Source organism: Bactrocera dorsalis, chromosome 1, assembly GCF_023373825.1.
Source record: "Bactrocera dorsalis isolate Fly_Bdor chromosome 1, ASM2337382v1, whole genome shotgun sequence".
NCBI lineage: Eukaryota > Metazoa > Arthropoda > Insecta > Diptera > Tephritidae > Bactrocera > Bactrocera dorsalis.
The window spans coordinates 75910233-76054411 of record NC_064303.1 but is presented as its reverse complement, the minus strand read 5'-3'; the positions used below and the strand labels follow the sequence as shown (position 1 = coordinate 76054411).

Here is a 144179-nt window from a genome sequence, read left to right as displayed (position 1 = left end):
ACAACAGCGTTACATCCACAATCAGATGGAATGGTGGAGAGATTCAACCGAACGCTCGAAGAACATATGCGGAAAATCGTTGATAAAGATCAACGGAATTGGGACAAGTGCATCCAGATGTTCCTGCTGGCGTATCGTTCAGCGAAGCACGAGACAACTGGTTACACGCCAGCAAAGATTATTTTCGGATCTGATCTGCGACTCCCTGCTGATCTTAAGTTTGGAACGAATCCTACAGCTGTAAGAAATGATGGAGATTATTGTTCTGCCTTAAAGGAAGAAATGAATGAATTGCATCTAATGGTAAGACAGCATACGCATCTGATGAGCAATAAGATGAAGGACCGGTTCGATCAAGCGGCAAATTCAAAAGGTTTTGAAGAAGGTGATCTGGTCCTGTTGTACAATCCACTTCGAAAGAAAGGCTTGTCCCCGAAACTGCAGACAGCCTGGGAAGGACCCTATATGGTGATGAAACGACTTAATGACGTGGTATACCGCATACAAAGAAATGGAAAAGCACGATGTAAAATGAAAGTAGTGCATTTGGAGAGGCTTGCCCCATTTGGTTCAAGAGGATTTGTGCCTAATCGGGACGATTAGGCTTTAGTGGAGGGCAGTGTTACAAAAAGTAGTATTAAGTTGTATTTGTATTACTATATGCATCCCTGATTATGAACAATAGCTGTAGGTATATGGAATAGCATTTGTCTTGTTGTAGACATCTGGCGCCACACTGTCTGCTCGTCTAGTTAAACAATTGCTGAGTCTGGCGCCGCGACTGTCTGCTTGCGTCTGGCGCCGTATAGCCGTATGTTCTGGTAATTTCCAGACGCGATATTCTAGAAGGACACGTCGGCATCAGCGAGAAGTGCGTGGCTATATAAGCCGTGGCAGCGCCAACGTAATCAATCAGTGCTAAGAGTAAACTGCTATAGTGTAGACGAGTTGTGAAATAAAGAGTTGTTGAATTAAATTAAACAGTGTTGATTTTATTTGTCAATCCAGAGATACGAACCTAACAAAGTAAACTAGCAAGAGTAAATTCGTAACAATATTATCTGGAGGTGTTACGCGAACACATCGATACATCTTGCAAATGTCCGCAGTGAGTGCAATTGAAAAGATACGAAAACGAACGAGAATGTTGAAAAGTTTGGGTTGAATGGTAGGACCAGTCATGAGTATGTCATTTAGTGATAACCCTGAAGTTGTGGCCGCAGAACCGTCAAAAACAACTCGCAACTTCGTAGACATACTATCATCCTTAATAACGCAATGATGAGGCAGAAAGTACTTGCACTTGGAAATCATTCCTTCAGAAACTAACGACATATGATCAAGCTGCTGATATTCTACTAAATTTGCGTTCAATATTCTCGAATCTGCGTCTAGCAGCTAAATATGAATCTCCAAGTGAATCTAAGCTGCACTTAATGGGTAAGCGAACCGAATACTCGCCCGAAGGTAAACGTGAATAATTATTTTTGAAATGTTCCTCACACTCGAGGTCTTCTTTAGAAGTTTTGGTAATTGGTTCATGAATATGTTCAATTTCCCAAAAGCGGCGAACTAATTTGTCTAACTCGATATCGTTATCAATTCCACTAGATGATCTTTGGCTTACAATAATGTAGATAGTTGAGGAGTTTGCTGCCAACCACCAGATAAAACCCATCCCAGTCGAGTTTTTTGAAGAATGGGTAACCCAGGTGCCAACTTTATCTGCCCCACCCTAATGAGTTCGAAGAAGAGTCCTGCTCCGATGAGCATATCGATGCGTTCTGGTATGTTGAAAGCAGGATCGGCTAGTTGGATATTCGAAGGAACATTCCAATCATCGGTCATGACTGAAGTTCCCGGTTGATTATCAGTAATCGTTTGAGCGAAAAGAGCGGTAATGTTTGTTGAGTAATTTGAAGTCGCGACTTTAGTACGAGATTAACTGAGTATCCGTCTGTTGGAAAATTGGCATCTCCAATTCCAGAAACCGAAGCGAAGGATTTAGATTTAGGCAGTTGAAGTTGGTTTGCGAAGCGACTTGTGACGAAGTGAATCTGTGAGCCAGAGTCCAAAGCGACAAGGTACGGAAGTTCCAGAACGATTCTTTACTAAAACGATTACTGTAGCTAAAAGCACAACATCAGCTGGAGATCGGGAAGCAGAGATGTCAGGCTGCGTTGGCAGCATTGCAGTCATGGCATTAGCTTGGACAGAGTTCGATATTAATGGTAAATCGTTACTATTAGCTGATGGTAAACGATTAAAATGTAAAAGCGTGTGATGATTTGAATGACATTTTCGACAAGGACTAGATTTGCAGTCTGGCATCTGATGGCCTTTCTTTAAACAGTTTAGACATAGTAAAAGTTTTTTAACTTCTTTCTGACGAATATTAGGCGAAAGATTTAAAAACCGTTGGCAATTATAAATCAAATGCTTAGCATTTCCACAAAAATACACAAACACCCAGTAAGCTATTTGAAGCAACAAAGGATTTTCTTTGATGTGTACTCACGGTTTTTCCGGTTGTACCAAATGTTTCAGCTTGTGTTTGTAACGAATGCTCTAAGTTCTCGAGGGTACGACATCGATGTTCCAAAAATGCAGCTAATGATTCCCACGATGGTAACTCGTTTATTGACCAACTTTCTTCCCATTTTGCTTGAGTTACTTTGTCCAACTTTTGAGTTAAAAACTGTACCACTATGCAGTTCGCTATTTGCTCTTTGGAGCCAAGTGACTGCAACGCACATAACTTTATTAAGATGTCTAGCAATCAAGAAAAAGTGCGCGAATTGGTTTTGTCCACTTACCTGGAAAATCCAGAATTAAAATATTGAGTTATAGCTAAAAAACTAGAGCATCGGAAAGTACTGTCAAAAGGGTTGTTTCGAATTACAAAAAGGGTGTACCTACTATACGAAAAAAGGTTCGGGTAGAAAAGCAGGTGCAGAAGGAAATTTGGCAAAAAGAATGAAAGAAGTATTTAAGCAGAATCCCAACACTTCAGTACGAGATGTTGCTGTTAATGCAGGCACCTCTAAAAGTACCTTTCAAAGGATAAAGAGTGATAGTAAGCTAAAGACATATAGAGTTCAAAGAGTGCCAGATCGTTCCGACGAAAAGCAATTGGTTGCTCAAAAACGAGCTCGAAATTTGTATGAAGGATACCTAACAAAATTTGACTGTTGCGTGATGGACGACGAAAGCAACGTTAAGGCTTATTTCAAACAGTTACCGGGGCATGAATATTATACCTGTATGAAGAAGGGGCAAGTACAGAGAAAATTTAAGGATAAGAAAATTACCAAATTTCCCAAGAAGTATATGGTTTGGCAAGCGATATGTACTTGCGGTTTGAGAAGCAGTTTTTTTGTAACACAGGACACAATCAATTCAAAAATTTATATTAGCGAGTGCCTTCAAAAACGTCTTTTGCCATTTATACGCGAACATGAGGGTACTGTAATGTTCTGGCCTGATTTAGCAACCTCTCACTATTCTACAGCTACCATGGAGTGGTATGAAAGCAATAATGTCAATATTGTTGCAAGAAAAGCGAATCCACCTAATTGCCCAGAGCTTCGAGATATTGAGAGATATTGGGCTCTAATGATATCGAATCTCCGGAAGAGTAAAGGTACTGCAAAAAATTTACAAGATTTTAGAAATAAGTGGCAAAGGTCGTACGGTACTATCGATTAAAACACTGCACAAAACATAATAAACGGCCTTAAGAAAAAAGTAAGACATTTTTACATAAAATAAATCTTTGTTAAATGTTATTTATAATTTGTAATCTCTATGTACTCATTAATAAAAAATAAAACAAGACTTTGAAAAAATTCTTTGGTTTTCTTGTTATTAATGAAAAACTAAGCGTCAATTTTTTACGGGACAGTCCTTATATGCGAATTTACCTTGTCCGTCAACGCTCGCAGCTTGCTAACAGTACCATCTGCTTTGTCCATCCCGAAAATCTCCCTGATATGTGCCTGAAAAATAAGACGTTTATTATCAAATCGCTTAATGAGAAGATCTAATACGATTTTATAATTATCCTCATCTATTTCCAACCATCGTATGGTGTCAAGAGCAGCACCACTCAAGCAGGAACGCAAATGTTGCAATTTGTCCACATCGCTTAGGTCGCTGTCCTTATCGATGACTGATGTGAACATCGAATAGAAATTTGTCCACTCTATATAAGATCCACTGAATTTCGGCAACGTTAATTGATGCAAACGAGAACGATTAGTATTCACTATAATAGGCTGGATTGCTGTTCATTTTGAATGTGGAAAAATGTTGAGAAGCGCTACGCTTTCCAATTTCACGTTGTAGGGTAGCTTTCAACTGAACCAAATTCGTATCAAATTGTGTAAGTAAATCACTTCCAATAGATTCAAAGTCGTGCTCTTCCAAACTTGTGTGTGCGGCCAAGAAGTTCGATTTCAGTTCGTTAACTAAATCAATTATTGCTGCTAAAGCATATTCGTCCATGCTTTGTAACCGCTCCGAGTCCATATCAGCACTTATGCATTCAAGGCGCTTATACATGGCCTGTGTCTTCAACTTCAAAAATGTCACCCTGCCCATTGGCGAATGCTGACTTATGGGACTCGCATTTGCAGGAATGTCTCCAGCTGAAGTACCACCGATTGATTGGTTTAACGACATATCCAAAAAACTTAACCAATTAAAAATTGAACGAGGTTAGGTGATCAGCGCGGTAACGTATAGCGGATAACCGTACTGAACCGTTGAAGAAACTGGCGGCACCCGATAAACGGTGCTTACGGTTTTAAGTTACGTTAGAAACGTTTTCGCTTAAATACCCAAATTTACCGTAGTAGCGCTTTCTAGAAATCACGCCATTATTTTGCCACAAATCAAATAGGTTTTAAACCACGAGTTTGATTTATCAATTGTTCACTGTAAAATATGTCCACTAATTTACACTAGCACGGTGGAATAACGAGTAATGCTGTGGTGGATATGCAATATTAGAGTGACCAGATAACAATTAATATAAAATATTTAATATTTATAACGTTTTCTCACCACAGTTGGTGGAATATATGTGTGCGTATAAATTTAGTTAAGTTAAGTATAAATAATAACTTAAGATTAAATCTACTCATTATTGGTAGTTCCATAGTGAAAGGAGCTGCTCCGAACACATGTTATTTTACAAAAGTAGTAATATGGCATTATTATAGAATGTGTTGACTTGAAGTCACGAAAATTTCAAAAAAAAATTTAATTTTCAAAGTTATAGTTGTTTGTTTTGACCCATTTCCAATAAAAGGTACTTGCGGTGACAACCATAAGTCCTTGGAGAGTCATCTAAAATTTGTTTTATAAATAGATGAATTCGGGCCTGATCGAAGGATTTCCTTTTTTTTTAAATTAACAAAATGGCGGCTTCAGGAAATTTTTTTCTAAATTTTTGGGAAAAAATCAACAATTGGTCTTAAAAAATCGAAATTTTTGAAAAAAAGTCCTTCGATCAGGCCTATAAGCTGTATAAATTTCATTAAAATCCACTGAGCGGTTTTCGAGTTACAGTTGTCACCAGTTCAAAAAATATAGTTTTGAAAAAAAAAACGTTAAAAGTTTGTCTTTTTGCTTTGAAGTGCCCGATCTCTCTTTGTTATTTGTCGAATAACTCTAAAACTAATTATCGGTTCAACGTGAAATTTTCTGAGAATGTTTTTAAGATATTACACTTAACGAAAATGCAAAAAACAATAATTTTTTTTTTAATCACTTCCCTTAGTTCATCTATACAGTCTTCACGAGATTGTATTGCCTTCGAAGATAGGCGAATACATACACATGCTAAGATTTTATTTGGGCACAATTTAAATATGGACGCTGAAACAGGGCATTCGACTTAGTGACCTGCAAGTGGCACATATCGCTGCTGTGGTGATAGCACCGATGATGCGGAAGGCATTTTTCACCTCCTCACCCACAAAAAAGAAAAAAAAAGTCGTCAAAGTCAGTCGTACCTGCTACTACTTTGAGGGCAGCTCCTAAGATGTTCAAGCTTCGTTGAACAAAGTGGGTTTCACGCGTCAATTCGGCATGGGCCGTGAGATTTGTCGTGTGCCTGATGTAACCGCATGAGCCCCATAGGGCTATGTCTGCATCCGTAATCGGTAAATAGTCCGAGTGAGAGTAGTCCACAATTTTTCCGTTGGTAAGTGTCGAAACCAAAGACAGCGCAAGGATTGGCAGTCTAGATAAAGAAAGACGGGTGGATATGAGGAGACAACTTATAGCTATTAGCTTAAACTTTCGCACACTTTCGGCGTACAAGGGAGTGAGTTTAGGACTGTTTCGCACACACCGAATGTTCTTTCTTCCTGGTTTTTTTATCAATTCTTCGTGTTGCCTCTTGGGCTTTTTCCACAATATTTTTTGCCTACTCGTTTTTTTCTACCTGCGAATGGATGACATCATCAGAAACCATTGGTTTCTCGCCTGTTACTGAGTGCATTGTATTCGAGTGTGGCGAGTGAATTGAGATCCGCTGTGTTCTCAATCCCCTTTTCCAATTTCAAACATCTGGCGATTTCTGCAATGGTACTGTGAAATCTCTCCACCTGCAAATTAGAGGTGCAGTGAGGGGGGGAGCATTTACGATATCAATGCTGAAGAAGTCTCTAAGACTAAGGGATTGTGGTGGTTGATAAGCGATTTCTCATTATCGCAATATATGGTTCTGGTTCCCGTGAACAGGTTGACCAATTGCAAAATGCGCGGTTTAATGTCGATTATGAATCTGGAAGGGATTGGTTGCACAACCGCAAATTTAAATAGTTTGTTCACGCACGTAAGAAAGTATGTAGAATTTGTGGAAACGAAAAGTTGGTATGGGAGTTTTCTCAATATACTGCCGCTTCCCTGGTCTTCATCTCAATTCTAACGAAAAATAATCTTGCAGTATTTGTTAACGTTTTCCTGAAAAGCACTATGAGCCCTGTTATGCTCCTGTGCGATTATTTCCAATCTTTGTTTTTGGGAATGTGGTTATTAGCCAATGCTGGATCTGTGCTAGCAGAGGTAGCTCACAATGAACACCGTTAAATAAATCAGATTTTTTTACTTCTGGCAGCATTTTGAACAAAGTCTCATTATCAATAAATGTAAAGAAGTGACGTAATTTGTTTCCGAAAAGCACTAGTTTTTTTCGACGGATGATTGCCTTATTCCACAATTAATTGGTTACGATAGACATTTACCGGTATAGAGACTGTTTCTATGGTGTGGGTAAGTAATTGCTCACTGTGAATAGTGGCGACATCTGAATCGGGTTCATGATCTAAAGAATTTATAAATTGGCGTGATAGAGCATCGGCTAACAAATGATCTCTCCCTGGTTTATAGTGAAGTTTTGCGTAATATCCTTCTATGAAAGCTATCCACCCTTTTATTTTTGGGTTCGGGTTGCTATCTGACTCCGCAAAGGTAAAGGGTTGATGGTCGGTGTAAATGTTTAATTCCTTGACACCATATAAATAAAGGCCAAAGCTCTTAAGGGCCTACATAATGGCTAGAAGCTCTCGCTCATTAGTGGCAAATGCTTTTCTTTTTTATTGAGTGTTCTCGAAATTATTGTGATTGGTCTTCATTCCTGGGAAAGCACCGCTCCAAGGTGGTCGGTGGTCAGGTCAAACGCTTTTCTAAAGTCTGGATAAGCCAGCATAACGTATTGTGACGTATGTACATAAGTATATTTTTCGTTTATTGAAGGCATTCTTTTGATCTTGGTCGAATGAGATTTTAATTTTTCTTTGATTGGGAGGCCGACCCTACCATATTCGCCTCTTAGGATATTGGTTAGAGGTTTTGCAATTTTAGTACAAAACAATCGTATCCTGTAATTCCTAAAACTGACCGAACACTCTTTAGAATTGTTGGTAGCAGGAAGCTTCGGATTGCTTAAATTTTTTGTGGACAAGTTTTTCTCCCCCCCATTTGATATCTGAAAACCAAGGTATTCGAGTTCTGTTTTGAAAAATTTCGATTTTCCCACAGAAACTTTCATATTTACTTCGTCGTCTTGATTTTCGAAAAAAAATTATCACATCATCAATATAAGCAAAGCCAATATGTACCCTAAGGGCGTCATCAATTACCATCTGGAAAATGTTTGGTGCATTTTTTACGCCAAATGGAAGATGTGGTTTTTTCGCGATCCCGCTCATTGCGCTCAATTTGGTGAAACCCAGATATTAGGTCCAAGGTTGCTTTGCCCAAGTTTGATAATAGACCCACATTTGGAATGGGGTCTGAATTTTCTATTGTTTTTTCGTTTAGTTTACGAAAGTCAATTACCAATATTTTCTTTTTTTTTTGTCTACTACCCAAATAGGATTATTATACATATGATGACCGCGAAGGTCGTATAATACCATTTAGTTTTCTACTTTTTCGAAATCAGCTACGCTTAATGGATATGGGTAGAACTTTGCATATGTTGTCTCGATATCCCTGGTGCGGGGTTTAGCCACAACGTTAACATTGTAAGGTAGTTTCTCGTTTGGATCCGCAAATACCCCAGACGCACGCTGTATCATAGTATTAAAATCATCACTTATTATTACTGAAACGGATTCGGTCTGTAGCTAGAGATAACTTACATCATTGCCCTTGAGGAAGTAAGCTGTTTCATTATCTGAGTCGTATTTAATAATGTTTTCCTTTAAATTAATATTTGCGTACACCCTATTTAGTGATTCTAGACCTACGATTCCATTGAACATATTTAAATCAGGTAGAATAAAAAAATCTGACACTATGCCAAATAATGCACCTTGCATTTGTTTTTAATATTGGTGAATCCATGTATGGATTTCACTGTAAATTCCTTATTGACTGGCTAATCACTTTAAGATCCTCTAGAGGCCTAATATTATTTTTAGAGGCGCCCGTGTCAATAAGAAAATTTATCTCCCGCCCCCTAGTGTTTTAACAACCCAAGGCAGGCGAGACTCTCCCCTAAAAAATTTAGTTCCTCTGTCCCCAAATCTTCAACGACTGGCTCCGCTAAATCTTCTTACGATTCTTGGCTTGATTCATTGTCATTATTTTGGAGCAAATTATTCACCCTTTGAAATTTCGGCCCTGCCTGACGGTGCGCGTTTCGTTCCCTAAAGGTTGGTAAGTTGCCGTATATGACGTACATATTATGCACAAAGTTTATTTTCTTTGTTTATTCTCTCTTGCTCTTCTAATGTGGGCCATTCTCAATGCGTAACCAGCTGTCAAAACTACTTGAAAAATAATGTATTTCTTTTCTTGAGCAATTACTTGAGAGCTGGATACGAACCTTAAGGAATGTTGTTGATGATTGGTAAGTTTAATACAACATTCCAAAAGTGAATTATACTTCATAAAAATGATTTTAACTAATTTACGATGAATTTAACGACTACTTTAAATTTCCTTCAAGAAACAATTGTTGACTTCATGTTTATTTTGCAAAACCAGGCTTGCCATATTAGCATTTTTATAAAAAAATGTATTAAAATTTAGTACTAGATTTCTTTAGAGCTGCATACCAGCACAAGAAAATTTGCTGCTGCTGCAACAAGATAGTAGTTTAGAACACGGGAGAGGTGTCTTCCGTCTATCACAACATGATCGATCTGGTTGGTGGATTTTCGATCCGGAGACAGCCAGGTAGCTTGAAGTATTTTCTTGTGCTGGAAGCTAGTACCTCAGATAACCATATTTTGGGCCCCGGTGAAGTCGATCAGCCTCAACCCATTTGAAGATGTTTCGTCGTGGAGGCTAAATATACCGACCGTAGTGCCAAAGATACCTTATTTGCCCACCCTGGCGTCAAAGTCGCCAAGCCCGATTTTGACATCGTGGCGGGGACAGCTCTCATAGGTGCGCTCCAAGCGCTCATTGAAAGCATCTTTGGTCACATCGTCCTTCTCCTCTGTCAGAGCGTGGGCGCACATCAGTGATATGTTGAAGATCCTCGCTTTGATGCGGATTGTGGCTAGACATTCATTCACCGGAGGTAATTATAGTACTCGGCTACGGAGTCTCTCTCTCACCACAAATCCCACAATTCCAATTGAGCAATTCGTAAACTCTCAAAACGATAGGATTTACTTGACCGACCGTTCATACGAGAATCTAAGTTATCGGTTGGCCACCAGGAGGCAGCCCTCGCCACAAATAATGGTTTGGGCCGCTGCCGCCGCAGATGAGCGCTCTCCAATTGTTTTCATAGAGCCCGGCGTCAAAGGAAACGCGACATATTATCGTGAAAGTGTTCTGGAGGCTGTTTTAAAGCCGTGGGCGAACAAACGTTTCGGTCGCAAAGCATGGAGACTCAGCACCATCTCACAAAGCGCGAGTGAACCAAGAATGGCTGAAAAAGAACGTTCCGAACTTCATTACGACCACACAATGGCTCTCGAATTCCCCAGATGCGAATCCAGTGGATTATTCTCTCTGGGCCATTTTGGAGAGCAAGATCGGAAAGAAAAAATACACCAGTCTCGAGATGCTGAGTGGGCCAAAATACCGGCAAGTCACATTCGAGCAGCTTGCTATTCCTTTTTTGACGATCTCAAAGTCATAGTTAAGGCAAAAGGTGGTCATATCGAGCAAAAGTGAATTGATCCTGAATTTATGATTATTTTCACATATTTTGTTCTGTAAAATAAATAAAAATAATTTTCCAATCCTGTCAATTGATCAAATGTAATAACTAACTATGTTATCACATGTATAGTATACATATAAAGGGTGATTTTTTAAGAGCTTGATAACTTTTAAAAAAAAAAAACGCATAAAATTTGCAAAATCTCATCGGTTCTTTATTTGAAACGTTAGATTGGTTCATGACATTTACTTTTTGAAGATAATTTCATTTAAATGTTGACCGCGGCTGCGTCTTAGGTGGTCCATTCGGAAAGTCCAATTTTGGGCAACTTTTTCGAGCATTTCGGCCGGAATAGCCCGAATTTCTTCGGAAATGTTGTCTTCCAAAGCTGGAATAGTTGCTGGCTTATTTCTGTAGACTTTAGACTTGACGTAGCCCCACAAAAAATAGTCTAAAGGCGTTAAATCGCATGATCTTGGTGGCCAACTTACGGGTCCATTTCTTGAGATGAATTGTTGTCCGAAGTTTTCCCTCAAAATGGCCATAGAATCGCGAGCTGTGTGGCATGTAGCGCCATCTTGTTGAAACCACATGTCAACCAAGTTCAGTTCTTCCATTTTTGGCAACAAAAAGTTTGTTAGCATCGAACGATAGCGATCGCCATTCACCGTAACGTTGCGTCCAACAGCATCTTTGAAAAAATACGGTCCAATGATTCCACCAGCGTACAAACCACACCAAACAGTGCATTTTTCGGGATGCATGGGCAGTTCTTGAACGGCTTCTGGTTGCTCTTCACCCCAAATGCGGCAATTTTGCTTATTTACGTAGCCATTCAACCAGAAATGAGCCTCATCGCTGAACAAAACACGCGCGCGAAACACATTTCGAACCGAGCACTGATTTTGGTAATAAAATTCAATGATTTGCAAGCGTTGCTCGTTAGTAAGTCTATTCATGATGAAATGTCAAAGCATACTGAGCATCTTTCTCTTTGACACCATGTCTGAAATCCCACGTGATCTGTCAAATACTAATGCATAAAAATCCTAACCTCAAAAAAATCACCCGTTAGATCTTCATTCTTGATCTTAACCTAATGAATATATTGGGTTGTCAAAAAAGTCTTGCGGTATTTTCGCTAGTTGGCGCTGAAAGCCTAGAACGTTTTGCTTTATTGCCGAAATTTTGGTGGTACCAGCATGTGTCGTTGTTCAATGCTATTGAAGATGTGCGCGAACAAAAGCGCTGACGAGAACGGCTACGAGATATGCTCTGCCGCTTAAAACTGGAAGCTAGCTCGTTATTCGAAGCTTCGAGACTGGAAATGAGTGATTCGACTGTTGATGTTGCTGTTGATTCTTGGAGCGAATTAATTTCTGCTGGTAGTGTGATGTCGTGTATTTTGTCTGCCAGAGACGCGAGTTTATCAAGATTCATATCCGCTTGGGATGCAAGTATAGATTGCGTTGACATCGGAAGTCTGCCTAGCCACTTAGTTCGAAGAATGTTGTCCGGAGCGGTGTTGTCGAGGCTTCTGAGGTGGCGTAGAAATTGCGACGGTTTTCTATCACCCAAGGTCTCTCGATCGAGAAGCTGTTATAGCCGTGCTTCTCGAGAGAGCGTAACGCGTTCGAGTGTAGGGCGTTTCTGTGGGAACGTTCAAAAGAAGGTCTTCCACTTCTGCGGCGGCCTTGGCGTCAAGGTGTGAGGAAGCGTAGTAGTATTGCGTAATTTCATCGAAAATTCCGGCGAGATGAAATTGTCCCTCGAGTTGGGCGAACCATAAGGCTGTCCGTTCGGAATTGAAGAGCGGACATCGTATAGAAACACGTTGGAGTGGCGTTATACTGTCTGCCACTTGCACGTTTTCGCTATCTGGTATACCGATTTAGCGAAAAAAATGATGAGTTGAAAAGTTGTATGTGCTGCTCTCAAGGTTGTACTGATCAGCACTGCGGAAAACTCCAGTTGTCCTCCAATCGGTCGAATGCGTGGGCAGCCACGTGCGCAGATGAGCACAAAACCCAATACACAAAGTGCAATGTAGTCAAAAAGTGTTTGCGTAGTCTTAATTAATAAACGAGGTGCACTGTAGCCGAAATAGTTAACGAATTTTAAAATTATATTAATGAATCGCGGTGGAACTATCGATCACGTCGGGGTCACCAGTTGTGGAGGTTATAAAATAATGTGCACACGATGGCTGTCAGCAGGAGAAGAGAACTGCTCGTATAATGCGTAGTCCTATATAGTAATAACCGCGGGCGTCCTCAAGCCTAACGGTTAACTATGTATTCCTTGTTTCGTTTTGTGTCGTATTCCTTTCAGCGTTGTAAGCGTTGTAAGCCAGGCGCAGCTGACTTGCTTGCTTGCTGACATGATGTTGCCATGTTTTATTAAACATTGAAATGTAATATTATAATATATTGTGGCTCGTCCCACATTTTTTTATTTTATAGGAACTATAGGATGTAATAAAACAAAATATATCAATTGTTGGCATAAATTATTTCTTACTTTAAGGGGCACACCTAGTGTGACAACGCAAAAAAAAGGCATTTTTTGGGATCAAAAAAAAACTAGTCAATCAATCATTTTATAATTTTGAGCGTATATTGTATTTATACATGTTTTAAGAGTTAACTAAAAATTTTTGAAAGAAAATATTAAATATTTTTGAAATGACAAGCGATCTCCGCCGGCGCTAAAAAAAAGGTCATCCACTGCTGCCATGATTGCAACTTTCTCTGTTGATGAAACCTAAAAAAAAATTCTCGTTAAACTAAAACATATTGTCGAATTATTCCTGCCAAGTTCATCAAACTGTAAAATATTACCATAGGCCACCTATTTGTGCCTCGAGCGACATTATACGAGTACGTCTCACACATTTGGTCGACCGTATCGTCTTCATCTTTCGTCGCATTATTGTCCATGATGATCTGTGGTTTGCCTGTGTCTTCATCAATATTTTCATCATCGTGCATGCTAGACAAAAGTAAGACATTTTTGCCTTTTTAGGTGTATACAATAGAAGGCTGCAGTTGCACCGATGTCCAAATATACTGGATTTTTCAGCTCGACCTCGTAATTCAGTAAACTGTTTGGGTAGCTCTTTTTTATTTTTCCGCACAGTTCCAATCAGGTTCAACTTATATTCGTGATCGAGCTTATCCAGCAGCGGAATGCTGAAAAAATGTGATGTTTCGGCCAGTGTTTCGAATACATTCACTCAGACGCAAAACTAGTTCTAAAGCCGAGTTATCAATTTCATAGGGACCTTCAGGTTGTTTTCCTACATATACTTACATGTTTTGTGTATAAAACATTTTAGCGTCTGTCAAAGCGTAGATTTTAATTCCATATTTATTTGGCTTCGATAGGATATATTGCCTAAAAACGTAACTGACAGATTTCTTCGATTGCAGGGGCGTGGTGCATTATGAGGTCTTGCCACAGGGAAGAACGGTCAATAAGGAATATTACGTGCAAGTTATGCGCAACGTGCGCGAAGCAATCTGCCAGAAACGCCCGGATTTGTGGAAGAACAAAAATTGGCTTTTGCACCACAATAACGCCCCTGCTCACACACATCGTTGCTTGTGCGCGACTTTTTGGCCAAAAACAACACACTAATGATGCCGCAGCCACCGTATTCCCCACATCTGGCCCCCTGTGACTTTTTCTTGTTCCCTAAACTGAAGAGGCCCATGAAAGGACGACGTTACGCTTCTCTTGACGAGATAAAGACGGCATCGAAGGAGGAGCTGAAGAAGATAAAAAAAATGATTTTTTGAAGTGCTTCGAAGATTGGAAAAACCGTTGGAACAAGTGTATAATATCTCATGGAGATTACTTTGAAGGGGACAAATAGATATTCATGAATAAATAAATAATTTTTGAAAAAACACAAAATTCGCGATACTTTTTGAACACACCTCGTATATTTGAACATATTGCCGTAGGAATGAAAGTAATTATTTAAAATAAGTGGGCTGCATGAGTTTTCTTAGTATTATAAGAATAAATTTAAGTCTAACAAGTAATAAAGGGCTAAGTTCGTATGGAAGTATTTTATACTCCTGCAACTTGCAAGAATCAAAGTCAGGGAAATACCTTAAGGTGTTAAGCTTAGTATCATATTCAATGCTATTGAAGATGTGCGCGAACAAAAGCGCTGACGAGAACGGCTACGAGATATGCTCTGCCGCTTAAAACTGGAAGCTAGCTCGTTATTCGAAGCTTCGAGACTGGAAATGAGTGATTCGACTGTTGATGTTGCTGTTGATTCTTGGAGCGAATTAATTTCTGCTGGTAGTGTGATGTCGTGTATTTTGTCTGCCAGAGACGCGAGTTTATCAAGATTCATATCCGCTTGGGATGCAAGTATAGATTGCGTTGACATCGGAAGTCTGCCTAGCCACTTAGTTCGAAGAATGTTGTCCGGAGCGGTGTTGTCGAGGCTTCTGAGGTGGCGTAGAAATTGCGACGGTTTTCTATCACCCAAGGTCTCTCGATCGAGAAGCTGTTATAGCCGTGCTTCTCGAGAGAGCGTATCGCGTTCGAGTGTAGGGCGTTTCTGTGGGAACGTTCAAAAGAAGGTCTTCCACTTCTGCGGCGGCCTTGGCGTCAAGGTGTGAGGAAGCGTAGTAGTATTGCGTAATTTCATCGAAAATTCCGGCGAGATGAAATTGTCCCTCGAGTTGGGCGAACCATAAGGCTGTCCGTTCGGAATTGAAGAGCGGACATCGTATAGAAACACGTTGGAGTGGCGTTATACTGTCTGCCACTTGCACGTTTTCGCTATCTGGTATACCGATTTAGCGAAAAAAATGATGAGTTGAAAAGTTGTATGTGCTGCTCTCAAGGTTGTACTGATCAGCACTGCGGAAAACTCCAGTTGTCCTCCAATCGGTCGAATGCGTGGGCAGCCACGTGCGCAGATGAGCACAAAACCCAATACACAAAGTGCAATGTAGTCAAAAAGTGTTTGCGTAGTCTTAATTAATAAACGAGGTGCACTGTAGCCGAAATAGTTAACGAATTTTAAAATTATATTAATGAATCGCGGTGGAACTATCGATCACGTCGGGGTCACCAGTTGTGGAGGTTATAAAATAATGTGCACACGATGGCTGTCAGCAGGAGAAGAGAACTGCTCGTATAATGCGTAGTCCTATATAGTAATAACCGCGGGCGTCCTCAAGCCTAACGGTTAACTATGTATTCCTTGTTTCGTTTTGTGTCGTATTCCTTTCAGCGTTGTAAGCGTTGTAAGCCAGGCGCAGCTGACTTGCTTGCTTGCTGACATGATGTTGCCATGTTTTATTAAACATTGAAATGTAATATTATAATATATTGTGGCTCGTCCCACATTTTTTTATTTTATAGGAACTATAGGATGTAATAAAACAAAATATATCAATTGTTGGCATAAATTATTTCTTACTTTAAGGGGCACACCTAGTGTGACAACGCAAAAAAAAGGCATTTTTTGGGATCAAAAAAAAACTAGTCAATCAATCATTTTATAATTTTGAGCGTATATTGTATTTATACATGTTTTAAGAGTTAACTAAAAATTTTTGAAAGAAAATATTAAATATTTTTGAAATGACAAGCGATCTCCGCCGGCGCTAAAAAAAAGGTCATCCACTGCTGCCATGATTGCAACTTTCTCTGTTGATGAAACCTAAAAAAAAATTCTCGTTAAACTAAAACATATTGTCGAATTATTCCTGCCAAGTTCATCAAACTGTAAAATATTACCATAGGCCACCTATTTGTGCCTCGAGCGACATTATACGAGTACGTCTCACACATTTGGTCGACCGTATCGTCTTCATCTTTCGTCGCATTATTGTCCATGATGATCTGTGGTTTGCCTGTGTCTTCATCAATATTTTCATCATCGTGCATGCTAGACAAAAGTAAGACATTTTTGCCTTTTTAGGTATATACAATAGAAGGCTGCAGTTGCACCGATGTCCAAATATACTGGATTTTTCAGCTCGACCTCGTAATTCAGTAAACTGTTTGGGTAGCTCTTTTTTATTTTTCCGCACAGTTCCAATCAGGTTCAACTTATATTCGTGATCGAGCTTATCCAGCAGCGGAATGCTGAAAAAATGTGATGTTTCGGCCAGTGTTTCGAATACATTCACTCAGACGCAAAACTAGTTCTAAAGCCGAGTTATCAATTTCATAGGGACCTTCAGGTTGTTTTCCTACATATACTTACATGTTTTGTGTATAAAACATTTTAGCGTCTGTCAAAGCGTAGATTTTAATTCCATATTTATTTGGCTTCGATAGGATATATTGCCTAAAAACGTAACTGACAGATTTCTTCGATTGCAGGGGCGTGGTGCATTATGAGGTCTTGCCACAGGGAAGAACGGTCAATAAGGAATATTACGTGCAAGTTATGCGCAACGTGCGCGAAGCAATCTGCCAGAAACGCCCGGATTTGTGGAAGAACAAAAATTGGCTTTTGCACCACAATAACGCCCCTGCTCACACACATCGTTGCTTGTGCGCGACTTTTTGGCCAAAAACAACACACTAATGATGCCGCAGCCACCGTATTCCCCACATCTGGCCCCCTGTGACTTTTTCTTGTTCCCTAAACTGAAGAGGCCCATGAAAGGACGACGTTACGCTTCTCTTGACGAGATAAAGACGGCATCGAAGGAGGAGCTGAAGAAGATAAAAAAAATGATTTTTTGAAGTGCTTCGAAGATTGGAAAAACCGTTGGAACAAGTGTATAATATCTCATGGAGATTACTTTGAAGGGGACAAATAGATATTCATGAATAAATAAATAATTTTTGAAAAAAACACAAAATTCGTGATACTTTTTGAACACACCTCGTATATTTGAACATATTGCCGTAGGAATGAAAGTAATTATTTAAAATAAGTGGGCTGCATGAGTTTTCTTAGTATTATAAGAATAAATTTAAGTCTAACAAGTAATAAAGGGCTAAGTTCGTATGGAAGTATTTTATACTCCTGCAACTTGCAAGAATCAAAGTCAGGGAAATACCTTAAGGTGTTAAGCTTAGTATCCAGCTTTCAAGAAATGTAAAAACTTCATATAAAAAACGCTTAAGAAATGGTCAAGAGACTTTCCTGCGAGAAATTTACTTGTGCTAGTATGCAGTTCTAAAGTAATCTAGTACTAATTTTTAATACTTTTTTTCAATAAAATGCGAATATGGCAAACATGGTTTTGCGAAGAAACATCAAATCAACAAGTGTTTCTTGAAGGAAATTCAAATTAATCGTTAAACTCGTCATAAATTAGTTAAAATTGTCATTATGAAGTATGTATATTTCATTTTGAAATGTTGTATAAAACTTACCAATCATCAACATTCCTTAAATCGGAAGAAAAATATTTATGTTACTACACACATACTGTGAGCGCCAAAAATAAGTAAACAGCAATTCTATCACTATTTAAGTGTTTATTACAAAGCAGTCTTTAATCTTCTTCTTCTTCTTCTTTACTGGCGTAGACACCGCTTACGCGATTATAGCCGAGTCAACAACAGCGCGCCAGTCGTTTCTTCTCTTCGCTACGTGGCGCCAATTGGATATTCCAAGCGAAGCCAGGTCCTTCTCCACTTGACCCTTCCAACGGAGTGAAGGTCTTCCTCTTCCTCTGTTTCTCGCGGCGGGTACTGCGTCGAATACTTTCAGAGCTGGAGTGTTTTCGTCCATCCGGACAACATGACCTAGCCAGCGTAGCCGCTGTCTTTTAATTCGCTGAACTATGTCAATTTCGTCGTATATCTCGTACAGCTCATCGTTCCATCGAATGCGATATTCGCCGTGGCCAACGCGCAAAGGATAATAAATCTTTCGCAGAACTTTTCTCTCGAAAACTCGTATCGTCGACTCACAGTTGTTGACATCGTCCAAGCCTCTGCACCATATAGCAGGACGGGAATTATGAGCGACTTATAGAGTTTGGCTTTTGTTCGTCGAGAGAGGACTTTACTTTTCAATTGCCTACTAAGTCCGAAGTAGCACTTGTTGGCAAGAGTAATCCCGCGTTGGATTTCCAAGCTGATATTGTTGGTGGTGTTAATACTGGTTCCTAAATAGACGAAATTATCTACAACTTCAAAGTTATGACTGTCAACACGAGTGAGTTAATACCAGTATCAACGACACTTATACACAAGTATATGAGAAACACTGATAAAGCCAGATCTGTCCTAATCAAATAAACAAGAGTATCAAACACAAGACTTTGAACTCATACCACACCATACCCGAATGCAAGACATGCATACACATGCATAGGCAGTCTTTAATACAATAATAAAAAGTTTTATTATAGAATTCAAGGCATATATAGTATTATAAGAGTTTAACTTAGTATTAATAATAAACAAAAACTAAGCAGAGGCAAAAATAATTAGCTTAAACTAAAAATACTCTCGTTTTTTCGGTTAAGGTGCTCCCACAGATGCTCGATTAGATTAATGTCTGGAGTCTGTGGAGCATTATACAGAGTTTTGGTTTTGATATAACAGCAACGCACTAACAATTTTAGACTCGTGTTTAGGATCGTTATTCTGTTGAAATATTCAGTTTCCTGATAGACCTAATTTTTCAATGCTTTGAGCAACGCTATTTTTTAAAATAATGAAATAATCCAATTTGTTAATCGTGGACTCAATAAAAACGAAATTCCCAACACCAGATGCTGCCATACAACCCCAGATCATAACCGATCCTACACCGTTCTTTCATTAAAGGTTTTATTTTTGGATCGCCAAATTTTACGAGGTTGTTTCGATTCAAATATTTCGAATTTGCTTTTGGCCGTATAAAAAATGTTTTCCCAAAAGTTTTCAGCCTGATTTGTATACTTTTTTGCAGATTCCAAGTTCATCTTTTGATTCGCCTTTGATGCATAGGTCATGTGGCGTAATACTCGTCCATGCAAACCGCTTTTGTGCAACGTTCTCCTGATTGTACCGGCACTTACTGGTTTACCCAATGTCTCCCCTATATCATTTGATATTCGAACAGCGTTTGAAGCTGGATTTGTTTTTACTTCCCGTACTATTGATGGCGCTTCAGTGTTAGTACGGCGCTTTGGTCGGCTCGGTGGTTACAAATTTTCAAAGTCTGATGTTTATATATTTATCAATATATTTTTTTTTTGTGCAATAGTGTCTTCCAACTATTCATCTCATTTCGCGCAAAGATTTACCTTTTTTTATGTAAATCTAATATAATTTTTTAACCGATTCATTGGTTGTTCGCTTACCGATTACAAATTTTGATATTTTAGCGCCTTAACCTAAAAAAATACATTAATGATATAAAAAAATATGTTTTACTATACTCACTCTCTTGAATGGTAACGGTTTCCAAAGGATCTTTGGCGCTTCACCGAAATAGGTATTAAAAACAAACAACGGTTGTTGCCACTGTTTATTTTTTTTTTTTTTTTTTTGACACGAAAAAACGAGAGCATTTTTAGTTTAAGCTAATTATTTTTGGCCATGTTTAGTTTTTGTTTATTATTAATACTAAATTAAACTCTTATAATATATGCTTTGAATTCTATAATAAACCTTTTTATTATTGTATTAAAAACTGCGTTGTAATAAACACTTTAATATTGATCGAATGGCTGTTTACTAAATATTGACGCTCACAGTACATAAGTACATATGTACATATTACGCTCAAAGTTTATTTTCTTTGTTTATTCTTCTTGCTCTTCTAATGTGGATCATTCACAATGCGTAACCAGCTGTCAAAATTACTTGAAGAAATAATGAAATTTCTTTTTCTTGAGCAATTACTTGAGAGCTGGATACGAACCTTTAAACATCAACCATAAAGCAATTTTACACAAACATATACTCTATACAACTCATACACCAAAAGGAAAATTTGGCTTAAGATTTGTTAGAAAAACGAAAATCATGATACGCCATATACATATGGATGTATACATGTTTTGATATGTAAGATCGCATGAAGTCTGTGTAAATAAAAATGAAGAGTGCATACGGAACAGCAAACATGCGAGATACTCAGTTGCTTAACGTCTAATATTTCTCCTCAAGCTCTAACAAACCTGACATTATTTTACAAAGAGAAACATAAAGTAGCACTGTTATGTCATTTGTAACAACAATTGACAATTTAAAATTTGACTTGTTTTTTGCATTAAAAATTTCACTTTGAACAAAATATTAAAATTTCATTGAAGTGAAAGGTATTAGTATGGCAACAACGAAATTGTGTACATACAAAATGGACAGCTGTTTATTTTGTGTTGTACATGCCGGCATTGTTATATCGCTGACTTTTCACAAATGTTTATTAGCAGCCTTCTCAACGCCATTTACGGTTCACTGTCGTACAGTAATGCCGTGTCCAGTGCTGTCAAATATTAAAATACACACGTTCTTATGTAGACAATTATTTTGACAGCTGCACGACTGCAGGCCGACAGTTGTCACGCTCGCTAACTATAATATATTTTTATATTTGTCAACGACAGTAGGACGACAGTAGAGTTGACAGTAGAAAGATGAGGTAGAATGGTGATGCCAAATGTAAAATGTAAAATTATTCAAAGCTCTAACAAACCTGACGTTATTTTACAAATAAAGCCATAAAATAGCCCTATTATAACATTTGTAATAACAATTCATAATTTAAAGCAAATAAATTTACCTATTTACTTACTTTTTGCAAAAAAAATTTCACTTTGAACAAAATATTAAAATTTCATTGAAGTGCAAGGTATTAGTATGGCCACAACGAAATTGTGGACATGGAAAATGGAGAGCTGTGTTGTCTTGTGTACATGCCGGCCATTGTTATGTTGCTGTCTTCTCACAAATGTTCATGTAGAAGGATTCACAACACCATTTTCAGTTCACTGTCGTGCTGCAGTCTGCGGCGCTCATTGTGTTCAGCACATAAGTGGCCACCGCCACCGACTTTAATGTAAGTATAATTCATTGTAGAAACATACAAGTAACAAAAGAATCATATGGTCGTCAACAGCTGAGATCACCTGATCGAAATAGTAAATTTTTTGGCACAGAGATTTAAATAAAAGGACTTAAAAATAGTATAAAAATAGAGTTGCAGTATAGGCGAGTTAGCAATATTTTTTGGGTGTTATGTTCCCCAAGAGGCCTATTTTCACACATATAAAATATACAATTCTAAACAAAACTATTTGAAATAATTTAAACAAAAATATATATATTCTTCAAATATTTTTAATAAAATAGAGAAGATTTACCAATATTTTGATACAATAAATAAAATTTTGATCAAAACTTGGTAAATTTAATCTCTATGAATTTTAATAATCGAAACATATTTGAAAATTTAACAAAAACGTACTTAAAATAATACAGTCGATCTCCTTTTTACGCGGTTTTTTTACACGGTGTTTTGTGTACCTCCTAGTTACCCTTTTTACACGGTTTTAATTTTTTGCACGGGTTTTTCATTTTAGTTATATACTTTTTTTCTAATAAAATTAAAATTCTGAATCTATTTAAATATATAAAGATTTATTATTCAAGCAAATGCAATTCCCAATTTTACGTACATACTTAAAAATACTCTGCTGTTATTGGATGTCAAAGTAAAGAATTGATAAAAAAGGTAAACAAAGAAATATCATAAGAAAACACAGCGACATGGCGTCCAAGCAAACAAAATTAAATTTAAAGGAAAAAATTAAAATTTTAGGTGAATTAAAAGCGGGGAAAAAAATTGCAAAAATCTCAAAGCGTACAAATATACTTGAAGCAACAATTCGTAACATAAGGAAAAACGAAATAATGATAAGAAAAGTGGTTTCAGCCGCGAGTGCTGGCTGCTTTTTACGTGGGATTTATGTTCGCGATTTTGCAGTTTTGAAAGCAGAACGTGCCATTTTATGTTGGATTGAAGACCATGCAATAAGGAGTATGTCTATTGATACAAGATCTATAAATGCAAAGATGCAACAATTTTATGTAACTATTAAAAATGAAGAGCCTTCCACTTCAATAAATAGCGAGCGATCCCATTTTAAGGCCAGTAATGGCTGGTTATGAAACTTCCTGAAAAGAAATTCACTCCACAATGTAAAAGTTACAGGAGGCAAAGCAAGAAAAGTCTTTGAAGACGCAGCGATTAATGACTGATTTTTTTCAAATCTTAAACGTATTTTATATAATATCTTGTTAACATTCCCAGAATACTTTTTGTTTGTTTCTTTTAAAAGTAATACATACGAGGTGTGTTCAAAAAGTATCGCGAATTTTGTGTTTTGTCAAAAATTATTTATTTATTCATGAATATCTATTTTGTCCACTTCAAAGTAATCCCCATGAGATATTATACACTTGTGCCAACGGTTTTTCCAATCTTCGAAGCACTTCAAAAAATCATTTTTTTTTTTTATCTTCTTCAGCTCCTCCTTCGATGCCGTCTTTATCTCGTCAAGAGAAGCGTAACGTCGTCCTTTCATGGGCCTCTTCAGTTTATGGAACAAGAAAAAGTCACAGGGCGCCAGATGTGGGGAATACGGTGGCTGCGGCATCATTAGCGTGTTGTTTTTGGCCAAAAAGTCGCGCACAAGCAACGATGTGTGAGCAGGGGCGTTATCATGGTGGATTTTTTGAATAGGTAAAAATCGAAGACGATCCAAAAAACGTGCAAGCAAAGCAGCTGTCAACAATTAAATGTACATTCAAAATGGCCGAGCTTGTCGGTATAAGTGAGAGACATGAATACCAACATAACGCCACAAAAAATTCGAATATACGTAACCCGCGCAAATTCAAAATTCGCTATACTTTTTGAACACACCTCGTATGTAAATATTACCATGAAAATCTACAATGTTTTAATTGTGTAAGTTCTCACTCTACAAATAGATAGATTCACATATATAAAATTAGATAATATAAAATTAGATCTTTTTTACACGTTTGCCTTTTTTGTACGATTTATTTAGTAAATTTGTCCTTATAGAGAGTTTTATATTAAAATCTGTCTTTTTTTGCATGGGTAATAGGAGGATGGAGTCATGTGTAGAAGTTCACGCAAGTGAGGAAAGTTCTCTGATTGCCATTCACTTGGGAGTGGCCAGAAACGATTCTTTTACATGTGACTCAAGCAGCTCACGACTTCCGGTCTTTGACCAAGTATCCTCTGGGTAGCCTAAGAACATCCGTTTGAAGGCGAGCTAACGTGAGAAGGCGAAACATCCCCTGCATAGGGTTGTGCGCTGGGTTTGGGACCCGCCACGTAAAAAAAACACTCCAGTGAATAGTCATAACCAGCCTCGGATGAGAGACCCCCCTTTTGATGACGACCATGGCAAACGAAATAAGGACTACGAATTGAGGGCATGCACCTGGAATGTCCGGTCCCTTAACTGGGAAGGTGCCACTGCCCAGCTGGTTGATGTCCTCGTGAAAACAAAGGCTGACATCACCGCCGTCCAAGAAATGCGATGGACGGGACAAGGACAGAGACGTGTAGGTCCTTGTGACATTTACTACAGTGGCCATATAAAGGAGCGCAAGTTTGGTGTGGGATTCGTGGTGGGAGAGAGACTCCGTCGCCGAGTACTATCATTCACTGCGGTCAATGAACGTCTAGCCACAATCCGCATCAAAGCGAGGTTCTTCAACATATCGCTGATTTGCGCCCACGCCCCGACGGAAGAGAAGGACGATGTGACCAAAGATGCTTTTTATGAGTGCTTGGAGCGCACTTATGTGAGATGCCCCCGTCACGATGTAAAAATCGTGCTTGGCGACTTCAACGCCAGGGTGGGCAAAGAAGCTATCTTTGGTACTACGGTCGGTAAATTCAGCCTCCACGAGGAAACTTCCCCAAATGGGTTGAGGCTGATCGACTTCGCCGGGGCCCGAAATATGGTTATCTGTAGTACTAGATTCCAGCATAAGAAGATCCATCAAGCTACCTGGCTGTCTCCGGATCGAAAAACTACCAACCAGATCGATCATGTTGTGATAGACGGAAGACACGTCTCCAGTGTTTTAGATGTGCGTGCGCTCCGAGGTCCTAACATCGACTCGGACCACTATCTTGTTGCAGCTAAGATTCGCACCCGCCTCTGTGCAGCAAAAAACGCACGCCAACAAACACAAGGAAGGTTCGACGTCGAGAAGCTGCAATCACAACAGACAGCCGAACGATTCTCTACTCGGCTTGCACTCCTGCTCTCTGAGAGCACTCGTCAACAACTCGGTATAAGGGAACTGTGGGACGGCATTTCAAACTCCTTACGTACAGCTGCAACCGAAACCATTGGTTTTCGGAAAGTGCAAAAGAACAGCTGGTACGACGAAGAGTGCCGTGTCGCAGCGGAGAGAAAACAGGCTGCCTACCTCGCAACGTTACGATCGACCACAACACGTGCGGGATGGGATAGATACCGAGAGTTGAAGAGGGAAGCGAGACGCATTTTCAGACAGAAGAAGAAAGAGGCCGAAATGCGTGAGTACGAGCAGCTTGACAAGCTGGCCGACAGGGGTAATGCTCGAAAATTCTACGAAAAAATGCGGCGGCTTACAGAAGGTTTCAAGACCGGAGCATACTCCTGTAGAACCCCCCAAGGTGATCTAGCCACCGATGCCCAGAGCATACTTAAATTATGGAGGGAACACTTCTCCAGCCTGCTGAATGGCAGTGAACGCACAACACCAGGAGAAGGCGAACCCGATACCCCAATCGATGACGATGGAGCAGACGTTCCATTGCCCGATCATGAAGAAGTTCGAATAGCAATTGCCCGTCTGAAAAACAACAAAGCGGCAGGGGCCGATGGATTGCCGGCCGAGCTATTCAAACACGGCGGCGAAGAACTGATAAGGAGCATGCATCAACTTCTTTGTAAAATATGGTCGGACGAAAGCATGCCCAACGATTGGAATCTAAGTGTGCTCTGCCCAATCCATAAAAAAGGAGACCCCACAATCTGCGCCAACTACCGTGGGATAAGCCTCCTCAACATCGCATATAAGGTTCTGTCGAGCGTACTGTGTGAGAGATTAAAGCCCACCGTCAACAAACTGATTGGACCTTATCAGTGTGGCTTCAGACCTGGTAAATCAACAACCGACCAGATATTCACCATGCGCCAAATCTTGGAAAAGACCCGTGAAAAGAGAATCGACACTCACCACCTATTCGTCGATTTCAAAGCTGCTTTCGACAGCACGAAAAGGAGCTGCCTTTATGCCGCGATGTCTGAATTTGGTATCCCCGCAAAACTAATACGGCTGTGTAAACTGACGTTGAGCGACACGAAAAGCTCCGTCAGGATCGGGAAGGACCTCTCCGAGCCGTTCGATACCAAACGAGGTTTCAGACAAGGCGATTCCCTATCGTGCGACTTTTTCAACCTGCTTCTGGAGAAAATAGTTCGAGCTGCAGAACTCAACAGAGAAGGTACCATCTTCTATAAGAGTGTACAACTGCTGGCGTATGCGGATGATATTGATATCATCGGCCTTAACACCCGCGCCGTTAGTTCTGCTTTCTCCAGACTGGACAAGGAAGCAAAAGAAATGGGTCTGGCAGTGAACGAGGACAAGACGAAATATCTCCTGTCATCAAACAAACAGTCGTCGCACTCGCGACTTGGCACTCACGTCACTGTTGACAGTCATAACTTTGAAGTTGTAGATAATTTCGTCTATCTTGGAACCAGCGTAAACACCACCAACAATGTCAGCCTAGAAATCCAACGCAGGATAACTCTTGCCAACAGGTGCTACTTCGGACTAAGTAGGCAATTGAGAAGCAAAGTCCTCTCCCGACAAACAAAAACCAAACTCTATAAGTCACTCATAATTCCCGTCCTGCTTTATGGTGCAGAGGCCTGGACGATGTCAACAGCAGATGAGTCGACGTTGCGAGTTTTCGAGAGAAAAGTTCTGCGAAAGATTTATGGTCCTTTGCGCGTTGGCCACGGCGAATATCGCATACGATGGAACGATGAGCTGTACGAGATATACGACGACATTGACATAGTTCAGCGAATTAAAAGACAGCGGCTACGCTGGCTAGGTCATGTTGTCCGGATGGACGAAAACACTCCAGCTCTGAAAGTATTCGACGCAGTACCCGCCGCGGGAAGCAGAGGAAGAGGAAGACCTCCACTCCGTTGGAAGGACCAAGTGGAGAAGGACCTGGCCTCGCTTGGAATATCCAATTGGCGCCACGTTGCGAAAAGAAGAAACGACTGGCGCGCGGTTATTAACTCGGCTATAATCGCATAAGCGGTGTCTACGCCAATTAAGAAGAAGAAGAATTTACTGACCCAGGCAATATACTCGTGCCTTTTCTAAGTCATTTGGCCGTTTTAGTAGTAGAATATTTTGGAAACCCTAACGAATTGCCTGGTCTTTTGCCCTGAGTCTTCCCTCATTCTATTGCATTCTTAATGTAATTTCTGTCATTCTACAAGCTTTCGCCTGTGTAGGTATGGGTGAAAATTATAGGATTTGTTACTTGTAAGTTTATACAATGGAATAATTTGGGTGAGAGAATTAGGCACTTCTGCAGTTATCGGGTTCATCTCTTCGTGCTATTGTGCATCTTGTCAACAAATGAAACTACCATCTGATGTTATTTTTAATAGAACGCTTATTATAGAAAATATATGGACCATCAATTGGCGACATGGTTTGTACCCGTGGTTCTCCGATTTTTACCAAACTTTAGAATATCATAATATAGACCAAAAGAAGAATATCTGCTAACTTTTTAGTGGTCAAAATTGCTCCATTGTTTTTTGGCGCGCAATTCAAATTGAGATCAAAAAAATGACTTTTTCTTTTATTTTTAAGGGGGTATTCTAGTCTAGAAATGCTATTTAACGACATTTTTTAAAGTCCAATAAAAAAAAACTAAGAACATTTTTACTATCCAATTTTTTTTTAGATATTTATTGATATTTTAATAATACAAAAAAAATAAAAAATAAGGGTGCGCCCTTCCTGACACGATTCCAACACTTTGGGTGATCGGAAAAAAAAGAAAAAAAAAATTTTAATCAGTACAAATGCCGCTATCGTCTGAACTAGGATAAATAAAAAAAAAAAATTTTCAGTAAATGGCGACTGTTTGAATTTTTTGGCCGTTTTTTGGCAAAGATCAAAATTTTTTAAAAATAGTAAAAATCAAAATTTTTTAATAATCCTAGTTCCAACCATAGAGAGATATATAAAGAAGGTCCACACCAAATCGGTTCATTAGAACTTGAGAAATCATGTCAGAAGTGTTGAAAATAGTAGTTTCGAGAAAAACGCGATTAAAATTTTGCGTTATACGATATTTGCTCACTAAAATGGCTATAACTTTGAAAATAATTTGAGTTTTGAAAAATCCTTTTAGGGAGATATTTTTGAATATCAAAACTATCGAAATATGAAAAAAAAAAATTTCGATTTTTTCAAATTTCTAGACTAGAATACCCCCTTAACGACCTCAAAATTGAGTGAAAAAAAAATTTTAAGTTATCCAATTTTATGTAAAAAAATCTCAGCTTTCTGATAAAAATATTTTCAAAATCCAAAAAATTTTCAAAATCCAAAAAAAACATATTTTCGGTTGGAAATACATTAAAATTGATATTTCAGATATCGAAAAAGTGCAACCACAAAGATGGTGTGATTATTTTTCATTATTTTATAATAGGTTACATATACCTGTTCATAGACTCTGTCTGTGCTTTTTTGTTTAAAACTTTTTAAACATTTTATGCTTATTTGAGTATGGAGAAATAGTCTTTGGATGAACTAAATTAAATGATAATGTACGAATTGCAACACAATAATATACATACATAACACATTTATAGTGAACCATACAACAGCTTCTACAGGGGCACACCTTAAGTTTAGTCTTATATATTTTTCGTATTTAAATATAAATAAAAATAAATAAAATATAAATAAAAATAAACACATTTTAGTTTTTTTAATTCGAAAACTCTAAAATATCTCATTTTTGAACGAAAAACTAAGAGTTTCTACTTATCTGTCATGAGATTTCTCGCCGTTATACCATTTCGTGTGGGACTACGTCTAGTCAATGCCAGCAAGCCAGTGAATATTGGTGAACTTCAAATGAATATAAAACGTGAAATCGCAGCAGTTTCGACCGATTTATGCTTGAAAACCGTCGAAAATTAGGTACAGCGGCTGGATTTCTGCAAGCGTGCCGGGCATAATGGCATCGAACGTACTCTCGCAGGAATAAAGAATTTCATTGATATTTCAAACTGTTTTTTTTTTATTTAAAAAAGAAACTTAAACTCTCTTATTGAAAAACTCGTTATATCACTTACTGGACATAATTTATAAGTTAATTTAATTGTTTTTTACTTATAATGGAAATGGAAAGAACGAATTGAATTTCTTTTTTATTCATAAATAAGACTTTAGAGACATTTTTGTTTATTTTTATTTCTTTTTTATTTTACAAACTGATATCTTACTTAATACTGTAATATATTTTGTTGGATTCAATTAGCCAATTGTAGGGTTCGATAACAAAGAAAAAATCAAATCGTTCAGAAAAAGCAATCGTGTTTCTTCATCGTATTCCACTTTAAAGTTGGATATTAAATTTAGTTTATACAAGGTAGCCATTTAAATAAAATTACTTGTTCTTATCAATTTTATATACACATTAAGCAAATGCATTATTGTGTTTTTATCAGAAAAATATTTCGATAAAAATTAACATATTATAATCTATGTATATGCATAGATCTGTAGAAGGTGCCATAAGTGGAATTTTTCACGATTATATCACAATTGCAAAGAATCAGAAAGCAGCGACAATAGAATAACCATGGGCATTCCTGATATCCGAATGCTTATTTCAGTGGAGTTTGAAGTATTTGGCCACGTCCAAGGTAAGCTTTGGATAAATTTGATGATTTAAATTGTGTGGAAAAAAGAATTAAAATAATTTCTCTAAATTAAACTTTCGGTCTTTGTATTAAGTTGCCTCGTATTCACAATCTATTTATAGAATTCACAAATTCCAATACTTAGATGAATAGCAATCAATTAAAAACAAATAAAAACTTGATGAAAGAATATGCCATTATAAAAAATTAAGTGAGCACTGAGACATGTGACTAAACATTTTATTTTCGGATGACCAAAGTAATTACCTCAGCTGAAGCGGATTAGCTTTTTAATTTTCCCTTAAAACAATATTGGATCCACTACAGAACTAGTAGCTCTCCCAAATTATAACAAAATAATGCGGGAAAAAGCTTTCAGGTGCTGCCAAAAATTTGTATTATAAAACGTAGCCCAAAAATTTAACAGTGTAAATGTATTACAAACATATTTCGTATCTTATTAACTTAAATTAAAGATCTTATATTTTTATTTCCACATATTCAATTCGAATAAGATATAAGTATATACATATATACATATGTGTTATAAACTCAACCAAAGAGCTTAAATTTATTACAATAACTTTTGCTATTTTTGAAGTTTACTAGAAAACATATTTCCACGTCAATTTATGAACATATGTAACTCACACATATTCGAGCAGGGGCTGGTTCCACAGCAATTTCGTAGTTTATGTAGAGGTGTGCAAAGCCGTTCAATCTTTTCTGGAGCACCGTTCTTCTGAGCCATGTGTTGATTCGACACAAAGAAAGAAAAGTGCTAGCATTTGTGGCTGGCAAAGTGCAGAGTACATGAAGAAGAATATGAATCAACATATATCCTTATCGCAAGTTCTAAGGCTTTCTAAGTCAAAAAGCACTTGTGTTCTCTTAGCCATTTGCATTTTCCATGGTTGTTGAAAAAGCACTACTTCTGCTTTGAGCTTCATTTTTTGCAGTTCTTTGTTTCCGGGCAAGATTTTTCCAAAACGTCTAATTAGGCATTCAATGAGTACAGTTAAATCCTTTACTTCCAAATTTAGGTTAAATTTTGGTAACAGCTGACTCAAATTAAAACTTTCAAGAACTTCATCGGAAAACCACGTTTTTAAATCTTGCATGACCACATCAATGAATGGAATGTATGCAGAAACCCTGTAAAAGTCTTCACAGCTTTGAGATGAGTGATGGTTTCGATGACTCTGACGATGGATTTTTCCACTTCAACATCTAATTTTTTAACCATCAGTGTAGCATTTGAAAAAATTTCATTAAAGTGATGATCAGCATTCATTCTTCGCGTGTTCAGTGTTGCAACCAATGTTGTTATGACGTTCGATGCTTTCGCTAGGTCGATTGGTTCGTTTTGCAGAATCACACTAAGTGACTGCGTCAGTGACAAAATATTACTGAGGCAAAAAATTCCAATAATAAATTCTAAGTTGCATAGTACTGTGACGCTTTTACTGCAATCGTTCTATTCTTCCATTCGCTTATTTTTGTCAGTACTTGAACGATTTCTGGAAGGGTGGCTGTGAATTAGTGAATGGCATCATGTCTTTGTACCCACCTTGTCTCACAAAGCTGCACAATTTTTGCCCAAGAATTGAGGTAAAACAGTGTTACGTTTCGGTCTTGAAGCATAATGAAATGAAATCTCCTCATGTTTGTTTTCTTCATTACTTATACTACTGTGATCAAATTGTAAAGTGAATTTTTTTACTTCGGGTGTTTTTCGAATAGGTATTTTTTTTTTTTTTGAAAATGGGCAGTACTGTTAATGACATCTAAACTAAATTTCACGTCAAAATATTCATTAGTATTTGAAATACGTGTCGTTTTGTCAGGCTCTAAAAGTGACTTCTTCGATTTTTACTATGTCTGGATTTATTGAAGAAAGCAGTGCGATAATGCACCATCTCATATTGCATTGGTTATTCGTGATTATTTCGCCACATTTTCAAGTAATATCATGCCGCAATCACCGCATTCGCCTGATTTACCTTCGTGGAACTTCTGGCTATTCAGCAAATGCGCATGACCACTCAGAGGACACCGTTTTGACCCAATTCAGGATAAGAAGCTGAATCTAATGGCCATCCCGACGGAGGATTTTTCCAAGTGCTATGATGACCAGAAAATTCGTTGGATCCACGTGGATCCGCCCCTGTATTAGAGTGTTCAGCATAAAGTCTGCTAGAATAAAAAAATGCATTATCTGTAGTACTAGCAGCCCGAACCGGCTTCGCACGGTTATTAAACAATCATTTCAAAAGTTATAATTTTGTAAACACTCTCCCACATACTTTCTCGTGTTTGCGTTTCGTCATTAAAAATGGGTAAAATGAAAAAAAATCCAACATGAAAATATATTTTTTTGTATTATTATACGTTTTTTCTAATTTTTGTAAAACTACCTTTACTATATAGAAATTTATCATTTCATTTTTTTCAATGTAACGCTTGATAAACCACATTTTTTGATATCTGTTCCGGTGTACAGAAAAGATAGTTTTACAACTCGTGAGCACGCCACGTATATCTGGCCACGTGAAAAACATAACATTTCCAAATTTATGCCACATACTATGCAATTATCCCTCTGTCCTGTTGATTGTCATCTCAAATGCACATTTGAATGTATATTTGAATTGAAATGGCAAATCGTTCGAACTTAAAGGAATTCGTAGAATCAAGCATTCTGCCACCCTTGTATTCGATAGGTGCGCCACAATCAGTCGGGTTACGGGGTTCGGCGCATGAAGATTGCGACACATAATAACGACAGATCCAACTTTGAGACGCAAATGATGCGGTGGCATACCAAGCCTCTCCAAAGAGTTTAGAAATTCCACTAGATAATTCGCGGCGTCGTTTTATTGTCAAGACGATCGATCGATTTGTATGAATGCAAGTCTCCCGGAATTCGACTTTGAATCTTCCAGTTTCCAGTCAACAACATCGGTATTTCTGACAGCAAATAATTTGGCCAATGTCCGAACATTCGTGATGAGTTAATTTTTCGAGAATTGATATCACACAACCGGAAGTATAAACCGGAATTGACCCAATTCCAATTTTTAGCGAATACGATGTAAAATGCCTTCGGCAATGTCATTTTTGTTCATATCCCATAATTGACGTGGATTTGAAGGCTGATATGTCGAAATTATCTTCGCGAAAAGTGTGCGAAGTAGCTATCGAATCTTCTATCGTCTATCGTTTGATTCCATTGATTATCGTTCCAGCAATTGTAATTGCTGACTGCTTCTTCGAAACCTGCACACACCGCACCATTCGCATTACGCAATGACTCAAGTGAAGTTGAGCCGCGTGCATTAATCAATAGCAACCGAAAGTAGAAGCAATCGTCGTTTTTAGGGTGATTTGTGTGAATTCGTCCTAATGCATTAGTTATCCATCTACTGGTTGGCCTTGCTTTCTGCGTAACTATTTCTTCGACGATGTATTCAATGTATAATATCAAAGTATTTCCGAATGCTGGTGGTGTTTACACAGGCTGTACTGTATTCTCTGGGTTGAAACAGACTCTTTTTCCACTCTCCAAATTAACTGCGAGACGCACAACAGTCCAAAAACGTTCAGGAATTGCTAAAGTAAATATCCTATAAAGCGTTTTATTGCAGTTCACGTATCGACCGTATCGTTCAAGACCAATAACCTCTATGTTGCTTCCTTTGGTGACGCACTTACAAACGTATTTTATCTATTTCACAAAACTACATTGACATGAGTTTTGAATGTTAATTAGACCATAATGGTGAATATAGTGCGATCCATGTGTTGTCAACTTCGATTTTCACTCTTCTGAATTGAATGTTGAAAGTTCTGCCATTGTCGTCTGGTGAGAGACGCCGATAGAGTGAATTTCCATCATTTCCAGTTTGTGTTTCCGGAAGAAAAGCACTTGGATAGTGTATCATGCACTTATTATCAGACATACAAACCGAAGTGGGATTATGGTGTCCGCAAGGTCCATGAACAATATTGGTTTTCATCACTTCCTATAATACTGGATCTTCCTCTGCATCAGAAATTTCCGCAGAAATAATTTCATCAATTTGATCTGGTGTAACCACCATCCACCATCCAAAGAAGAATGTGTACGTGGGGCAAACCTGTTTTTGCAACTCAACAGAGTACATCTATGTAACATATAACAGCACCACATATACGCTGCTTCAAGATAAAGTCCATCGAAGCTGTTGCTTGAAATGTCTTGCTGTCACATCGTGACATCCAGCGATTCATAATACCGCACGTATGTCATCGCATCTTGGGAAAACTCGGTCATGGGCCTTGGGCTGCTTATGTATGTTGATGCCAAAAAGAACGCCGACCGATATTAACGCGACCTCTTCGTGGCATTCCAGCAAATTTCAATTTGTAATTGATCACTTTGTGTGCAACACACATAACATTTTCACTGAATAATTTTCAAAAAATTTTGAAACAAACAACAAATTTGAAGATTCAAATAATTTAAAAACAAAACAAAAAAATTAAAAAAAAAATTGTATGGAAAAAATTAATTTTTTGGAATTGTCCAATTTTCCGACTTTTCCTCTCGAAAAGCATACACGTTTTTTTTATTTCTAAACCCTCCCCGATTCCCACAGAACATTCTCTGAAAATTTCATCAAGATTGGTTCAGTCGTTCTCTTAGCGTTACTAATAAACAAACATTCATTCGTTTGTATGGAAAAAAGAAAAGGGCTGTTTTTAGGGAGTTTCCGGCAATTATTCGAATTTTTCTTGCCGTAAAAACCATCTTTGAACCTCAACAAACATTTAGAAAAAAGAATTGGCCAAATTGGTCCAGGCGTTGTTGAGTTATGCGCTTACCAACACATTATGCGATTCATTTTTATATATAAGAAGATATGCTGTGTCCACAAAATAAGGTGACATTTGAATTTAAACTGCGCGCGTCGAAGGATTTGGAGAATTATTATTATTTTAGGTTGGTAGTACTGTCAGTCACATTTATGTCAAATTTCATGTCAAAATCTTCATTAGTGTTTGAGATACGTGTCGTTTTGTGAGCTGCTAAAAGTGAGTTTTTCGTTTTCTGTGATGTCGAAATTTGTTGAGCAAAGAATTTGCATTAAATTTTGTTTACGGGTTTATCAATTTTCTGCTGCGGATACGTCGAGGATGGTGCAGAAAGCCTTTGGTGATGAGGCTATGTCTAAAAAAATGTTTACAAGTGGTATAGTGAGTTCCAAGCCGGCCGTGAACGTGTCGAAGACGAAGAGCGTCCAGGGCGTCCAGGGCGACCATCAACCTCAACCGACGAAGCTCACGTTCAACAAATCAAAGATTTGGTGTTGAAAGACCGTCAATTAACAATTAGAGACCTTGCTGATGAATTTTTTGGAAAAAAATCGTTATCATTTCGCCAAAAATTCAACCCATATCATTCCGCAACCACCGTATTCACCTGATCTGGCGCCGTGCGACTTCTGGCTGTTCACCAAGCTCAAAAGACCGCTCCGGGAACACCGTTTTTGTACGATAGAGGAGATTGAAGCCGCGGCGAAGACGGAACTGAAGGCCGTCCCGGAAAGTGACTACAACCAGTGTTTCGAAGATTGGAAAATCCGTTGGCATAAGTGCATTGAATCGGGAGGGGATTACTTTGAAGGGGATGAAATTGGTTTGGAAGAATAAATAAAGAATTTTCAAAATAAATACAATGTCACCTTATTTTTTGGGCACAGAGTATATATATTTTACTTTCTTTGAAAAATAAGTTATTATGTAAACGATATTTGATGTTAATTAATTTTGTGGCAGCAATATAAATTAATTTTCAGAACCTCCAACACGCGATAGAGCAATATAAAGTTGGTCATGAGTAAAACATTATTTTCGTAGATCAATCCTTACTAATTCGAAAGTTTGGCCTTGGGAATTATTTGTAGTTAGAGGGAAAGATGTTATGGAAATTGAAGACGTTTAAATGGGATTTGGCAAATCACTTAATACCATCGGAATCTTCGGTATAAGAGCTAGTTGACCAGCTGCTGGGCCGGTAATAATGGTTGCTACAATTTAATTGACCTTCAATTCCTTAATAGGCAGCCTCGTCCCGTTGCACATGCTTGGAGGGCTTAAAGCAAGCCACTGAGATCCCTCTATAATCGATTCTGGCCACGTGCTTGTGAGGTTCTAAAATTTTGTTGCTGCGATCGTTCGACACTCGACTTCCGATCGAGTTAATTACAATTGAATGAAGTTATTTTATCTTTTGCACCGTCAGGGCAAATTCTTTTATTAATACAAAAACTAAGACTGTCCACATTTTGATAATTTAGTGCTATTTATACTACTTTGTGGTACTAGTTTCTATTTGCTGTCTGCTATGCTGTTTGAAGATAGACACACTATCTAAGGTCGATTGTTTGTCGTTACAAACAGTACCGAGAGGATAGCGTGTAGGAGACAACACTCATTATGTGTGATACCATTTCCATTTCACCTCATGTGTGCAGCATTTATTGGAATTGCCTATCACTATTTGTTTATGCGTGGTTCAGCATGAACAAGAGATGTTTTAGTTATTTCTGTTTAAGGGGTTAGGGGTAGTCAGAGACACAAAAAATGAGAGTTTTAAGTATTTTTTTTTGCTATTAAATCATGTTAGTTTAAAAAAGTAGTAATATGGCATTATTAGAAGATGTGTTGACTTGAAGTCACGAGAATTTCAAAAAAAAATTTAATTTCCAAAGTTATAGTTTTTGTGTTGACCCTGTTCCAAAAAAAGGTACTTGCGGTAACAAGCATAAGCCCTTGGAGATTCATCTAAAATCAATAGGACAAGAAAATTAGTTTTATAAATAGATAATCCCGGGCCTGATCGAAGGATTTTATTTATTTTTTTTTTTTTTAATTAACAAAATGGCGGCTTCAGGAAATTTTTTTCTAAATTTTTGCGAAAAAATCAACAGTTAATTGGTCTTAAAAAATCGAAATTTTCGAAAAAAAAATAAAAATCCTTCGATCAGGCCCGAGCTTATTATGTATTCTAAAAGCTATATAAATTTCATTAAAATCTACTGAGCGGTTTTCGAGTTAGAGTTATCACCGATTCAAAAAAACATAGTTTAGAGTAAAACACTGGCTAAATGAGCCCCCAATATTAATATAACACAGCTACACCCCACACACACACCACATCTTCACCCCACACTACACACACCATACTCAACACATTGGCATCATGCGCATCATATTTTCATCCCACACTACACACCTCATTCTCAACACATCGGCATTATGCCCACCACATCATCATCTACACCATACTTTCACACCACACACGAGGACACCAGCACACAACTAACAAAAGGGACTGGCGGACGGCGCCGAGCCTCTTTTGTTCTTTATCCGTGCGCATACACGCTACAATATCGCGGCCGCCAATCAACCGCTAAGTGAAAAAGCAAATTCAAAAAAAAAAAACGGAAAAATTGTGAAAACTGTAAAATATGCTGGTAAAATACGGTGGTGACAACTAAAAAAGCCGTTGGTGAAAAAAAAAAACAAAAAGAAAGCCTGTGGTGAGAAAAAAAGCAAATTTGAGAGAAAACAGTGGTAACAAAAGTGTGAAAAAGATGGGGGAAAAAAAAAATTGAGAGAAAACAGTGGTAACAAAAGTGTGAAAAAGGTGAACGAAAGTGCGGTGCTAAACGTTAAATACAGACATAATACATACATACTCACATGTATGTATGTATGGTAAAACAAAAAAAAAAACCAAAGGGAAAAAGTGAGGTGACAAAGTTGTTCACATTGCGAAACCCAAAACGAGACAAAAGAGGAACAAGGAAACACAACAACTACGCCAGCACCAAAAGGACTGGGGAGAGGAACAACAGGCACAAGCACAGGCTCAGGCACCCGAAAGTTCAGACACATTCACTCACACAAATTTTATCCCAAAAAGCCCTTGGCGGAAATCAAAGTGATCTTTTTATACATATACATATGTATGTTTAAGATTCAAAAACAAAAAAATTTTTTAAATTGCGGTCTGACCAAAATTCCGGTCAAAAAAGAACAGAACACCGTTATCAAACTGTTTTCGGTATCCGGTTTATTTTCGGGTAGAAACCGAGAAACCGCAAACTAAGCGGTTTGATATTGTATATAGCGGATTATTGATTGCCGGTAAATGCTTACCGTTGTGTTATAACACAAAAACTATCCCAAAAACAAAACAAAAAAAATTCAAGTCTTGACTTGCACAATTTTCCAGTAATACCCCTTGTATTTAATCAAGTATAAGCAGGATTGCTTAAAATAAGCTACGGCAATCGTAAGCAAAAATTAGAATAAAAGCATATGTATGTTAAAATAACATCTTTATATTATAACTACATACATACTACATATTGGGTTGTCAAAAAAGTCTTGCGGTATTTTCGCTAGTTGGCGCTGAAAGCGCATAGTCCTAGTTTTATTCGTCGCATCGAGGCATGCTGTACCTTTTTGGAAAGCTCATTTCACGCGCTAACACGTCTTGATTGTCGTTTCTTTTAAGTCGTTCGTGAGTTATAGCGTCGCAAACATTGCGCAAAATAAAGAGAAAATACGGCATATTTTACAGTACTACTACCAAAAAGGCAAAAATGCATCTCAAGCCGCCAATAAAAATTGTGCAGTTTATGGACCCGATACAGTTTCCATTTCCACCGCACAACGATGGTTTCAATGTTTTCGTTCTGGTGTAGAGGTGGTCGAAGATGCACCACGCTCCGGAAGGTCTGCCGTCGAAAATTGCGATAAAATCGCTGAATTGGTCGAAAGATACCGGCATAGTAGTCATCAAACCGTTATGAACCATTTGAAGAAGCTTGGAGTCACTAAGAAGCTCGATGTATGGGTGCCACACGAATTGACGCAAAAAAAAAACATCTTTGACCGTATCGACGCATGCGAATCGCTTCTGAATCGCAACAAAATCGACCCATTTTTGAAGCGTATGGTGACTGGCGATGAAAAGTTGGTCACTTATGACAACGTAAGGCGCAAACGGTCGTGGTCGAAAAGCGGTGAAGCGGCCCAGACGGTGACCAAGCCTGGATTGACGGCCAGGAAGGTTCTTCTGTGTGTTTGGTGGGATTGGCAGGGAATAATCCACTATGAGCTGCTCCCCTATGGCCAAACGCTCAAATCGGACCTGTACTGCCAATAACTGGACCGCTTGAAGGCAGCACTTGAAGGCAGCACTCATGCAGAAGAGGCCATCTTTGATCAACAGAGGCCGAATTGTCATCCATCAGGACAACGCCAGGCCACACACATCTTTAGTGACGCGCCAGAAGCTCCGGGAGCTCGGATGGGAGGTTCTTTTGCATCCCCGTATCCGGATCTCGCACAAAGTGATTACCACCTGTTTCTGTCCATGGCGAACGCGCTTGGTAGTCTGAAGTTGGCCCCAAGAGAGTCCTGTGAAAATTAGCTCTCCGAGTTTTTTGCCAAAAGGGAAGCGAGCTTCTATGAGAGGGGCATTATGAAGTTGGCTTCTCGTTGGGAACGCGTCATCGAACAAAACGGCGCATATTTGACTTGAATCGCATTATTGTAACCAATTTTATGAACAATTGAAAATTCAATAAAAAATACCGCAAGACTTTTTTGACAACCTAATATTTACATTACATACAGAGAGCATAACTTGCTCATTTATTATTTTAACCAATTAATACGTATGTTTAACAACACTGAAGCCTGTATATTAAAAATATATACATATATCTAAAATCAATCTTTCTTTCTTTTCACGACTTCTTGTCACTGCGAACATATATACATACATATGTGTATGTGGCGCAGTTATACAAATTACCCTGCCAACCATGAGCGGGTAAAACACCAGATAATCAGCGGGTAACATGGTGGTAAACGTGGTGGTAAACATATAGAATGTTTCTTAAGCCGGGCAGATATTTTACCTACTCACGTACGTATGCATGTGATCATATATCTTTGTTGCGCTCATTCAGCAGTGTCATATAAAAAAGTATATATAATCGAAGGCTGATTCAGGGTTGCATTTTAAACAGATGATGCAGGGTTGTATTTTTTAATTCCTACTTTTAAAATATCAAACAAAAATTTTAATTTTTAAAAATTTTTTAAATTTTTATTTTATTTTATTTTTCACATATTCTCATAAAATTTGTATAAATTATATAAATAAAAATATATTACATTTAAAAAATAATTATTATCTGAAAAAAGATTTATTAAAGAGAAACATTATTGATACCTGAAAATAGAAGACAAATATCTGAAAAAAGATTGAATCAAAATAAAGGTTATTAATACCTGAAAATAAATAATAATTACATTGAATTTGTAATAGTATCTAAAGAAAAAGAAAGATTAATTGTAAAAAATGATAATAATATCTGAAAGAAAAGATTAATATTATCTGAAAAAATAAAATATGAATATTAAATACAAATAGAATTTACTCTGAAAGCAAAGATTAATTAAATAAAAATAGTGATTAAATCTGAAAAGAAAGAATAATTAAATAAAAATAATAATATCTGAAAGAAAAGGTAAATATTATTTGATCAAAATATATAACAAACATTTGTTTTCACATATTATATATATGGATTGTGCAGGCCGCCTTAAACGCATAAAATACATACATACGTACATATGTACATGTTTAGTTTTGCGTATTATATTGGACTGCGCAGTCCAATTTCAAACAACACACACTTTTTTCACATACTTACTGAACAGTTGATATTTGCTGCTTCCGATGGTATTGCTGCTGCTGCTATTTCCAATCCATTCTGATTTCCAATGCTATAAAAACAAATGAAATAATTATTTGCAAATTATTTAAAAAAATCACATAAAATTCACTTACTTCTTCTTGTTGTACAAGCACGAATGACATGCGCTTTTCAATCGTTTTTTTATTACCCTTTTTGGGATTTTCTTTTCGCACTATTGACAATTATGTTTTCTCCTTCGCACTCATTCAAATAAATCAAGAAATGAAAGAAACTTTTTTTCATCGCATTTAGGTAAACAAAAACTAACCCGAAAATGTGCGTTGGTGTTAGTGTACAGAGAAAAAATGTGTAGTTGTATTGGAATATTTGTCTCAAGCTGGTAGCCGTGGTTGACAGGGTTATATACATATGTATACTGTTGCGTCAAGCGACAAAATATAATTTAAACCTAAAACTAAAATTAAGAGAAATGAATTATAAAAAATTATAAATATTGAATTAAATTAGTATTGTATACTTACCCTAATAATGTTATATATACTTACCTTAATCTATTACTATAAGTTAACAAAATGAACTACTCACCTCTTTTTGTACATACCTGTATACTTCCATTCCAACTGTTTTTTCCCGTTAGCTTTAAGATTTAGGCTAAGTCATTTAGTTGCTAAAATAAAGAACTGAATTGTAATTAGACCGCTATTGAATCCGCACGCGTTTTCTTTCGTTCGCTAACTTTTCGTATTTTCCGCAAGTTTGAGTAAATGGTACAGGCAGTTGGTCAAGTTTTTATTGAGTGAATATTTTAAAAAATATAACAACACGCATCCCGGATTAATTTTTATTCTCAAAAACGCTTGAGAAATTTCATGGCGCCCGAGCAGGGAATAATGCGTGTTTAAAAAAAATAATAAAACAAAGGTTAACTTAAGATTTACACTCAGTGAAATAATAATAGTGGAAAAATTCTTTTCGAAACCAATTTCCAATTGTACCCTTTTCGGTGTTCGGTTTTCGGAATTCGGTGTTCACGGTTGTGAATGTGAAAAAAAACAACTAATTCTAAAAACAAAAAATAACACAAAAAAAAATATTATAAAAAGGATTAAAAATCCAAATATACAACACATATTGTACATAAGTACATATAGTTGAAGTGCGTGCAGTGAAAACTTCCAAAACACAAAAATATATACCGACATATCGATATATGTATAAAGTGCGTGCAGTAGAACCTGGAAAAAAGAATAAATACATACAGATATAAATACATACGTGAAGGTCAGTGAAAACCTATAATAAATTATATACATACAGTGCAAGTGCAGTGCTGAAATACTTACCCGCATACTTACCTAAGCTTAAAAAAAAAATCGCCAAAGAAGAAAAGGGAAGTATTGTGGAGTGTGAGCGTATACGTAGACAAAGTGTAAAGTGAGAAATTCACCAAACTAAGAATTAAAATAAAAGGTGGTACTTGAGTACAGCGCAAGGTGAATTATTTATGCGGTACAGTGCTGGGCGCAAATAAAGGCTCAAACGTTTTTTGAAATACCACAAAACCACAAAAAAAAAAAATCTTTAAATTTAATTGCGTTACAGTTTCAAAAAAAAAAACGAAAACCGTTTGCTTAAAGTGCAGCAAGACTGAAAAACCGGTAAAACCCAAAGTGCCGGTAAAAAAGGCAAGCCGTTGCCATCGCTATCCGTTGGAATCACATTGCAGCTGCCATCACGTCTCTGCTGCTGTCGTCGCTCGGCTGCTGCCATCCCAATCTGCTATTGTCATAACTACGCTGCCGCCAACGCTGTTGTTATTCAGCCGCTGCCGTAATCGCCCCATTGCTGCCATCACTCCGCTGCTGCCATCCCGTCGCTGCTGCTGTCGTCGCTCCGCTGCTGCCATCGAAATCTGCTATTGTCATCACTACGCTGCCGCCAACGCTGTTGTTATTCAGCCGCTGCCGTCATCGCCCGATTGCTGCCATCACTCCAGTACTGGTACCAATCCGATAGTCCTCCAACTTCGCTGCTCCTATAATTCCGCTGGTGCCATCACTTCGTTCCTGCCGTCTATCTGCTGCTGCTTAAGTCATCGTGGGAATGAGCTGCCGCTGCATCCTGTGCCAGAGGGACGTAAGCACCAGCAAACAGCCGACGCACCAGGTAACGAGTGCGAATTATTGAAAGTGGTGCAAACAAAAAACAATAATAATAAAACTGCAAACGCACACTTTCAGTTTTTGGCTCTCCCTTTTCACATTACACGCTTATTTATCGTTTTCTACATATATTATGTATTATACATATACGTATTATATACATATATTGAAGTGAATGTGAAGGGATTTTGGGATTGCGGATTTGCCTACATTAAGGTGCGACCTTTTGGTAAATCGCATAATTTTAAAATTTTAATTCGGTCAGTTTTTTCACATATTATCTCGTGGTTTCGCAAATTTGATTCTTGGACAATATTTTTTCGCGTTAAATTTTTGACTGTGCTAGTGCTCATTTTGCATAACTCATCAGTTTGGCTTTCGTATACTTGGGAATCGATATTATTTTTTCTCGTTTTCGCAACCGATTCCAAATATATTTGTTGCCAACCTTTATTGCTATTGGTTTGGCTTTCGTATATTTGGGAATCGATATATATATTTTTTTTCGTTTTCGGTATCGATTCTTAATATATCTGTTGCCAACCGTTGTAGTTGTTTGTTTTTTCGGAAATTTAATTTAAACAAGCAAAATGAGCAAGCCAAAGCCAACTATCGCCAACCTCTCTCCAAGTAAGGAGTTAATCGACTTAAAGTCATTAAAGCGTCAAAGGACGGTGGCAAAAAATAGTATTTTGCGAATAAAGACGGGCCTTTTAGAAAATACCATGTCGTTAGATCCAATTGAATTGGAATGTCGGCTCGACATATTAAATTCACATAGCGAAAAGCTAATGAAATGCCAATCTAAAATTGAAGAGATTGATGAAGACGACATGGCCCGAGGGGAGTTAGAGGACATAATTGTTGAAACGAAATCAATAATTAAAAATATTTTAGCCAAAAACCGAACGTCAATTGCCGAAACATCTTTCGTAGCTTCTCACAGCTCAAGGCTCCCTAAAATGAATTTGCCGAAATTTATTTTGGAGAATATTCAGAATTTAAAAATTTTATGAGTTTGTTTGAGAGCTTGGTTCATAATGATCCAAATATCCCAGATATAGAAAAATTTAACCATTTGGTAAATTGTCTATCTGGAGAGGCTCTGGGAACAGTTAAAGCGTTTCAGATGTCGGATGAAAATTATCCGAAAGCGTTGGCAAGTCTCAAAAAAGTTTACGACAATAAGTGCTTGATATTTTTCAATACAATATCTAAACTTTTTGAGCTGCCAACCATCCCAAAGCCATCCGCGCCTTCATTGCGATCAATGATTGATGAAGTGTCTGCTGTTTATGACTCTTTGTTATCTCTGGGCGATGAGAAGCAAATAACAAACGCCATTATAATAATATAATATAATTAAATAGAAGGTTTCAGCAGTTAGCAGCGGAAGGAGCATCTTGTTCGAGGACGAAATTCGGAGCCACAACCAGCATGAGCCACATGAAGCAGCCACACATGGACAGGACTAAATCAGCTTTAGTTGCTGCAGAGGCAAAGCAGCCAACTTGTCAAAAATGCAAGTCAAAGGAACATCCGTTAACTGCCTGCCCCACTTTCAAGGCGCTTCCGGTACAACAGAGGTTTGAGTTTGTGAAATCGGTGCCCTTATGCATAAATTGCTTGCGTAAGGGGCATACTGTGTCCAAGTGTAGAGCGGATCGATGTCGTGTATGCAATCGATCGCATCACACATTGCTACACCAGTACCCGATTTCCTTCCCCGCTGCATCTCATCCGCAACCATCAACCACACATGCCATGCATACAGCGAGTATGCCGGATCGGGTAATGTTGGCGACAGCTGTTATTCAAGTGAGGACCAGTTACGGCGAATACCTGCCTGCGAGAGCGTTACTGGACTCAGGCTCCCAAGTCAACTTTATGACGGAGGACTTGGCACAAAAGTTGCGGATTCGTCGCGAACACCAAACGTTGAATATAATAGGAATTGGAAATTCCAACACGAAAGTGGGGACAAAACTAAGCGCGTTTGTTAAGTCGCGGGTAAATAATTACGAATTTTCGGCAGAATTCTGGATAATGCGTTGCATTTCGGCTAATCATCCAGACCATAACATAAATGTTAATGGCTGGAAAATTCCGCACAATATTAAATTGGCGGATCCAGAATTCCATAAATCAAAAAAGATTGATATCTTATTGGGTGCAGAAACCTTTTTCGATCTGTTAGCGGTTGGCCAAATTAAAAGTGGCCCTAATCAACCAACGCTACAGAAAACCCTTTTAGGGTGGGTTGTGTCTGGCAAATATGCTAGCAATCTAAGTCCTCCTCCTTCTGCAAATAGCACATTATGCCAATCTGAAGATGACTTAACGTCAATTAATTCGGTGGTCCAAAAATTTTGGGCGTTAGAAGAATTACCTTCAGAATCAAATGGCATCAAATTCACACCAGAGCAACAAGAGTGTGAAAAATTTTTCGTAAATACAACTCAAGTATTGCCTTCAGGACGGCTTCAAGTTAGAATGCCCTTTAAAGCTGACCGTAAGTTACTCGGTCACTCATATGAAACCGCAGTTCGGCGGTTTCAGGCCCTGGAGAGAAGGACATTAAAAGATCCAGAACTTCGTAAAATGTATCTGGACTTTATGAATGAATATAAAGCATTGGGTCACATGAGCCCAACGAACAATAAGATCCCGAGTGAGCCACACTACTTCATTCCGCATCAATGCGTTTTAAGGCCCGAGAGCACAACAACCAAATTACGTGTTGTATTTGATGCTTCGAGTCGATCTTCAACTCAAATAGCGTTGAATGAACTTCTGATGGTAGGTCCAACCATCCAAGAAGAGTTATACTCAACTCTTCTTCGGTTTCGCTTACATAAGTATGCACTAACAGCGGACATTACTAAAATGTACCGCCAAATAATTATGCACGAAGAAGACAGAAATTGTCAACTTATTGTGTGGAGAGAGCATCCTTCTGAGCAAATTCAAATTTTTCGTCTTAACACCGTAACATACGGCACTGCGCCTGCTCCATTTCTCGCAACACGGTGTTTGCAAATGCTCAGTGATGTCAATACAATGAAATATCCACTCGGTTCATTGGCCATCAAAAGAGACTTTTATGTTGATGATTTATTAACAGGGTCCGAAAATTTTGAGTCTCTAGATCTTATAAGAAGTGAAGTAATTAAAATATTAAACTCGACAGGATTCACTTTAACAAAGTGGTTTTCGAACCACCCTAAATTTTTCGACAGTGATTGCACTGAAAAGTCATTAAGTTTCAATGACAAAAATTCTACTAAAACACTAGGAATCCATTGGTTGCCAAAAGAGGATTTGTTTCGATTTGTTTTGGATGCCAACTTTAATGATCTGCGAGCCACTAAACGGAACATATTGTCAGTCTCCGCTCGCCTTTTCGATCCTCTTGGATTATTAGCCCCACTAGTTACCAAAGCAAAAATCTTATTGCAAGAGCTTTGGATTCAAAAACTAGATTGGGATGAGTCGATTCCATTGCTCCTCAACACTAGCTGGCAGAATTTCAAAGCCAACCTACTGCAGCTCTCGTCAATTAGCATTCCTCGGTATGTAAACTTTGAGTCGACTGCTACATGCCAAATCCATGGCTTCTCCGACGCTTCAATAAGAGCGTACGGATGATGCATATACATACGAAGCCAATCTGCTAGTGGTGTCAAATGTATGCTGCTTACTGCAAAGTCTAGAGTGGCTCCGCTGAAGACCAAGTCTCTTCCGCGTCTCGAGCTCTCGGCAGCACATCTTCTTGCCAAATTATGGTCACGAGTTGCACCAATGTTGAGTCGACGATTCGAGAAAATTATATTTTGGACAGACTCTGAAATTGTATTGCACTGGTTGAAAACGCATCCATCTTCATTACAAACCTTTGTCGCAAATAGAGTGTCCGAAATCCAAGAATTGACTGACAATGTACAGTGACGACATGTGCCAACGAAACAAAATCCTGCGGATCAAGTGTCTCGGGGTTGTAACGTGGACGAATTGAATAATTCAATATGGTTTGGCGGTCCACAGTTCCTCCTAGAAGACCCCGCTTTATGGCCAATTAACACTCACTTCCAGCTCTCCCCAGACGATGAAGCATTAGAGAAGAAGAAAAATACGTTCACACTAGCCATAAAAGTGAAAGAGAATTCACTATTTAAACTTATCGAAAAATTCTCTTCTCATCAAAAATTGCTTCGTGTGGTTGCCTATCTATTACGGTGGATTAGACGACCAAAAATGCTTACGGAGGGAAGGGACCTGACATCTGACGAATTACACTTGAGTTTTTGAAAATTGTTCAGGTGATTCAACATTCGGAATTTGCGAATGAAATCTAAAAACTGACGAAAGGCACCACGCTACCCGCAAACGGGCAAAAACTCAACCCGTTTTTGCATGAGTACTCGGATATGTCGCTGTCATTCAAATTAATCCGAGTAGGAGGTCGCTTATTAAATGCACCTTTCCCATACGATGCCAAATTTCCGCTTTTATTAAATAAGAGTTCGCACTTCGTTACAACGTATTTACGGTTCCTGCACATTCGAAATCACCACGCTGGGGCAAAAGCGTTGGTTGCGCTTCTTCGAGAACGCATATGGCTAATTAATGCCCGAGAAGCTTGCAGTAGAACTGTAAGAAACTGTATACATTGTTTTCATTACAAGCCGAAGTTGCAAAACCAAATAATGGGAAATTTGCCAGTCGAAAGACTTCGAGCACTACGGCCCTTTCTGATATGTGGCGTAGACTTTTGTGGTCCCATATATACAACAAAAAATACGTGGTCGACCACCCGTAAAAACGCATATAGCAGTTTTCGTTTGCTTCACTTCAAAAGCAGTACATTTAGAACTAGTCTCGGACCTGTCTACTAATTCTTTCATTTTCGCCCTTAAAAGGTTCATTGGTCGCCGAGGGATGCCACAGAAAGTATTCAGCGACAACGCAACCAACTTTGTCGGTGCCGACCGCAAGCTGCGCGAGCTGAAGGAGGCGTTCCTAGCGCAAGCGCCAGAACTAATGGGGTTCGCAGCCGAAGAAAGATTCAGCTTCGGCTTTATACCACCCAGGGCGCCGCACTTCAGCGGATTATGGGAGGCGGCCGTGAAGTCCCGCAAGCATCTGCTCGTCCGCGCACTCGGCAACGCTCTACTTACGACGGAGGAGCTATCAACACTACTGGCCGAAGTGGAGGCCATTTTGAACTCTCGTCCCCTAGCACCGTTGGGGCAGGACCCCAACGACGGAGAAGCACTAACTCCAGCGCACCTTTTAATCGGTTGCCCTCTGCGAGCGCTGCCACCAGCACAAGTGCCAACGGACCCAATTCGTTGCTGCGAGAGATGGCAACTTGTTTGCTGTCTCAAGCAACAGTTTTGGCGACAGTGGTCCAAAACCTACATGACGGGCCTTCAGGAACGCAACCTGCAGCCAGGCGATCTCGTCCTCGTCCACGAGGACAACGTGCCGCCACAGCAGTGGGTACTCGGACGCGTCGTCGCCGCCGTCGAAGGGCAAGACGGCAAGGTGCGAGTCGCGGATGTCGCAACCAAGACGGGCACGATTAAGCGCCCCATCCACAAACTGGCTGTCCTTCCACTGGATATTGAAGGAATCTGATCCTGTCAAGGTGGCCGGTGTTGCGTCAAGCGACAAAATATAATTTAAACCTAAAACTAAAATTAAGAGAAATGAATTATAAAAAATTATAAATATTGAATTAAATTAGTATTGTATACTTACCCTAATAATGTTATATATACTTACCTTAATCTATTACTATAAGTTAACAAAATGAACTACTCACCTCTTTTTGTACATACCTGTATACTTCCATTCCAACTGTTTTTTCCCGTTAGCTTTAAGATTTAGGCTAAGTCATTTAGTTGCTAAAATAAAGAACTGAATTGTAATTAGACCGCTATTGAATCCGCACGCGTTTTCTTTCGTTCGCTAACTTTTCGTATTTTCCGCAAGTTTGAGTAAATGGTACAGGCAGTTGGTCAAGTTTTTATTGAGTGAATATTTTAAAAAATATAACAACACGCATCCCGGATTAATTTTTATTCTCAAAAACGCTTGAGAAATTTCATATACATATATATACATGCAAACAATTGAATTTGAGAAAACTACCGGTTAATTCTCTTTTCGTGGTCTTTTCTTACGAACATACATATATACACACGTATATATATGCACATAACAATAATTATAACATAAAAGGTTTTATAACATACTTAAATATTTGTACATAAGTGTATTGTCGCATATGTAGATACCCTCACTGATTCAAAGTCCACATTGGCATATATTCCGCGATACCACTTACCAAAGTCCACATTGGAATATTTCCCGCAATACCCCTTGATTTTTGGGCAACAAAAACAAGCAGGATTGTGTAAAAAACCAAAGCGTAATCATATGTACATACATGCATGTGTACAAAGTGTAGTGATCTCTAATACGAGCGCTCATTAGCACATAACAAATAAAATATCCACCTATAGGTATACCCTATAGGACATTTGGACATAAAGCATATATAAAAGAAATATACACAGAAAAATAAAATACTTAAAATAATTTCCGGTCATTTAAAAATAATTAAATCAAATTTAAGCGATTAATTGTTATAAAGAATACTATTTCCAAAGAATTTTAATACGAATATTTATTAATTGAGTTTTCCAAAGAATTGTTTGTCCAAGTGCATTTTCGCTAACGAAAATGCAACAGTTAACAAAATGTACCATTAATTCCGAAGAATTTTAATAATTTGTATTTATTGTTCATTCAAGTGCATTTCCGCTAACGAAAATGCAACAGTTAACAAAATGTATAATGACTTCGGTGAATTATTAATTGTATTACTTTGCAAAATGCACAAGACACATTTCCTAAGAATTGTTATGCAAACATTTATTTATAAGTTGTTGCAAGAAAGCAAAATATTAGTATTTAAGAAAGCACGAAATAAAACGGAACGCTGATTATCGATTAAACCTTCAACCCAGTTGTTTTATTTTTTTCGTTGTTCATCACTTCTGTGAAAAAAGTGGCGCAGTCGGTAGGATAACCGTGTATTCTTGTGTGCAAAAATTTAAAATCGAGTTACATAGAAAAAAAATAAGAACAACGAATCCTTTAAAACATACAAAATAATTTTTGCAAAAAAGTTTAGTGAAAGTGACATTTGAACTTCATAAGGTTGAAGAACGAATCCTTTAAAACATACAAAATATTTTTGCGAAAACGTTTAGTGAAAGTGACATTTGAACTTCATAAGATTGAAGAACGAATCCTTTAAAACATACAAAATATTTTTGCAAAAACGTTTGGTGAAAGTGACATTTGAACTTCATAAGATTGAAGAACGAATCCTTTAAAACATACAAATTTTTCGAAAATAATACAAAAAAGGGGGTGAAGAAAAGGGTAAAAAAGATTTACTCTTATCGATGATAATTTCAGACAACAACCGAAATATAAAGATATACCCATATTAACAACTCATCAGCCAACTGCACATCGTAATCAACTTTAAACTCAACATAGTGACAAGTATTTTTCCATCCTTGGAAACACATCCAGATTAACTTCAAACCCAACACAGAGCCAGACAGACAGCAATATAATATTCAACAACAACATCAGAAAGTGAGAATCCGAAATTGAAAGAAAATTACTATATACGTCTGGAAAACAAGAAAAACAAAAACAAAAAAAGGGAAATAAAATGGCAGTACCAGTTCAAAACATTCTTACGGTAAGCCCTTTAAAATATCCTAATACGAACTGTCCCAACTAGTTTTTTCGGACATAATAAAATCAAAGCTAAAAGGAAGAGCAAGACAGGCAATAGAAATAAACTGCCACGCACGAATTACGAAGCGTGACCTTTAGAACAAACACTTTAGATTTTTACAACGACATGAAAACCAGGTTACACAGGTTAAATAACAAATTAGTAACCATTTTAGGAGAAACCGAAGCAACTAGAGAGAGTGCGATGAACAACAAGCGCACTGCCCTCAATATCTTTAAAAACAAACTTCCTGAACCAATGAAATCAATCCTTTTCTGTAGGAACCCAGAAGACTTGGAACATGCTATGTACATACTGTTCCAAGCCGGGTACGCACATAACGTGAACAACAGCACAGAATTTAAAACTCATTCAACTAATAGGAATACTGACTATAGAAACAATACACAATACAATAAAAAAGACAGTAGGAATAGAACACAGTACGGGAAATCCCAACAACTATTCAACAGAAGGAATTTCCAACCAATGCCCCAAAATAACGGAAGAAATTACCAACAATCCCAACCATACCAAAAAGCAAACCCACAAAACCCCAGTCCTCAAAACCCATCCTTCCAGAGACCAAATTTCAGAAACCAACTGGAACCTATGGACATAGGAAAAATAGAAGTGGCTGAAAATTTTCAGGAATCAGCCTTAAGATAAATTACCTTTTATAATAATAAAAACAAAGATAGATTTTATAAGACTTATAATAGACACAGGCGCAACAAACTCCATTTTAAATCCGGGTATCAGCGACCCCAAAAGAATTCATCCAACTAGCCCACTTTTAATTAAAACTCTCCAACATCGAATTTACGTTGACAAAAAGGCAATAGTACCCATGTTCGAAGAATTTAGCGACATTGGAATTAATAAACCAATAGAATTTTATATAATAAAATTTCATACATTTTTTGACGGTCTAATAGGTAACGATATATTGAGACCACTAAATGCCTGTATCGATTATAGAAAGTACGAAATAAACATCGGTAACAAGCACTATGCACTTCGAAAACGAAAACTTAAATGAAAGAAAGATAGTAGTACCAGATGACTCTGACCTAGTATATTATAAGGAAGAAAACGGCGGAAACATTATAAGAGAGGGAATTTTAAATGTAAGAAATCAAGAAGCAAAGATAAACTTACTATCTGAAACCAATCGGGTGACTACGCAAAAAGTAGATCACGAAAATTTTAACATAATCGAAAATAAAGAATCTAAACCATTGGCTGACCAAATTAGAATAGGACACTTGAACCCCGAGGAAAGATCACAATTGTTGCAAATAATAAAAGGATATCGTAATATTTTTTACCAGGAAAATGAAGGACTTTCATTTACTTCAGCAATAAAACATTGAATTAGAACTACAAACAACATACCTATATTTTTTAAGTCATATAGGTACCCGTACGTACATAAGGAAGAAGTCACAGATCAAATCCAAGAAATGTTAAAACACGGGATAATTAGGAATAGCAATTCTCCCTACTCAGCCCCAATTTGGATCGTGCCAAAGAAGGCCGATGCCAGCGGGAAACCAAAGTGGAGACTTCTAATCGACTATCGTAAACTGAACGAAGTAACGATCGATGACAAGTTTCCCATCCCGAACATAAACGAGATTCTTGAAAAACTGGGAAGAAGCCAGTACTTCACTACACTCGATCTGGCGAAGAGTTTCCACCAAATCGAGATAGAGGAAGAAGACATCCACAAAACTGCATTTAGTGTCGAAGGAGAGCACTATGAATTTCTGCGAATGCCTTTCGGACTAAAAACAGCCCCTGCAACGTTCCAGAGATTGATGAATAATCTACTCCAAGATTATCTCAACAAAATCTGCCTAGTATACCTGAACGATATAATCATACTTTCAACATCCTTACAGGAACATATGAACTCACTTAGACTTATATTCGCAAGATTACAGGAGGCAAATTTAAAAGTCCAGCTAGATAAATCAGAATTTTTAAAAAAGGAAACAGAGTTCCTTGGGCACATAATTACAACGGAAGGAGTCAAGCCCAATCCTAAAAAGATAGAATGCGTTGTTAACTTCCCAATACCCAAAACAGCAAAACAGATCAAGCAATTCTTAGGGCTCACAGGCTAATATAGGAAGTTCATAAAGGACTACTCGGCTATAGCTAAACCAATGACTAGATGCTTAAAGAAAGATTCACAGATAAATATAAATGACTCGGACTACGAAAAAAGTTTTAACACCCTCAAGACCCTACTAACACATGATCCAATATTAACATACCAGACTTTCCTAAAACATTTACATTGACAACGGACGCGAGTAATTACGCTTTGGGAGCGGTACTTTCGCAAGATAATCATCCAATATGCTACGCCAGTCGCACCCTTAACACGAATGAAACAAATTGTAGCACAATAGAGAAGGAATTATTGGCAATCGTATGGGCTACAAAATATTTTAGGCCATACCTTTTTGGTCGTAAGTTTATAATAGAGACTGATCACAAGCCACTGACATGGCTCTTTTCTATAAAGGAACCAAATTCAAAACTTGTTAGGTGGAGATTAAGACTATCTGAATACGATTATGATATTAGGTACAAGAAAGGAACAAAGAATAGTAATGCCGACGCTTTGTCAAGAATTGAAATTGCACCCAGCATTAATACCCTAGAGTGCGACAGGGGAACGATAAAAAGTACTACTTCACCAATTAATATGTTTAAAAATCAAGTAGTTATAATGAAAACTACCTCTGGATCATTAAGAATAAAAAATAAATCTGTTATTAAAAATAAAAGAAGAATAATTTCTATGAAGGAAATGGACAGGGAAACAGCAATTACAATACTAAAGAATCATTTTAATCTAACACAACTGAATGCTATTTTTATCGAAGACGAATTTTATACTATGTTTAAAACTGTTTACGAAGAACTATTTTCAAATAACCCAAATTTTAAAGTACTTAGATCTACACTCATGACGGAAGACATAGAAGACGAAAATCGATTAACTAAAATTATTAAAAACGAACATCTTGACAAAAACCATAGAGGAATTCAAGCAGTATTTAGAGAAATAAATACGCGAATTTACAATCCTAAATTAAAACAAAGGATAACTCAGTTCATAAATAACTGTGAAATTTGTAACTTAGAAAAATACGATAGGAAACCCCCGAAGATCCCTTACAAAATTACAGAAACTCCATCCAAACCTCTGGAAACATTACATATAGACGTATTTTATACTTTAGGTAAGAAACTTTTTATGACAGCAATTGATAAATTTTCAAAGTTCGCGTTAGCATTTCAAATAAACGGTAGGAGTTGGACAGAATTTAAAACAAAACTTTTGCTGATAATCAATACTTATGGGAAAATAAATAAAATTGTTGTGGATAATGGACTAGGCTTTAAAGCTATACCGATACAATAATTTTTGAAAAAGGAGAACATAGATATTCACTATACTTCCAATAGTAACCATACGTCTAACGCTGACATTGAGAGACTACACAACACAATCAATGAGCACATACGCTTGTTAAGGCACGATAAAGAAAACAAAGACGAAAGTATAGAAGATAAAATGATAAGAATAATAGGTTTTTATAATAATACAATACATAGCACGACCAGCATCAAACCGATTGATTTTGTAAATGGCAAAGTACATGAAGATAGATATATAAAAATTCATTATCTTATAAATTCAAAGAAAGAAAAGTACATTCAGAAGTTAAATGAAAACCGGAAGGATATAGAATTAGAAGGCGGACCAAATTACATTAGAGAGATAAGAGGGGGTGAAAATCACAGAAAATACAAGAAAATTAATGCTGAAAAAATAGATGATGACCACTTACAGATAACAGAAACTGGACTTAAATATTATAAAGCTCACGTTAGACCTAAGAAAAAATACCAAGGCAAGAGTAACTCCAAAATCAAAGCTACAATTAAATAAATGTAATTTTTTTAGATGATTAAATGGATCATAATGATGGCAACACTTACCCCAACATTCAAGACTAAAACTATCGACTTACAGGACGTATCGAACAATAATGGATACATACCGATAAAAACAGGAGAGACTAAAACTGTAGAACACTACATAAAAGTACTGCAGATAATAAACACCACAGAATAAGCAAAAATAGAAAACCTTAACCCACATTTCCGAAGGAAACGGGGTCTCTTAAACATTATAGGAAAAGGTCTAAAAATTATTGCAGGTACAATGGATAGTGACGATGATGAACAAATAACTAAAACTCTTAAATTACTACATACGAACGAAGAAAACTTAACTAACGAAATGAACAAACTAACTTATATAAACAATGTCATGAACTCCCAAATCCAGTATATAAGTAACCACATAAACTATCAGCAAAACATTATCGGGGACTACTTAATTAAAGTCAAGAATATTATAGGGAATAAAATTTCAACCATAGAGGACGAGATAGCATTTATAAAGCACATATACCAGATTAACAACGACATCTCACTCCTACGGCATCACGTAGACGACATAGGACAGATTATTTTCTCCGGGAAACTGGAAATCATCCCCACAGATATTCTCAGCCAAACCGAACTCGAATTAATCACAGAGTTCGACAGTTATACTGATATTAAAGTAGCCATAGCACTTCACGAAGGTAACATTATAATAATTCCCTCTATACCACAATATTCGCGAGATTCACTATCCATGGTGACATTCGTACCCATTCCTGACAAAAATAATAAATCCATAAAGGTTAACCACTCTGATGTTCTCATAGATTTAGAAAGCAATATTTATAGCACATATATTAAAGATAATCTAAAAAGAAATCTTATATAAATTAACGATGATTGTTTAAACAAAATACTAAACTTTGAAGAAGCTAATTGCAAAATGCAAGCATTAAATACACAAGAGATAAGCGAAATAATTCCTGGAGTACTAATTCTTAAACATTTTAACAGCACAATATCCCATAACTGCAACAAAGGCAAATTAAACATTTCAGGAAATTACTTAATCAAATTCGAAAATTGTGAAATAAACGCGTTAAACAAGACTTTTACAAATGTCAAAATAAAAATACAAGACAAGATTATTCTACCTAATATCATTACAAAAATTAAAGACAATAGTAATACAACACTAGGAGACATAAAAATTGAATCTTTATATCTGAAGCAAATAGAATACGAAGAAACACTGAAAAATATACTATATACAGATAAGAACTCAAAAATACTTAGTTTTGGTATAGATATCTCAATTATTATATCAATATGTATCTTAATTATTTTTATATACCTCTTTAATAATACAAAAACATATATTCCAAATGTGCAATTAAAAAATGAAACTACTATAAACAATCCGCAAAGATAATATAATTTCGTCGGAGCCTCAAACTAACGGTGGGGGTGTTATAAAGAATACTATTTCCAAAGAATTTTAATACGAATATTCATTAATTGAGTTTTCCAAAGAATTGTTTGTCCAAGTGCATTTTCGATAACGAAAATACAACAGTCCGAAGAATTTTAATAATTTGTAATTATTGTTCATTCAAGTGCATTTCCGCTAACGAAAATGCAACAGTTAACAAAATGTATAATAACTTCGGTGAATTATTAATTGTATTACTTTGCAAAATGCACAAGACACATTTCCTAAGAATTGTTATGCAAACATTTATTTATAAGTTGTTGCAAGAAAGCAAAATATTAGTATTTAAGAAAGCACGAAATAAAACGGAACGCTGATTATCGATTAAACCTTCAACCCAGTTGTTTTATTTTTTTCGTTGTTTATCACTTCGGTGAAAAAAGTATTAATCATTTACTTCATTTTAAAACTCTTATTAACTTAAAGGAGTTCGCGACTGCGCATACGTAAAGCGTTCTCTTTATTTCAATTTCGTTCAAAACTCTTATTTACCTAAAAGAGTGCTCGTCTAATTATATACATAAATACATACATCTTAATATATAAAAATCACGTGTCACATTGTTTGTTTGCGATGGACTCTTAAACTACTGAACCGATTTTAATGAAATTTTTAACACTGTGTGCAGTTTGGTCCAACTTGAAAGATAGGATAGTTTATAACTCTCCTTATAGTCGCATTATTTATTTATTGCAAATTATTTGTTTATTATTAGCAAAGAGCTATCCACCAGTTGGTGGCGCTAAGAGCGGTATTGAGTGCGGTATGTTACAGTAGATGGCGCTACAAACATTAAAAACATTAAATGAAAATGCGTTGTTTGAAGTTTATATTATTTGAGGTAAAGTTATACGAGTCTATGACTTCCAAAAAAAAATAAAAATTGGGCGGGGCGAAGTTCGCCGGGTCAGCTAGTATACTATATAGCCATTGCTTTTATTGATTTTTTTTGAAACTCTTACCCACAAAAGAGTCTTCTATTCAACATTTAATATACGAAATAGTTCAAAACATCTACAAGTCTAGTTTTCACTAAGAACTTTTGATTTATTATATACATATTTTAAATGAGCTCAGACTCAAAGGAATCTATCGTAAAACAACTCAGTTGCTAAAAGTTCCAAAAATGTTTTCAGACGAAAAAAGTCCGTGTACACCGGCAGAAGCTACACGTTCAAAGCAAGGTGGTGCTACAAAACTAAAGAGGGGTAAAGACATTACTTATACAAAATTCATTGCTGAGAGTGACAGTTTGATACGTACTGCACTCGATTTTCATCTTCACCGATTCAAGACAATTCTGAATCGGTCTTAGAAATCAAAAAAGACAATTTAGACAATTTTTGGACGCGTCTCCAAGCGGCATATGACACAATCGTAGAATCTGACGACTCAGATCTACCAGAAAATGTTAAATCCTCGGCTTACTCTAAGTATGAACACTGCCTAGACCAGTTCGAAGGCACAAAAGGAATGATTTCTGATCAACTAAAGCTATTAAGAACAACTGCACCTACTCCCCAACCGAGAGTAGGGCTGCCACAAGGATAAGCCCAAGAGGCAAGTTCAGGCACTCACCTTAAAGTACCAGTATGCGACACAGATATATTTCATGGTGGTTATGAACAGTGGCCGTCCTTCCGGGACATGTTTACAGCTGTGTACATAAACCATCCTAAATTGTCACAAGCGCAGAAATTGTATCACCTCAGATACAAAACTAAAGGTCAAGCAGGCGTAATAGTGAAGCAGTTCGCTCTCAATGACAAAAATTTTAATTTTGCTTGGGAAGCTCTAAAAGCACGTTATGAAAACGAGAGAATATTGGTCGACAAACAGGTGACGATATTAATGAATTTACCAAAAATTCAGGAAGAAACAAGTGAAGAGTTCATAAAGCTTCAATCCACTGTTTCAAATTGTTTGTCGATTTTATCGACACAAAATATTCCCACAGATAATTGGGACCAAATTCTGGTAAATATATGCACAGCTGCATTACCAGAAAAATTGTTACTTTTGTGGGAGCAATCGCTTTTATCGCGAAGAACGTGCCCAACGTGGTAGCAAATGAAAGAATTTCTTACTACCCAATATGAAGTTGCAGAAAGGGTAGATAAAAAACTAGTCAGAACGAAAAACGTTCAAAACGACCTCAATAGAAGCTTCAATAGGCCCCAAGCAAGTAGCCACAATAATTTAAATAGAAGCTTTTTTAAAAATCAATCGTTCACATCCGAACAATACATATAAGCAAACGTCATGCGAACTTTGTAGAGGAGGTCACAAACTAAAATCATGCGAAAAATTCAAAAACAATGAATGTTAGCGATCGAAACAATTTCGTAAGAACGAAAAAATTATGTACCAACTGTCTGTCACATGCGCATACGCTAAAAGATTGCGAAAGCAAATTTAATTGCGTTTACTGCCATAAAAGAAATCATTCTATGTTACATACTATATAACCAATTTTTCCAGCTCACCCCCAAACAATGCAAACGTAAAACGAGCAACAGGATTAGTTGCCACAACAAATTCTGAAAACTGCCAAGAAGCACCATGCTGCTCAAAGGCGTTAAAAACCCAAACGCTACAAAGCGAAAATCATAGAAGGTACCATTACCGACAGCAGTTGTCTCCATCGAACACCGAGGAGAACTGTTTAAACTCAGAGCCTTAATAGACCAAGGATCACAACGATCATTTATAGCGTCTAGGGCTCAAAACAGGCTACAGTTACCAACAAAACTGGCCAATTTTGAAATCACGGGAATGGGCGGAAGAGTTGTTCAAAACTCAAATAAAATCTGTCCCATTACCCTCTTTTCCCCCAAAGCGGATAAGCGCATACAAGCAGAAGCTATTGTCCTACCGCAATTAACCAATATGTTACCCAGCTATCACATAAATAGCAAGCATTGGCAAAAGGTTTCACACCTAAAGCTATCAGACCCAAACTGCAACACCCCCGCTCAAATAGATCTTCTATTGGGCAGCGATCTCATACCACAGATAATACTCGAAGGTATTGAAAAAAATTACCAAAACACTTCTGGCGCAAAATACCATTTTCGGATGGGTCCTAAGCGGACTAGTTGCGGAACCAGTCACAACATTGACAACTCAAGTTGAGGAAGACTCAAACGAGTACCTCAATTCACAATTGAGAAAATTTTGGGAATTAGAAGAACTCCCCCCCATATCAGTCACAACCCCTGAAGATCATTATTGTGAGGATTTTTACAAAGCCACAACTACTAGATCAGAAAACGGTTGGTACGTCGTACGACTACCACTTAAGCAACAATTTCCTAACTCACTCGCCCTAGGTCACTCTTGCACCTCTGCAATACAGCAGTTTCTAAGTATGGAAAGAAACCTACTTAAAAAAGGTGAACTCAAATCTGAATAAGATGGTGTGTTACAAGAATACGTCCATTTAGATCACATGGAGGAAGTAACCCCAGGGGAGAAAATCGTTAGCGGCAAATACTACTCCTTTTATCTGCCACATCACGCAGTAGTGAAGCCAGACAAAAAAACAACAAGAGTTGTTTTTAATGCCTCGAAAACCACTAGTTCAGGGAATTCCCTAAATGATATCCTATTTACGGCACCCACACTCCAACCAGATTTAGTGCTTCTGATATTAAATTGGCGTATATAAAAATATGTATTCAATGGAAACGTTGAAAATATGTATCGGCAAATAGTTGTACATAAAGACGACCAAGATTTTCAACGTATTATGTTCCGAAGATCTTCCACCAGTCCTTTACGCGACTTCAAACTAAAAACAGTTACATTTGGCGTTAACTGTGCACAATATTTTGCCATTCGAACACTCCACGAATTGGCAGACAACACAAAGTCCTTTGGCAACCGAAGTGTTGAAAACTCAAACGTATGTAGACGATATTTTGTCTGGAAGTCACACTCTTCCACAAGCATACGAGGCCTTATCACAGGTAATTAAAGCCCTCAAATTTGCAGGGTTTCCATTAAAAAAGATTACGGCAAATCACCCAAATATACTCAAAAATATTCCAAACGAAAATTTGTTGGACACTAATTTCCTTATATTCGAAAAGGAAAGTACAACAAAAACACTAGGCATCCAATGGAATGCGATATCGGACCAGTTCTCATACACGACAGAGTCCATATCCGCATTTTTAGCCATCATAAAAAGACAGATTCTATCCTCGGTGGCAAAACTTTTCGACCCCGCAGGATGGCTTTCGCCAATTATGATCCAAGCGAAAATCTTAATACAAGAATTATGGCTTGATGGAACCGACTGGGACGAACAAGTGAAACCTCTTCGCTTAGAAAAATGATCTCAGTTCGCAAGTAATCTGAATGATATTTCTCAGATTCAAATTCCGCGATGGGTAAATTACTCCCCCGATCACAAAGTCGAATTACATGGCTTCTGTGATGCCTCTGAAAAGGCATACTGCGCTACTATCTATGTGCGCACGCAAAGTGACACCACGACCACAAGCCACTTATTAGTAGCAAAAGCAAAGGTGGCACCTTTAAAAACTATAAGTCTCCCACCACTTGAGTTATGTGGCGCACTGCTACTTTTCAAATTAGTAGCCACGGTGCAAATGCATTTAAACATGACAAAATGCAAACTAGTTATATATGTGGTCCGATTCAGAAATTGTAACTGGTTGGAAAAACCACCACATGCACGGAAACTTATATTTCTAACCGAACGTCTCAAATTCTTGACATAGTGGGATCAGCCACTTGGCGTCACGTAGCCAGTGCTGACAATCCTGCCGATCTTGGTACAAGAGGCTGCAAGCCACTGCACCTTGCCACTACCACCCTCTGGTGGAATGGCCCCCGATGGTTGATAGAATCTCCTGATTCTTGGCCTCAATCCCCCATGCGCAACATTGTCGCCCCAGAAGGTCGAAAAATTGCCACATTTAACACATTATTGGATGATACCGACATCCTTGAACGGTTTTCATCGTTTCGAAGAGCTCTCAGAGTAGTTGCTTATATGTTCAAATTTATACAGCAACTCAAAAGCAAAATCAAGGGATCACATAATTTCCCATGCAACACAGTGACGCACCTAGAGTTACAAAAGGCAAAGATCGCACTAATAGCATACACACAAGCGCGCTACTTCAGCCGCGATATATCACTACTAAGAGAATTGAAACCGATTGATAAAAAGAGCTAACTCTTAGTTCTAAACCCATTTCTGGACACGAAAGGTCTGCTTCGTGCCAATGGTCGGCTTGCTAATTCGAGCCTAACATATAACGAACGCCATTCCATAATAATTCCAAAGAGGTCATCATTTGCCACATTGTTCCTCAATTACATCCACATCTTAATGCCACACGCCGAACATCGCCTCATGCAACATATGGTACGCCGGGAGTATTATATCCCCCGTCTTAAGCCACAAATCAAGAAATGCATCTTCACGTGCCAGATTTGCACTATGCACAAACAGAAGATGCGAACGCAGCTTATGGCAGCACTTCCACCTGAACGCTGCAATTTCGTTCTGCCTTTTACCACAACAAGTGTTGATTTTGCTGGACCTTTCCAGGTAAAGGCGTCTATGTTAAGGTCTCCCACTCTCATGAAAGGCTATGTGAATGGCTTTTCTTGCGGCATTTGCTCGCTTCGTCGCTCGACGTGGCTACCCATCAAAAGTCATGAGCGATAATGGCAAAACTTTCATTGGAGATCAGCGAGCCACAGAAAAGCAATTTGTGGATTTCCTAAAACAAGTGTCGGCCGATATCGTACAAAAGTACGCCCATCAAGGTATCAACTGGCAATTTATACCCCCAAGCGCGCATCATATGGGCGGTTTATGGAAATCCGCGGTAAAAAGCTTCAAATCCCATTTCAAACGGGTAGCTGGAAATTATAAATTCAATTACGGAGAGTTCACGACGTTATTAAATCGAATTGAAGCCGTTCTCAATTCACGGCCACTCACAGTACTATCGCAAGACCCCTCAGATTGCGCCGCCTTAACTCCAGGGCAGTTTCTAAAAGGAGCACCCATCCTGGCCATTCCTGAGCCAGGCGTGGAGTCGCTATCCCTATTAAATCGATGGGAACGAATTAAAATTCTCCATCATGATTTCAGCCGCCGCTGGAAGGACGAGAACATAAAGGATCTCCACAAAAGATACCGTTGGAAGACTTCTGAGCAACCGCCTAAACTTGGAGACTTCGTCCGCATTCATGATGATTGTCTACCCCCTACTGAGTGGCGGCTTGGCCACATAGAGAAGCTATATCACGGCTCCGACGGTCATATCCGAGTAGTTGATCTCCGTACTCAAAACGGAACGCTGACCAGACCGCTCGTTAAACCGTGCTTCCTACCAACCGCAGATAATAGCGAAAACGCGCGTAATGATCAATCCGTATAATAAAACCGAAATCAACCACAAACAACAAGCCGATGTTCCCGCTATACAATAACTAATTAAATAAAACGTTAAAAAAACGAGAAACGCGCTAATACCAACCGTTAAAAGGAATATTCCGCAAACAAATAACAAAGAAAACTACTAAAAACGGTCGTTCAATACGACGACCCATTCATGCCACATATCGTGGCACGATGGCTCATAGCTCAGTGTATGATAGATTAATAATCAAGAATCTTCTCTATACAGATTACTATGGAGGAGGTGATAACCACGCCAACCGCTCGGGCTACCAATGCGCCACGCACTGGCCCCGCCCCGAACTGAACTGTGGTTGCAACAACGCCGGCACCTGTTTCGGCAACCGCGCCTGCAGCGGTCCTTTCATCCGCACCTCGTGGTGGCACTCGACAACCACCACACCCATCACGGACTTCGGAGGCCCTAAGGTGCCCCATCTGTCGGCGCCCACATCGCCAGCATCATTGTGGGATATTTAGGGGTATGCGACCCATGCAACGGCAACAAGTTGCCCAGGCACACGGACATTGCCACAATTTCCTGTCACATACACATGTGACTCCGGAGTGTGAGTCACGAGGGCTGTGTCAAATATGCCACAGGCCGCATCACACGCTGCTACATCGCAGCGCAGCTCGCGAAGTGAATCGGCCACCCATCCATCGCGGCCGCATACCCCGATTCCAGTCCGCAGCTCGTGGCGCACCCTAGCGGAGCGGAACCTCGTTGCGGCGTCGGCAGCCTGGACCCCCACCTCGTCGATCTACGGGGCTGAGCAGCGTTGTGGCAACGGTGCAACAGCTGCAGCGCCTCCACCCCACACACACACCACATCTTCACCCAACACTACACACACCATTCTCAACACATTGGCATCATGCGCATCATATTTTCATCCCACACTACACACCTCATTCTCAACACATCGGCATTATGCCCACCGCATCATCATCTACACCATACTTTCACACCACACACGAGGACACCAGCACACAACTAACAAAAGGGACTGGCGGACGGCGCCGAGCCTCTTTTGTTCTTTATACGTGCGCATACACGCTACAATATCGCGGCCGCCAATCAACCTACGTATTTTTCTATTTTTCGAGACCAACTCTACGAGTCAAAAAGGTGAGCGCCGGTAGTGTCTGCAATATTTTATATTGCATAAACGCGTTTAAAGTTTCACACTACCGCTGTGAAGTGCCCGAGCGCTCTTTGTTATTTGTAGAATAACTCAAAAACTAATTACCGGATCAACGTGAAATTTTTAGGGAATGTTTTTAAGATATTCAACTTATAATCTGAATTGGAGGTTAATATATTTAGAACTTCTAATTGCTCATCTTGGTGGGCATGAATTACGAGTACATCTTTAATTTTCTACTCGTGATTGAAATAAACCTTGTTATCTAAATTAGTAATGTGATTAAATTGTAACAGGTTTGGACCGTTAACACGTTGTCCGTTCCACAAATGTTCTCCATCAATAATTATATTTCCGTGATCTAATACAATTAGTGATCTATTATTTTCTTGAATAATATTACATTTTGCCTTATTATTTTCAAGCAATGGGATCGTACAGTTGTCGGGAGACTCCTGTTTACAAATATTTAATCCCCTATAATTTTTACATTTGGAAGTTCTTTTGAAATTCGCTTCACATTTTGTAACTTGACAGTCCAATCGGACTTTGTCGTGTTTGTATGCTTATTGTTTTAACCCTCTGTCGGTTAAGAGTGCCCTCAGGCACGCATCACGAAATTCGAAATAAATATATAAAAAATTGCATAAAGCTTTAAAACAAGCTTGTTGGCAACACTTCAATTGTGAGTGTAGTTTATTTTTGACAGGTTGTCACGCTGCGTTTAAATTTACCGTTACGTTTCGTATGAGTTTTACTAGCGTGCAAAGCTAAAATTAATTTCACAAAAAAAAATTCAAAACAAAAATATATATATATTGTTATCGGATTCTATTCAGAATTTTATTGTTGCAAAGGTAAGTAGTTCTTTTTACCTTTTACATACAAGTGAAAGTGAAAAATGAAATAAAGTGTCGGGTGAGAAAACAAAATGGAAGAGTGCCTCGGGGCACTTATAACAGTTTACATCAAAATTTGTGTTTTCTTTTTATTGTTTTTGTTATGTTTTTTTTTGCAGTGCCTGCCATTGTTTTATAGCTGAAAATGGATTTTCGAAACCGTAAAAAGGTCAAACTGAGCGAAATGACCGATGAGCAAATTTGTGAATTTATGGAACCGATTGAAACAGACGAAGAAACTGATTTTAGTAGCGATGACGATATGAATGATCTGGATTTCGAATCTAATGAAATAAGCCCCGAAGATGAACGGTACATATCGGAGGTAGTTCAGCAAATCGATGAAGACGAATCTGCTTTTTTGAATAAAGCGGACAATTTTTCGTTGAACTTGAGTGCAATCAAGGAAGATCTTCCCTCAACTTCGCCAAATGAAGAAGTTGAAGAAGCTTCAGGAGAAGAAGGCCATCAACTTCAACACCACGTTTGAAGCCACCAAAACGTGCCCGTTCCCCTTTGCCTGAATTTGATTGTAGTGCCTTCCTCTGGAAGTTTCAGCGGAACAGGTAATATGTCCAGATGCTGTATTCATTTTATTTGTGAATCTAAAATTCCATTTACTATACGTATTGAAGCAATAACCAAAGATTCGGCTGAGTTTTCCAAAATTATATGGCGAAAACGATCGATGTGTTTGCATATAAATGAGGTGGCCTTCCGTGGTGACTCAAGCCTACCATCTTCGATCAAAGAGCTTGAAACTCCGGTGGAGATATTTCGTTATTTCTTCACTAAGAAAATGGTTGACAAGATTGCTTTAGAATCGAACCGGACAGCTCGCAATGTCGATATCAACTCAAAGTTCATAACATCCGGCGAAAAAATTTACAAATACATTGTCATTCATGTTTACATGAGCATTTACCGCTATCCCAATTTGGAAAGCTATTGGGGCCCAAATGCGTTTCAACCAATAGCAAATGGGGCATCAAATTATTCGTGTTATGCGATACAAGCGGATTCGCTTATCGCTTCGAGGTTTATAATGGTGCTGGCGACAATGTGATCTTACCAGGACAACCAGATCTTGGAGCCACGTCGAACGTTGTTGTTCGTTTATCGCAAACTATACCAAACTTCAGGAATCACATTCTGTATTTTGATAATTTTTATACATCGTTGCCGTTGTTGGTATTATTGCGAGCTCGAGGCATATTTAGTTGAGGCACACTACGAATTCCTCGAATTCCCAACTGTAAGCTTCCAAATGAAAAAGGCATAAGAGACGAACTACGAGGAGAGCATATGGTGTTGACATAACCACAGTCTTATGGGGAGACAATAAATTAGTACGATTGGCATCAACATACATACGTGGGCGTTCAACCATTTCAAAGATCCAATACAGATGCAAACAAACAGCCATCGAAAGCAGCTCGCTACGACAGAAAGGCGAAGAAATATTTGGAAATTGATTGTCCTCAAATAATCAAAGAGTACAATAATCACATGGGCGGTGTTGACTTGTTGGACGCTCTAATGGGCCGGTACCACATACGAGCGAAGTCAAACGATTGTTTTACCATTTCATTGACATGGCGATCACGAATGCATATTTACTACATAAACGGATTTATGCAGAAAAGGTAACTGACTCAAGTCATGAATCAGCCGAACATGAACGGGTTTTGCAGTTACCGCGATTTCGTGAAGCTGTAGCTACTTCACTGATAACATATCAAGAAAGACGAGATCTTGGTCGTCAAAAAACAGCAACGTCAACGGTAGGAAATATAGAGCCAAGCAATTCGGGCGTTGGCCAAAAGTCAAAACATCCTGTACATGAAGTGCGCTACGATGGTCAAGACCATTTTTCAATTTGGCTTGGCAAAGAAGGCGGAAAAAAATGGTGTAAACTCTGTAAGAAGTCGCAAACACAGTCTGTTTGCTTCAAATGCAATCTTCATTTGTGCTGCACCAACGCAAAAAACTGTTTTTATTATTAAAAATTAATTTTTTTGATTATATTTCGTGTTTGCTTATCTTTCATCTTTGCTTTATCTTTCTTTTCCAATCTACTACTCGTGTATACCACATCATATATTTGGCATAAACTGTCATGAGTGAACCTGTCATTCAAAAAAACACGCAAATCACTTGGGGATGGTTTTTTTTTTTTTGAATTACTTTACACTCTAATTATTCTATAACAAAATTCCCACTCGCCTTCTTCCACGCTGAGAGTTTTGAGTGATAGAGGGTTAAGTTATAGTATAATTTACAGCCTTATTTATTACGGAATATTTGCATATTGTAATTTAAGCATCTTTGTACATGCATACATGAATATCAGAATATTCTAAAATATATATTAAATACTAGCTGACCCGGCGAACTTCGCCCCGCCCAATTTTTATTTTTTTTTTTGGAAGTCATAGACTCGTATAACTTTACCACAAATAATATAAACCTCAACAACGCAATTTCATTTAATGTTTTTAATGTTTGTAGCGCCATCTACTGTAACATACCGCACTCAATACCGCTGTTAGCGCCACCAACTGGTGGATAGCTATTTGCTAATAATAAACAAATAATTTGCAATAAATAAATAATGCGACTATAAGGAGATTTATAAACTATCCTATCTTTCAAGTTGGACCAAACTGCACACAGTGTTAAAAATTTCACTAAAATCGGTTCAGTAGTTTAGGAGTCCATCGCAAACAAACAACGTGACACGTGATTTTTATATGTTAAGATGGGTATGTTAAAATCTTCTATGGAGACAATTTCTTGAATGCCTTTGAGGTTCAGAGCACGAGAATAAAAGTTTCCTGTTTTAGCAAAATTAATGGTATTCGTTATTGATTTTAATGACTTCTGTAATAATTATCCTTCAGTAATTGATTTTGGAACTAGTGTTTCTAGTATATTTTCAAATTGACTATTCATCTTCCGCTGTTGATTATTATTTTCTATCAACTGATTGAGTCCTGTTTTAATCTTTACAAGGTCGTCATTGTCGGGAGTGCCGGCGACAAACTTGAGAATAGAGCCTAGAAAATTTAATGAGCGTTGGAGTCTACGATTTGAAGGTATAAGCTGTGTCTTAAGTGCCTCTATTTTATTAATAAGAAATTTCTCCTTTGTTTTCTTCTGCAATGTATTTGGATTCCATGGTATTCTCGTATAAACCTAGGGTAATTAACAAGTTTGCTACGTGGTACAGATAAGTCGTATTTTCAATTAGGTATACCGGATCGGTCTCTGTTAAAACATACTTCTTGAATTTAAGATCTGTGATTAGATCGGAATGGGATACAATAAATAATAAAAATACTTGTAGATTAATTAATACCGCGCCGTATCGCATTGTGAGGCTTGCTTGCGGATTCTGTCTTTATGAATAATTTTCCCTCTCTCTGTCAAGATCGTGTCCCCACGATCTTCCTTAACTTTGTGCTGATTATATTGTTTAGAAATTTTATTCTGTTCTGGAATATATGATATCTCCTGGTTTATACGTGATGTTTCTTCGTTCTTTGTTGTGGTATAGCAATAGCTTCTCCTGATTGTTGTGAAGGATTTCTTTAATCTCTGTATACTTTTCGCGATTAAAGAAAACTACTTCAGGTTTGAATTCTGTAGACGAGTGAATTGTAGAATTATACTGTCGGATGGCGTTAAAAAGTTCTTCACCTGGAGTCGTATTATTTTCACTAGCTAAACTCGTACTGATCAACGTACTGTGCAACCGTTCTACTCATAGATGAAGAGATCCCCAACTCTCCTGTCACTAGAAATGGGAGAACCGCTCACCTACCGAACTTTGACAGTTGACGGGATTGGGTAGGTTTTGACGTTTTGCAATTGGAATGACTGGAACGACCAGATTGAAATTATACCAAAAATATATGTGAACAGAGGGATTTGTTGCCGCCGTTCAAAATAGCTAATAAAAATTTAAAACAATGAAAATCAAAGTAAATGCGAAATTTAAATATATTTCATGAAAGGCTTTGTAATTCGATGCATAATAGAATTAATTTTCAATTAAAAATGATTAAAAACATTTATTAATTGATAACTAAGAGGCTTAATTCACCTTATTAAGTGTTGAAAGATCGAAAGTCAGTTGTGTTAATATACCATAAAATCATAAAAAAGGATTTAAGTAGTTTCGCCATATATTAAAAGTCCAATGTATTGGGTTGTCAAAAAAGTCTTCCGGTATTTTTATTGAATCAATTCGTGTGGCACCCATACATCGAGCTTCTTAGTGACTCCAAGCTTCTTCAAATGGTTCATAACGGTTTGATGACTACTATGCCGGTATCTTTCGACCGATTCAGCGATTTTATCGCATTTTTCGACGGCAGGCCTTCCGGAGCGTGGCACATCTTCGACCACCTCTACACCAGAACGAAAACATTGAAACCATCGTTGTGCGGTGGAAATGGAAACTGTATCGGGTCCATAAACTGCACAATTTTTATTGGCGGCTTGAGATGCATTTTTGCCTTTTTGGTAGTAGTACTGTAAAATATGCCGTATTTTCTCTTTATTTTGCTCCATGTTTGCGACGCTATAACTCACGAACGACTTAAAAGAAACGACAATCAAGACGTGTTAGCGCGTGAAATGAGCTTTCCAAAAAGGTATAGCATGACCCGATGCGACGAATAAAACTAGAACAACCCAATATAATAATTTGCAATCGTAATAAATGTTGGGTGTTTTAATTTAAAAAGCCCAAAAATTCTTATTTTGTTCGATCTGGCCATAATGGAAAATGTTATAAAAAACACTTATTTTGAGGCGCTCTCACACTGGAATAAGTTGGGCATCCCATTATTCCTGGTTCTACTTAAACGTTAGTTGTCGAGTGATCTAATGGTGTGGCAGTATGTTGTATATGTAGTCGAGTATAAGGGGCCTTTGCCATGTTGCTGATAAATACATTTTCATTATCAGTCATTAAATGTTTTGAATTTGGATACACTCTTCTTTCTTCTATATGTTCGTGACAGTTTGCTTTCATGTGAATTATGTCCATCTGTATACATATATTCTCCAGTTTTTTTTTTGGTATTGGTGTTTTTTTGTTTAGTTGTCGTTCGTATTTGTTTGTCAAAAAAATTTGACAGTCTATCGCTTCTTTCTTGCACATTTCTCTGATGTTAGGCCAAAAGTAGTTAAGCAATATTTCTTGCACATTGTTTTTATATTTTCGGTGTGCACGTCTGTGAGTTCTGCTAATTCTAATTGTTCGTTTTGGTTGGTAATGTCAATTCGCAGGTTTGGTGCTATCACAAAACAATTGGGAAAGTGGGAAAGAATGTTAAAGTGGAAATTAACTCTATTCGGCTGGGATTTAGAATAGCATCCCCGGAATTCGGGCATAAAATGGGTATCAGTGGAAAGGTGACGTTCTCCAGATCACGAAAATATATATATATAGTTGCCGCTGACTTATAGTTTAAAGTTGAAAAATTGACAACTTTTACATTGATAATTTGTGTATTGTGAATAACTTTTTCACTTATATTATGCACTTTTCACTTACTAACACTTCACTATAACGTTTCTGTATATTCATATTTTTAATATTTGTTGTAAATAAAGCATTATTTTAATTATTTTATTTTAGTTACAATTCTCTGCATTTGCACAATGAGAAAAGTGCTACCATGGTTATTTTTTTGAAGCGCGGCGCGGAAAAAAAATAACCATGGCAGCACTTTTCTCATTGTGCAAATGCAGAGAATTGTAACTAAAATAAAATTATTAAAATAAAGCTTTATTTACAACAAATATTAAAAAAATGAATATACAGAAACGTTATAGTGAAGTGTTAGTAAGTGAAAAGTGCATTAAATTAGTGAAAAAGTTATTCGCAATATACAAATTATCAATGTTAAAGTTGTCAATTTTTCATCTTTAAATGCAAATATCTTTAAAACTATAAAGTCAGCGGCAACTATATGTATATATTTTCGTGATCTGGAGAACGTCACCTTTCCACTAATACCCAATTTATCCCCGAAATCCGGGGATGCTATTCTAAATTTTACCCCTCTATTCTTACACATTAACGTTAGTTACTTTTTTAAAAAATCTTACTTATTTTTGAAATAAAATGTGTGACGCGTCCTCCCTGGAAAAGTGGTTTTGGAGTCAATTGCCTCTTTTGTGGGGCTTAGAACAGGTATTATTTGATTTTTGAATGAGTTCAAGGGTTGTTTCACCCTATTTATTTGGTCAGTTGGAGAGCCAGAGCTAAATGTTGAGAACAATCTGTTATATTGTTTATTTGTTGACGTGATAGTGCGTCAGCAGTTTGTAGACAAGTTTGGGACTAAATTCCTCAATAAAGTACTTCCACCTTTTTAGTTTAGTATTCGGGCTTTTTTCGGAAAGAGAATGAATAAGTGATTGGTAGTCAGGGCAATATTACGATTCTTTCGGCGCAGCGATTTGATGGTACGGATGGATAGAGGATAAAATGTATACACATATACCGTCCTCAGACTCATAGTTAAAAGTTCAAAAATTTGTAAAAACAATGCTCGTTATTTCACTTTTCATATACTTATACATATATTATATTTAATTACACTGCACACATTCGTATGTATCAAAAATTTACACTAATTGTATATTTTTTAAGAAAATAAATATACTTTAAAAACTATTTTGCACGTTCAAAATTTCAAGGGATTTGTGTGTTTACATTTACGACAAATAACAGTGTTGCCATACTTTGTGTCCTGAAAATATAATCCAAAATTTTTCTGTTTCATATTTAGAGATATAAATGATTCAAAATGAAAGTAGTTCGACACAAAAGAACTATGAACACCCCGGACTTGGACGGACCAGGGTTATTTTTTTTGAAACGCGGTCGAAGGCCGCCTGTGCAGAAAGCAATTCGACACAAAAGAACTATGATCACCCTGGTGTTGGACCGACCAGGGTTATTTTTTTGACAAATAACATAAGATACAAAAACCATTTGTACCATTTTCTCTATATATGTTTAACAGAAAATTGTTTAATAGTTTTTTTAAAACACAATATGTGGTATTTGTCAAGACATGTAAAGAAAAACAAAACAAAATAAGAGTGAATTACATATATAGGGTGATTTTTTAAGAGCTTGATAACTTTTTTTAAAAAAAAACGCATAAAATTTGCAAAATCTCATCGGTTCTTTATTTGAAACGTTAGATTGGTTCATGACATTTACTTTTTGAAGATAATTTCATTTAAATGTTGACCGCGGCTGCGTCTTAGGTGGTCCATTCGGAAAGTCCAATTTTGGGCAACTTTTTCGAGCATTTCGGCCGGAATAGCCCGAATTTCTTCGGAAATGTTGTCTTCCAAAGCTGGAATAGTTGCTGGCTTATTTCTGTAGACTTTAGACTTGACGTAGCCCCACAAAAAATAGTCTAAAGGCGTTAAATCGCATGATCTTGGTGGCCAACTTACGGGTCCATTTCTTGAGATGAATTGTTGTCCGAAGTTTTCCCTCAAAATGGCCATAGAATCGCGAGCTGTGTGGCATGTAGCGCCATCTTGTTGAAACCACATGTCAACCAAGTTCAGTTCTTCCATTTTTGGCAACAAAAAGTTTGTTAGCATCGAACGATAGCGATCGCCATTCACCGTAACGTTGCGTCCAACAGCATCTTTGAAAAAATACGGTCCAATGATTCCATCAGCGTACAAACCACACCAAACAGTGCATTTTTCGGGATGCATGGGCAGTTCTTGAACGGCTTCTGGTTGCTCTTCACCCCAAATGCGGCAATTTTGCTTATTTACGTAGCCATTCAACCAGAAATGAGCCTCATCGCTGAACAAAATTAAAGCGCGAAACACATTTCGAACCGAACACTGATTTTGGTAATAAAATTCAATGATTTGGAAAAGTTGCTCGTTAGTAAGTCTATTCATGATGAAATGTCAAAGCATACTGAGCATCTTTCTCTTTGACACCATGTCTGAAATCCCACGTGATCTGTCAAATACTAATGCATGAAAATCCTAACCTCAAAAAAATCACCCGTTAAAATTTTGGAACTTTAAAGTGAAATATCTAGAAAAGTCTGAGAATGGTATATGTGTATAAATTTTTTAATCCTGAGGACCTCCTCTATCCATCCGTACCGAAAGAATCGCGGCGCCGAAAGAATCGTAATCGTGCCGTGGTCAGTATAAATGGTTAAATCAGTGATGCCACATAAAAAATTGCTTCTGTAGCGCCCACACGATTGCAAGTTCTTTTTCATTTGTGCTGTAATTTTGTTCAGTGTCGGTTAACGTTCGAGAAATAAAAGCAATAAGTTGGCGAAATTAGAAGAAAACTGCTCCAATTCCTTGGTTACTGATATCGGTAGTTAGTTAAAATTGTTTGGTAAAATCAGGCTGATAAAGTTCTACCTGTCCCTGCAGAGCATCTTTTGTTTTTTCTATGGCAGTAATTGCCGCTTCATCGAGCTTTACTTCTACTCGCGCACTTCGATATTTGAAATCTTTTCTAAGTCACCTCGTAGGTGTATAGTTAGTGGTTTAGTGATTTGTGCGAAGATTCTTACAAGTTTCCTATAGTAGCTAGCCAATCCTAAAAGTGATCTGAGTTCTTTTAAGGTTTTTGGCATTGATTTTTGATATCCTCGCAATAGAAAGTTAATATCTAGATCTTTTCGGCATTTAAAAATGAAAAAAGTAAACTGTACTAAATTATTTGCTTAAAATATATATAAATGTAATTGAGGAATTATAAGAATGACTTGAGTCGCTAAGTTGTTTATTTGTGGACGTTGACTCCTACATCGCTTATTCCAATTACGGGGCATCTCTATATGCAAAATATTGTTACAAAAAGTAGTATTAAGTTGTATTTGTATTACTATATGCATCCCTGATTATGAACAATAGCTGTAGGTATATGGAATAGCATTTGTCTTGTTGTAGACATCTGGCGCCACACTGTCTGCTCGTCTAGTTAAACAATTGCTGAGTCTGGCGCCGCGACTGTCTGCTTGCGTCTGGCGCCGTATAGCCGTATGTTCTGGTAATTTCCAGACGCGATATTCTAGAAGGACACGTCGGCATCAGCGAGAAGTGCGTGGCTATAGCCGTATGTTCTGGTAATTTCCAGACGCGATATTCTAGAAGGACACGTCGGCATCAGCGAGAAGTGCGTGGCTATATAAGCCGTGGCAGCGCCAACGTAATCAATCAGTGCTAAGAGTAAACTGCTATAGTGTAGACGAGTTGTGAAATAAAGAGTTGTTGAATTAAATTAAACAGTGTTGATTTTATTTGTCAATCCAGAGATACGAACCTAACAAAGTAAACTAGCAAGAGTAAATTCGTAACAATATTATTTAAAGGTAGGCTGGAATAATAGGTAGGCCAAAAGTGGTGTAAAAGCTAGTGAAACACTAGAGTTTCAAACCCTGGAATCTTTTCCCCTCACACGTACGTATACATGTGATCATACATCCCTGTTGAGCTCATTCAGCAGTGTCTTATAAATTATATACATACATATGTAAATATATAGCCGAACTGCTCTAATTATCCTAATCGTCAGCTGTTGCAGGGTTGCATTTTTTGATTCCTAATTTAAAATATTTTTAGAATTCTAAACAAATATTTAAAATTTATTTTTTAACAATTTTTTTATTTCTTCTTTATTAATATACAATTTATACAGAAATACAAATGTATTCAATAAAAAAATTATTAATATCAAAAAAAAAGAATAATGACTAGAATTCGAAATATCTAAAAGAAAAAGGAAAATTAATTACATAAAATGATAATAATATCTGAAAGAAGATATGCATACATATTATTATCAAACATTTGTTTTCACATATTACAAACATATATTGGATTGTGCAGGCCGTCTTAAATGCATAAAACACATATGTATTTAATTTCGCGTATTCTATTGGACTGCGCAGTCCAATTTCAAACAAGACGCACTCATTTTCACATACTGACTTAACAATTTAAATTTGCGGATGCTACTATTTCCAACTCTGTTTTCCTGATTTAAAATACTACAAAAACAAACGTAAGTAATTATTTGCAATTTATTAAAAAAAAATCACATAAAATTCATTCTTCTTGTTGTACGAGCGCGAATGACATGCGTCTTTCAATCGTTTTTTTATTACCCTTTTTGGGATTTTCTTTTGGCACTATTGAAAATTATGTTTTCTCATTCGCACTCATTTAAATAAATCAAAAAACGAAATAATTTTTTTCCACCGCCTCTAGGTAAACAAAAAAATAACCCGAACATGTGCGTTGGTGTTAGTGCATAGAAAAAAATGTGTAGATCTGGCAGGGTAGGTAAGTACATACGTATGTGTGCATCTTGTATGTATGTTTAAAGTTAATATTTTAATGAGAGTTGTTGTCATATGTGAAGATATTTTTTACTGAAGTAATTTTAGTACGCTCAAATAGATCAATGAATATTATGGAAAAATTATTGAAATCAGTAATCCTTTAAAATGACAATGTTCGGAGCAGCTACTTTCACGATGAAACTACCAATAATGAGTAGCATTAATCTTAAGTTATTATTTATACTTAAGTTAACTAAATTTATACGCACACATATATTCCACCTACTGTGGTGAGAAAACATTGTAAATATTTAATATTAATTTTATGCGGTAAATTTTGCATATCTACCACAGCTTTACTCGTTATTCTAATTCCTCATTTCCCTTTATCCTTTAATACGTTAATACATACATACATACATCTCAGAACAATTAGGCTTAGCTTTGCCTAAGCCTAGCATCATAGTTTATAGTTTTTTATATTCGATACCTGCAGACGCAAGGGCATTTCGCCTGGTAAACCACCATACATATTTATATATATATATGTATTTATGTTAATAAATACCTTTGTAAATATATATCGTTGTTGTTTTATATCGAGATTCGAAGCTATCAAAAAAGCTTGGTAGCTCAACATTTTGGTGACCCCGATGTGATCGCTGTGTGCGTTTATTGGTGATATAGTAAAACTTAACATTAAATATCAAACTATTAGTTCGGGTGCCACCGTGCTAGTGTAAAATTGGTCGACATATTTTACAGTGAACAATCGATGAGTCAAACTCGTGGTTTAAAACCTATTTGAACTGTGACAAAATAGTGGCGTGATTTCTGGAAAGCGTTACTACGGTAAATTTGGATATTTAAGCGAAAACGTTTTTAACGTAACTTAAAACCGTAAGCACCGCTTATCGGGTGCCGCTAGTTTATTCAATAGTTTAGTACGGTTATCCGCTATACGTTACCGCGCTGATCACCTAACCCCGTTCAATTTTTAATTGGTTAAATTTTTTGGATATGTCGGTAAACCAATCAATCAGTGGTACTCCAGCTGGAGACATTTCTGCAAATGAGAGTCCCATAAGTCAGCATTCACCAATGGGCAGAGTGACATTTTTGGCTATGTATAAGCGCCTTGAATGCATAAGTGCTGATATGGACTCGGAGCGGTTGCAAAGCATGGACGAATATTCTTTAGCAGCAATAATTGATTCAGTCAACGAACTGAAGTCGAACTTCTTGGATGCACGCACAAGTTTGGAAGAGTATGACTTTAAATCAATTGGAAGTGATTTACTTATCCAATTTGATACGAATTTGGTTCACTTGAAGGCTACCCTACAACGTAAATGGTAAGCGTACTCAACATTGTTCCACATTCAAGATGAACAGCAATGAATTCCAACCTATTATAGTGAATACTAATCGTTCACGTTTGCCTCAATTAACGTTGCGTAAATTCAGTTGATCCTATATAGAGTGGACAAATTTCTATTCGATCTTCACATCAATCATCAATAAAGACAGCGACCTAAGCGATGTGGACAGACTGCAACATTTGCGTTCCTGCTTTAGTCAATCTGCTCTTGACACCATGCGATCGTTGGAAATAAATAAGCATGATTATAAAATCGCATTACATCTCCTCATTAAATGATTTGATAATAAACGTTTTATTTTTCAGGCACATATCAGGGAGATTTTCGGGATGGACAAACCTGATGGTACCGTCGGCAAGTTGCGAGCGTTGACGAACAAAGTCAATTCGCATATATGTGCGTTGCAGTCACTTGGCTCCAAAGAGCAAATAGCGGACTGCATAGTGGTACAATTTTTAACTCAAAAGTTGGACAAAGTAACTCAATCAAAATCATAAGAAATTTGGTCAATAAACGAGTTACCATCGCGAGAATCATTAGCTACCTTTTTAGAAAATCGATGTCGTACTGTCGAGAATGTGGAGCATGCATTACAAAGACAAGCTGAAACATTTGGTAAAACCGGAAAAACCGTGAGTACACATCAAAGAAAATCCTTTGTTGCTTCAAATAGTTTAGTGCGTGTTTGTGTATTTTATGGAAATGCTGAACATTTAATTTATAATTGCCAACGGTTTTTAAATCTTTCGCTTAACATTCGCCCGAAAGAAGTTAAGAAACGTTTACTACGTCTAAACTGTTTAAAGAAAAGCCATCAGATGCGAGACAACAAATCTAGTTCTTGTCGAAAATGTCTTTCAAAGCATCGCACGCTTTTACATTTTAATCGTTTACCATCAGCTAACGGTCACGAATTACCATTAACTCCTTGACGTATCAATTAGCGCAATAAAATTCGCTTCCAACTGTTCGCACGCAACTTGCACTAAGCAAACCAGTTTTGATGCTTACGAACTGTCGCACATTTGTTTTACAAATTTACATAAAATAAAATACTACGATTTAATACGATCATTGTAAAACTGATCTGCAGTAGATAATGCACTCAACTGAAGTAATGTTTTTTGTTTACATTATTTGCCGAAAATAGCGGGAAAATTTCATTTCTCTTCATCAAATGTACACTTCTACACACCACGAGCCAGGCTCGTGATAATCATGTTAGGCACAGAAATTGCACCACGAGCCAGGCTCGTGGAAATACGACAAGGAGTTAATACCAAACTCTGTCCAAGCTAAAGCCATGACTGCAATGCTGCTCACGCAGCCTGACATCTCTGCTTCCCAGTCTCCATCTGATGTTGTGCTTTTAGCTACTGCTATCGTTTTAGTAAGGAATCGTGCCGGAACTTTCGTACCTTGCCGCTCACTTTCGGACTCTGGCTCACAGATTCACATCGTCACAAGTCGCTTCGCAAACCAACTTCAATTGCATTAAGTGCAGCTTCGATTCACTTGGTGATTCATATTTAGCTGCTAGACACAGATTCGAAAATATTGAACGCAAACTTAGTAGAAAAACTAATAATAAAGGCAAAATATAGCTCATTCATGAAGGACCTTGGTCATATGTCGTTTGTTTCTGAATGATTTCCAAGTGCAGATACTTTCTACCTCGTCAATGCGTTATTAATGATGATAGTACGTCAACGAAATTGCAAAATGTATCGATGTGTTCGCGTAACACCTCCAGATAATATGCTTCATTGCATACTATGACGAGATTCTCCAGATTTACGTATATACAAGTTAGACACGATCACATATGGCACCAAGCCTGCTACGTTCTTGGCTATACGGACTATGCATCAGCTAGCATTAGATGAATCCTCATCTTATCCACTTGGTTCAGAAATCGTTTTTCGCGATTTCTATGTAGTGTATCTTATCTCCGGAGGAAATTCAGTAGAGGAAGTACAAAAAATCAGGCAACAAACTACAAACTTACTTTCTACAGGTCGTTTTCAGCTAAGAAAGTGGTGCTCTAACAACTTAGATGTTCTCAGCGAAATTTCTGTTGATGATAGAGAACGTCTTTTTAGTTTCGATGAATCCAGTGATATTGTCAAAACTCTCGGACTTGTTTGGAATCCACCGAAGGACGTCTTCTTGTTTAAATACAAAGCTCAGCAAACATCGGAAAAATGTTCCAAGCGTTCCGTATTGTCTACCATAGCACGTTTCTACGACCCATTAGGTCTGATTGGTCCCACACTTACTAGAGCTAAAATACTTTTGCAAAGGATGTGGAGGGACAAGCTCCAATGAGGTGAAAGTTTACCACTTTCCATATGCACAGCATGGTTAGCATTTTGTAACGATTTTGTTGATCTGCAATACACATCATTTCCGCGCTATGTTCTTCGGCCTGGCGCTAATGTTCAAACACATGCATTTTGTGATCCCAGCCTGGAAGCATACGGCGCTTGTGTTTACATTCGCTCAATTAAGAATGACGACATAAAGTTCACTTGTTGTGCTCGTGTCGCCCCTCTGAAAACGTTGATAGTGCCCAAATTAGAGCTTTGTGCAGCCTCCTTACTGGCGCACTCTGAATTAAGAAAAATTAATGTATTTGATTATTATTATTATTGTTCGTCGGATTCGTCAATTGTTCTCTCATGGCTGCGAAAGGAACCGTCAAAGTTTAAAGTATTTGTTGCCAATCGGATTACTAACTGAAGGCATGCAGTGGCGTTACGTTCCCACCTCCATGAATCCAGCTGACATCCTATCAAAGGGCGCTACACCAAAGGAGCTCCTAAGGTCAAGGCTTTGAACGTATGGGCCACGATTTTTGGAAAACGTTGAATCTTCGTGACCACAACCATGCGCACCTCACATATCTCTACCAGAAACTCGCCAAAAAGTCTTATATCAACTGGTTCGGAACAATCCAGCGTATCTATGGACACATATACAAATTTATAAAATTGAAAAGATCACAGTTCACAACTACAGATATCTATCGTGGGACTCAATTGTTGATACGTCTAGTCCAAAGAGCGCAGTTGTGTTCGGAAATCATCGCATTGAAGAAGAATAACTTTGTACACATATAGTAAAATCGCTTCGTTATCGCCATTTTTGGAGGATTTCGGAATTATACAAGTTGAAGGTCGCTTAAAGAACTCAGCACTAGACTTTGAGGCGCATCATCCAATTCTACCAAAGGGTTATCCACTGACGTCATGAATAATCACTCGTTTTCATCGAAAGTATCACCACGCAGTTCCTTAGTCTCTACTTGCCTCCATTCGCATGCAATTTTCGCCTATAGGTGGAAGAAAAACTATTGCGAATGTTCTACGAAAATATATCATATGTTGCAAATCAAAACCACGTCTCGTTGAGCACATCATAGCTGACTTGCCTAAGGAACGCATCCACGTATTGCGGCTCTTTATCGTTACGGGCATAGACTACTGTGGACCGTTTTATTTCAAACCTGAAACCCGTAAGAAAGCACATCAGAAATGCTATGTTAGCGTTTCATTTGCTTCGCCACAAAGGTTGTGTGGATGGAACTGGTGAAAGATATTTCCACGGGTTCTTTTCTTGATGCACTCAAGCGCTTTATAGCTACTCATGACATACCAAGTTGCATTTGGTCAGACAATGCTACAAATTTTGTTGGCGCCAAGAATGAGCTGAAAAATTTAAGCGAGTGAAAATCATCGCAACCAAGTTCACGCTTACTTAATAATGGGATAGATTGGCGTTTTATACCTCCTCGATCACCACATTTCGGGGGTCTAGGTGGAGGCAGCAGTAAAAATTACAAAAAAAAAACACTTCTATCGCTCCGTTGGTTCATCACTTCTCGGTTTTAAAGAATTACGTACCTTAGTATGCCAAATCTCAGCAGTAATTAATTCAAGACCTCTTGTGCCACTTTCAGAATATCCAGAAGATCTTGATGTGCTGACGCCCTGACATTATCGTATTGGTGATTCTCTTATCTCTATTCCTGAGCCGAACCTCACGCATCTAAACTGCAATCGTTTAGATCGCTTGCAGCAGGTTACCTACATACAACAGATATTTTAGAAGCGATGGAGTGAAGAATATCTTACCATTCTAAAGGGTGATTTTTTAAGAGCTTGATAACTTTAAAAAAAAAAAAAACGCATAAAATTTGCAAAATCTCATCGGTTCTTTATTTGAAACGTTAGATTGGTTCATGACATTTACTTTTTGAAGATAATTTCATTTAAATGTTGACCGCGGCTGCGTCTTAGGTGGTCCATTCGGAAAGTCCAATTTTGGGCAACTTTTTCGAGCATTTCGGCCGGAATAGCCCGAATTTCTTCGGAAATGTTGTCTTCCAAAGCTGGAATAGTTGCTGGCTTATTTCTGTAGACTTTAGACTTGACGTAGCCCCACAAAAAATAGTCTAAAGGCGTTAAATCGCATGATCTTGGTGGCCAACTTACGGGTCCATTTCTTGAGATGAATTGTTGTCCGAAGTTTTCCCTCAAAATGGCCATAGAATCGCGAGCTGTGTGGCATGTAGCGCCATCTTGTTGAAACCACATGTCAACCAAGTTCAGTTCTTCCATTTTTGGCAACAAAAAGTTTGTTAGCATCGAACGATAGCGATCGCCATTCACCGTAACGTTGCGTCCAACAGCATCTTTGAAAAAATACGGTCCAATGATTCCATCAGCGTACAAACCACACCAAACAGTGCATTTTTCGGGATGCATGGGCAGTTCTTGAACGGCTTCTGGTTGCTCTTCACCCCAAATGCGGCAATTTTGCTTATTTACGTAGCCATTCAACCAGAAATGAGCCTCATCGCTGAACAAAAAGCGCGAAACACATTTCGAACCGAACACTGATTTTGGTAATAAAATTCAATGATTTGCAAGCGTTGCTCGTTAGTAAGTCTATTCATGATGAAATGTCAAAGCATACTGAGCATCTTTCTCTTTGACACCATGTCTGAAATCCCACGTGATCTGTCAAATACTAATGCATGAAAATCCTAACCTCAAAAAAATCACCCGTTACAACACCGAGCGAAGTGGCGTAAACCATACCCAAACATTGAAGTCAATGACATCGTATGCATCAAAGACGAAAATTCAGCTCCTCTCAAATGGCCCTTGGCTCGTGTTACAGAAGTTGTCACTGGGACAGACGGGGTAGCAAGAGTAGCCGTTCTTCGTACGTCAACCGGCATGACGCGCCGAACTCTTAACAAACTTTGCGTTTTACCTGTCAATGATTCTTTGGAAAGTTAGACCTTTTAACGGGTGAAGAATGTTCGGAGCAGCTACTTTCACGATGGAACTACCATTAATGAGTAGCATCAATCCTAAGTTATTATTTATACTTAAGTTAACTAAATCTATACGCACACATATATTCCACCTACTGTGGTGAGAAAACATTGTAAATTTATATAAATAAAAATGAATCGCCAAAATGTATGTACGCTCATAACTTTCATACGACCGAACCAAATTTGATGATTCTTTTTTTATAATGTTCGTTGAGGTTCAGGGATGGTTTCTGCGGAGAAAAAAATTCGAATAATTGCCGGAAAACCCCTGAAAACAGCCCTTTTCTTTTTCTCCTACAAACGAATGAATGTTTGTTCGTTAGTAACACTAAGAGAACGGCTGAACCAATATTGATGAAATTTTAAGAGGTTGTTCGTCGTGGATCGGGAAAGGTTTAGAAATAAAGAACCTGTATGTCTTTCATGAGGAAAAGTCGGAAAATGGAACAATTCCAAAAAGTTAATTTTTTCCATACAAATGTTTTTATTCAATTTTTTTGTTTTGTTTTTCAATTATTTAAATCTTTCAAATTTGGCGTTATGTGTTTTTCACACAAACTGATCAATTACAGCTTGAAATTTGTCACGATACCATGAAGAGGTCGCGCTTATATCGGTCGGCGTTCTTTTTGGCATCAACATACATTAGCATCATACATATTATGGGTCGCGATCAATCAGAAAGCTATCGTCACGATGTCATAGCAAGACTTTTCAACAGCTTCGATGGACATTATCTTAAAGCAACGCATATATGGTGCTGTTAGATGCTAGATGTACTCTGTTGGGTGGAAAAAGAGAGGTTTGCCGCACGCACACATTCTTCTTTGGATGGTGGAAGGTGGTTACACCAGATCAAATTGATGAAATCATTCAATAATGCGGCAATTCCTGACGCAAAGAAAGATCCAGTATTATACGAAGTGATGAAAACCAATAATGTTCATGGACCTTGCGGACACCACAACCCCACTTTGGTTTGAATGTCTGTCAATAAATGCACGAAACAGTATCCACGTACTTTTCTTTCGGAAACACAAACTAGAAATGATAGATATCCACTCTATCGGCGTTGCTCACCAGACGACAATGGCAGAACATTTAGCATTCGATTTAGAGGCGTGAGTATCGAAGTTGACAACACATGGATCGTACCATATTCGCCACTGTTGTCTAATTCACATTCAAAAGTCATTTCAATTTTGAGTATTGCAGTTTGGTGTAATCGATAAAATACGTTTGTAAGTACGTCACCAAAGGAAGCAAAACATCGCGATTATTGGTCTTGAACGATACGGTCGATACGTGAACTGCAATAAAGCGCTTTGTAAGATAAACGTTTTCCGACAGTTGTGCGTCTCGCAGTTAATTTCGAGAATGGCCAAGGAGTGTATTTCATCCCAGAGAATATAGTATGGCCAGTGGAAACATCGCCAGCAACAAAATTAACATTGACGAGTTTTTTCTTAACTTTCGTCAGTGATGTGTTTGTGAGAACATTGCTCTATTCGAAAATACCTTGATATTATACATGGAATGCATCGTCGAATAGTTACGCAGAAAGAAAGGCCAACCAGTAGATTGACACCCAGGTGCCTTATCAACTAATGCATTAGGACGAATTTACACAATCCACCCGAAAAACGACGATTGTTTCTACCTTCGGTTGCTATTGATTAATGTACGCGGTTCAACTTTATTTGAGTCATTGCTTACTGTGAATGGTATATGGGAATATGTGCAAGTTTTGGAGAAGTAAGCCAGCAATTACAAATGCTGGAACACGCTAATCACTGGAATGAAAATGAAGTTCGCATACTTTTCGATATAAACTTCGACATTGTCAAAGGCATTTTACATCGTCTTCGCTAAAAATTGGAAATGGTTCAATTTCGGTTGATACTTCCGGTGGTTCGATATCAATTCCATCTTCCCTTTATCAATTCACGAAGGATGAACTCATCACAAATGTTCGGACATTGGCCAAATTATCATAACTACGATTCCTTAAGTGCACGCACAATGCTAGCTGCCAAAAATACCGATGTTGTTGACTTCAACTGGAAGATTCAAAGTCAAGTTCCGGGAGACTTGCGCTCATACAAATCGATCGATCGTCTTGACTATGAAGACGACGCCGTGAATTATCCAGTGGTATTCCTAAATTCTTTGGACAGGCTAGTGTGCCACCGCATCATTTGCGTCTCAAAGTAGGATCTGTCGTTATTATGTTTCCCAATCTTCATGCGCCGAAACTGTGTAATGGAACCCGACTGATTGTGACGCACCTATCGAGTGCAAAGGGACAGAATGCTTGATCCTACGAATTCCTTTGAGTTCTAACGATTTGCCATTTCAGTTCAAACGTATACCGTTTCCAGTGAAAATTGAATTTGAGATGACAGTCAACAGGACCTAAAGATAGTCGCATAGTGTGAGGCATAATTTTGGAAATGCTATGTTTTTCACATGGCCGTAGCGTGCTCACGAGTTGGAAAACCATCCTTTCTGTACACCGGAACAGAAACCGAAAAATGTTGTTTATAAAGCTGCGTTACATTGAAAAAAAAAATGAAATGATAAATTTAACTTTCTTTTCATTTCAAACTACATAATTTCACGCAGGACAACGGCTGCGGGGTCAGCTAGTATTTAATATTAATTGTTATCTGGTCACTCTAATTTTGCGTTTCCACCACAGCATTACTCGTTATTCTAATTCCTTATTTCACTTTATCCTTTAATACGTTTATACATACATACGTGTGAGAACAATTGAGCTTAGCTTTGCCTAAGCCTAGCATCATAGTTTATAGTTCGCTTTTTATATTCGATACCTGCAGACGCAGTATCTATTTGTATTAAAAATCCAGTAGTTCGGATAAATTATTATAATCCTACACTTTTTTCATACTCTTCAAATTTTTAAACGGTTCAAGAGATCGAACCTTTTCAGCGTCATTTTGAAAATGAAAAATTAAGATATTAAATGCCCACCTAAAGAATTTTCAAGCTGCAATAGCAATCGATTGGACAGTGCTATAAACTTTTGGCTGTCGGGTTGTCCTGTTACGGTGCCGCCTAATCTAGCAGCTTAAGCGACGACCATGCAACATTTATCAAATAACTTCTTCTTCTTCTTTACTGGCGTAGACACCGCTTACGCGATTATAGCCGAGTCAACAACAGCGCGCCAGTCGTTTCTTCTCTTCGCTACGTGGCGCCAATTGGATATTCCAAGCGAGGCCAGATCCTTCTCCACTTGGTCCTTCCACCGGAGTGGAGGTCTTCCTCTTCCTCTGCTTCCCGCGGCGGGTACTGCGTCGAATACTTTCAGAGCTGGAGTGTTTTCATCCATCCGGACAACATGACCTAGCCAGCGTAGCCGCTGTCTTTTAATTCGCTGAACTATGTCGATGTCGTCGTATATCTCGTACAGCTCATCGTTCCATCGGATGCGGTATTCGCCGTGGCCAACGCGCAAAGGACCATAAATCTTCCGCAGAACTTTTCTCTCGAAAACTCGCAACGTCGACTCATCGGTTGTTGTCATCGTCCAAGCCTCTGCACCATATAGCAGGACGGGAATTATGAGCGACTTATAGAGTTTGGTTTTTGTTCGTCGAGAGAGGACTTTACTTTTCAATTGCCTACTCAGTCCGAAGTAGCACCTGTTGGCAAGAGTAATCCTGCGTTGGATTTCTAGGCTGACATTGTTGGTGGTGTTAATGCTGGTTCCTAAATAGACGAAATTATCTACAACTTCAAAGTTATGACTGTCAACAGTGACGTGAGTGCCAAGTCGCGAGTGCGACGACTGTTTGTTTGATGACAGGAGATATTTCGTCTTGCCCTCGTTCATTGCCAGACCCATTTGCGTTGCTTCCTTGTTCAGTCTGGAGAAAGCAGAACTAACGGCGCGGGTGTTGAGACCGATGATATCAATATCATCGGCATACGCCAGCAGCTGTACACTCTTATAAAAGATTGTACCTGCTCGGTTCAGTTCTGCAGCTCTAATAATTTTCTCCAGCAGCAGATTGAAAAAGTCGCACGATAGGGAGTCGCCTTGTCTGAAACCTCGTTTGGTATCGAACGGCTCGGAGAGGTCCTTCCCGATCCTGACGGAGCTTTTGGTCCCGCTCAACGTCAGTTTACACAGCCGTATTAGTTTTGCGGGGATACCAAATTCAGACATTGCGGCATAAAGGCAGCTCCTTTTCGTACTGTCGAAAGCAGCTTTGAAATCAACGAATAGGTGGTGAGTGTCGATTCTCCTTTCACGGGTCTTTTCCAAGATTTGGCGCATGGTGAATATCTGGTCGGTTGTTGATTTTCCAGGTCTGAAGCCACACTGATAAGGTCCAATCAGTTTGTTGACGGTGGGCTTTAATCTTTCACACAATACGCTCGATAGAACCTTGTACGCGATGTTGAGGAGGCTAATCCCACGGTAGTTGGCGCAGATTGTGGGGTCTCCTTTTTTATGGATTGGGCATAGCACACTTAAATTCCAATCGTTGGGCATGCTCTCATCCGACCATATTTTGCAAAGAAGCTGATGCATGCTCCTTATCAGTTCTTCGCCGCCGTGTTTGAATAGCTCGGCCGGCAATCCGTCGGCCCCTGCCGCTTTGTTGTTCTTCAGGCGGGCAACTGCTATTCGAACTTCGTCATGGTCGGGCAATGGAACGTCTGCTCCATCGTCATCGATTGGGGAATCGGGTTCGCCTTCTCCTGGTGCTATGTGTTCACTGCCATTCAGCAGGCTGGAGAAGGGTTCCCTCCATAATCTAAGTATGCTCTGGACATCGGTGGCTAGATCACCTTTGGGGGTTCTACAGGAGTATGCTCCGGTCTTGAAACCTTCTGTAAATCGCCGCATTTTTTCGTAGAATTTTCGAGCATTACCCCTGTCGGCCAGCTTATCAAGCGATTCATACTCACGCATTTCGGCCTCTTTCTTCTTCTGTCTGCAAATGCGTCTCGCTTCCCTCTTCAACTCTCGGTATCTATCCCATCCCGCACGTGTTGTGGTCGATCGTAACGTTGCGAGGTAGGCAGCCTGTTTTCTCTCCGCTGCGACACGGCACTCCTCATCGTACCAGCTGTTCTTTTGCACTTTCCGAAAACCAATGGTTTCGGTTGCAGCTGTACGTAAGGAGTTTGAAATGCCGTCCCACAGTTCCCTTATACCGAGTTGTTGACGAGTGCTCTCAAGAGAGCAGGAGTGCAAGCCGAGTAGAAAATCGTTCGGCTGTCTGTTGTGATTGCAGCTTCTCGACGTCGAACCTTCCTTATGTTTGTTGGCGTGCGTTTTTTGCTGCACAGAGGCGGGTGCGAATCTTGGCTGCAACAAGATAGTGGTCCGAGTCGATGTTAGGACCTCGGAGCGCACGCACATCTAAAACACTGGAGACGTGTCTTCCGTCTATCACAACATGATCGATCTGGTTGGTGGTTTTTCGATCCGGAGACAGCCAGGTAGCTTGATGTATCTTCTTATGCTGGAATCTAGTACTACAGATAACCATATTTCGGGCCCCGGCGAAGTCGATCAGCCTCAACCCATTTGGGGACGTTTCCTCGTGGAGGCTGAATTTACCGACCGTAGTGCCAAAGATACCTTCTTTTCCCACCCTGGCGTTGAAGTCGCCAAGCACGATTTTGACATCGTGGCGGGGGCATCTCTCATAAGTGCGCTCCAAGCACTCATAAAAAGCATCTTTGGTCACATCGTCCTTCTCTTCCGTCGGGGCGTGGGCGCAAATCAGCGATATGTTGAAGAACCTCGCTTTGATGCGGATTGTGGCTAGACGTTCATTCTCCGGAGTGAATGATAGTACTCGGCGACGGAGTCTCTCTCCCACCACGAATCCAACACCAAACTTGCGCTCCTTTATATGGCCACTGTAGTAAATGTCACAAGGACCTACTCGTCTCTGTCCTTGTCCCGTCCATCGCATTTCTTGGACGGCGGTGATGTCAGCCTTTATCTTTACGAGGACATCTACCAGCTGGGCAGCGGCACCTTCCCAATTAAGGGACCGGACATTCCAGGTGCATGCCCTCAAATCATAGTCCTTATTTCGTTTGCCATGGTCGTCATCAAAAGGGGGGTCTGTCATCCGAGGCTGTGTTTTCTTTTTCATTGGGGGTGTTTTTTTTACGTGGCGGGTCCCAAACCCAGCGCACAACCCTAAGTAGGGGATATTTCGCCTTCTCACTTTAGCTCGCCTTCAAACGGATGTTCTTAGGCTACCCAGAGGATACTTGGTCAAAGACCGGAAGTCGTGAGCTGCTTGAGTCATATGTAAAAGAATCGTTTCTGGCCACTCCCAAGTGAATGGCGATCAGAGAACTTTCCTCACTTGCGTGAACTTCTACACATGACTCCATCCTCCAAATAACTTACAATTTTAAATTGGAGATATCTTTCGAATAGAATAATTCAAAAAGTTATGCAGTAGTTTGTTTTGATAAATATTAATTCCAAAGATTAAATAAAAAACTTTCATAGCAGTGGCATTTTTATATTCATATATATTTTTTTTAACTATAAAAACACTTGTGACAAAACTATAATAATTTGACATATGTATGCTGTCGCGACATTTTTTGTAGATAATTATGATCTGCAAATGTGTAGCTTATTATTTGGTTCTATAATCAATAGTTTGCGCAGCGCATGCGATTTAAGAAAGTTTTTTAATCATTTTTTCACATCTTAGATTATGAAAAATTCTCAAGCGTTTTTGAGAAGCGAAAAAATAACTTTAGGGAATGCGCGAATAAAATACAGCCTAATTGCCTGTCACGAAAATTGCGATAAAAAATTAAGACGCGTCCGGTCGTTTTCAAGTTCTTTAATACAATAATTCATTTGTTCCGTTCTTGGAATTGCTTAGCCTAAATCTTAAAACTAACGGCTTAAGCTAGTGGTAATGTAAATACAAGGGGTAAGTAATTATCTTTCGTTAAATATTGTAGTAGATGAATTAAGGTAAGTAATAAATGAAGGTAATATAAATGTATTATTAAGGTAAGTATGCTATTTTGTACAATTCAATATTTATAATTTCAATTTCATTTTTCATTATAATAATTTAATATTTCATTTTCTTATGTTTAGTTTTAGAGTTGTAAAGATGTCGCTTGGCGCAACACCGGCCGCCTTGACAGGATCAGGATCCTTCAATATCCATGGGCAATAATGCGAGTTTGTGTATGGGGCGCTTAATTGTGCCCGCCTTCGTTGTTACGTCTGCGACTCACACCTTGCCGTCTTGCCCTTCGACGGTTGCGACGACTCGTCCTGTTACCCACTGCTGCGGTGGTGTGTTGTCTTCGTGTACGAGGACGAGGTCGCCGGGCTGCAGATTCCGTTTCGGTGCGCTCCTGGTGCGCTCCTGAAGACCCGTCAGGTTTGTTTTGGACCACTGTCGCCAAAACTGTTGCTTGAGACAGCAAACAAGTTGCCATCTCTCGCAACAATGAATTGGGTCCATTGCTACCTGTGCTGGTGGGAGTGATCGCAGGGAGCACCCTATTAAGAGATGCGCTGGAGTTAACGCTTCGCCGTCGTTGGGGTCCTGGTTCAGAGGTGTTAGGGGCCGAGAATTGAGAATTGCCTCCACTTCGGCCAACAGTGTTGATAGCTCCTCTACTGTGAGGAGCCCGTTGCCGATTGCGCGAACGATGAGATGTTTGGCGGACTTCACCGCGGCCTCCCATAATCCGCCGAAGTTCGGCGCCCGCGGTGGTATAAAGGTGAAGCTGAACCCTTCTTCTGCGGCGAATACCTTCAGTTCCGTTGCCTGGACCAGAAACGCCTCTTTCAGCTCGCGCAGCCTGCGATCGGCGCCGACGAAGTTGGTTGCGTTGTCGCTGAACATCTTCTGGGGCATTCCTCGGCGACCAATGAACCTTTTTAGGGCGAAAATAAATGAATTAGTTGACAAGTCTGAAACTAATTCTAAGTGAACTGCTTTGGAAGTAAAGCAAACGAAAACTGCAATATATGTTTTTACGGGTGGTCGACCGCGTATTTTTAAAGTTGTGTATATCGAACCACAAAAATCTACGCCACATATAAGAAAGGGACGTAGTGCTCGAAGTCTTTCGACTGGCAAATTTCCCATTATTTGGTTTTGCAACTTCGGCTTGTAATGAAAACAATGTATACAGTTTCTTACGGTTCTACTGCAAGCTTCTCGGGCATTAATTAGCCATATGCGTTCTCGAAGAAGCGCAACCAACGCTTTAGCCCCAACGTGGTGATTTCGAATGTGCAGGAACCGTAAGTACGTTGTAACGAAGTGCGAACTTTTATTTAATAAAAGCGGAAATTTGGCATCGTATGGGAGAGGTGCATTTAATAAGCGACCTCCTACTCGGAAATATTTGAACGACAGCGACTTATCCGAGTATTCATGCAAAAACGGGTTGAGTTTTTGCAAGTTTGCGGGTAGGGTGATGCCTTTATGCAATTTTTGAATAACATCCGAAAATTCTGAATGTTGGACCACCTGTGCAATTTTTAGAAAGCTCAAGTTTAACTCTTCTGAAGTCAGATCTTGGTCTCTGGAGGATTTTGGTGGTCGCCTGATCCATCGTAATATATATGCGACCACACGAAGCAATTTTTTATGAGAAGAAAATTTTTCAATAAGGTCCAATATTGAATTTTTCTCAGTAGTCGAAAGTAATGTAAATGTATTTTTCTTCTTCTCTAATGCTTCGTCTTCTGGTGAGAGCTGGAAGTGGTTATTAATTGGCCATAATGCAGGGGCTTCTAGGAGGAACTGTGGACCGCCAAACCATATTGAATTATTCAATTCATCCACGTTATAACCCCGAGACACTTGATCCGCAGGATTTTGTTTCGTTGGCACATGTCGCCAATGTACTTTTTCAGTCAACTCTTGGATTTCGGACACTCTGTTTGCGACGAAGGTTTGTAGTGAAGATGGATGTGTTTTAATCCAATGTAAAACGATTTCAGAGTCTGTCCAAAATGTAATATTTTCGAAATGTCGACTCAACATAGGCGCTACTCTTGACCATAATTTCGAAAGAAGATGTGCTGCCGAGAGCTCAAGACGCGGAAGAGATTTGGTCTTCAGCGGAGCCACTCTAGACTTTGCAGTAAGCAGCATGCATTTAATACCACTAGCAGATTGGCTTCGTATGTATATGCAGCATCCGTACGCCCTTATTGAGGCGTCGGAGAAGCCATGTATTTGGCAGATGGCACTCGACTCAACGTTTACGTAACGAGGAATGCTTATAGATGAGAGCTGCATTAGGTTGGCTTTAAAGTTCTGCCAGCTAGTGTCAAGGCGCAATGGAATCGACTCATCCCAATCTAGTTTTTGGATCCAAAGCTCTTGCAATAAGATTTTTGCTTTGGTAACTAGTGGGGCTAGTAATCCAAGAGGATCGAAAAGGCGAGCAGAAACTGACAATATGTTTCGTTTAGTGGCTCGCAGATCATTAAAATTGTCATCTAAAATAAATCGAAACAAATCCTCTTTCGGCAACCAATGGATTCCTAACGTTTTAGTGGAACTTTTGTCATTGAAGCTTAATGACTTTTCAGTGCAATCACTGTCGAAAAATTTAGGGTGGTTCGAAAACCACTTCGTTAAGGAGAATCCTGCCGAGTTTAATATTTTAATTACCTCACTTCTCAAAAGATCTGGAGACTCAAAACTTTCGGACCCTGTTAATAAATCATCAACATAAAAGTCTCTTTTGATGACCAATGAACCGAGTGGGTATTTCATTGTATTGGCATCACTGAGCATTTGCAAACACCGTGTTGCGAGAAATGGAGCAGGCGCAGTGCCGTATGTTACGGTGTTGAGACGAAAAATTTGAATTTGCTCAGAAGGATGCTCTCTCCACACAATAAGCTGACAATTTCTGTCTTCTTCATGCATAATTATTTGACGGTACATTTTAGTAATGTCCGCTGTTAATGCATACTTATGTAAGCGAAAACGAAGAAGAGTTGAGTATAACTCTTCTTGGATGGTTGGACCTACCATCAAAAGTTCATTCAACGCTATTTGAGTTGAAGATCGACTCTAAGCATCAAATACAACACGTAGTTTGGTTGTTGTGCTCTCGGGCCTTAAAACGCATTGATGCGGAATGAAGTAGTGTGGCTCACTCGGGATTTTATTGTTCGTTGGGCTCATGTGACCCAAGGCTCTATATTCATTCATAAAGTCCAGATACATTTTGCGAAGTTCTGGATCTTTTAATGTCCTTCTCTCCAGGGCCTGAAACCGCCGAACTGCGGTTTCATATGAGTGACCGAGTAACTTACGGTCAGCTTTAAAGGGCATTCTAACTTGAAGCCGTCCTGAAGGCAATACTTGAGTAGTATTAACGAAAAAGTTTTCACACTGTTGTTGCTCTGGTGTGAATTTGATGCCATTTGATTCTGAAGGTAGTTCTTCTAGCGCCCAAAATTTTTGGACTACTGAATCGATTGACGTTAAGTCTTCTTCAGCTTGGCATAATGTGCTATGTAATCTGGGAGGAGAACTTATATTACTGGCGTATTTGCCAGATACAACCCACCCTAAAAGGGTTTTCTGTAATGTTGGTTGATTAGGACCATTTTTAATTTGGCCGACAGCTAGAAGTTCGAAAAATAATTCTGCACCCAATTAGATGTCAATTTTTTTACATTTGTGAAATTCTGGATCCGCCAATTCAATATTGTGCGGAATTTTCCAGCCATTAATATTGATATTATGGTCTGGATGATTTGCCGAAATACTTCGCATTATCCAGAATTCCGCCGAAAATTCGTAATTATTTACCCGCGACTTAACAAACGCGCTTAATTTTGCCCCCACTTTCGTATTGGAATTGCCGATTCCTATTACGTTTAATGTTTTGTGTTGTCGTCGAATCCGCAACTTCTGTGCCAAGTCTTCCGTCATGAAGTTGACCTGGGAGCCTGAGTCCAGCAACGCTCTCGCAGGTAGGTACTCTCCACAACTGGTCCTCATTTGAATCCCTGCTGTTGCCAACATGACCCGATCCGGCATACTGGCTGCATGCATGGCATGAGTGGTTGATGGTTGCGGATGAGGTGCAGCGGGGAAGGAAACCGGATACTGGTGCAATAATGTGTGATGCGATCGATTGCACACACGACATCTGTCCGCTCTGCACTTAGAGACAGTGTGTCCCTTACGCAAACAATTTATGCATAAGGGCACCGATTTCACGAACTCAAACCTCTGCTGCACTGGAAGCGCCTTGAAGGTGGGGCAGGCAGTCAAATGGTGATCCCTCGATTTGCACTGTTGGCAAAGAGGCTGCCTCGTATTTGCAGCAACCAGCGCCGATTTGGTCCTGTCCATATGTTGTTGTTTCCCATGATGCGCATTGCTTGTAGGTATGGGCTTCGTCCTAGAGTGTGATGCTCCTTCCGCTGATAGCTGCTGGAATCTTCGATTTAGGGTGGCTTCACATTCTTTCCACAGTGGCAGCTTGTCATAATCCAGCTGTTCATCCCATTTGGATCTGGTAGCTGAGTCGACCTTTGTCATCACTATGTGTATAATAATAGCGTTTGTTATATGTTTCTCATCGCCCAGCGATAGCAATGAGTCATACACCGCTGACACTTCGTCAATCATTGATCGCAATGAAGGCGCGGATGGCTTTGGGATGGTTGGCAGCTCAAAAAGTTTAGATATTGTATTGAAAAATATCAAACATTTATTATCATAAACTTTCTTGAGACTTGCCAACGCTTTCGGATAATTTTCATCCGACATTTGAAACGCTTTAACTGTTCCCAAAGCCTCTCCAGATAGACAATTAACCAAATGGTTAAATTTTTCAATATCTGGGATATTTGGATCATTATGAACCAAGCTCTCGAACAAACTCATAAAATTTTTGAATTCTGAATATTCTCCCTTGAATTTCGGCGAATTCATTTTAGGGAGCCTTGAGCTGTGAGAAGCTACAAAAGATGTTTCGGCAAATGAAGTTTTATTTTTCGCTAAAATTGACTTTATTATGGACTTCGTTTCAACGATTATGTCCTCTAACTCCCCTCGGGCCATGTCGTCCTCATCAATTTCTTCAATCTTTGATTGGCATTTCATTAATTTTTCACTATGTGAATTTAATATATCGAGACGACATTCCAATTCTATTGGATCTAAAGACATAGTATTTTCGAGAAGGCCCGTTTTAATGCGCAAAATACTACTTTTCGCAACCGTTCTTTGACGTCTTAACGATTTTAAGTCCGTCAACTCCTTACTTGGAGACAGGCTTGCGAGAGATGGCTTTGGCTTGCTCATTTTGCTTGTTTAAATTAAATTTCCGAAACAGGACTATAACGGTTGGCAACAGATATACTAAGAATCGATAACGAAAACGAAAAATAAATGTCGATTCCCAAATATACGAAAGCCAAACTAATCGCAATAAAAGTTCGCAACAAATATATTTGGAATCGGTGACGAAAACGAGAAAAAAAATAATATCGATTCTCAAGTATCGAAAGCCAAACCGATAAATGCGCAAAATGAGCAATAGCACAAAAACGTAATTTAATCGGAAAATGTCCGAACGAAAATCGACAAAAATTGCGAAAAAACGACCGATAATTGCAAACGCGGATCGAAAAAATTGCGAAAAATATAATAATTTAATTTGCAATTAAGAATTTTATCACCTTTATTTCAAAATAAAGGGCTACCGCAAGATCCCAGAATCCCTTGTTCACTTTGAATTCGTATATGTAAATCACAATATACGCAATAATAAGTATGTATATGTATGTACGAGTATAACCATATACATATATATACTAATAATAAAATATAATATGTATAAAGTGAAAAGGGAGAGCCAAAAACTGAAAGTGCACTTGTTTTGATGTAGTTTGCTTTTTTTTTTGCACTGCTTTCAGTAATTCGCACTCGTTACCTGGTGCGTCGGCTGTTTGCCGGCGCTTACGTCCCTTTGGCACAGGATGCAGCGGCAGCTCATTCCCACGACGGCAGCGGCGAGCAGCAGCGAGTGATGGCAGCAGCGATTGATGGTAGCAGCGACTGATGGCAGCAATGAATAAGGGCAGCGGCGGTTTGTTGGCAGCAGCGACTTGATGACAGCAGCGAGTGATGGCAGCAGCGATTGATGGTAGCAGCGACTGATGGCAGCAATGAATAATGGCAGCGGCGGTTTGTTGGCAGCAGCGACTTGATGGCAGCAGCGAGTGATGGCAGCAGCGACTTGATGATAGCAACGGTGGCAACGGTGGTGACAGCAACGGTTTTAAGCACAACGGTTTTAAGCTTACCGGTTTTTCCACTAAGCGACACTTTAAACAGTTTATAAAACTGTTACACAATTTTTTTTTTTTTTAAACTGTAATGCAATTATTATTATTACGTTTTTAGGGCAAACCCGTGAGCTTTTATTTGCGCCCACCACTGTACCTCATGAAAAATTCACCTTGCACTGTACCACCTTTTCTTCTTATTTTTTCTTTGGTTTGGATATTAGGTGAAATTGTCACACGAACATTTAGCAACACGCACTATGTATTTATAATACTGTATGTAAATATGTATGTGCACGCACTCCACAATAACTCCCTTTTTTGTTTTTTGCTCTTTTGGGCTGAGGTAAGTAAATTTATGCACTCCACTTTAGAAATATATATGTATGTATAATTATTATTATTTTTTGTTTTTCATGTAGTATGTATGTTTAACTTATGCTTTCTCACTTAGCCTTTTTTATATGTATTTTTTGCCACTGTGTTTAACACTTTTCACATCACTTCTTCTCTTTATTATCACTTTAGTTTTGTGTTTTATGTTTTATAATTATTTTTCCTTCTTTGTGTTTCAGGTATCACTGCACTTGATCACTTTTAGTATACATATGTACCAATTATATGTATGTATGTGTACTTTTCTTTTGGTATCTTTTTTATTTCTTTAAATGACATGTACTTGTACTCGTATATTTGTTTTAGGTGTTGTTTTTTCTTTTTTATGTTTAATTTATTTCCACTTCACTTTCACGAAGGGCCGAAAACGAACGAATTGACAGGCAATTAGCACGAAATTAGTTTATTAAACGAAAACGAAAGTCAAAATTAATATATACTAAGCTCATGCACTTAGTCCCTGCTCGGGCGCCATGAAAAATTCTCAAGCGTTTTTGAGAAGCGAAAAAATAACTTTAGGGAATGCGCGAATAAAATACAGCCTAATTGCCTGTCACGAAAATTGCGATAAAAAATTAAGACGCGTCCGGTCGTTTTCAAGTTCTTTAATACAATAATTCATTTGTTCCGTTCTTGGAATTGCTTAGCCTAAATCTTAAAACTAACGGCTTAAGCTAGTGGTAATGTAAATACAAGGGGTAAGTAATTATCTTTCGTTAAATATTGTAGTAGATGAATTAAGGTAAGTAATAAATGAAGGTAATATAAATGTATTATTAAGGTAAGTATGCTATTTTGTACAATTCAATATTTATAATTTCAATTTCATTTTTCATTATAATAATTTAATATTTCATTTTCTTATGTTTAGTTTTAGAGTTGTAAAGATGTCGCTTGGCGCAACAGATTACATTATTGGAGTTTTAGTATAGATCACTAGCTTTTTTGAAAATACCACAGGTAGTGTAGCTTCTCAACAGCGAGAGAATTTTTCAAATCAACAAGTAGTTCCTGATTTCACACATTTTGCCATTAAACTGTTGTAAATTCAATTCCGTTTACATTCATTATATTCGGAATACTTACAAGTACATATCGTCACCTGAAATGCAAAATAACGTATCATCAAAAAAATCGAAATTGAGTGTCTTATTGATTACTCTTCACTACTTCAAATTATATACATAATATTAAATATGTTCAACATTTTCTGGTTCTGCGGTCATATATAAACCAGTTTTAACCAATATTAATATTTTGTTTCACTCATGTTCCATTTTATTCCGTGTTTCATTCATGCCACTGTAAATTTCTGAAAATGTTGTTACGTTATTTTGCATTTCAGGTGACGATATGTACATATTACGCGCAAAGTTTATTTTCTTTGTTTATTCTCCCTTGCTCTTTTAATGTGGATCATTCACAATGCGTAACCAGCTGTCAAAATTACTTGAAGAAATAATGTATTTTTTTTTCTTGAGCTTACTTGAAAGTTGGATACGGACCTATACATACTACATACGAGCACAAGAAAACTCGCGATTCTTAATTCTTGACGATAAATTTATTAAAACGTGATTCTCTAATTATACCATCTGTGACGAGTGTTCTCATTTCGTTATTAATGAACGGCGCAACTATAACCGGATATGGATAGCTTTTGTAATAAATTGGGTAATTTTTTTGAGTACATTGCTGTTAAATGGTAGTGCTATACAAGTATTTGGGTCAGCAAATGCATTTATGTGTGCATTAATCACATCGCGAAATTGAGTTTTAATGCAAAATGGAGCGGAGTCTTCTTCTGTTGTAATCAAATTGCTTTGATTGCATAAGAGGTGCGTTAGTTTCTCTTTAACGTTACGGTAAAATAAGTAATAATTTTCGGTATCAACATTTGCTTCAATTTCTCTAAGAAAGTCGTATCCAATGATAGCATCAAATGTACTTAAGTTGGGAAGTAAGTAAAATGTTGAGGTATAATCGAGAATATCGCGAAATTGAGTTTTAATGCAAAATGGAGCGGAGTCTTCTTCTGTTGTAATCAAATTGCTTTGATTATCGTGTCCAATGATACCATCAAATGTACTTAAGTTGGGAAGTAAGTACAATGTTGAGGTATAATCGAAAATATTCATCAGGCATTTTTTACTTATTAAATTTATCCCATTGATAGACTTTAACTTCAAGGGTTTACCGATACTCTTGATGCAGAAACGAAAAATTTCTAACATAGTACTTAGAAGTTCCGGTGTCGATTAAAAGCCGTAGCTCCTGACTACTTTTGGATGTTTTGGTTATAAACGACAGGAGCGACTTTAGTTTAAATAATTAATTTCTTCAACTTGTTTCGTATCGCTATCAACTTGATTACAGTTATTAGTTTCATCATCAAGGTAACAGTTTTCAGCATAATTTCTGAATTAATACTCTTCATTATATCTTTCGCAATCTACTTGTTCGAAGATTTCTTTTTCAGGCAGAAAGTTAACCTTTTGCATTTTATTTAGAGGTGTCTGATTTGATTGATTGATTTTTTAATCTTGAGGAGGATTGCTCGGGTGATCGCTTAAATACCGTAGGATTAATCGTAAAACGCTGCTGTGCCGGAGTATTTCGTATTGACTGAAGTGGTTGAAAATTATTTTTATTTTGCTGGTAATGGGAATTATACTGATTTTAAGGAGAGGAGCGTTTATGGTAATAAGAAGTATTATTGTCGATTTCCATCGGCGTTGGTCTAGTGTTTTGAAGGTTGGGTTTAATGCGTTCAGTAGCGGTTGCGAATAAGGTTTTGCCCGCAAAAGCGCGGGCAAAGTCATTTCGCATGTAAGTAACTTCAAGCTCTAGAGCTACTGAGAGTGCGCAGGGAAGGTTTTTTGGTCTAGAGTGTCGCATAGTGGATGACGAAGCCCCGATATGAACACCCGTTTTCTCTTGCTCGATCGTTAAGAGCTTCAATAATTACCCTATTTCCACTATGGGTCATTATTTGTTTATTAATTATGATAATTAATTGTTTGTCAACTTTGTCATAATATTCGGAAAGTGACATCCTACCTTGCCTTAACACGCTAAGTTCGTTCTCTAGAACATACAATGGTCTTTTGTCGGAGTACGATTGATCCAACCTTGCAATGATTGCTTGAAAATTAAGCCCTTTATTGAACGACGAAAAAGTAGAATTAGCAGATTCAGTAATCTTGTTTGAAAAATATTCCCGTTGCAATGTAGTAATTTTCCGAACCTTCTTTATAATAATTCATTGCAAACTGCGCAGCGGTGCAATTTTTAAATTTTCTTTTTTATAAGATTCAAATCGTAGTTTGTAGGAATTATCAAGTGATATTAATGTTTTAAGAAAAAAATTTAATTTGAAAAGTGAAGTAAAAGTAAATTAATCAATGGAATATGCGAGCAATGAAAGAGACCATTTTACTAAGCCAGATCGAGCATTATAACTTTTTATGAAAATTTGAGACCCGGAAAGTACGTTTAATATTTCTATGCACTAAAAACATACATATGTGTTATTGATTTTAGTTAATTTTATTCAGATAAAAATACGAAACTTATAGAATGAAACGTTCTCGAAAAATTGCAATATTATTAGTATTTAACGTTTTCCTTTTTTATGATTTTTTAGAAAATCGAAAACATTATTGTTTAAATTATTATTTATTATTTTTCACACTTTTCACGAGTTTTTCTAACAATGTTTTTTGACTCTTGAGTATTTTTGAAAGCACAAATTTATTACTTTTTGTGATTTTGAATTACTACATACAAGCTTTCCTCAGAATTTAAATATAATTATTAATTCTGTACTCAGGATAATTAGTCCTTTCCGCAAGATATTTTCCTCTTTAATATCTTTGAAGAGTTGAATTTTTAAGAAGTCCCACGTTGTTGTGCGCAAATTAGTAAAAATGCCTTTTTTACAACGATGTTACTCGCCTTATTCCTTATTGGCGGGAAAATCGTGCTAAGCGGGAGTTGTTGTTTATTGGTATGCTGGCCAGTCAGCGAACGCCTCGCACATACCGCATACATACATATGTATATTGAGAATTGAGTGCAAATAGGCTTTGCTCAAATTATAGCATTAGCCTTTGTGTCAGATTTTATTAACCCTGTGTTTGACAACAGGTGTACCTTAACTTATCTATATATATGTAGGTATTGTGACGAACTTGGATGATAGACCAACATCGAACCGATGATAAATTGCCCTAAACTGCTCAACAGCCGAAATCTTGTGAATAAGTGTCGGCCTGAACATGGTATAAGTTTGCTTTTGTTTCATACAAAAGGCCCAAAATATTTATGATTTTAGTACATTAGGGTGCTTCAAAAATTTTTTTTAATTTTTTTTGCAACTCTTACCCCCTCAAATCTTAGTGATTGACAAACAAAAAATCCTCCCACAAGCCAGGCGCTGTAGCTTAACTCTAAGGGGTCGCTATTTTTTTTTTTTTAGGTTCCCATACATTTAATATAGGAAATTTCGTTTTTTCATTTAAACTAAAATTTCACCAACTAATGAATATGTGATGAATTAATTTTGAGAAACAATGTTTTGTAATTATTTTCATATTCATTTCATTTGAATTCCGCGTCCAGTATACAGATTTAAAAATATATACAATATATGGCAGTATATAAAAATAAAAATATATATATTATATATATGTATTAAATATTAAAGTGAATTTAAAAAAATTAGTGCAAATTTAACAGTTAATTTATATTAAGTTTTAAATTGATAAAAATATACCATTTAAATAGATTTTATCGGAGCGTCAACCAGCCGAGGTGTCGTAAAACGAACAAATGTCCTTAAAGCCTCGGAAGTGAAATCAATGTGTGGTATACGAGTATTGTAAAAATAATAAAAATGTATTTCCTTTGCGGATTAATTTTAAAATCGAAAATGTGTCGTACACATAAAGTGCCAGTAGCGGTAGGTAAAATTGGTGGCCCCGGTAAAACTGTTCAAATAGATGAGAGCAAATTTGGAAAGAGGAAATACAACAAAGGTAATAATAAAAATATACCTTTTTTGACGTAATTAATATATCTTTTCTTATTTTAGGGTGGAGAGTCGAAGGCCACTGAGTTCTTGGGATGGTTGAGGATGGGAGGGACGACCTTAGACTGAAGGTATGTCCCGGCAATGTGTGGTCTGCTGAGGTGCTCATACCTTTGATAGAGAAGCACGTGATAAAAGGTAGTATTATATGTACTGATTGTTGGAAGGCATACGACTGTCTGTCCAGTCACGGGTATGAGCACCGACGGGTTAATTACAAGAAAATTATAATAATGTGAAGAATTTTATAATTTAATTTTTGAGTATATTTGGAGGAAGAATATTGCAAATAATCGTTATGATCCCTTTGTTAAATTATTATATGCAATTAAACATACTTATATGTAAGCCCTAAAACCTTTTTTTTATTACAATGGAAATTTTATTTCAGATAGTATTTGTTTCCTGTGTTTGAGTTTCTTTTATTCATTTTTATTCGTTTGATATATATGTAATTATGGCAACACTTATTATCTGTCAACACAGAATAATTTTGTTATTGTGCACATGCCTAAAATTTGTGTAAAATATAGAATGGTTAAAATGTGATTTTTGTGATAATCGGTCAAAAGCGTCCTTCGAATGTTTGATTCTGAGCAATTTAAGATCGTCAGTCAATTTATGCGGAACAAACCCTGCACACGCCTTTCATAAGCCCAAATCTTCGGTCAAAATTCGATGGAACTTCCGGTGATCCGGGATTTTGATTGACCCTCTGCTACGGGATAGGCAATCAGCGCCATAATCTTGTTTCATCAATTGAAACGTTTTACCAATTTTAAAACAAAATTTAATGTTGGCTCTTTGTTCGAAGCGTATTCTCGCACCGATAACACAAACTTCCAATCTATGAAATATCATAAAATTCTCACTGAACAATTGATAAGGATAGCAGACGCACCAGTCTGCATATAGATGGCGTCACCAGGGGACGCTAGATTCAAAAAGTCCTCTTTACTTTGGAAAGCACCTTGAATATGTATAATGAACAGCGTATTGCTATTGATAAAGTTATTCGTGAAGTTCAATACAGGATCAAAAGGTATGTACGGATAGAGGAGGGCCTCCACATCAAAAAAAAAAAATATATATATGTATGTATTATATTATATCGAGGAAGAAGATGACATGGGTTTCGGTCTCTTCGACTAAACAACTCAACACTAAAGTTCTATGTATATACATATACATATATGTAGTTGCCGCTGACTTATGGTTTTTGAGATATTTGTATTTAAAGTTAAAAAAATCAACTATTTAAAATGCGTGTTTCTCTTATTTATAATGCATTTTACACTAATATTTTTAAATTTTATATATACTAACACTTTACTAATTCGGTTCTACACATTTGTTTTGTATTAAATAGTGCAAAAATAAAATACCATATTTAACTTTCGTTGAAATCCATGCATCCATAAAATAGGGGTATTCTCTTGCTCTTGCAAAACCCTTGCACGGCGCACGAATTGCAGATTTTTCCACCTAATGCAACGGCACAACAACAAACACACGCAGAAAAATATTTGCAAGGACTGTAAAATATGTCAGGCCACAATGATTATTTTCGTGCAATGACACGTAAAAAAATAATTGCAACCCCGTGCTAGCTGTCATTTTACTTAAATACATATTTTGACCTTAAATTGTTAAGGAAGGTAAATTTTAAATAGATTTTATAATTTCTTTTTAAATTATAAAGATTTGTTGCAGTTCTTTTGTTAAGAATGAACTATTTGATGAAAAATAAATTGGTGAAATTTTAGTCTAGATAAAAGTTAATAATATAAGTGGAAAATTCATTGTAAATAGGAGAAACATGCATTTTAAATGCATGTAGTTGAATTTATGACCTTTAAATGCAAAAATCTTAAAAACCATAAGTCAGAAGGAACTATAAATATACATATTTTTTTCTAATTCTGAATGACCTCCTCTATCCGTACATACATACGCATTTTAAGGTCCGTTTCCAGCTCTCAAGTAAATAGTCAAGAAAAAAATTCCTTATTTCTTGAGCTATAGTCAAGTAGTTTTGGCAGCAGGTTTTGCATTGTGAATGATACACATTAGAAGAGCAAGAGAAAATAAACAAAGAAAATATACTTATGTGTGTAAGTATATAAATGTTTTCATTGCGATTTAAGGAATGTGGTTGATGATTGGTAAGTTTTATACAACAATTCGAAATGAACTTTTGTTGACGCCGCCCCCGCCCAATTTCTTTTGCCACGTCTGTATCGGCAGAGCAATCTCTTCTTCGAAGTTTTTCGAGCGCAACTAAACGTTAACTAAAAAAGTTGCGCGCTCTTCTTTTGCGACAGCCCTGCGGTTCAGACGTGGTAAGTGTGTTTCCAATTTGTTGTATTAAAATTATATATATTATATGAAACCTTTTGTTTTATTTAATATTTGTGGAATCATTTGCGCCGACCGACCAACCACAATTACGGAACGAGCCACACCGTGCTCCACCACCCGAATTATCATTGGTCCTTCGAGCCGGATAAAAATTAACAAGTTGTTTTTTATTTAAAGTGAAAGTGCATAATTTACCCAATTTAACAACATGCAAGTTACAGCCAAACATATTTTGGATTTGTGCGCTGCAAGCTATAAGGCAATAGATTGGTTAATTTGTGCATAATTAATGTACAAAACCCATTGTGCTGTGTGAAGTGGAGAACAAAACTTATTTTTGGCACTCTACCCACAAAATTAACGCACAAGACTGCAAGTAGTATTGTACTTATTTTAAGTACAACAATAAATACACCTAGCAAATGCACTGATTACTTTGCATAACAAAAAACACACACAGACTGTTATTCGAACAAATTTATAAATTTCTTGGACGCACAAACATCGCCTGGAGCGTCAAAAATCTCTCTCGGGTTCTTGTTTTTTCTTGTGGTTAATTTGAGTCTAGTCGCTCAACTCTGCCTTTCCATATATTGCTCGAATAGCATTAAAGGCAAGCAGCAATAACGCAGCTGCAGTTTCGCTAGTGCAAAAAAAAAAAATACAAAATTACAAGTGAAGTGAGTGACGAAAAATTAGAAAAGTGAAGTGAGCGACGGCAAAACAGCAAAGGGAGAGAAGCAAAGGCAAAGCAGCGCAGCAGCCATCCCAGAAGGACAGCAAGAAACAAAAGAGTACAGTGGTGAAATCGATATAGTTCGAAAATAACCCCGTGAACAATGTGAAAGTGATTAGTTGATTAATCAAATAAGTGGATGTGAATTTTTTATTTGTGTTTGCATTTAAATAAAGCAACTAAGCACAAATCAATTTTGTTTGTGTACATAGTTGAAGACTAAGGCATTGGGCCGATTACCCAGCAAGCACGTTCAAATTAAATTTGGGAAAAATTCTTTGAGAAAATACTTCACTAAATTTATTAATTTTTTGTTCTCTCGAAATTTCACGCTTCATAAAGAAATAACGCACTGCCTATCATCAACTCAATTGTAGTTTGTCCGTGATTGGTGCCCTTAACTTTTGAAATTTTCGCAACATATTTGCAAATATTTTTTAAATTTTAATTTCAAAAGTTTTAGATCCGATTTTGTGCAACTTTTTGCAGTTCCGGTTCAATTTTCGAACACAATGGAATCCATCAGAGCATTTATCACAGCTGCAGACGCTCTACTGGAGCTTGAGATGTCATTTACTCCAACCGCAAACCACCAAAGTGCCTCCTCTCTTGAAGTACGAGTACAACAAACTGAACTGAAATCTCTGTGGGCAGAGAAGTCAGAATACAAGTTGTGTTTGCCAAAGGTGAATCCTTCCGACACAAGCTCAATTGACGACATTAAGCTTAAATATACAAGCTGTTACCACGCTTATGTGTGTAGCGCGGCCTTGATGGGCGAACATATGCACAACCGCACGGCGTTCAACCAAAGACCAACTTCAAATTCAACAGTGATTCAACCTGAACGGTTATAACAAACGGTAGAACCCGTGAGGTATCCCATCAACTTACCGCCATGTGATACCGAAATATTTCATGGCGATGTTTTACAATGGCCCTCATTTAGGGATTTATTTGCCGCCATTTATGGGAATAACCCAGCGTAATCTCCAGTGGAAAAGTTATTCCATCTAAATCAAAAAACGCGAGGTGAGGCAAAAGCTATCGTTTCCAAAGCGCCACTGACGAATGACGGATTCGCATTGGCTTGGAATAATTTGTTGTGTAGGTATGAAAACTAGCGAGTGCTTGTCAATACACAATTAAATGTATTGTTCAAGTTTCCGAACATTTCAACAGAATCTGAGAATTATTATCTGAGCTTTATAAATACATGGCATCAATGTAGATAGCTGGGATGCCATTTTTACGTGTTTGTGTTCTATCCGACTACCGTACTATACACTGTCGCTTTGGGAACAGTCTCTGGATTCGGATTCAGAGATCCCAAAATGGGTTAAGTTAGACAAGTTTCTAACCAAACGGGTTAAAACGCAGGAAAGAGTATCAAGCCTCAAAGGCGAGTTGGGTACTCAACCCAAAATGGCTGATGGTGAAGGTCGGATACCAACCTTGCAGTCAAGGATTGGATCCAAGCCCATCAATTCCCATCACACCAAGACAAACAGTACTAAATGTAAACTGTGCTCATCTCAATCGCAAATTTTGAAAACTTGTCAAAGATTCATTGAAATGCAGCCTAACGCACGATTAAATGCTGTCAGAAAACTCCACGTCTGCCTAAACTGTTTATCGGACTCACATGAAGTCAAAAATTGTAAAAGTATGTTCAATTGTTCCAATTGTAAACAAAGACATCACTCTATGATTCACCGGGATCAGAGTGAGGAATTAGCTCAGATATCCGACAGCACAGATATTACTGAGATTTCTACTAAATCTCATGTGGCCTCTATTAAGGCCAATGTTTCAAATGTGCTTACCAGTCGAAATATGCTCTTACGTACAGCCATGGTGACCATATGTCACAACGAGAGTACCATCACTGTCAGAGCCCTGATTGATTCGGGATCTGAAGCAACCTTCGTAAGCAACAGTCTTCAGAAACGCTTAAATCTGACAAGCCAAAAGGTCAGCGCCCGAGTTTCAGGATTGAATAATACCGTATCAGGACGAGCTTAATCGGTATGCTCGATCACAATTGGCTCGTCTCGTAACAAAAGCTTAAGACTAGAAGCATAAGCGTTGGTACTGCCAAAATTTACTGGGCAGCTTCCATCCAGATCAATAAACCATTCAATTGTCAAAAGGTTACCCAATATCTCCTTAGCGGATAATAATTTCTATACGAGTTAAAAGGTTGACTTGTTGATCGGAGCAGATCTTTACCCGAAAATGATACTAAATGGGGTAAAATCGAAAATTTTTGGATCTCTCGTTGCACAACGTACAGTGTTCGGTTGGATTATAACAGGTTCTGTTCCCTCCAAAGAAACGAAGATAAATGGCAAAGGCGATAAACGAAATTCAACAATAACTCAACAACAAACACAAAACTATTTTTGTACTGAAAATAATACTAATTTTGTATTTATACAACAGCAACAACATCAGCAGCAGCAGCAACAACGGGATCAGACTAACAATGATGCGCCCGGCTCAACGAATCACACCGATACGCATGGTGGCGCATTTCGAGCACCCGGCGTTGGGATGCAATCACACAACGGTGACCACGTATCTGGCAGTAGTTCGTCACAACAACAGAATTCGATGCCACACCTGCAGGCATTCCAAAGCGGCCTCCACTCCCATCTGTTGCGCCGCCAACAACATGCCGCAGCCGCAATGCAACGAGAATCCGCAAAAGCAAAAAGACGAAAGAATCGTGATCCCGATAAGCTCTTCTTGCTCTCACTCTACAAGGAGATCACACGTGTGTCCGAAGAGATACGACTCGATGTCAAGGGCGAATTATACAGGTGCTCATCAATCACAACCACATGCACAATCCACAGCGTCGTCAACGAGCAAACAAAGTACGACCACCACAAGCGACAAGATACAATCGTCACAGCATGCGCGTCATAACGCACAGTATGTATCAGCAACAAGAGAAATAAAAGAAAACTGAAAAAGAAGCATCGCCACAATCTCAAGTCGAACGCGTATCGGCTTCAACCGTAGCGTTGCACGCACAACAATGGAAATGGAAGAGAATTCAATGCCAATCGGTATGACGTATTCGGACCCCTCTCAACCGTGTCAACGGACGTCATCAGTAACGCAAAGCTCTGACCAACGAGGCCTCTCCCGCATACCACACGCCCAAGATCGAGCCAGATTCGAGTCACCTCGCTGACTTCGGCATGCTGGTAACTTCCTTTCGGATTGGCGGCATGGCAACGATCGACTGAGACTCTATTCGTCTCAGCGACATTGCCCGAACCGAGCGGAAGGCCACTCGTTCCGCCGGCCACCCCATCCGAAGCAAAGGAGTGGACGAGACGCTCGACGTCAAGCAGATGCGCGCCGTATCATTAAGGAAAGGCACGCAACACTACCTTGGCAGCAAAAACTTGCGGCGTCGTATAATATCGGCACAATAAAGTGCACTGGCTGCCAATGCCTCTCACATTTACCTTACTCGAGTCGTCTCGCCGACCTCGGAAGGCGGTGACTTCTATGCAAATTGGCGGCATGGCAATGACCGACTGAGACTCGATTCATCTCAGTAGCATTTCCTGGACCGCCCCAGACTCGATTCGTCTCGACAGCCACCTCATCTGCAAAGAAGACATGAAAGAGGAAGTGCAGAAGCCAGTCGCACTTTAGTTTTAAGTAATTTATTGTAAACTGCATTTGCAGTAATGCTGCAAGGCGGGGAGAATGTTGACGCCGCCCCCGCCCAATTTCTTTTGCCAAGTCTGTATCGGCAGAGCAAGCTCTTCCTCAAAGTTTTTTCGAAGTTTTAATTCGAGCGCAACTAAACGTTAACTAAAAAGTTGCGCGCTCTCTTCTTTTGCGACATTCCTGCGATACAGACGTGGTAAGTGTGTTTCCAATTTGTTATATTAAAATTATATATATGAAACCTTTTGTTTTATTTAATATTTGTGGAATCATTTGCGCCGACCGTTTCCCCACGGCCAACCACAATTACGGAACGAGCCACACCGTGCTCCACCACCCGAATTATCAACTATATTTCATAATAGGGATTTTAACTAATTTAGGATGAATTTAACTTTGAATTTCCTTCAAAAAACAATTGTCGATTTCATGTTTCTTCGCAAAACCAGCGTTGCCATGTTCCCATTTTATTGAAAAATTTATTAAAAATTAGTACTAGAATGGTTTAGAGCTGCATACTAGCACAAGAAAATTTGCCGCAGGAAAACCCAAACATTCGCACAAACGGATATAATTTGTAGATTGATTGGTGAAAAGACATTCCATAATGTTTTTAGACTGTCCATAAATCCGCTGGATTATACAGTACCGAATATAAAAATAATAGTTATGCCGGATTTAATAATTGGGCGAGTTTACTCATAAGAAATTTTTGTAAGTCCGTTACAAGTTATGAAATGTATTGAGATGATGTTGAAAGACTGTGATTCGCAAAACAAAAAAAAATATTTTTGCCTGAAAAGCTGTACTATTATGTGGAGATTTTAGACAAATATTGCCCGTGGTTCCTTATGCATCACGATCAGTAATGATAGAAATTTGTATTACTAATTGGGCAGAATTCCCGTTTTTTAATCATATAACGTTAACTTCAAATATGAGTGCATACTCCGAAGAGATGGAATTCGTTCAATTTCTAAAGAAAATAAGCAGTGGTGAGGTAATGACAGCCAGTTTGTTGAATACTTAAGGCCTAACTATAATGCGCATACTCTTACGCTGTCGTAACCCGTATCAAAACATTAACGAAAAGACTGTCAAATGCATAAGGAACGGAGAGTTGACTCTTGAATGACTATAATGTACTTACTTGCAGAAAAGAAAAGTGTAAATAAACAATTTGTGTTTTGATTTAAGTTTCGTTTGGGTTTTGCAATACAGAAATGAATAGAAAATTAAAATATTTAAAAACAATCTGTTTTAGACGGAATATGCATATTAACAAAAATTAGTGGAATTAAAAAAAAGAGTTCGGTCATATTCATCATGTTCATGGCAAAAAAAAGAAAGAGGAATGTTTTTTTTAAGATTCCTAGAAACTCCTTTTCTTTGTTTGTGCGATTGAAATAAAAGGCATCTATTTTGTGGTACAAACATTTCCTTTTTTTAATATTTTCCATTAAATTTTGTATTTCCAAATTCAAAACGATGTTTCTGTTGACAAAAAATGAAAAGAGCTGATTCCATACGAAAAACTGCGACCAGTTTCGCATTTTCCTTATGCAAATGACTTTTTAAAAAACTTAACGAAACTAGATGTAAAGTACATTAGGGGTATTCTCTTGCTCTTGCAAAACCCCGGTGCACGGTGCAAGCATTGCAGATTTACAACGGCACAACAACAAACACACGCAGAAAAATATTTGCAAGGGCTGTGAAATATGTCAGACCAAAACCCATGTATATTAGCGTGCAATGTCACGCAAAAATAAAATTGCAACCCTGTTGTAGTTGCCATTTTACATAAAGACATTTTACGTCGTTAAACTGTTGAGAAAGGTAAATTTTAATTAGATTTTATAATTTCTATTTAAATTATAAAGTTTTGTTACAGTTTTTTTGTTAAAAATGCATGCAGAAGGTGCGCCAATTCACAATAGTCATTTATGATAAATTATTTAAATAAATTGACTGAATCAGTCGCTCATATATCACTAGATTCTGCAATGGGTGCTCTCGTGCCCTTGTATATTTCGGTGTAGTATTTTTGCAATCTGCAATCTTGCAAGAGCAAGAGAATACCCCTTTTATAGTTGTTAAATACAATTTATAGGGGTATTCTCTTGCTCTTGCAAAACCCTTGCACGGTGCAAGAATTGCAGATTTTTCCACCTAATGTAACGGCACAACAACAAACACACGCAGAAAAATATTTGCAAGCGCTGTAAAATATGTCAGACCAAAACCCATGATTATTTTCGTGCAATGACATGCAAAAATATAATTGTAACCCTGTTTTAGCTGTCATTTTACATAAAAACATATTTTGACGTTAAATATTTGAGGAATGTAAATTTTAAATAGATTTTATAATTTCTTTTTAAATTATAAAGATTTGTTAAAGCTTTTTTGTGTAAAGCATGAATGCAGAATGTCAATTCACAATAACCATGCACAATGTTTATTTTTTTATGTTATTCACATTATAGTTAGGCTTTTAGTTGAAATTCCAGCAAATGTGATAGGTGTTGAACCTGGCATAATACATAATATTTTAGGAGATATTTGTGACACCAATTTATAGATGAACGTTAAAGTAAGTTCTTCAATAAGTTATAGACATTGTTAAAAAGTTGTATTTTCTAATAATCAAATTTTGAACACTGGCGACCCCAGCTTAAAAAATCGCCACAAATGATTTTTGTTAAAAAGCAGTCATAAATACTGGCATCCACATATTACACATATTTACATTAAACTCATTAGGGCGGGTCATGTCCGCTTTTTAAAATTTTAAACTACAGATACTCCAACTTACTTTAACCCATTTACAACCAAGGAGTCAAAAAATAAGTTTATTTAAAATTTTCAGTTTTTTATTGATTTATACCATCGCAGAGATGAACAAAAAATATTTTTTTTTTTTTTTATTACATATACGAAAATTTTGCTGTACCCACACGAGTACAATGGTCAAAAGTGTATAAAATATTTATGAGTGGGCTATTTTAAAACAGTCCCGCTCCACGCACAAAGCAGTACCACATAGCTCGCAAATCTACCTGTTTCGTTTACGGCAGACTCTGCATCTAAGAGGCTTGAGGATTCTCTTTGGAAAATGTGCTCCTCCAGCTGTAGAAACACTTGTACCTAACGCGCGCTTAGAATATCTTTTCAATGTTTAGTGTCGTAGGTAGTATCGTGTAATGTCACGTTGAAACTCAAGCAAATCTTTGGTACTATTATTCACGTCTTTGTACAGCTTCCAAGCGTTTACCATTGTGGAGCACATCATCGAAGTAAACAGCGGCCACCACCTTTTTTTGCCTCGAATCCCAATTTTGTATACATTTACGGCCTGATCATGTAGATCAACACCGCCCATACCTTGGTTGTAATTTGAAAGTAAATTTGGCTGAGGTATACTTATCTTTTTTTGTTCCAGTTTTGACCAACGCTTTGCGTATTTCAACGGTTCAACCGTATCAAAATTAGTTCTCATAGTTAGGACATTATTGACATCGACATCAGGAGGAATCATAACGATATCGACGTCATCTGCCTCATCATCATCCGCGATGTCAGCTAAAGCCTGTGAAAGTTGTTTATATCTCTTTCCATAAAAACACGAAGTGGAAATAGCCATCCTAACCAAAAGATACAATTTTTTATTTCACCTACACATTTTGCCATTGTACCTAAGCGGGTACACAACTTTTGAAAGGCACATACCTCAAATAAGAATAGGTTTTTCAAATGGTTTTTTTTTGTAAAATTGATCTCTTTAGTCTTATCTCATACAACACACAATTTTAAAACTAACAACTGAGAGATAATAGCTCATCAACAGCAAAATAATGACTAAAGACACAAAATCACCCAATATGAAAAAACCGCACAGAAGTTGACACCACAAAAAATACCGTTATGAATTCGCGTGAAGCGAATGTATTTTTTTTGTTGTTTCTAGGAATAAAACTACGCATATGATCAAAAATTTGTGTGCAAATACTTAGCATTGAGTTACGCCACATGCCTAAACTTGACTGATTTTCTGTACACAAGCGAGTACAATGGTTGTAAATGGGTTAAAGCCCTTACCTAAAGTAAAGTTGTGAGCCTTAAAATTTTACGCTTTTTCGGCTGTATTAAAGCGTAACAACAGCCGGAATTGACCGATCTGCAATACCAAGTTCCATCAAGATATATCAAAATTATCAGTTGAACGGGCGGACGGACAAACAATTCGTCTCATCATCCTGAACAATTTGTATGTAACCCTTTATGTATCTCGATTATTTTATACGTTATTAAACTACATCTATAAAAAAAAAACAATAATAATACATTAGTAACTTTTTTTCTCTTTCGCCACAGGCTGTTACTTCACAAAATATACTCGAGATCTTTGCACTAAAGCTGGAATAAAAGGATGGGTTAAAAACTCCAAACAAGGGACCATAATAGGGAAAATACAGGGTCCAAAAGAGGAAGTTAACAGGATGTAAATATTAAATTTAATTTAATGACAACAAGTTTTGAATAGGATTTAGAATAGCATCCACCGAATTCGAGGTTAAAATGGGTATGATATAGCAGCTTCGCCAAATTGAGAATATATATATAAGTATATGAATGTATATATATGTAGTTGCCGCTGACTTATTGTTTTTAAGATATGTGCAATTGAAGTTCATTAATGCAACGCGATGCTGTTGCAAGTGCTGCCAAAAATACCCGAAGAACGTGATATTTTGACAAACTTACAACACCGCTGTCAGGATTAACATCTTGAGCACACCCTTAATTTCAAGTTCTAATAGAAATTGGTAACGTAACATATCTATGCTTAAAAGTACATTCGTACACCCAGAGAAATACTCGTATTTATAAAGACACCGTAAAATTTCATATTTCTCTTGGATAAATTGGTGTAAGCGTTCTGGATTTTAAATTTACAGGATGACATTTGATTTATTTCATATTCATTTGTTTTTCTAATCGCAGTAGACAGTGAATATTTAACAAGAACCGATATCTCGGAGCGAAATATTTATAAAGCCACAAGGCGCTTATTTCCTTCCATTACTTGTTTAGTCGTGAAAAATAAGACTACATATAAGTTATTAATTATTATTCCATAAATAATTTAATTATCTATATGTTTTAACTTTTTTCGAAATAGTAAAGCGGGAAAGCTTTGACAGAAGAAGAGAAAGGAAAAAATATTGTCAAATTGAGACATTTTAAGACGATTAAATAGGTCGAAGGATATTGTAAGAAATTTTTTACAATTAGGGACCTATTATGGAAAGGCCTCCAAAAGTGAATAAAAGGCAAAAACGTAGCATTAAACAACTTATTATGCAGGGAAATATAAGTGAGAGACAAATAAGGCAACAAATTATTTTGGTGATAGGAGTACAACGAATACAACAAATACTTATGCCCGGTTTCACAGTCCATACTTATGTATGTTGTGCTTAAGATAAAACAGGAAAATAGTGTTTTACAGTTCATACTTAGGTTATGCTTAAGCACTGAAAATTGGAGTCTTACAACCCTATTCTCATGCCCTCACAAAAGTCACCAACCTCACTACAGTGATGTTTCTCACTGTAGTGAGGGTTACCTTATTCTGGCCAAAATTCAAAAGCTCAAATGCTCACTATTCTCACAAATATCTGTGGCGTGTGAAAGCAGCCATCATAATAGAAAACATCAGTGTTTATTTTGTTTTAAATCAATATTTTACATTTTTTAAAAAGTATTTGAGCATGGAGGAACTGTTCTTTGTATATGCAGAAGTCGAATATATCTGTTTTCTGCGTTTCCTGGCGTGTTTGTATTTTTACGGGCATGGCTCTTAGCAAAAATGCGTTGGTAATAGTTATATGCTCTATATGAGCCAATCCTCTGTAAAAATAAATATATGCATATATACATATATGTAAGTTACTTTCTGTCTCTGTACATTTTACTTCCTCTAAGAATGAATAAAAAGAAATCTACATATGTTTAAATAATTCATTTTATTTTATTTCATTTTTTTATTTTTTTACATTTTTATTATTACTTATTTAATTATTATATATATGAAATTATTGTATATATATATATATATTTAAAATTTTCAAAATTACTTACATATGCTGATTATCCATTTGTGTGTCCATTTTTGTTTGCTTATTTTTATTAAAAAAGCTTTTTGACAGCAAAAAGCTTTTTACCTCAAGTGGTGACTTTTTTAAGCTTTTTTCTTATGAGGTTTGAGCAAGAATAGCCTCACAAATTATGCCTCACAAGAAATCTCTCAAATATTTCATATTATCTCTCAATATTTTTCAGAATAGGGCTGTTAAGCAATGCTTAAATAACAGCTGATTTTTGTTTTGAATTTGCTTTGAATTTTCAGCGACATCTTTCGTAGCGTAGGGCAAGTGTCCGTTCGCTTGCACTCAATAACAGCTTATACTTTTCCTTCAGTTCCAATGGGTGCTCCGACTCGCTAGTGATGAAATTTGGGGTTCTTTTGTTGTTTTCATCCATTTTTGATATAATTTTCCTCTCAAATTTTTGTATTGTCTGTTATAATTTAAATATTTCAAACATATTTTTATGAATGACATTTGTAAAACATATATTGCCCACAACGTTGCCATATATCATAATAAAATTTTATAGAAATTAAGCATTGACTGTGAAACGCAAACGACTGCTCAGTTTGCAACAATGCTTAGCTAAGATTTTATTTAGGCACAACTTAAGTATGGACTGTGAAACCGGGCATTAGATGTAAAGTAGATAGTATTTACTACAAAAAATGCGCCAAACCGTCATTGTCTGACAAACACAAATTAGCCAGGCTTCGTCGCCGGAAAATATCGCTTTTGGGATGAAGAGAGGAAAACGGTTATATTTACTGTCGAAAAAAAATTCAATTTAGATGGCCCAGATGGTCTCCAAAGAGTCTCTAAAGCAGAAATGTAAATGAAATTTTGGTGGCGTATCACTCAGATTTTGGGCTGGGATAACCTACAGAGTACAGAGAGAACAAAATTGGACTCGGAATACTACCTTAAATTACTGGATGAAGTTCTAATTGACTTCAGAGAGAAATTCATTTTTCAGCAAGACATTGAACGATTCATCGTTTCAATATCACAGCTGATTTCTTGCTGGCTCGGAATATAAAATTTCTCGATTGGCCTGCAATTAGTCCCGACCAAGGTTTTCGGACAGGGACCTTTTGATAACGTAAAATATCTAAAAAATGCCGTCGACGAAAAATTAGCAACAATTGATCAAACCGTTATACATTCTTTAATGAATTCATTGATAAGATGCCTGGAAGAGGTTACTGCTAATAATGGAGGCCATACATCTTATTAAACATTTTAATTTTCTCTTAAATATTAAAAATATAACGCATTATCAAAGTGGCTTTATAATTATTTCTTTCTGCTTATTTAAATTGTGTTTAATTTTTAGCTAAAACTAACTATACCATTAATTTAATTCAATATTTATTCGAAAATATAATAAATAATATCAAAATTATAAGTTTTTCTTTCATTATTGAACAAAACGAAAGTGGCTCTATAAATATTTCGCTGGCTGTATATGCTGTCAGTAATTCACATAAATATTTGTAATATGATATCTGTTTGTGTACAGATTTACAAAATTATCTTATCTACATTTATAGCCGTTAAGAACTGTTAAGAAATCTGAACAACTTTCATTCAATAGTTAACTTTTGTTCAATTCTATTCTAAATTACATTTTACCATACTTATGCACATATTTTGCAAACGTATTCTTTTCAAATATCATTTTATTTATTGGATCTGCTTTTTTTTAAGCCTAACAATAAGTTATAAAATCTTAAATCTATTTAAAATCTAGACAAGCTCAAGCAAGTTGATTGAACAGTTTTCGTGATACGTTGCTCTTTAGTACGCATGCATAACTCTTCTTTTAAGGCGTTTTGATCGACATATACCAAAGCATGAGCTAAAGGGCTTGGGTGATCTAGGAGTTTAGATATATATTTAATTCTGCTATCTTCTACTTCTTTATTTACAATAGGAATACCAAGATCTTTATGGATATTTTCATTACGAATGTACCATGGTGAACACGTGATTGTTCTAAGCATTTTCGCTTGGAACTTTTGTACTATATCAATATTAGTTACACAGGTTGTACCCCAGAGTTGAATGCCATATATTCAAATCGGCTTTATGACCGTATTGTATAAAAACACTTTGTTGTCTGTGTTTTCTCCACGTGAGCCTTCTATCTAGGTGAATACCAAGATATGTTCGCTTGGAGTACTAAAATATTGTAAATTTTTACTGCCGGAAACATTTTTGGCCTTAGCGAAAATGTAACATTCTTACACTTCTGTTCATTCGCAATTATACGCCAGTTCGCTAGCTTTTTCGACAGAACTTAAATGCTCTGTTAATATTCTTGATGCTAAAATGTGGCAATTGTTACGCCTCACTATAGCTGTGTCATCCTCAAAAGTTGAATTTAATACATTGTTAGCTGTTGGAAAATCTGCTAAGCGGCTTATAGTGTTGGTTTGGTATTGATAAAACAGCTGCGCTATATTATATTTTTTATATTTTAGCGAATTCGTTTTATAAGATGTTAGACCCACTTTTGGTTCCACGAATATGGGTTGTTCACATAACTTTATAAGTACAGGGGCCCCATTCTGTATCTCGTTTCGTAAATGTATTTAATTTTAAATTCGGATCTACTTTATAATTATGCGAAAGTGGTACCACCCTGCGCCAGAATAAATACTTACGTACAATTTTCGTTTGCTCTCTACAACTCAAAAGCTAACAAATATTTTATTCGAAGATTGGATTGAAAATGCGAAAATCGAGTAACAGAATATAAAAAATCCAAATTCGAGTAATTATTTTTTCGAATCGAGTTACAGAATAGGGCCCCAGGACAGAGAACAGCAACGAGTAATAAATTTTTGTTTATACTCGTACTTAAGTACTGTTCCGCTACTATGTCTGATTCTGTCAGTTCGGTTCATGTACTCGAAGCACACCGTTTGTCTTCAAATAGAGAACAACTTTGAATCACTAGCGATCAGCTTATGCCTGATTTGTTTATGAACGTTCACATCAGCAGAAAATACCCGAAGTTATGCAAACTCATGCTTCAATGATTGAAATTATCGGCAGTGTTCGGTTTGTATACTCGTATCATCTCCTAAACACTGACTGCAGCACTGCACTTCTGTTCTATTTCAAATACATTTGTTTGTATATACATGTATGTATGTATATACATATGTTATATGTATAATGAAAATTCCATCGTGTACATATGTACATACAACAAATGTATGTACGTTCTCAATGTAATTTCCATTGTCTACGCTTCGAAAATTTGTAAGATGGGCACATTTTCAAAGCTGATACAAATTATGTATTCCCGCGTTGGGAATACCAAAAAAAATATTTTTTAATCGGACAGCGTGTCCGCTTTATTGACCAAAAACGACTCAAATTTAAATTTAACAATTTGGTTAATTTATACTTATTCTAAGCCACGGAATTATTAAGTGGCGTGATCTATTTCCTAGAATTAGTATAAGCAATTCGATTGCATGTTCGATTGGCATGTGCCGGATGTGCTGAGGTTGCATCGGCAGAATTTGCCAATTGTCGCTTGCGCTGTAATTTCGGGGTTGTTGACATAGTTGCACTTTATGCTTGGTTCGTGCTAACTCTTCCCCTCTTAAGTCAATTGTCCTCAATCGGGATTAATGCATTTGTGGTGTTGAAATTTGTAGAAATGGTCCCCTTTTCGCTGAAGTTGCTTGCGGTGGCTCAATTGAAAATATTAGCTTTTGCTTACTTTTTATAATGATGTATACAATTGTTATTAAAATTATAGTTATAATTATAACATCAGTGCCTATGCTGATTAAATTCCTCTTTTTATTTTTATTCATTAGTAATTAGATACTATTTTCGTGATTTATATGTTTTACATAAAGATTTTCTAATTTAAGAACAAGTTCAGTTACATTCTTTTTCTCTTTAATTTTTGTGATTCGATTTGGCAAAATAAATGTTTCATATATTTTAATGTTAATGTTCAAATACGTCTTATTAAGCGTACTAATATAACAATTTTCAAATTTGATAAGAAAGTTGCCTTTCTGTTTTATTTTTTGCTTATTGCAATTGTGTTCTATTTCTACATCAAAATGCTTAAATACTAGAATACCAGGGACTATTTCAGTGACATTTATTTTATCTATAGTTTCTAAATTACAATTTGCTTCTTCGAATTTCAATATGTTTTCTAAACATTTATTGTGAATTTTTATTAAATTTTTCTCCAAATTGTTTTTTACATCTGTTTCATACATATTGTTTTTTGAATCTATTAATACTTCGTAAGTATCTAAGGCTATTAATTTGTTAGCTATATTAGGAAGTGGTTCAAATCTGATTTCTGAAAGGTTATTTGGTGAATATTGGGGTATTAGGAGGATTATGGTTATGTTGTTGTTTTGAAATATTACTGCTGTCTTGATATTTTGGTAACTGTCGAAATCTGTAATGAATTCGAGTTCTAATTTGGTGAGGATGTCCGTAGGAATTATACCTATTTTGCTGGAAAATATAATTTGTCCTATGTCATCTATGTGGTTTCGTAAAAAGGATATATCGTTTTCTATTTGGTATGTGTGCTCTAAAAATTGAACCTTGTCCTCTAATGACTTTATTTTATTTTGTATGGTGTCCTTAAACGTATTAATGTAATGACTTATTGAGATTTGCTGTTGGTTAATATGTTTTGTTATATTGTTTATTTCCTCGGATATGAAGTTATTAACGCGTACTGTATTCATCGTACTAGCTGTTGTGGATAACTCATTTTCGTGTATTTCTGTGAGTGCGTTATGGATTTCCGTCTCGTCATCACTGTCCATGGATCCTGCTATATATTTTAATCCTTTTCCTAGAATATTTACAAGTCCTCGTTTTGATTTAAAATGAGGGTGTAAGCCGCTTATTTTTGATTGGAGTAATGCAAAGTTCCTATTAACTGTGTCCAAAATTTGTTTATCTTCAAAAGTTGTGATTTTTAGCATGTTAATGTTATTTGATATTAAGACTACTGTTTCCTCGTAGGATGTTAAGTTGATAAAATGAAGTGTTTTGTCATAATGATTAATTATTTTCAGTTCGTTAGTTTTGATGGGTAAATATCCGTTATTATTCGTTAAATCCTGGATGTCGATTTGTTGTGCGTCTACCGTCAATACTAATACCAGCATGATTGTCATGATTTCCCCCGTATTCATTTTTCCTATTAAAGAAGAAATTTTATGTGCTTAAATTCATATTTACTCATGCATTTCTATTTAATGTTACTTTTATGAAGTACTCTACCTGATTTAGTTACTATTGTTGTATTAAAATTTTTCGCAACAATTTCTTTTCTAAATCTAGCCGATAACTTATTTCCTAATCTTCTATTTACTTTGACAAATATGATATCTCCTTCCGCATTTGTGTTTGGAGGTGATCTGTTCTTGTTATGGTATGTAAGGTCTGCGTTTTGTTTCGCTAGGAGTCTGTTTATAGTTTCTTGTCTGTCTTTCTCCATTATTTTAGGGTCGCTATAAACACGTCTGCCAATTTTTACAGGTTTTCTACAGGTTTTCTTCCTGTTGTCGTATGAATAGTGGAGTTATATTCGAAAACTGATTTATCCAACAATTCGTGGAATGAACGGTACGTGCTCTCCTTTTGAAGACATCGCATTATTTCTTGTAATGTAGAATGGAAACGTTCTACCTGTCCGTTTGAACAACTTGTATACGGAGCGGTTCTAAAAATATTAATTCCGAATTCATTCTCTATCATGAAGTTTATTGCTTCAGAATTAAAAGATTTCTCGTCTATTGTTTCTGGAACAAAGGAGAAAAGGATATCGTGTAAAGGCTGTCTGATGTGTTCCGATGCTCTCGATCGAATGGGTTTTGCTATTGCGTATTTGGAGAATTTGTCCATCGCGGTTAGAACTGATTCCTTACCAACTATAAATATATCAATGTGCACTATTTGGCCTGCGAACTGTGGAATAGGTGTGGCCTGAATTTGAGGTTTTATTGGACGTCGGTCATATTTGCTTTCCTTGCATGTTGCACAGTTTCTTATAATTTTCTTTATTTTACTTGCCATTGCAGGAAAATAGTACTTTTCCAGAATTTGCATTTTATTTTCCCTAGTATTACTGTGTGCTCTATTGTGAGTTTTTATAATGATCTCTCCCCCTTCTTTTCCATTAGGTATATCTTCCACTTTTATCTGTGTGAACCTAACTCGGTATTTGCTAAAATGTAATGGGTAGACCTCTTGTATTTTGCCCATAACATATTCTTCTGCTTTTATACAGTTTATAACTGATGGTTTCAAATATCTTTTTGAATTGATTTAAGGGTTTGTTCGGAATAATCAGGTTCCGTAATTATGTGTCTATGATATGTAAGAAACACGATTTTAAATTGATACGTAGATGTGCTATCTGTTTTTAAAATTATTTGGTTTTTGAAAGCGTTTATAGGGGTTCTATGCTATAAATTAAATTATGGGACGAGCTATCATTCGAATTGGTTGCTATTGATAGACTGTTAACCTATGATTCCTTCGGAGGTATCCTGGATAGTGCATCTGCTACGACGTTTTGTTTCCCAGGTTTATAATGTAAGTCGTATGAATATTCTTCTAAGGCTGCTTTCCACCTTTTCATTTTGCTATTGTTATTCTTATTGCTCAAAGCGTAAGTGAGCGGCTGGTGATCAGTAAAGATTTGTACTTTAGCTGAGCCATATAAGTAATTCCTAAATGAATTCAGAGCCCAAATTATGGCTAGCATCTCTTTTTCATTGGCGGCGTAATGTTCCTCCGCCTTGCTCAATGTTCTTGAGATAAATGCCAAAGGCTTTGAGACTTGCGATAGTACGGCTCCTATTGCAAAATTGGAGGCGCCTGTTACCAGTTCGAAATTTTTCTTATAATCAGGATATGCAAGTATCACATCTCTGGAAGTGAGTGAACGTTTTATATTATTGAAAGCATCTATTGCTTGTTCATTCAAAAGTATTTTTACTTTTGCGGATTTGTTTTTCGATATTCTACCTTCTTCCCCTCTCAGAAGAGAAGTCAGTGGTTTTGCTAATTTCGCATAGTCTTTTATGAATCTTCTGTAGTATCCTGACAAACCAAGAAAACTGCGAAGCTCTTTTAAAGTTATAGGTTCTGGAAAGTTGGCAATTGCTTCAACTTTTGCAGGATTCGTTTTTATGCCATTTGGAGATATGACATACCCTAAAAATTCTACTTCCTTTTGGAAGAAGTGAAATGTGAAAAAAGTGCTCTTTTTCCGTTTTGGTAAATATAATTATGTCATCGATGTAGACATAACAGTATTTTCCTATGTGATCGCGCAGGATATCATCAAGAGCGCGTTGAAAAATAGAAGGAGCATTTTTCAAACCAAATGGTAAACGTGTAAATTCGTATTTACCATTGTTGATGGAAAATGCCGTTTTTTCGATGTCAGATTCTCTTAGAGGAATTTGATGAAATCCGCTTTTCAGATCTAACACTGAGAAAAATTTGCTTTCGCCGAGCTGCGAAATTACTTCTGTTATTTCAGGAATTGGATATCTGTCTGCTGTTGTGACTGAGTTTAATTTTCGGTAATCGATGACCATTCGGTACTGTTTATTCCCCGCTGAGTCGGCCTTTTTCGGGACGATCCACAAGAGTGAATTGTAGGGAGACCAAGAGGGTCTTATAATTTTATCATCTAAAAGTTTCTTTACCTGCTTTTCTACCTCTGATTTGGGAGATGCTGGGTACGAGTAAATTTCGAGTAAACAGGAGAGTCCGTTACGGTTCTTATTTCTCCAACAACTTTTGTTGTATATGTTAATTTTTCGTTCAGCTCCGCGAACAGATTTGGGAATGCGTCTACTGCTTGCTTAATGCTAGTCTTCTGCTGTGACGATAAGTGCTCGTCCTTTATATGTATTGCATTTACTGCCTTTGATGGAAGCTGCTTTAGTTTCATTTTTATTCGATTTTTTATTATTAAATAATTTTCATTTGTGTAGATAATTGCTTGAAGCTCTCTTAATGTATCGTTTCCATCCATCGAATGTCTTTAAGGATGGCATTAAGGAAAACTTGATTTCGTTATCTAGACCAAATAGTTTTAGCATTGTGTGTTCATTAATTTTAACATCACCTGTTACTGTTTTTGCAAAAAATGGGTTTTTATTTTAAATACGTTTTTTAACCAAGTGTGGTTGAATGTAGTTTTTACTAAGTAGATCCTGTATCTACCAAAAACTTAAGAATTTTCCCGTTATCAGCTCTTGCTTCAAAATATGGAAGCGAAGAGCTCATCAAGCTAAAAAATGAACTTCAGATGGTTCGTCTTCCAAATAATCATTTTCCACATCTTTCCACATTGTGGCAATGTGGAAAGTTCTTTGGGTTTTCCTTTGTTGCTGATTATTAACTGATGGTGGTCTTTTCCCTTGAAATTGATTTTGAGGAGTTCTGTTCATATAGTTAATTCGACGTGATTTCATACTCTCGTCAACTTCCATGGGTTCTGACCGGGGTTAAGGTTTAGGTGGCCTGGGTGGAGTACTTGTATGCTGAATTTGGTTAGGAAATTGTTGTCTAGATTGCCAATTTGCTAGATTTGGTTGTGGCAAGTACGCCAATTTAGGGTAAAAGGATTGCAGTTGTTCCTGTGAAGAACGTCGCTTAGGATAGATTTGAGGAGTTTGGTATGCCGTTTTCACATTGTGAGCATGATTCATGCGAAAATTCTGATTGTCTAGTTTCAGGCATAAATGAAGGGCCTGAGGTAAGTCGACCGGTTCTCTTATTCCCAGTAGTCGTGGGAGGTCGTCATTTAATCCTCTTATGAAGGTGTCCAAAGCTTTATCCCTGTATGATTGCGTTATCATTCGTAGAGATTCGTTGCTCATTTCGGTACATCCTAGTTTATTTAAAATTAATGAGAGGTGTTTGTATACTTGCTGATAGAATTCAGCAACCGTTTTATTACCTTGTACTAGAGTTGTCATTTGATACTCTAAGGTGGATAAGTCACGCTTGTCGGCATAATGCATTGCCAGACATTTTGTTATTGCTGACCAATCAAGTGGTGTGTTATAAGATTCTAATGCCATATCTGCATTGCCTACAATCTTATTTCTAACTACACTAAGGATTCCGTAGTATTTCGGGGTTCCTTTTAATGGTTCGTATATATTTAATATGCGGTCTACACTTTTTTCCACGATATGAATTCTCCTGGGCGGCCAGAAAATTCTTTTAGACACTTCACTACATCAGGGATCCTATCTAAACCGTCTAAATTTCCTCTATGTCTGTCCTCTATAGTTTGATCAGTTGTAGTTGCCAAGTTGGCATCCGGATTTAGGGTGGCCTGTACTACCTTTGGTCCTTGCTGCTGTAGTATATTTGTCGCTATATTCGCTATTAATGATGTCAAGTCGTCTATACTTAATTGAGTGTTATTTGTCGCTTGAGGAGTGGATTGGTTAGAAAGAAGAATGGGAGGTCTGACCAAGTTGTTGGGATTAGCCATTTTACAATTTAATATAATTACAATATAATTTAAATTAATTTAAATAATTCTTATAATTTAAAAAATTTTTTTCTTACTCTAATCCTGATGTTTCTGGATGCTGCTGCTGCTGGTTTACTTCGTTGTTAATGTTGGCAAATCGTACAGCCCCACTCTCAAACACTACACTCGTTATTTTACGTTTGTGTTTTTGTTGCTTTGCTTTTGTTTTCAATTTCTCGGTAAACTTTAAATTTTAGTAGCCGTCGTTGATTATGTGAGCAATAGTTGTTGTTGCTTGTGCTGCTCGGCTAAACATTTTTAGCCATTCACTCGCTTGATTTTAACTATCATGTGTGATCACGCGCGTAATTAATCTTTAACACTAGGATTTTATAATGAGGCTTGTGTTTGTTTTCTGTTTTATATAAAATCACAAATTTAGAATATTGTTCTGTTACAGTTTTGTTAATTATAATAATTACTTTCGTACATATCTACGCTTTTAGTTACAATTACAATTTGGTAGTCGTCAATAAACGCTATTTAAATTGCTTTGTTATTGTTGCTTGTTGTATTTTATCACTGCTAAAGCTTTTATGTTTTTCACAACAATTATTTCGCTGGCCTAAACTTTTTCACTTCACTTGCTGCTATGTCTTTCGATAAAGCTGGCACGTCGATGCCTCCTTTTTACTTTTGTTACTCAGGGACCGCTATCGAAAATACTTTTTCAACCGGGCGCCAGTTTTCCTATCGGACACACGCTGTCCTGTGTTTTATTGACCAAAAATGACTCAAACTTAAATTTAACAATTTGGTTAATTTATACTTATTCTAAGCCACGGAATTATTAAGTGGCGTGATCTATTTTCTAGAATTAGTATAAGCAATTCGATTGCATGTTCGATTGGCATGTGCCGGATGTGCTGAGGTTGCATCGGCAGAATTTACCAGTTGTCGCTTGCGCTGTAATTTTGGGGTTGTTGACATAGTTGCACTTTATACTTGGTTCGTGCTAACTTACATTTTTTGCCTGACATGATTCAAATCAGTCCAGTGTTGTTGTTTGCTGTACCGATAAATTTACTCGTAGATTTACTTATAGTTTACCCAAAGTTTCACATCAATTCAAATAATCATCGCAACGCTATGAACTGACATGTTACGATTGGAACCGAAGCCAGCCATACCGTTTATTCGATCGTGGTTGCCGAAGAACAGATTGTTCGTGTTGCATCAAATCAGTTGACGTTGGCGGACACTCGAGCTGATCAACAATGTTGTATATGCTGAACTGAATTGATTTGATTACGTTTTTGAGACATTCTGTTTGTTCTGATTTTATCATACTAGTTGCAGCTCTCTGGGACAAGAGAGTGATCTGAAGATAGGTCAATACATGTATCAGATATTATATGGGATTAAGCTATATTTTTGATTACAGCAAAATCAATTAAATCTGGTATTTTGCTACGATCACTAAGCCAATGTATCGACTTACCACGAGATATTATTTCAAGGTTATTGTGCCTATTTATAACAGTTTGATACAGCTATCGTCCTTTCGGATTAACTAGTCGTGAGCCCTAATACATGTGTTTTGCATTGTAATCTCCACCTGCTAGAGGTCATAGATTTCTAGAGTTCCGAAAAACTCTTTAAATTGGTTGTCTGTAATTGTAAACCGAGGTGGGCAGTACATATCTGTCAATTTTAAGTCCCTGCAGCAATTTTTCATAGATATTTGGGGTACTCACACCGGTCGTAAAGCATCGTAAAATTATAAATTTTTACACTTGTTTAAAAAAATTAGATTTCATACAAAAATGAGTTTACACATTTACAATTATCTATGCTATGTTTTCGAATCGTTATAAGTTATAACTTTATGAGACTTGTGAAAACCCTAATTGTTCTAGCTTGTAACTGCGCTGTAGCGTGAGATTCTAATGTGTGGTGATTTAATGGTTTTCTAACCAACCCTGTTTTTGCACCATATGGCTTTCCATCTGGGTGATTTGTAACATAGATTCTAAATCCCAGTATAAAGAAATTGTTTTTATAATTATGAGTTTCTGGTAATAACATTACATCAATTTTATTTTCTTCCAGAAATCTAATAAGCTCCAATTTTTGTTTGTTAACACCGTCAGCATTCCATATACAAATTTTCAATATACTAGTTTTTTACTTAAAAAGTTTACCCAAATGTTCTGTGATTTGATTATCTCTTAAATCATATTTTGCATTGTGTCATACATTGTGTAAGGTTGAAAATCGTAAGGGGTATTGGCTTGCTTTTGCCTGATTGCAGATTGCAAAAATACTACACCGAAATATACAAGGGCACGAGAGCACCCATTGCAGAATCTAGTGATATATGAACGGTTGATTCGGTCACTTTATTGTGAATGATTATTATGCATGGCTATTGTGAATTGGCGCACTCTCTGCATACATTTTTAACAAAAAAACTGTAACAAATCTTTGTAATTTAAATAAAAATTATAAAATCTATTTAAAACTTACCGTCCTCAACAATTTAACAACGTAATATGTCTTTATGTAAAATGACAGCTAAAACAGGGTTGCAATTATATTTTTGCATGACATTGCAGGCAAATATACATGGGTTTTGGTCTGAAATATTTTACTGCCATTGCAAATAATTTTCTGCGTATGTTTGTTGTTGTGCCGGTGCACCAAATATATGCAATTCTTGCACCGTGCAAGGGTTTTGCAAGAGCAAGCGAATACCCCTATAGTTTCAACGTTTCCATTTGGTTTGTTTTGGGGCAATTGCATTTGTGCAGTGTTGCCGTTGCCGTTCACCACAATTACATAGCTCCCTTGTGTAGCATTATTTTTAATAGCACCCAGTTGTAAAACATAGGACTCGATTTCAATATTTTCATTAGGAGGAATATTTATCATTTGATTATGAGGTGCTTGAATTCCGATTGACAATTTCGTTTTTTGGTCTTTATATACATGGGCAACCCCTATAGCTTGTAGTGTGATTTCCCCCACAATTACTACATTCTTTATTTAAATCATCTTTCTTAAGAGTACATTTTGATGTGGGATGCACTGTGAAGGGTGCAACATGATTTTGCGTCTCCATACTCTTGACAGTTTGTGCATTGTACCATTTCTTTTGTGGGTTAGGTTGTAAGTGGAATGTGTTTCATTTTTTTAAAGTTGGCTAGAATTTGGCATCAATTCTATTTTGAACATTGATTGTGGGACTTTGGTTCTGTTAAAAATATTTACTGCTATTAAGTACTAAAACCACAATCTTCCAGTGCTTCTTTAATATCGTTAGAGTCTACCGAAGACTTTTTACCTTTAATGACAATAACTAGGCCTTTTAAGCTCTTCAGTTGGTAAGAACAGTAATTCTTGTTTTTGTTTGACAAGTATTTTACAACATCCATGAAACTTTTTCAGTGTATGTTTGAATATTTATTTCATCTATGTTAGCTTTTTTTAAAGGGCACTATGGGAAAAACGTTTGTATCTATTATATTGCTTATTTTTGAGACAAGCGCATTTCAGCTACCAGAGATAAAGAGATCCCCAACTCTCACTGGAAAGGTGAGAACCGCTTACCTACCGAACTTTGACAGTTGACTGGATTGGGTATGTTTTGACGTTTTGCAATGGGAATGACTGGAACGGCCAGATTGAAATTATACCAAAAATATATGTGAACGGAGGAATTTGTTGCCGCCGTTCAAGATCACTAATAAAAATTTAAAACAATGAAAATCAAAAAAATGCGAAATTTAAATATATTTCATGAAACGTTTCGAATAGTAAAATTATATTTCAAATAAACGATTAAAAACATTTATTTATTGTGAACTAACCCGCTTAATTCATCTTTTTAACCCCTTGGCGTATTTCCACGAGTCTGACTCGTGGTGTGTAGAAGTATACATTTGATGAAAAAAGAATTGAAATGTTCCCGTTATTTTCTGCTAATAACATAAACAAACAAACATTGTTTCAGTTGAGTGCATTATCGACTGCAGATCGGTTGTGTAACTATCCATATTTTTTGTTACGCATTAAAATTAAATCGTAGTACATATTTGGTTTTTTGTAAATTTGTAAAACAAGCGTAAAATTCGATGAAATTGGTACAATACAATTGTTGCGTGTATGCCTTCCATTACGCTAGTTTGAAGGCAAGCTGTTCGAGCAGCAAGGGAAGCGGTGACAATTAGCGATCGTTTGTTAAGTGCTGAATACATAGAGAGCGCCAGCCTTCAAGCGACATCTGTCAAATATTGAAATACACACGTTTTTAAGAACACAGTTATTTAGACAGCTGCACGATTACATGACAGCAGGCTCTCAGTTGTCGCTCTCGCTAATTTAATAATATTTCTAAATTTGCCGTCGACAGCAGACAGGAGTAGCGATGTCACTAATATATAAAATGTAAAATTATTCAAAGCTCTAACAAACCGGATGTTATTTTACAAAGAGAAGCATACAATAGTTCTGTTATATAATTTGTAATAACAATTGATGATTTAAAACAAATACGTTTTCCTATTTACTTATTCTTTGCATACAAAATTTTACTTCGAACAAAATATTTAAATTTAAATTAAAACAACGAAATTGTGTACTTAGGAAATATACAGCAGTGTTGTTTTGTGTTCATGCCAGCCATTCCCAGCGGAATATGGTAGACATTGGTAAGCGAGCAAGGTAAACGATGCAGCATGATTGTATCCAAAGATAAAGAAATCCCCAACTCTCCTGTCACTGGAAATGTGAGAACCGCTTACCTACCGAACTTTGCAAGTAGACGTTTTGCAATTGGAATGACTGGAACGGCCAGATTGAAATTATACTCGTACCAAAAATATATGTGAACGGAGGAATTTGTTGCCGCCGTTCAAGATCGCTAATAAAAATTTGATGCATAATAGAATTAATTTTCAATTACAAATAATTAAAAACATTAGGGGTATTCTCTTGCTCTTGCAAAACCCGGTGCACGGTGCAAGCATTGCAGATTTACAACGGCACAACAACAAACACCCGCAGAAAAATATTTGCAAGGGCTGTGAAATATGTCAGACCAAAACCCGTGTATATTAGCGTGCAATGTCACGCAAAAATAAAATTGCAACCCTGTTGTAGTTGTCATTTTACATAAAGACATATTACGTCGTTAAATTGTTGAGAAAGGTAAATTTTAATTATATTTTATAATTTCTATATAAATTATAAAGTTTTGTTACAGTTTTTTTTTATTAAAAATGTATGCAGAAGGTGCGCCAATTTACAATAGCCATGCACAATAGTCATTTACAATAAATTGACTGAATCAGTTGCTCATATATCTCTAGATTCTGCAATAAGTGCTCTCGTGCCCTTGTATATTTCGGTGTAGTATTTTTGCAATCTGCAATCTTGCAAGAGCAAGAGAATACCCCTATTTATTAATTGAGAACTAACAGGCTTAATTCACCTTATTAAGTATTGAAAGATTGAAAGTCAGTGGTGTTAATATATCATAAAATCATAGAAAATGATTTAAGTAGTTTCGTCATATATTAAAAATCCAACAAATAATACAATAATTTGCAATCGTAATAAATGTTGGGTTTTTTAATTTAAAATGCCTAAAAATTCTTATTTTGTTCGATCTGGCCATAATGGAAAATGTTATAAAAAAACGCTTATTTTGAGGCGCTCTCACAGTGGAATAAGTTGGGCATCGCATTATCCCTGATTGTATCGCTTACTCCGACTGATAGAAATTAACACGGCGATATCCTACGAAAAGTATCAGATCACCCCTTTTGTTTACCACAGAGATGAAGAATTCTTCGATGCCAAAGTTAACGAAGAATTCTTCGATGCCTCAATTAACGAAGAATTCTTCGATGCCTCAATTAACGAAGAATTCTTCGATGCCAAAGTTAACGGAGAATTCTACTGTGCCAAGGTCAATGGTAGGATAGAAAAAATTGCATATTAGTTTTGCTTTATCGAATTTCGTTATGAAAATAAGTATTTATGTATAAAAATGAATTTTTTCTTTAAAGGGCCTTTGGCGAGTCTGATGCTTTTATGAGTTTGGTGAACACATCCGATTCGGTGAAGCCTTCTACTTTTACACATTCTACAAAAACTTGAAACCGTATGTAATTATAAATTTCCATCAATGATAAAAACACGAAAAACTTACCAAATAGTAACACATTAAAGTGCTTCACTTTCTTCATTTTTAATTAGTCTTCTCATATGCCTTTTCGATAATATTAATATTATTTCTTTATTCAAAGTTTAAACACAAAATTAAACAAAATGTTTAATTAAAATAGCAGCTCACCTAAACACAACCAACTTTCTGCAAATTTTCTCATAAATTTTATTTCATCAACTTGTATTTGTTGTTTACATATTTTTCCATGTACTTACGTTATTGTAAATATGAACGCGGTAGAATTGAGCTGCATAGCTTACTTTTATGCATTACCTAGTATCGAAGAATTCTACATAGAATTTTCTTCGGAGCATTCTTCAAAGAAAAATGTAAGCGGTGAACCATTATCCCGCTGGGTTGTTATGCTGCTACCTTCTTACAAATGTTCATGAAGCAATGTAAGCATCGGCCGTTGGTCAAAGATAAAATGATTACAAACTCTTTTCTTACCCTCTCCCTTGTCAGCTGGCAGCGGACCCTGATCTTTTTTTTTGAGCTGACAACAAAACACAATCAGGGTCCCGTTAATAAGTAGTTAGGAAAAAAGGCGGGATGCCAGCAGAATAGCGCTAAAACGAACTGCCAAAATTATTGCGTTGTTGAAATTCTGTAGAATTAGATGTTGGAATGCCTAATCTAATATTTTTCAGCTGTGGCATCATTGGAAAATGTTATAAAAAATGCGAGTTTTGACAGCGATTTTTTTTTTTAAGTTCATTTTGACAGATGAAAATGTAAACAACCCAAAATTACAAAATTTTCTGTTTTGTTTAAGTTAAAATTAGTACAAATATGAAAATTTTTTATAATTATTTATGTATTAATATCATCAAATCAAAAAAAAATCTATTTATATACATAATAGTTTAATAGCCCGTTTATAAATTTATAAATACAAACTATCCTTTTCTCCAAGTCAAACATTTTGAAACTCATTGAATATCAGCTGACTGTTCCCGTCCGCATTGCTAACACACTTCCATTATAATAGCGCAACCAGTGAAAAACGTAAAATCGTGGCCCGAGTCAGCTGGCACGACCTATCTGAACAGTGAAAAACGCTACTCCCTTCTCTCTTTGACGTGGGATGACGTGAGAATTCACGACATTTGGATTTTTGCCGCAGCAAACGTGGCAGCTGATTGCTCTCTCACAACGCAGGGCTGCCAATATAAACTTTATTGAAAATAAGATGAATCTGAAGATATAATTATGTGTATATTTTTAAATAGTTAATTAATTTATTAAATTATAATTTAAAAAAAATGAAATATAGAAATAATTTTTACTTTATAGGTATAATATTAACAACTTTTTTGGTATAATCATAATTATCGAAGCTTTCAATTGGGCCAAACAAGTCAAAGAAAACATGATATGCTGATCTCTAAACATATCTACACGTATTTGTACTTTACATACCCATAAAATTCCCTGGTTGAGAAAAAATATTCATTGCGTATAGAAATTGTTGACGGCAAAACCAATTCCATGCTTGTTTGATTCCCTCATGTAGTCAATGCATGAATTATCTAAGGCAATACTATATTTCAAAATATTTTTCAATTGATACTTTTTTAACTTATAATAAGATCAATTTATAAAAAATACAGAAACAAAAAAGTATAAAGAAGTGCAAAAATAAAATAAAAGAGTATGTAAATCGCATGACATAAATAGAATCCATTCCTCGGTTGGTCAACAATGTCCCTGGCTGATAATGTTAACAAAGATGTAATTCTGCAGATTCTCTTCTGCTGAAATCAAAACAATGTTAACATTTCACGGGAAGAATTCCATGGTTGTGAAGTGAATTTCACAGTGGAAATTTTATAAATAGTCGCTGTCGAACCTGCACCTTTTCATTGTTTTATATTCTCTGGCTCAGCCTAGTTGGCATTGGCTTTATCATCGTTTGCAAAATCGTAAAAAGAAGACAAACATCGAAGTGCATTAGGCCATTAACAACAAAAAATAACGGAAAAATAGTTGCCACGGCAGTCGGGTCTACATAACCGGAAGGGACCCGGTTTTTTGTCCCGTCAATGACTGTCAACTCGGCATAATTCCGCGACTACAACAATAACAACGACAAAATAATAAATACATATGTACATAAATGCATTTTCGTTATGCAAGGCATACACACAGCAATTATGTAGTTGGTTGATTGAGTTGGGCTAGAAATTGCCCTTGTCGCTACACACGACACAACTTTTAATACAGTTTTGAGGCCAACTTCATTTTGAATATTCACTTCGTTGCTTAAACATGAGTTCGGGAGTTGTTGCTTTACTTATTACGTATGACGCGCTCTCTTCGACAGCCGAAATAAAATGGCGAAATCGTTTGAAATCGCACGACCAACCCAAACACTATTCAACTACCACAACCAACTTCACAAAATATCGAAAAATTTTGATTTTCATCCAACCAGTTGATACAACTCATACAACTGACCCATAGTAGTTATATGTATGTACGTAGCAATCAGTTGTAAAATTCGTTGAAGTTGATACAATATTTGGTGCATGTAGGCCTTGCTTTATAATCTTTCTGTTCTTTGTTTGTAAAATACGTGTAATACTATGTTCAGACCGACACTTAATCACACGATTTCGGCCGTTGAATGGATTATCCCACTAATCTTAAAAATTTATCAAGATTTCGCCATACAAAAATGACAGTTCCAAATCACTTCATTGAAATGATTTGAAACTAATCCACGCAAAATCTGTCCGTGCGACTCTGATTTTGCGCAATCTACTTGTCAGCACTGGAAATATACTAGTCAGCACTGGAAAACTGTTACATTATCACAGCTGATTTAGACACTACAAAGGGAAAAAAATGTAAACAAACAAATTTATTTTATAGCAATGAATCTAATTTCACCTGAAAATCGACTTAACAAATGAAAAAATGCATTCACTATTTCTATTATATGGAAAACATTTGAAAAAAGACGGCTTTTACTTCAAACTACTATATGACAATCTTTTCTTTTGATAAATATTAAGCGATGTGACTTCATGAATGACAATAACAGCTGTTTTTTTATCTTTCTAACGGCAGTGAGAACACTGTTGGGTTATGAAATGATTAAATGTAATCTAATCTTTTGAATTTTCGGTCTGAACATGGTATAAGGTAGCAACTATTATTTTTTACATGCAACCATATAAGTTAGGCTGTTCACGATAAGGTGGTTATCGGGTTATGTGGTTATGTGATTAAGTAAACAACAGCAAAATGCGTTATGACAAAATGACCAAAGTTTACCAACCTAGGCCCTTGTTTACAGATTATGTGGTTGTTTGCTTATTTCCAGTGTTAGAAAGTCGTTGGAATTTTACTAAATGGCAGCACAAAAAATAAATAAAACTAAGCGAATGGCATTTCCATTTAGATTTTCTTATTGGAAATCCTGCTATTAACAGCTGTTTTTTGTTTACAATCAGCAAATTATGCAAGATGTCTGCAAATTTTATACAAAGAATTTTTTGAACCCTTAAAATTCGGATTATTTAATAAGCACATACCTTCATAGAGTCCATTTCCTGAATAGCAGAACTTATTTTAAATTCGATTATTTTGCTTTTTAAACTTTGTTTAGGCATTTTATAAGTTGGAATTTCATTGAACTAAAATTGTAAACAATGAACAGCTGTTTGTGTAAAAATAAGCAAATAACCATACAACATAGGGTGCTCACGGAGCACAGAGGTTATTTTTAATCTAATAATCACATAACCCGATAACCACCTTACCGTGAACAGCCCAAGTGTAAAATTCATAATACACAGAAAAACTGCATAAATTAATTTGGGGATTTTTAGACTTTATTGCGGACTTATGTATATAAATATTGTTACGAATTTACTGCTTGCTAGTTTACTTTGTTAGGTTCGTATCTCTGGATTGACAAATAAAACCAAAACTGTTTAATTTAATTCAACAACTCTTTATTTCACAACTCGTCTACACTATAGCAGTTTACTCTTAGCACTGATTGATTACGTTGGCGCTGCCACGGCTTATATAGCCACGCACTTCTCGCTGATGCCGACGTGTCCTTCTAGAATATTGGAAATTACCAGAACATAATGCTATACGGCGCCAGACGCAAGCAGACAGCCGCGGCGCCAGACTCAGCAATGTTTAAGTAGACCAGCAGACAGTGCGGCGCTAGATGTCTATTGTTTCGACAAGCAGACAGCCGCAACGCCAGATGTCTACAACAAGACAAATGCTATTCCATATACCTACAGCTATTGTTCATAATAAGGGATGTATATAGCAATACAAATACAACTTAATACTACTTTTGTAACACTGCCCTCCACTAAAACCTAATCGTCCCAATTAGGCACAAATCCTCTTGAACCAAATGGGGCGAGCCTCTCCAAATGTACTACTTTCATTTTACATCGTGCTTTTCCATTTCTTTGTATGCGGTATACCACGTCATTAAGTCGTTTCATCACCATATAGGGTCCTTCCCAGGCTGTCTGCAGTTTCGGAGACAAGCCTTTCTTTCGAAGTGGATTGTACAACAGGACCAGATCACCTTCTTCAAAACCTTTTTAATTTGACGCTTGATCGAACCGGTCCTTCATCTTATTGCTCATCAGATGCGTATGCTGTCTTACCATTAGATGCAATTCATTCATTTCTTCCTTTAAGGCAGAACAATAATCTCCATCATTTCTTACAGCTGTAGGATTCGTTCCAAACTTAAGATCAGCAGGGAGTCGCAGATCAGATCCGAAAATAATCTTTGCCGGCGTGTAACCAGTTGTCTCGTGCTTCGCTGAACGATACGCCAGCAGGAACATCTGGATGCACTTGTCCCAATTCCGTTGGTCTTTATCAACGATTTTCCGCAGATGTTCTTCGAGCGTTCGGTTGAATCTCTCTACCATCCCATCTGATTGTGCGTGTAACGCTGTTGTCCGTGTCTTGTGGATGCCCAATAGTGTACAGACTTCTTGGAAAATGGAAGATTCGACATTTCTGCCGTGATCTGAGTGTAATTCGACGGGCACTCCGAACCTTGTTATCCAATTTTCTACAAACGCTTCGGCTACTGTCTTCGCTTCTTGGTTTGGTAAGGCATATACTTCTGGCCATTTACTGAAATAGTCCATGACAACCAGTAGATATTTGTTTCCGGCCGTACTGGTTGGGAACGGACCTGCAACATCCATTGCGACTCGTTCAAATGGTGATCCCACGTTGTACTGTTGTAGCCTACCGCGACTTTTGGCTTTAGGACCTTTAGCTGCCATGCTCTCTACGCAATTACTTATCCATTCTGCTATGGAATCTCGACAACCGATCCAGTAGAACCGTTGTTTAATCTTCTCTATAGTTTTTGTAATTCCAAGGTGTCCTCCACTAGGTCCATTGTGATATTCTTTCAAAACTTTCGGGATCATGGACTTCGGTACTATGATCAGCAGACGAGACTGTTTGCCATCTTCGCTTTCCCAGATACGATGAAGGTATCCATTAACGAGGTTTATGCTGTTCCATTGGGCCCAGTATGCTTTTGCAGTTGGACTCTCGCTACTTATTTGTTCCTTTGGTGGTCGTACCCCTTTTTCTTTGGCCATTACCAGCTTTGCAAGATCAGGGTCCTCCAGCTGATTGATTCTGATGCGGTGAGGAGTCCAATCATCTTCAGGTTCTATATTCAGTGATCGCACGTCGATTATACCTTTTTTCCTTCTGATTTGGAGCAATGTTTAAATTCCAGTGGACAAGGGCGATGTGATAATGCATCCGCATTTTTGTAGTGAATCCTCTTTCGGTGTTCTGTTGGTTGTTTCCATTTTGATGGGTTTACTTTTATCTTGCAATTTCGGGCAAAGTGACCCGCTTTTCTACAGTTGAAACATCTGCCTGTTGTATTTACTCGCTGTGCAGCAATTGTCTTCAGAGTCTTCAATATTTCTTCCATCAGCGCCGGTTGTTCCATCTCAACTCTTTGTACTTTGTGTGCTGGTTTACTTAGTAGCGAAACTGTTTCCTGTGTGAGGGCGTGCGAAACCGTTTCAGCAAACGTTCTTTTTGGCAATGCATATGTGGCGCGTTTGGTGTCCACATCACGAATTCCATTTATGAAACATTGAATTTTTACCCTCTCAATGTAATCCACAGGTGCATCAGCATTTGCCAAATGAGCCAGTCGTTCTATTTTAGTTGCAAACTCTTGCAATGACTCGTTCATCTTCTGACCCCTATTTTGCAGTTCGATCTGGTATATTTGTTTCCGGTGTTCACTACCATATCGTCTTTCTATCGCACTCATCAATGCCTCATAGTTGTCCCGTTCACAGTCTGGAATAGTCTGAAGGATTTCTGCCGCAGGTCCTTTCAATGATACACACAAGGACGCCACTTTGTCCGCTGCATTCCAGTTATTGGCCATTGCTGTCTTTTCAAACTGAAGTTTGAAAATTTGAAATGGAATACTTCCATCGCATATGGGTGCCTTCAATCTTTGATTATTTGTTGATGGTGCAGGGCCATGTAGTTGCAGTTCTCGCACACGATTACTTAATTGAAGAACTTCTGATTTTAAATTTTCTTCGTCATTTTTTAAAGTGCTTAATTCGTCTTCAAATTTTGAAAATTTCTCTTGCACTTGTTTTTGTAGTTGTGTAGTATTTTCCGTAATCTGTTGAACCAAACGCTTTTCTAACTGCGTATTATTTTCAATCATTTGTTGTGTAAGGCAGGACTTTAACTGTGATGTATTTTCAGCTATTTGCTGTGCCAGACGATTTTCTGTTTGCACTGTATTTTCTGCTATTTGCTTAATAGCCACTAACAGCATGTTCGTGTCTACACTTGTTGATGTTCGTTGTTCTTCTACTTTTTCTTCTACCTTTGTAGAAGTTCCTCGCCCATCAAATTCGAACTCGTCCACATTAATTCCATCCGCTTCCATTGCTTCACGTAGTCGTGCCTGCGGATCCGCCTTTTGTCCGCTTATCGGCAAATTACGCTCCTCCAGTTCCTTTTTTAATTGCTGAATTCTCAATTCTCCGAATTTAACCATCTTGAATTTGGATTATTTGACAATCCCACTTCTGGCACCAATTGTTACGAATTTACTGCTTGCTAGTTTACTTTGTTAGGTTCGTATCTCTGGATTGACAAATAAAACCAAAACTGTTTAATTTAATTCAACAACTCTTTATTTCACAACTCGTCTACACTATAGCAGTTTACTCTTAGCACTGATTGATTACGTTGGCGCTGCCACGGCTTATATAGCCACGCACTTCTCGCTGATGCCGACGTGTCCTTCTAGAATATTGGAAATTACCAGAACATAATGCTATACGGCGCCAGACTCAGCAATTGTTTAAGTAGACAAGCAGACAGTGCGGCGCCAGATGTCTATTGTTTCGACAAGCAGACAGCCGCGGCGCCAGATGTCTACAACAAGACAAATGCTATTCCATATACCTACAGCTATTGTTCATAATAAGGGATGCATATAGCAATACAAATACAACTTAATACTACTTTTGTAACAATATATTATTGTTCTGGTATCAACTTTCCCTACGTAACCATTTTATCCCCGAAATCGAGGGATATTCTGAACTTTTTCTATTTTTATACATATGAAAATGAACCCCACCTCAATAATTAGAAGTTAGCAAAATATATACAAATTTCCTTAAAGTGGAGAACTACCTGTAGCCGTACCCATTTTAAAACGTTTGTTTCGGGGATGCTATTCTAAAATCCTAAAACTATGTTTTTTTTTTAATTTCAGGATTGACTGGCTCTCAAAGGAAGGATCTCCTGGCTGTCAAATTGAGAAATGTATTTTGCAAAATACCACAACTCTTAACCGATTGGATTACAAGGATTTTGCGATTAGATTTTAGGATATATAAATTCATATGTATATACCATTCGTTGATTGCTTAATAAATATATTCAGAAAATCTCAGTCGCAACCGAGTTGTCAAACCGTACGGTCGCATTTTTCTTTTTCTTTCGCGGTCATTCTAGCGGTGTCTGTGTTATAACGCTACTTTACAGTTGTGCACAAATAACTTTTTTACTGTTAATTTCTCGTTGTGTTTATTTCTTATTATTAACTTGTGCTACATTCATACATTTTTGCATACATAAGAAGTAATATTTTCACAATGCCCCCTGGGGCCAACAATCTGGGTGATAATAGGTTTGCCCTATTATCCTCAGCCCAGAAGACTAAAAGAAAAAAGCCTGAACAAACAACGTTGGACCCATTTCCGGAACTCCCCATAACAAAGAAGGATGACCCCAAATACCTCGTCATTAAGTCGTGGGATGCCAGTAAACCTATTACTTCCATCTCCTGCTTCGCGACTTATAAAGGTATTCAATCTATCAGTAAAGATATTAACAACGTCTCGTCACTTCGCGATGGCAGCCTACTCCTCCTTGTAAAAAATCAAAAAATTGCTGATAAATTCCTTTTTACTAAGAATCTACCCGGTGCAGGTGCTGTTGAAGTTGCTCTTCACAGCACCCTTAACTCAGTCAAGGGCACAATTTATGCCCCCTTTATTTGCCAACTTAGCGACGATGAAATAATTGAAGGTCTCAAGGAACAAGGTGTCTCTGCAGTCCACAAGTTTAACAAAATAGTTAAAGGCGTTCGTGTACCTACTGGTGCCGTATTATTAACATTCAATAATTATACACTTCCTAACAGAATTGATGTAGCCTGGAGAACCCTTGATGTCCGTCCGTACTACCCTAATCGCTGCAAAACTTGCCAGCTATTAGGACACACCGCTAAACACTGCGTAAAAACTCCTTCCTGTGTCATTTGCAACCTTCCTCCTAACCACTCTCCTCCTTCTGATTGCACCAGAGTTTACTGCGCTAACTGCGCAGGTGAACACCCCTCGTCCTCAAATGCTTGCCCTAAATTTATTCAATCGAAAGAAATATTAAAAATTAAAACTATACACAAATGCACGGCACGATTCCGATTACTTTTGGCGGAGGGGTAAAACCGAATTTCCGGGAAAATGGGGTATGTACGGATAGGGGGGCTTCTCTAGAGGAGGAATATCCAAAAATTATGTAAAAATAGCTAATATTTTTAAAAATATTCACGTTTAAAAATTCAAAATTTGCCCTAAGAACACATGTTATTTCTCCATGTTTCACAGAATATTTTCACGTTTTTCACTCACTATATTTAAATATACACTCTTAACATTGAAATAAGTTCACTTTTCACTTTTATTTTGTAATTTTTCAGCCAAATTTAGTAATTTAAAATCACTTACCAAATTTATGGCTGAAAAGCTTAGAGTGTTTATATTTACGAGGAAAACCAGCATTGCCACACCTTAAAAACCAAAAGTGAAGGAATTTTTTAGCGTTTCACAGCGTTTTCTTTGTTTGTACTTTCGAGTGATTCATTTTTCTTTATTAACTATAAAAAAACTATAAAGAAGATTTTTCGAGCTAAAATTGAATATGTGAACACTTTTTTTTTTACATATATGAATAATATGTGATTTATATTTAATAAACACAGATAAGTAAAATCGTGTGATAATATTATATTATACATATGATTGTAATATAACATTTTTATATATCGCGTAGTAAACCTTTCTGCGTTGGCGGCCTTCGGCCGCGCTCTAAAAAAATAACCCTGGCCGAGCGAATACCAGGGGTGACTGAAGTATTTTCGCGTAGTACTCCTTTCTGCGTTGGCGGCCTTCGGCCGCGCTCTAAAAAAATAACCCTGGCCGAGCGAATACCCGGGGTGACTGAAGTACTTTCGCGTAGTACTCCTTTCTGCGTTGGCGGCCTTCGGCCGCGCTCTAAAAAAATAACCCTGGCCCAGCGAATACCCGGGGTGACTGAAGTACTTTCGCGTAGTACTCCTTTCTGCGTTGGCGGCCTTCGGCCGCGCTCTAAAAAAATACCCCTGGCCGAGCGAATACCAGGGGTGACTGAAGCACTTTCGCGTAGTACCCCTTTCTGCGTTGAAAATAAAAAAAATATATTGGCTTTTCGGTATAAAGTGGTTATAATTTATGGTTATCATGCACTCAAAATTTAAGTTTTCGTTATAAAATGGAAAATTTTGGTTATTATATCTATCCGCGATTTCCATTTATTTTTGATGATACATTGGTTTGTATTTTAGGTGACAATATATATATTTTTATATTTAAAATATGAGTTTGAGTGCATAATAACCAAAAAATATAACCACTTTATATCCAATATTGAAATAAAATTTAAGTTTTCGTTATAAAATGGATAAATTTTGATTATTATATCTGTCAGCGATTTCCATTTATTTTTGATGATACATTGGTTTGTATTTTAGTCGACGATATATATATTATTATATTTAAAATATGAGTTTTGGGTATGAAGTGGTTATATTTTTTGGTTATCATGCACACATATTGAAATAAAATTAAAGTTTTCGTACTGTACTGTATACTTCACACTTTATTACGTAATATTATTAGGGGTATTCTCTTGCTCTTGCAAGATTGCAGATTGCAAAAATACTACACCGAAATATACAAGGGCACGAGAGCACCCATTGCAGAATCTAATGATATATGAGCGACTCATTCAGTCAATTTATTGTAAATGACTATTGTGCATGGCTATTGTGAATTGGCGCACCTTCTGCATACATTTTTAACAAAAAAACTGTAACAAAACTTTATAATTTAAATAGAAATTATAAAATCTAATTAAAATTTACCTTTCTCAACAATTTAACGACGTAATATGTCTTTATGTCAAATGACAACTACAACAGGGTTGCAATTTTATTTTTGCGTGACATTGCACGCAAATATACATGTATTTTGGTCTATTTTACAGCCATTGCAAATATTTTTCTGCATGTGTTTGTTGTTGTGCCGTTGTAAATCTGCAATTCTTGCACCGTGCACCGGGTTTTGCAAGAGCAAGAGAATACCCCTATTATATAATATTATTTACACATATGTATATACATATAATATTAATACATGTATATAATATTACTTATTTGCTGAATAAATTTAAAAAAGAAAATATTCATATGCATGAATAGAGGAATTTTTGCGAAAAAGAGGAATTTCAGCGAATTGCCTTATCATCACATGGCAGCGCTCCATTTCGTCGTAATTTTTGGTAAACAAATGAGGTTCACACAAATGTAAAATGTGATTTTTAAAATAAAGATTTTTTAGGTAAAAAACGTGCTAAAAGAGTAAAATATAGGCTTATTTAAAAGATTATAGTGCAATTCAATTAATTTGATGCGAAAAATGGGAAAAAAGTGTGTTTAAAGTGGTGAAATAACTCCTTGAAATGGTCCAATTTTGCGAATTTTTGAACTTTAAGGCCGAATATATCCTAAACTAAGCGTTTGCGGACCCTATAATATGTTTTTTAATCAGGAGGACTTCCTCTTTCCAACGGTACCTTCAAATCGCGGCGCCAAAGAAATCGGAATTGTGCCAAATGCACCATGCGTGACGCCATTACCATGTATAAAAATCAACTTCCTTCCACCCCATCCCCCTTCTCCTTCGCCAACGTGGCAAAAATACAAACTAACAGTGATATAAATACATATTCAAAAAATCCTAATAACAAAGATAATACTTCAATATCAAAAAACTCTAACCTCAATAATACGCAACAACAACAAAAACTAACAGCGATTCATCCTCCACCAACAATCCATTGCATCACATAGAACTTCCAGAAACTTCAAAGAACTCCCCTCTTCTATACCCTCCATCCTTGGATTCTTCCCCCTCCCCTCTTTCTCTCCTCTTTCCCACATCTCATCGCCCTCCTCACACACCTTATCTCCCCTGGCATCTTTTGCCATCTCCCCTCTTGCCCATAACACCCATCCAACTTCCTCCTCCCTTTCATCTCCGTCACCCTCGTTGATGGAACAATAAATTCCCATAACCTCACATTATTATTTTTTCTTTATTTTTCTATCCATGTTATCCATCCTTCAGTGGAATATGAACGGATACTTAAATAATTACATCGAACTCTAACTTTTGTAAACTCATTGTGCCTATTCCCCTCCTAATGAATCTTTCACTTTAAGTTATTTCAAAAGTTCACTAGGTTAACCTCCTTTTTTCCGATTTCTCTCCTCAATTCTCCTCGTGGCAATCTACTATATCCGCAAGATATAGCCTTAGAATTTGCTTTTCAAAATCAGTACAATTTAATCTGACTTCCCTAATATCAGTCACCAAAACTATGCTGATGATTTAGTATTATTTTCTAATTCCTCCGATTTGTCCGTTGTTACGTCTTCCTTTTCTAAAATCTTATCCCTCTTATTCCATTGGTTCGGTTCTTCAGGCACGCCAATTTCTTCCTCTAAATCTAAGTTATTACATATTTGTAAGAAACATCATTGTAATACAGGCTTTGTTCGTAAATGCATCATGACGCGCATCATGACGATTCCATAACAAACAGAACGTTCAGAAATGCCAATATTGCAGCACTGCAATAATCAAGCGTTCAAAAAGACAACACTTCTATCAGCTGTCACTCATAATTTCTATCAAAAAATTGTTTACTGCATTTAACTATGATGTCTGACGAAAAGTAAGTGCAAAACTGTTTTATTTTAATTTTTGTATTGAAATTTAGTTAAATTATGTTAATAATAATTGTATAAATTATTATTTTTAAATTTTTAGAGAAAATCTCAGTAATGCGGAGACACAGTTATTGCTAACAGCCGGTTTCACGAAATTTTCTAATTGAAAATTAAGTTTCATTTAATTTTAACTTTGATTTTTATTTAACTTTGCACTTAAGTTTGCAGCGTTTCACCATTATTCATAATTGGCAACCCAAAAATGACAAAGCAGGGATGTTAGTAAGAATAACAGCTGATTTATGTAAACAAATAAATTGTACTGATTAATAAAAATGGAGAGTGTAGCTCGAAGCAAGAATTTTTCATCAAGTGACATTTCTACTTTGCTAAGCCTAGTGCATTTTTTCTTTCCCTCATTATACGAGAGTGACGATTTATAAATATATTTATTAAAACCTCGTACTCCGTATCACTTTCGTCGTCAGATTCCATTTTTTACAATATAAGTATTTATCTTCTGCTACTTGCAAATCAGCTGATTGGCAAGTTCGAGCGCTCGAAAAATAATATCCCTGGTCGGTCCAAAACCCCGGTGTTCAAAATTCTTCTGTGTCCAAATTCTTCTTCTTTCTGCAATAATAATGAATTATAAATTTTCCTAGTATGTATTTCTCATTTTTGCCAATTTACGATCAGACTCGTATATTGCGAATATCGATATTTTTATTTTTCCAATTATTATTATTTTTATATGTATTTCTCATTTTTACAAATTTTCTTTCTGACTCGAATATTGAGAATATCGATATTTTAATTTATTTTTATTTTTCCAATTAATAACATAAAATTAGATAACGCGCCATACATATTCGTTATCATCACATGGCAGCGCTCCATTTCGTCGCAATTTTTGGTAAACAAATGAGGTTCAAACAAGTGTAAAATGCAATTTTTAAAACAAAGATTTTTTAGGTAAAAAACCTGTTAAATGTGTAAAATGTGGTTTTATTTAAAAGTTAATAGTGTAAATTAATTAATTTGAAGTGAAAAATGTGAAAAAAGTGCGTTTAATGTGGTGAAATAGCGTCTTGAAATGGTCCAATTTTTGCGATTTTTCGGACTTTAAGGTCGAATATCTCGTAAACTAAGCGTTTGCGGACCCTATAACCCTATATATTTTTTAATCAGGAGGACTTCCTCTTTCCAACGGTACCTTCAGATCGCGGCGCCAAAGTAATCGGAATTTTGCCAAGAACATAGCCACACCCACACTTACCGTTAGTAATATAAATTTTATCTGTACAGATAGTTTTAAGTTCCTAGGCTTAATATTACACTCTAAGTATTCATTTAAGCAACATTGTCAATATGTAAGAAGACTATTTGTTACCAACATCTCCGATAAAAAACATATTGCCTGAATCTGGACTGCCTTTTTAAAAAAGACAATATGAGTACAGTTTATATAATCTCTATCAACAATGATCCTGCTCAGCTTTTAATGAACCCAACTATTATCCCACCAGTCAGCCGAAAGCCTATGATGCTAGTGCTGCGTACTATAGTTTATATAATAATTTGTTTATTATGTAAGCTTTAATAAAATAAAATAAAATATTCAGAAAACAAATTTTGTTTGTTTATGATATATATATATATATTTTCACTCAAATTGCTACTCAGTTATTTGTAATAATTTATTTGTAACATATATCATCCAAGTTGTCTAACAGCCTTGGAAACGGCCGTTCGCCTTCATACGTTCAAAAGACTTTTGCGCATCGTAGTTCCTACAAACAAAACGAATTTAAATACTTGTACGAAAAATTTCACCGTTTTTTTACTTGTAAAACTGAGCATAAGCCTCCTTTTTAGGACTGTTAATCAGAAAACTCCAGGCAACTGTTACGACTGCAGTTAGGGCAATAGCAACAGTCAAATTCTTCTTGATGGTTGCATTATGCAGGCCACGTAAAACCGGCTTAGTTGCACTTACAGTAGCTGGAGCGTTGGCCATTGTAATTTCTGAAGAAAAAATGTTACATAACGTTGATTTATCAATACAGTAATTCAAGTGATTTAATTGGTTATGTTTATAATTAACTCGAAAGTTCAAATATATTGACACTTAAGAAGTAAAAAACTGTAACTTTTAACGTAATTACGCAAACTTATTGAATAATACTACCTTACGAAATGAATAGAATATAAATTAACAATCGTGAACTAGAGATGGTAAAATTTTTAGGCTTTCAATGTAGTATGGATTCTTCAATAACACAGCACCGTGACCAACAATTGACGTTGTCTAGAAAGCTTTATTACGATATGGCCACTGCATGTTATCAATGTTCAGCAATTTCATATCGAAAATTATTTTGTCATGATAACAAACTCCCTTATAGGGCCCATATACGACACACATGAGCGTTCGATCTTCACACAATGAACATGTGCGACAGGCAAGAGGAACATTTCTTCAAATTTATTTCTAATGTAGCACTTTTATCGATTTCTTTGTATTTTGTTAAGTTAAGTTATTCCAACTTTTATT

At 37.1% G+C, this 144179-nt stretch overlaps 2 protein-coding genes and 1 long non-coding RNA gene across 8 annotated transcripts; 2 read left to right on the top strand and 1 right to left on the bottom strand.

The window, feature by feature from the left end:
• Positions 1–28751: 28751 nt before the first annotated feature.
• On the top strand, positions 28752–136985 carry LOC105232917 (acylphosphatase-2). Of its 3 annotated transcripts, XM_049450868.1 has the most exons (5): positions 28847–28876; positions 29217–29327; positions 29457–29604; positions 111447–111573; positions 136781–136985. In XM_049450868.1, exons 3-5 carry the CDS (start codon positions 29541–29543, stop codon positions 136893–136895), a joined length of 306 nt encoding a protein of 101 aa, XP_049306825.1. In that variant the 5' UTR covers positions 28847–28876; positions 29217–29327; positions 29457–29540; the 3' UTR covers positions 136896–136985. The 3 variants fall into 3 exon arrangements, with proteins under 3 accessions (XP_049306834.1, XP_049306825.1, XP_049306831.1); XM_049450877.1 differs by lacking the exon at positions 29217–29327 and having other exon boundaries at positions 28752–28876; XM_049450874.1 differs by lacking the exons at positions 28847–28876; positions 29217–29327 and having other exon boundaries at positions 29334–29604.
• Positions 87178–111436, top strand: LOC115066230 (uncharacterized). 3 transcript variants are annotated; one of them, XR_003845850.2, is made up of 3 exons: positions 87178–97022; positions 99973–100223; positions 100280–111436. It is a non-coding gene; the product is annotated as an uncharacterized LOC115066230 (long non-coding RNA). The 3 variants fall into 3 exon arrangements; XR_003845852.2 differs by having other exon boundaries at positions 87178–97144; XR_007422084.1 differs by having other exon boundaries at positions 87178–97580.
• A 6270-nt stretch (positions 136986–143255) lies between the features above and the next one.
• On the bottom strand, positions 143256–143971 carry LOC105224872 (cytochrome c oxidase subunit 6C). 2 transcript variants are annotated; one of them, XM_011203097.4, is made up of 3 exons: positions 143814–143971; positions 143470–143650; positions 143256–143415 (listed from the first exon to the last, which is right to left on the bottom strand). In XM_011203097.4, exons 2-3 carry the CDS (start codon positions 143640–143642, stop codon positions 143352–143354), a joined length of 237 nt encoding a protein of 78 aa, XP_011201399.1. In that variant the 5' UTR covers positions 143643–143650; positions 143814–143971; the 3' UTR covers positions 143256–143351. The 2 variants fall into 2 exon arrangements, with proteins under 2 accessions (XP_011201399.1, XP_011201409.1); XM_011203107.3 differs by lacking the exon at positions 143814–143971 and adding an exon at positions 143730–143752.
• Positions 143972–144179: the final 208 nt, after the last annotated feature.

What these genes read in the sequence shown, in the direction of transcription:
- LOC105224872 (XM_011203097.4), bottom strand. Translation starts at nt 143,642, where the DNA reads ATGGCCAACGCTCCAGCTACTGTAAGTGCAACTAAGCCGGTTTTACGT. An exon ending in GCTTATGCTCAGTTTTACAA is followed by an intron (nt 143,416 to 143,469) that starts GTAAAAAAACGG and finishes TTTTGTTTGTAG; the next exon opens with GAACTACGATGCGCAAAAGT.
- LOC105232917 (XM_049450877.1), top strand. Translation starts at nt 29,541, where the DNA reads ATGGGCATTCCTGATATCCGAATGCTTATTTCAGTGGAGTTTGAAGTA. An exon ending in AGTATTTGGCCACGTCCAAG is followed by an intron (nt 29,605 to 111,446) that starts GTAAGCTTTGGA and finishes CTTTCGCCACAG; the next exon opens with GCTGTTACTTCACAAAATAT. An exon ending in AAAGAGGAAGTTAACAGGAT is followed by an intron (nt 111,574 to 136,780) that starts GTAAATATTAAA and finishes TTTTAATTTCAG; the next exon opens with GATTGACTGGCTCTCAAAGG.